At 38.9% G+C, this 116,391-nt stretch overlaps 5 protein-coding genes, 2 non-coding genes and 1 pseudogene across 11 annotated transcripts; 4 read left to right on the top strand and 4 right to left on the bottom strand.

Moving 5' to 3' along the window:
- The first annotated feature begins 7,652 nt into the window (after positions 1-7,652).
- LOC149819880 (protein LURP-one-related 8-like) lies at positions 7,653-11,998 on the top strand. Its single transcript, XM_089983591.1, has 3 exons — positions 7,653-8,262; positions 9,939-10,198; positions 11,497-11,998. Exons 2-3 carry the CDS (start codon positions 9,950-9,952, stop codon positions 11,851-11,853), a joined length of 606 nt encoding a protein of 201 aa, XP_089839717.1. The 5' UTR covers positions 7,653-8,262; positions 9,939-9,949; the 3' UTR covers positions 11,854-11,998.
- A 1,434-nt stretch (positions 11,999-13,432) lies between these two features.
- On the bottom strand, positions 13,433-13,505 carry TRNAA-AGC (transfer RNA alanine (anticodon AGC)). Its single transcript has one exon. It is a non-coding gene; the product is annotated as a tRNA-Ala (tRNA).
- Positions 13,506-14,724: 1,219 nt separating this feature from the next.
- On the bottom strand, positions 14,725-14,797 carry TRNAA-AGC (transfer RNA alanine (anticodon AGC)). The gene has a single exon. It is a non-coding gene; the product is annotated as a tRNA-Ala (tRNA).
- A 1,663-nt stretch (positions 14,798-16,460) lies between these two features.
- LOC149819877 (dolichyl-diphosphooligosaccharide--protein glycosyltransferase subunit 2-like) lies at positions 16,461-38,487 on the top strand. Of its 4 annotated transcripts, XR_016426472.1 has the most exons (7): positions 16,461-16,597; positions 16,697-16,841; positions 32,646-32,700; positions 35,605-35,685; positions 35,764-35,858; positions 36,918-37,037; positions 38,211-38,487. XR_016426472.1 is itself a non-coding variant. In XM_089982619.1 (6 exons), exons 3-6 carry the CDS (start codon positions 32,698-32,700, stop codon positions 38,325-38,327), a joined length of 321 nt encoding a protein of 106 aa, XP_089838745.1. In that variant the 5' UTR covers positions 16,461-16,597; positions 16,697-16,841; positions 32,646-32,697; the 3' UTR covers positions 38,328-38,487. The 4 variants fall into 4 exon arrangements, 2 of the variants coding, with proteins under 2 accessions (XP_089838745.1, XP_089838746.1); XR_016426471.1 differs by having other exon boundaries at positions 35,764-37,037; XM_089982619.1 differs by lacking the exon at positions 35,764-35,858.
- A 5,220-nt stretch (positions 38,488-43,707) lies between these two features.
- On the bottom strand, positions 43,708-49,482 carry CNX3 (cofactor of nitrate reductase and xanthine dehydrogenase 3). Its single transcript, XM_089982322.1, has 3 exons — positions 49,355-49,482; positions 44,803-44,936; positions 43,708-44,498 (listed from the first exon to the last, which is right to left on the bottom strand). The coding sequence occupies exons 2-3, from the start codon at positions 44,905-44,907 to the stop codon at positions 43,917-43,919; spliced, it is 687 nt and encodes a 228-aa protein (XP_089838448.1). The 5' UTR covers positions 44,908-44,936; positions 49,355-49,482; the 3' UTR covers positions 43,708-43,916.
- Positions 49,483-53,100: 3,618 nt separating this feature from the next.
- LOC149819875 (uncharacterized) lies at positions 53,101-55,285 on the top strand. Its single transcript, XM_089982321.1, has one exon. It carries the CDS (start codon positions 53,237-53,239, stop codon positions 54,968-54,970), a length of 1,734 nt encoding a protein of 577 aa, XP_089838447.1. The 5' UTR covers positions 53,101-53,236; the 3' UTR covers positions 54,971-55,285.
- Positions 55,286-76,158: 20,873 nt separating this feature from the next.
- Positions 76,159-77,289, bottom strand: LOC149819874 (putative membrane-associated kinase regulator 2). The gene has a single exon (XM_089983517.1). It carries the CDS (start codon positions 77,287-77,289, stop codon positions 76,159-76,161), a length of 1,131 nt encoding a protein of 376 aa, XP_089839643.1.
- Positions 77,290-113,912: 36,623 nt separating this feature from the next.
- On the top strand, positions 113,913-114,882 carry LOC149819873 (RING-H2 finger protein ATL67 pseudogene; annotated as a pseudogene). The gene has a single exon (XR_016426684.1). The product of XR_016426684.1 is annotated as an RING-H2 finger protein ATL67 pseudogene (transcript).
- The last annotated feature ends 1,509 nt before the right edge of the window (positions 114,883-116,391 follow it).

Below are 116,391 nucleotides of genomic sequence, written 5' to 3'. Positions count from 1 at the left end.
TCCACAAGTGCGGACATTGGTTACTACTCCTTCATACATATCATTAATTATACTAATGTACTTGAGAGAAACACCTTTCTTCATCATTGTCCACCAGAGAACGTCCCTAGGTACTCTATCGTATGCCTTCTCAAAATCAATAAAAACCATATGCAAATCTTTGTTCCTCTCTCTATTTCTCTCAATAAGTTGTCTAAGAAGATGTATAGCTTCTATAGTTGATCTTCCCGGCATAAAACCGAATTGATTCTCCGATATCATGACAACCTTCCTCAACCTAGACTTAATTACCCTCTCCCAAAGTTTCAAGCATTCAAAAATCATACTTTTTCATCAAAAATAGACTATCCAACAATTGATTCCTAGCAAATTCACCATGCCAAGCACATCCACATAGTTGGATTTACAAAACAAATGTTGAAAATGCTCATATTTCTAGTTCTCATCTCATATTCTAGCCATTATATATATATATATATATATATATATATATATATATATATATATATATAAAGAAAGAATATTGGGTAGCTGCTCACTTTGATTTGTGCCTATCGCCACTGTGTTCTACAAGCTTGATATTTTAAAAATGGAACTTGGATCGTGCAATTCTAATACGTTGGTAGGCTTTTATAATGTTTGCAAATAATTTTCATAAATGTTCAAAATTTCATGATTTTTTATCAAAAAAAACACAATCCAGGTGTCATTTTCTAACAAATCAACCATGCAGAACACATCTGCAGGGTGAGATTTGCCAAAAACCCTGAAAACTCTTTTCTGCTCACAGTACAGTAGGCTCCTAACTTTGTTAGACACTTACTCCGCACCCATATGGCCGCACCTTGTAAGATAACTCAAATGATTAAAAAAAGTTTAAATCATTTACATTTATCAAGATTGAAATTAAAACTAATAAAAATAATAAATATATTATAAATTGTAGTGTTATTAATATTATATGACAAATAAGATGAATAAAAAATAAAATATGTATTGTATTTGAAACATATTGTATTATATTGTAATTTTAGACAAAAAATGAAAAAGAACTAAAGCAATTACATAGTTTTTTATATAGCTTATTATATTTTTAATTTTAAATATGCAAGAAAAAGGTAAAGCAAATAGATACCCTTATAAAATATTGTTTATCCAATTATCCAACAAATGAAAGAAACTTTAAGAAAAAATAAATGTTAGTTACTAAATTAAAAAAAAAGGGACTTATATATACTATAGGAATAAAACTCGAAAAGTAAAAAAAGATGAACATGCCATTGTAGAGAGAAGGCAGGCACATGCAGAAATTTTGAGGCAAACAATTTTCTCATATGGGCACGGATCTCAACTTTGTCCCAAATGCCTTTTATAGAACAGCTTTGATAAATCATAAAACGTGAACCATCGTCACGACTGTCCTTAAATGAAGAAAATTGAAAATGAATGGTTTCAAAAACTGCAATATATCACATTTCATAAGTTATAATTCTTAAATAAATTTATTAAAAATGGTAAGTTTCAAAACGATTTATATTCTTGCAAATGATGAATGCATTGTATCTATAAGGTAGGTGAAACGTAGGCATCCAGAGAGAGAGTGAGAGAGAGAAAGAGAGAGAGAGAGAGAGAGAGAGAGAGAGAGAGAGAGAGAGAGAGATTGTTATGATTAGTAACATTAAATTTTGAGAAAATTACAAAGTGCCACGTAAGCCACACTTTTTTTATGAAAACTCTACACAAATGCTACTACAAGAAAAATGCTAATTTGCGACAAAACTTTGCGACAGATTTTTTTCATCGCAAAATTGTGACGGATTAGCGAGTGAAAACCATCCGTCGCTAACATTCAAAATATTTACGACATTCGCGACGGAAAAAATTTCGTCTCCAAATCCGTCTCTAAGTAGCGACGAAAAAATTATGTCGCAAAATTCATCGCACTTAGCGACGGATGTGGCGACGAGATATTTTTCGTCGCTAGTTAGCGATGGCATTTGCGACGAAAATATTCTGTCACTAATCGTCGATGTAAAACGCTCGTTAGGTAGCGACGGAGTCGCGACAAAATGTTTCTGTCGCCCATCCGTGGCTAAATGTCGATATAAAACACCCATCTAGGGCACGAAATCGATCTTTTCCTGGCTCTCTCTCTCACCCTCCCGCTCTTCGTCGACCGCCCCCTCCCTCTCTCCGGCTACCGCCCCCTCCCTCCTGCTCTCCGGCGACTGCCCCCCTCCCGCTCTTCGTCGACCGCCCCTCCCTCCCTCTCTCTGGCCGTTGACCGCCCCCTCCTGTGCTCCGCCTCTTGTCTCCGGCCTCCTTCCTTGTAGAAGCCGGCGACTGAAGTCACCGGTGGCCTCCGAGCTCGGCGACCCATCGCCTCCTCTCCTGTCCCCTCCCTCTCTTTGGCGACCGCCCCCTTCCTCTTTGGCGTTCTTGTGCACGCCGGCAGGAGCTCCTTTCACCTTTTTTTTTTTGCTGCAATGGGCCGTGATGCCTTCTACGCTTGTCTGAAGAAGGAAGCCGACAAGAAACCCACCGAAATCACTTCCGTCGGCCTTCTCTACCCGACTGATTGCAAAGGCGCTCACGCCGAATTCGTAAGCTGGTGTCGAGCGACATGGGTAAGCGCACCAACACCTTCCCTCCGGTGGTTTTTGCTTCTGCTGCTTGTTCGGATGGTCATCATCGTTAGGTTTGGTCGAATCAATGTTCTAAGGAGTTTTTTGTTTGGGTTTTTTTTATCGGCCCTCTCGCAATTTTCTTTAGTGTTTTTGTTTGTTTCTTCTTGCTTGTGTGTGAGAGCGTGAACCTTCGGTTGAAAATCAGGTGAAGCATTTCGACTGTCAGTATTATGTGAAGAAAAGAGTGCAGAGGCTGCTCGATTTCGACGATCCGAGAAGAGGGCCGATGACTCTTCCGCAGCCTTACACATTCAAGCCATGATCTTTCTGCATGCTTTTCAAGGATTACGACGGTGGTAGGTTGCGAATTCTTCGATATATGAGTTGTTTTTCTTGATGCCCTTGATTTTGATGTGATTAATGTGCCTTTTTTTTGTTTTAGAACTGATTATGAGCTTGTTCCTCAATGTCTTTGTGATTCCAATGGTCGAGTTATCAAATGAGTTATATATGCAACCCACTGCTGCTATTCTTGAATATTTTTCAGTTTCTTTCGAAGTCACTTTACCGGTAGGCCGAAAATGCCTCTTTTATCTCCAAAGGCAATTCTATATATTGCCATTCTGCTGCACCAAGGGGGAGTCAGGAAGGTGCAATCTCCAACCTTGTCAGTAAAAACATATAATCAACTGATTTTTATATTTTCAAACTGAGCAAAGAAGAACATCATGTTAGCATATCTGGTTAGTGGTTTTGTTTATCGATGCTAACCAAGTGAAGGTAATGGTCATTGATGAAGGCTGCCCACTACATCGCCATATTAGGATAAGTGAAAGCCCCTGGTGCAAAGAGTTCTCTTTGACATGATCTCACTGCCAAAAGAGAAAAAAAAACTATTCATACATACATCCTTAGGCTTTGTTGACTACACTATGTTGGTAGGTTGCAACACTCTTTCACTTTTAATTTTTGGGGTGGGGAGTTTCTTAGAAGTTCAATATGGTAGGATCTCACTGAAAATGGCCTTGAATGAATGCCATGCTAAGTTAGGCTATCTGCTTCTGCGGGCTTTGAGATAAATCAATGATTCTCAAGAAAACAAAAAATGCATAGTTTATATTATTATAATTTATATTATATTTTCTACATCTTTGGTGTGTTTGGTCATGCTTTTTTCATATCATTTGTTATTAAAATATAGTTATTCTATGCTTAGCATCTCCAGTATCTTCATTAATGAACTTGTTCTCCATGCCAATTTCAATAGGGATATAACCTGCAGTTTGGTAATTTTTTCTCTTTTTTTCTTTGAATCACATATGAAGTTCTTTTACTGCCTTATAACACATGAGCATGATTGAATCACATATAAAGTTTTTTTACTGCCTTAGAACACATATGAGCATGATTGAATCAATATGCAAGTTTTTTTGACATATGAGCATGAATGAATCAATATGCAAGTTTTTTGATTGCCTTAGAACACATATGAGCATGATTGGATCACATATGAAGTTCTTTTACTGTCTTAGAACACATATGAGCATGATTGAATCACATATAAAGTTTTTTGACTGCCTTAGAACACATATGAGCATGATTGAATCAATATGCAAGTTTTTTTACTGCCTTAGAACACATATGAGCATGATTGAATCACATATAAAAAATTTTTACTGCCTTAGAATACATATGAGCATAACTGAATCACATATAAAGCTTTTTTACTTTCTTAGAACACATATGAGCATGATTGAATCACTATGTAAGTTTTTTACTGCCTTAGAACACATATGAGCATTTTGTTTATATTTTGTTTATAAATATTAACATTTTGGTTCTCTTATAAGATGCTGAAGATGATCAGCGTAGAGGAGCTGATGGAGGTATGGAGGGAGGAGTAGATCGAGAAAATGAAGAGGATGGTGCTTTGAATCTTAACGACGATTAGATTCATGTATTTAATTTATTTGACGTACTTGTAACTAATTATAACTTGGCAGAGACTGTATTTGGTTGTTTAACTTAGACCTTGTGTTAATTTTGTTTCACCTGTATATGTATTTTTTGTGTGTATTTTATTTTTTATAAGCAGGTTATATGAATTGTATAACGAGAATTTTTTCTCGAGTTTCATATTTCAATTTTTTTTTTTTTTTTTAAAATTAACGACAGATTAGCGACGACAATATCCATCGCTAATCTGTCGCAAATTAAAATCAGTTGATGGGTTGTGACGAACTTTAATCCATCGTGAATCCGTCGCTAACGTGCTGACCAAAAATTCGTGACGGATTATATCCGGATATAATCCATCGCCAGTCTGTCGCTAATTAGCGACGGAGTAGCGCAAACATAAGCTGTCGCTAATTAACGGTAGACTGACGATAGATAAATTCCGTCGCAATTTAGCGACTAAGATTATGCAACGAATGCGGTCCATTGCTAAACATCTTTGTGACGGAGTTCGCGACGGATAGCATCCATACGCATTTTTCTTGTAGTGTGCTCATACAAATTTTTAATTACATTCTCAACTCACATGACAAGAGGTAAAAAAAAAACTAAGTTATAAAGCATCTAACGTTTTGTACTTGAGGCCCTTGTTTACGCTTTTATAATATTTAGGATACATGTGTATATACACATGAGGCAGGACATTCTGATCAATGGAGTCTTTCGAGCTGTGTTTCACAAACTTGACAGATCAGATGAATTTGCCGTTGTAGATTTGCTGGGAATAGGCGCTTGGGTTGTGTTTTTCAATACAAAAATGTTGTTTTTTGAGCTTTAAGTATTTATGAAAAATTTGGGTTATCCCATGTGTTAGAATCGGTCCATACAAACTATAAAATTCATCATTCAGATCACATTTGCATGGTTAGATTAAAAAAAATGGATGAAAAAGCCCCTCTAAAACCCATGGTTGTTTACACTTAAGGGTGATCATGCATGTGAGCGTCTCTCTCTCTCTCTCTCTCTCTCTCTATATATATATATATATATATATATATATATATATATATATATATATATATATATGTGTGTGTGTGTGTTAATCACATTCCACACTTTGGTTGTGTAGCTGCAACTGACTGCCCTCCATCTGATGTTGGCCCACAAATGACAGGCTGTACACACTCAAAGTGTGCAATGTGATTTTACCTTATCTTGTCGATTACTTATTATCAAAGCATGCATGGCACATTCTCAGCCATAGAAGTATAATACGTGTGGATATCTACGGCTAAACACTTGGCACAATCAGAGCCATAGGAGTACGTGCTTATCACTTTTTGCCTTTTTGACAAGTAAGCATGAATCCCATCATATGACATAGGATGGGCCACGTAAGGCTGGGTGGCTGTGGAGCCCACTTGGGTTTTTCCTCAGTTTGACGAGGGTTCCTCAGGACACCCCTTTGATCTGACTGGTTGGTGAGCGTAAAATCAGCAAGATGGGGTTGATCATCAATCAAAGGGTCACTTTGGGGTTCTAATCTACAACTACAGGTAGGGCTGGTAAATGAATAGAGCAACTCGTGACTTGGCTCGGTTGGGCTCGTCGGGAACTGATTCGTGATCGATTCATATAGTTGGGGAGCTGAGCCATGAGCAGCTAGTTTAGCATAAACGAGTCGAGCCCGAACACAAGGTGTTCAGCTCGGCTCAGCTTGATAGAGATCGTATAGATAATACATATATTTTTATGAATAATATATATTTTATGTAATATATAAATGGAAGAATGAATAAAATATATATATATATATATATACATAAAGGATTAATGCAAAATATATATACATAAAATATTGTTGGGGATTTTGAGATTGGGTGGAGTGGGTGAGAGTGGACGGTTGGGGAGTATGAAAGTTGTCTGTGATCTGGAAGTGGATGTTAATGGCCAGCATAGCTTCTTTGTAAACAAGGTAAATTTTTTTATCTTCTTTTATCTACTTTTGCGCATGAGGTTTATCAATTATTGTTTGGTTTCTTCATTTCTTCTTTCTTGATGAGTTTTACGAGTTGGGTCTTGTTTATTCTGTTTTTTACTTTTTTTTGTTCATTCAGACCCTCCATCTTATCCAAATGTTCCAAATTATTGGTTTTTCTTGAGATATATGAATTGGTTTTTTTTAACTATGCTCTTTTATTTTCCCCATTGTTGAAAAAATTCAATCTAGAAGATTTTTTCCTTGATCTTCTTGTGGTCTCTTTGAACTTAATTAGAACTCAGGATTTTCAAGTGATGATATTGGGCCCCTTTTGCTGTTTTTTTTTTGTTCAACATCAGACAACAAGTTCTTATTTTGTAGTTTTGTTTTGTGGTTTGGGTTATTCTGTGGCTGGTTACTCTTTCTTTCATTATTAATGGACAAAATTTGTTGGGTGATCTTTTGAATTTTGGTCTTGGGTTGATATTTAAAAAAAAAAACTTTTGCTCTTACATCAGCTAGGACAGGCTGCATAGAAATATCAAGGTCGGTTGCAGGTACATCAGTTATTACTGGTTGTATTTTGTCTTTCAATTTTTAATCTTTGAGTTATTTTTGCATAAAAATTTTTGGAATTCTCAATAGGCAGCAAACTCTTTTTAAACATGGTCTCTTTCTGTGTTCCATAGCTGTCCTGTTTTTATTATTTATAACTCTTTTTAAAGTTATATTAACTAACCATAGTAACATGAATGGAAAAATAAGTAATGCAGTAATATGTGTTGCAAAATTTTGGAAGTGGTTTAGTCTTAGAGTGTTTAGTAGGGATGTCAACTGTTTGGGTTTGGGTTGAATATCCAACTCACTTGAACCCGTTTACTCGGATTTGGTAAAAAACTTTGAATCCAATAGGAAATTGGTCGGGTTTGGTTTTGCATATATGATGTTAACTGTATGTGTAGGCTGTTCTGGCTTTATGTGACTTTGTTGCATGAGAATCGAATACCAGACCCGATCCGGTTCCACCCGTTAAAAAACTGAAAAGAGTTAGAAAACCCCGATTTTCTCAAAAGAGGGGTTTTCCCCATCTTGCAGCCAGCGACCAACGTCGCCTGCCAGCGACTCACGCAGGAGCCCCGACGACGTATACCGGAGCCCAACCGGCGATGCACCACCGGCAAAAATTGCCGCCCGACATAGCCTGCTGCCCTAAAATAGGACGCCGGAGTGTCCCGGATATCGCACGTCGCCGGATGGTCTCTGACGCCGGTGAATCGTCCGTCAAAGACTCCTGTTTCCCGGCGATACAGCAGCCCAATGGCCTCAGGTAAAAGAAAAACCCGAAACCCCTTAATTTATTTTTTGTTGTCTGTCGCCCAACGGCGACAGTCGCCGGCTGCCGTCGACTGGCTGTAAAATCATCCCACGGCGATCTGTCATGCCTGACGGCGAGAGCACACTCCGTAGCGGAAGCGGGTGTGGGCCCATAACCCAATGTTGGGGGTTTTGAGTTTCACCGCCGGTCCAGAGTCGTCGGTGCCTCAACCACCAGACGGTCGGAGTCTCTGCAAAATCAAACACACAAAATGCATACCTGAGGTGGCCATTGCCGGAGTGCAGAGGATGTTGCCGGAGAGGGGTTTCCTTCAACTCAGCCGGTCTGCAGCCACCACAAGCGCAGGCCTGCGAATGCCACCAGTGAGTCGACCCTATTCCCTCTTTCACTGTGTTTTTCAGTGTATACACATATTTGTTTTCCACACCTTTTCTCTCGTTTGAGGTTGCTTATGAAACCTTCTTCTTATAATCACCGAATGAGAAACGGTTGAGCAACCGTTCCCCCTTCTATTCGGTGATGGGTTTAACGGAAGGAACACTTTATGTGGGGAAACTTTACCCACATCGTGGGTAACCACCACCAATGTTTGGTGGTTTAACCCAACAATTTAGTCTTGATCAATAAGGATCTATTGTCAGAGAGTAAATCTACTCATGCAGTTAGTTTTTTCATTGGGTACCAATTCAAATATTACTTGGGCTGTTGTTTTATAAGATGATGGATCCATTTCGTTCTTCAATCATCAAAATTCAAGCCCTCTTACTTCAGGGCAGCAGAAAAAGATACCTCAAAAAGGCTGTGACACGCCTCAACCCTTGTTAATGATATAAGTGGCTCCAATTCTGTGATCAGAACAGGAAGAAGCAAATACACCCTTATTATAATTTTCGTCATAGCAATTTCCACATTGTCTGTGATAGTTGTGCTGTTCTATCTTTTTGTGGATTCGAACTAAATGCATGGCAGACCAAGAGAAGACATCTGCTGAAAAAGATCAAAGAACTTGAACCAGTTCTAAAGATAGACACCAGTAATGACCCATCTAAAATGCAAACAAGAATTTAGGATGGGCACAGGAACCTCATATTCAAGATGGACATCAGTGTTGACCTAGCTAAAATGCAATAAAGAATGTAGGACGGAATGGACGAGTAATAACACAAAGTCACATATTGAAGACTACCACTAGAAGGCAATAACAAGAGAAGCAAAATGGAAAGAAAATTGCGACAAATACGACCACAAGTGCATGTCCTGCACACACGTCAACCCCATAGTTAGAAAGAAGGCTCATTTACCAGCCTTACGGGTCGGGTTTGGTTCAGACCCAGGTGAAACCAGACTCAAACCAGATTTGAGATGTTGATACTGGATCTGGATCCAAGTCTAATCGGACCCATCATAAGAGAAACCATACCCAGTTCCTATAAAGACTACATGAACCAGAGCCCGACCATACCCGGTAAAATATTTTTTTTATCATTTTTACATTGAACAATTGTGAATCTTAATCGAAACTCAACTCGGGTCGGGCTCAGGTCTGGTATAAAATTTCACAAACCATACCTGCTCCATGTATTAATCGGACCCTTTAGTCCGACCCGGATTCTAATCGTATCTTCTTATTTATCACCAAACCATGACCCAATAGGGTTTGATACGGGTCGGGTCCACGTCAAACCCGACCCGTTGACACCCCTAGCAGCGGCCGGTAGGAAGATCACTACCCATCGTGGAGATGGTCACCAATGCGTTGTTTCTATCACCGGGCCAAGCAGCTTTAGTGAGAAATAGTGTCACCTTTTCCCAAAAGAGTGTGCCACTGTGGACTGGAGTATGACTGCACGTGTTTCATGAGCGGCCTGGTGAATGCGAATGCAACAAAGAGCCGCGTAGAAGTCGGTCCAATATTGGTCAGATTCATACAGGATATGTATGTGTGGTTTTGATTCTTTCCAAGAGAAATTATGAACTTGGGGATTGGTTGTCTGCAGGAAAAATAATTGGAAATACCTTCTGATTGTTATTTCATCAGGGACAGAGAGTATGACTATGATGAGGAGGGTGCATTCAACACTTTCACCAGATGTGTCTTTGGCTTGCAGCAGTAAATACAATAAACCAGATACTCTGCTTGTGTGGAAGAAATCTCTGCTCCTCAATTGTAGCGGTTTTACTGTGTTTGACAGCAAAGGGGAACTGGTTTTCCGAGTAGACAACTATGGCACTGATCACAGAGAAGGAATTGTTCTAATGGATGCAGCTGGAAAACCGCTGCTTACCATGAGGAAAAAGGTAGGGGAGAAAAAATGCCAATTCTTTTAATTTTTATCTTTGTTTTTTGCTTTTTTAGAAAGTTCATGGGAGAACCCCCTCTCATCACTGACAGCACCTTCACCGGCCTCCTGTTGGTAAAACCCTTGAGGTCCCTTCTGCCCACCGTGGAGTATACCCAGCTTAGACCTTGTGGCAAGAGATGCCATCCGTGGGTTTCGAACTCGTGACATCGCGGCCACTTGGTGACATTCACAACTTGCCCCTACCAAATGCTAATCTTTTTTTTATCTTAGGCTGTGTTTTAATGTTTGATTCAAAATTCCAGTTAGGTTGGACACCCAAAGTTGTTGAATTCTTGAACTTGGATATCAGATAGACATGTTACGTTTCTTTTGTGTCTGTAGTTTGCTGGGAAGAGAAAATTCTAGATATTTTGTTGGAACAGAAAATCCAAAGCCCATCCAATTGACCCTGACTACAGATGAGTTTTGGTTCCCATAACTTGTTGGCTTGATGTAGAACAATTACAGTTCCTGCGAATTGGTTTCTATTAGGAAAGGTGGGATCCTATGCCTGATCACTACTTGTAAGAGAGAGAGAGTAATCCAAGTATTCATCATCTTGTTAGGTTGTAGTTACCAGAGGCGAAATGGATAAGAAAAGTGATGTGAAGCAGAATCGGGAAAGCGAGTGTAAAAAATAGTATGAAGCATGAAGTGGATTGATTTTGGAAGCATGTGAGAAGCAAAGGAGAAAAAAATAAAAAATAACATGAAAAACACAAAAAATAAGAGAAATAAGGGGAAACAAGTTGGAAGCAAAAGGAAAACGATTAGGAAAACGAGTGAGACAAAAAAAAAGCCAGAAGGAAGCAATTTGGGAAGCGAGTAGGAAGCGCTCGAGTTCTCCCAAAAAGCATGGCGCTTCTTGCTTTGGAAGCTTCCTCCCTTAAGAAGGTGCTTCGGGCAACTATGGGCTGGACAGAGTTGTGTGGAATCTGTATTTGCAATTCAGACCAAATCACCAACTTCCATGCTGTGACAGGTTGTGGAATCTGTATTGTAATTTCAGCCAAAGTCACCAACTTTCTTTTTGAGACAAGTTGGCATGGCGTTTGGTATCTAAGCACTCAAAATCAGGATTTGCAGAGAACAGGAGATTGCTCTCCTATGGCCTTGTTCTAAACATACTGCCAACTCAAAAACTCTAGTTCTGTTATAGAAACTAAGCATCATGTCACTAATTAACAGTAATTTGCAATTTGCTTTTATAAATGGCAGGTGCCTAACATACCCCTGCTATGTGGTGCTTAGCAGAAACTGAGCTTGGGGGGTCACTGGAAAGTGTTTGAAGGCGAACCAAAAGAGACCAGAGGATCACCAAAGCCAATTTACTGTGTGAAGAAGCAAGCCAACTTTCTGCACCCCAAGATTCTGGTTCATGTATTTAGTGAATCAAGCAAAAGTTTTATTTTTGTCATCTATGGTTCATACATCAAGCGATCATGTCAAGTTATGGATGCATCTGAGAGGGTAGTGGCAGAGATTAGGATGAAAGAAACTGCGTGTGGTATAAATTATACAGACGTTTTCCAGCTGATGGTGCAACCAGATTTTGATGCAGTCTCTGCCATGGCTATGGTCCTGTTGTTGGATCAGATGTTTTCCCCCTAAATGGTCACCTTTCCTTTGATCTTCATTTATCTTTTTGTTTTCTGTCCTTTCTTTCTTTTTTGGTTCATCTGTGGCATGAGTTTTTTGGTTGTCATTGATGATGAATGCTTCTGCATAAAGTTTTGTATCTAAGGTGTTTGGTAAGCTACAGCAAATACCACCCGTTCTGAGTTTCAAAAGAGTTGGTAAACTTGATATGTCTACTATTTAGAAGAAACCAAGCTTTATATATAGTGTTTTTGTTTATGGTAGTCTAGATCACTAATTTGTACCGTTCTTCATAGAGCCACCATGACAATCAGAATTGCTAATGTAATTAAGAGGGCGTTTGTTTCATGGCCTTTGCTAAGGGACCTCTTTCCTAAGGAGGGTAAAAGAAACATCTCAGTGAGAAATATGTTGTGGGGCCTACATTATAAATGTGAAAAAACATCTTTCCTATCAAAATGGGTTCACCTCTCACTTTAGGGAAGCACTTTCCCTTCTTGATGCCTCTTTCTCGGGGTGGCTTTCCTTAGGTGGGGCGGTTGTAACAGACGCCCCTCTAAAACTCTGTTTGGGAGCCTTGAAATCGTAGGTGTATTGTGGTTTCCCTCAGTGATCTCATGCTCTCTGCAGTTTGGGAGCGCATAATGGAATGGAGTTTTCAACCCCAACACCACATTTCAACACCATTAACAAGCAGATGTTTTTGACACCTCGAAACACCAAATTTTGGCAACACATGGAAATGGGGTTCCCTTATCACAGTGCAAGGCTCCAAGAGGTGAGATTACTGTTAAAAGCTTTCTTTCTAGATGGAATATTCTAGTTTCATCTCACCTAAATTGTCAAATTTCAAAAGGATAAGATAAAAATATTACGTTAATTGAACTCGGTGACATACTAAGGATACAAAAATAACATATTTAACTAGTTAGATCTCTCCAAAGGGTTTTGGCCTAATGGGATGGGACCTAGGCCGCTAGGCAGACGGTCTAGGTTCAATTCCCATGGGTGTCACCTCTTGCGCAAGCTAAAGCATGGCTACTCCCTAAGGGCAATGGGGTAAAAAAAAACTCATGGAGTTTTACACTGCCAGGACAGTAATAATAAGTACAGAAGGCAGTGCCAGCACCGTTTCTCCGTGTAAATATAAAAACAAAAACACTGGTTAGATAGGGTTGTACAATGAATGGTTTGAGACTTGCTGGCGTAGTGGGATGGGACCTAGGCTACTAGGCAGACGGTCTAGGTTCAAATCCCATGGGTGTCACCCCTTGCAAGTCAAAGCATGGCTACTCCCTGGGGGCAAGGGGTAAAAAAACCTTCGGAGTTTTACACTGCCAGGACAGTAATAGTAAGTACAGCAGGCAGTGCCAGCACTGCTAGGTCTCTGATCCGAGAGGCGATTTCTCCGTGTAAAAAAAAAACTGGTTAGATGGGGTTGTACAATGAATGGTTTGGGACTTGCTGGACCCAACCGAGCATTTGCAACTCCCCTTATCAAAGGTCCAGTACCTAAAAGTGAAGAGACGAATGACAGCAGTTTGGGGAATTTAAAATTAGAGTGAGGAGAAAGAGAAAAGAAATAGCAGAATGGAGATGCGGGGTATCGATCCCCGTACCTCTCGCATGCTAAGCGAGCGCTCTACCATCTGAGCTACATCCCCAGGACTTGATATTGTTAAGTAAAATAATTATTTAATGTAATGTTTATTGTTTCCCTAGACCACATTCAATTTTGTTCTCAAAGCCTCTCTTGTGAGGCAAAATGAGAAGTAGCAAACTAAGAACTGCTCCAGTTGTTCTGTCAGAGACAGGACCCAACAGATTGGGACCTCAATACCTGACCTTGTGTCGGATTCAGTCATGAAATCCATAAGCCAAATCTGAATCCGATAACTAATCAGATTCAATTTTGTTAACCGAATCTGACTAATCAAATATGGAATCGGGTTGGATATCAGGTATATCTGACCGATTGACATTCAGAGTGGTTAGATATACCCACCTCTGATGATTTATCTCGAAGCGAATGATGTTGTACAATGAATGGTTCAGGTCTTACTAAACCCAGCCCAGCATTTGCAACTAGGGATGGCAGTGGACCAGGGGAAAGCGGGGCCCCGCCCCCGCCTTGCCCCATTTAGACCGGGGATGAAGGGTATGAAACAGGGATGGAGGCGGGGACGAAGGTTAAAATCCATCCCCGTTTGGGGATGGAGGCGGGGATGGACTTACACTTTTCCCCGCCCCGTCCCCTCCCCGATCCCCACCTAGCCCCATCCCCAGTCCTTCTAAAGGATGGCAATAGACTACGGGGAAACGGGGCCCCGCCTCGCCTCATCCCCGTTTGAACCGGGATGGAGGACATGAAACGGGGATGAAGGCGGGGGTGGAGGTTAAAATCCATCCCCGTCTGGGGATGGAGGTTCTAATCTTGAGACGGGGCGGGGTGGAGACCCTGTCCCCCGCCCCCGCTCCGGTCCATTGCCATCCCTATTTGCAACTTCAAGGACTTGTATCTAACCAAATTCATAGCTCAATCTTGGTTAAACTATATCCAATCTACTCGTATTCTGTCTTTTTATATACTAATTTTAATGAAAAATTACACAAAATAAATAGTCGCATGTCCTTTTAGACATTCATGTGCTACGAGCCGCACTAGAAGTTCACAAGCCTTTGGAATTCTTGATAACTTTTTTTCATTTATTGTTTTCTTATTTTATTATAAATGACACTGAAATTCAAAAATATCTGTTGCTGGAAAAAAAAATATGAGCTACAGGGCACAAATCGAGCATCGAAGCTCGAAAAAAAAACTGTGAAGAAAGTCGGGGGAATTTAAAATTAGAGTGAGAAAAAAAATGAAATTAGAATAATATGTGGAGATGCGGGGTATCGATCCCCGTACCTCTCGCATGCTAAGCGAGCGCTCTACCATCTGAGCTACATCCCCAGGGTTGGAAGGTTTTGAACAAACAATATATATTAGTAAATTCTTTTTCGAAGTGAAAGCAGTTGTTTTGACAGAGTCACGATCCCAGTGGGTCCTCACCTGACATTGTCAGAAGAACAGGTATGGTAATTCAACCTGGGTCCAGATTATATTGCATTTTATGGAGGTGGCTTATAATTTGGAGGTATTGGTCCATGCATGTTTGGTTAACCCGTAAATGGAGTCGATGCTGGCTTGAGATCCACACAAGAACTGGCCCATCGACCGCACCAAGAGCTTACAGCCTACCACTAGGGCTCTTAAACAAGCTGACAAGGCTAAGCTTGGACTGTTTAAGTTTTGCTCGTTTTGGATGAAGCTTACATTGAGCTTGAGCTCGGGTTTGCAGCAAGCCATTGGCTACACTCTAGGGTACCGTACTCTCTAGCTAAAACTAGTAGGTGAAAGCTTTATTTCAATTGACCCACGCATGCATTTAATAAGGTCCGTTTACTAGAAATGAAATGTACTTTGGATCAAGTGGTCTCGATGTAAAAATATGATTTTATTGATAGTGAAATTTGGACACATTGTGGACCCTTGAAATTTGAAACCCTTAAAAAGTCTGTGATCGGACGATCTAAAACTTGTTTTTTACTAGACAAACCATACAAATCATGTCCATAGGGCATGATCCATGAGCGTACCTGTTTTTGAATTTGTTAACCCGAAGAAACCGCGCCGGGCACGAAGACCTGGTCATCCTGGCTCAGCCTCCTATACCTACCGTCATTGTGCCAGCAGCGTAAAACTCCGTGACTAGGACCTTGCCCCCGGTTTATGCTACGTGTTGGCTTGCGCAGACAGGCGACACTCATGAGAACCGAACCTTGACTGCCGCCCCACCCCACTACGCCAACCCCCCTTGGGGCGCTGCCGGAGTACCTACTCTCACATACTAGAAATCATAGTTGTATGTTGTATCTTCTCAATTAAACTTTATTGATTATGATTATGATTATGATTTAAGAAGATGACCTTTTTCTTTTTCACTCGACCCTAGTATTATCCTATTTGAATTCATGCAATCTTCAATGATTTTGGTTCTAATCTAGATCATACTTGTACTTTTACTTAACATTTGAATTCAGGTTCTAATCAAATTATGATCCAGCCCGTATCTGACCCACCCTCGGACCATCCCGAATCCTACTTGACTTTCACCATTTAGTGGGGATGTAAATGGGTCAGACGGGTCAGATCCAGGAAATACCAAGTCCGGCCTAATCAGACCTGACCTAATCAGAGTCACATTCACATTCACATTCACAGTCGGATGGGATTGGCTAAAACCAAATCTGAATCCAACTGACTTAAAATCTGACATTTAGATGCCTTCGGATTCGGATCTTAGTCAGACTCAGATTCAATTTCTGATACAAAATCCAATACGAAGGCCGGATCTGATTATTAATGGGATCCTACTTCGGCTACTGGATCTCACTAATCTGATTCGGATTCGTGTTGGATGTGGGTTAACATCCATGATCCGACCAGGTTTAGAGTTTAGGACAGCACGAACTTATATTCCGATATTACCCTTGAACGGAGAGCCACCTCTTTGTGAATATTTGAGAATATGAAGGGCAACACTGTCATTTCTCCTGACTAAAAAAACCCCTCAGTAAATTTTCCCCATCGTCGTCGTCGTCCTTTCCCCCGTAGTCAGCAAAATCCCTCTTGGACGAGGGAAAGAAAAACCCTAAAGAGATCTCACGCTCGGGATCGAGGAACGGAATTACAGATTTCCTCCTCCTTCAGGTACGCTTCTTCTCTCTCTTCTCTCTCAATTGTTCTTTGGTTTGGATTTTCTGCTGCTCAGAAGCGATCGATTAGCAGGAATGACCAGAAATTTTGCAGGAATGGCCAGAAATTTAGGCCTTCTGGTTCTCGTAATCTCCGTATGGGTCTGCGATGAAGCTACCGTGTTCCATGCAGTGACGGATCGCCACCGATCTGCGGCGTTGGAGTTGTTTGTGCCGTCCGATGATGGATCTTTCGGCAGGTTAGCTTGATCAACCCTGATTTTGCTTCGATTGCTTTGTTTCCTGTTGATTTATTGATGAGTCCTACTTTTCTCCATTGATCTGTCATCAGGGAGGAATTAACTGTCTTTTTTTGAGTTTTTACTGTTGCAAATTCGGTACACGAGTGGTGAATTATGCATTTGGAAATGCAGAAAATTGTGATTGTTCTTTCACATGATGGAAACTTATGCTAAATATTGACGTGAATTGTGTACTGTCGACGCTTCCTAATTTTTCTGCTTCGTGCTTCCAAGGCAAGCTTCGCTGAAATTGAGCTCGATGCGTAACATGCTAAATTTGGAAAGTCTAGATGTCTAATGAAACCAAAGAAAGAAAAAGAAAAGAAGGTATTATGAACTTAGCTTACAAGGCAATAAGAAACAAAGACAAGTACACAAAGTGGAGACCACTAAAGCTATCCAACTCAATCCTCATTCAAGGAAGCAAACTTTGATATACAAAGTTGTTGCATTGGTAGCCTGAGCATTGTCATGTGACACATTGTTAAGCTCACCCTTCATTTTTAGCTTTTAAGCTGAAGTGAGAACCTTAATGAGACAAAACCGATTGTGTAATTCTGGTGCCATGTCTATGGCCTTGCCTGAAGTTTCGGCCTATTAATCTTCTTCTTTCACTTGTTGATGTTCATTCTTACATCTGAACCTTAGGTTTCTTTGGCCAGTTGCCATGGATGATGTTACTTTCTTGGGCCCAAGGGTAGGTCTGGGTTTGAACCTAGGTCTAGGTTAGGTCGGATAGGCTAAAACAGGTTCAGTTTGGGTTTGGACAGAGATTAGTAAAATAATTGGTTCTCCCAATTCACAATAGATAAAATGCTGAAAATTTAGGAGGGGCTTTAGGACATGTTAGGCAAGCTTGGGTAAAAATTTCAGGATTTCAGGATTTGGGATTTGTCATTTGAGAGATAAAATTCTTGGATGTTCTGGGATTTTCTAGGGACATGGTTTTGTTTGGATTCTGACAAATCTTGAGAGATTAATTTATTCTTCTCAGAACACCAATCAGAAAATTATGAAAAATTCAGAGTAGGCTTGGGATAAGTTAGGAAAGGTTTAGTTAAAATTTGGGGTTTAGGGAGATAAAATAAGGGAACACAGAAAATGGGTTTGGGTCTAGACTTAGATTTGGTAAAAACAGGTTACAGTGTTGAATTTATTTCTCATTGGAAATGAGTTTTGATCCGATTTTTAGTGGGTAGACTTAAGGACAAGTAGGCTAATATATGGCTAAATTTGCAGGCCTGGACTAGGTCAGGTTTAGGAGAAACATTAAAGTGAAGTCCGGTCAAATTCTGCAATTTACAACAACTGAATGTTAGACCTGAGGCTGGGTTTAACTGATTTGGGAGTCTAGAGCTGGGCTCAGAGTCAAGTCTTGGGTTCTAGATGACTTCCCAAAGGTTTGAAGGGTTGGTTAGAGGTGTCCAAGGCTGGGAGATGGTCCAGAGAAGTCGGTTTAGCTAATGCAGGCTGATTTCATCGAGCACTTTAGCATGTTAGATATTGCATGAAGCATTTGACGACATCACTTTGGGTATATGTTTGCTTGATAAAAGTCAAAGTCTCATCCACTCTTTCAAATTCCAAGATGTTCTCACATGGCTTCTCACACATGATTTCCATGAAGAGCGAGCACTTTAGCGTGACCTACTTCCCATGCTTTATAGCTATTTTTGTAATCCAAGAGAGTTTTATCTCTCATTTCCTTTGAGGGTCTCTTCTTTCGATGTTCCATCTTCTTCCACCACAACTTTGGCAAGAGTAGGTTGAGGTTATAAAGTGTAACCATCAATCAAATGCCACAATTCTTTCCCTACTAATATTCTTTTCACCGCAATGACCCATATGTTGTAGTTGGTCTCATCGAATTTGATGAAAACTGTTTCAACTTCTTTGTCGGTCATGGCGAAAAAAAAAGAGAAAGATAGAAAAGAAGAGGGAGAAGAGAAAAAGATGAAGATGGTTGATGACACACTTCCCAAAGCAACAAACAAACACTCCCACGATCTTCACGGTCCGCTACGTTATCTTCAAATACAAAGAGCAATCAAGGAGCACAAATGCTCCGATACCATGTAATGAAAGAACAAAAAATACAAATAGATGCCACTTATGGGCTTACGAGAACACAATGACCACGCATGGGTCAATACAAAACTCATACACATGAGCCATTTATGGGGTAATCACAAGTAAAACTAATGAATATTATTGAGAGATTGGGTACTTGAGAAAGCAATACCCATCTAAGGGGAAGCATCCCTATATATACATAAAGGAGAGCCAATATGGCTGTTGGGAGCATCCGAACAGCTATATTTGGGCAATGACAATATTGACCATTACAAAAATAAGAATTTACAAAACAAAAAAAGAAAAAAGAAAAAAATATACAAAGACACTAGTGCCCCTAGTGGGCACAACCTATACAGTGAAAAAACTGAAATACCCCTATTGTGTTACCTATTACAATGATATGAATATATGTATCATATATATATTTATATGTATATACTATGTATGTATATACATATATGGTCATATACTCTCTCTCTCTCTCTCTCTCTCTCTCTATATATATATATATATATATATATATATATATATATATATATATATATATATATATATACAACTTAACAATGAGTGCATTACATCATTGTGATACGTGAGAGATTGTTGATTGGTCAGTTGATAAGAATATGGTTGGTTGCAAATGGGTGTACAAAATCATTCATAAGGCAGATGGAAGCATAAAAAAGGTAAAAAACACACCTTGTTGTCAAGGGTTACACTCAAGACTGCGGTCTTGATTATGATGAGACCTTCAACCCAATGATTAAATGGGTACCATCAGACTGGTGCTCTCTTTAGCAAGATGCACAATTGGCAGCTATATCAGATGGACGCCAAGAATAACACCTTGTTGTCAAGGGTTACACTCAAGACTGCGGTCTTGATTATGATGAGACCTTCAACCCAATGATTAAATGGGTACCATCAGACTGGTGCTCTCTTTAGCAAGATGCACAATTGGCAGCTATATTGGATGGACGCCAAGAATACGTTTTTGCATGGAGACCTCAAAGAAGAGGTATATATGGAGTATCCACCCAGGTATACAACAAGAGATCCTCATAGAAAGATGTGCAAGTTGAAAAGGTCCTTATATGACCTAAAACAAGCATCAAGGGCATGGTTCCAGAGATTTTCTGATGAGATACGCGCATATGGGTTCCAACGAAGTCAGGTAGACTATTCACTATTTACTAGTGTTGATAGTCATGACATTACCATTTTGTTAATATATGTGGATGATATTGTTATTACTGGAACATCCCTTGATCACATAAATCAATTGGAAGATTATTTGCAGAAAAAGTTCCAGGAAGGATTTGGGAGCCTTGAAATATTTCCTTGGGGTAAAGTAGATCGTAATAAAGAAAGAATGCGTCTGTCTCAGCAGAAATATGCTATTGATCTGCTTAAAAGAAGTGGAATGAAGGATTGCAAGCCTGTGTCTACACCTGTTCCCGTTGATCAGAGATTGAAAATTGATGAAGGAGAGCCATGTAAAGATTCAAGGGCATATAAAAGCATCATAGAGGCTCTTCAGTATTTAACGTATACTCGCCCAAACATTTCATATGCAGTTAATAAGGTGTTTCAATACATGCTTGACCCCAGAGAAGGACACATGAAGGCAGTGAAGTGTATTTTGAGATATATCAGTCACTTTGAATGATGACTTGAAATATGAAAGGGAATCCCTTAATTATTGTGGGTTTAATGATATTGAGTGGGTAGGTGACCCTGACATGAGAAGGTCTATATCTGGATATTGTATATTTCTTGGGAAGAATCTGATATCATGGAGCAATAAGAAGTAAAGAACAATCTCCAGGTCTATTACAGAGGCTGAATATCGGCCCATGGCATCATTAGCAGCAGAGGTTACTTGGATCAGACATTTGCTTGTTATTTTGCGACAAAGTATAGGAAGATCTATAATATACTTTGATAATCAAAGCGCAATCAGAATTTTCATGAATCCTGTTCAACATGGGAAAACAAAACTTATTCAAATTGATCAAATATTTTATAAGAGAAAGGATAGAAAATCAAGAGATAGAGGCACGTTTTTTTGGCTCAGAAAATCAGGTGGCTGATATATTTACCAAAGGTCTTTCAAGGGCACAATTTTGGTTTCTTAAAGGCAAGCTGTCCATGATTAAAAGGACGTGCAACTTGAGGAAGGCTGTTAGGAATGATGTGTATTTATGTACTTGTATTTTCCATTGTACTTAAGGGTATATTGGGTATTTTCTGTATTTTATGTTCATCTGTCATACTGTATTGTTTATTAGGGTAGACTGATCATTTGTCTAACTCTAATGTACGGCCTTTTATTACTAATTGAATGAGAACAACCTGTAAAGAAGCGGCTTTGAATATATTAGGTTCAATAATGAACCAATACACATGCACATGAAGTGCGAATATACCCACTAATGTACTTGCATTCTTACTGAAGACTCTTGAAGCCTTGCTATTCTTTCTCTTGTATTTTTCAATCTTTTCGTTCCCCACACAAAGTTTGAGGGGGGGTGTTAAAATGTATCATTCAACCTTTGTAATCTCATATATATTTTATATATATAAAGGAAGATACGTATGCATATATTTCCCATCTCGGTCGCCAAAACTGTGATCATCGCAAAATTTTTCCTCTCTTTATGGTTTCTCTCTCTTCCTTCTCTTTTCCTTTTCTAACCTCTATTCTCCTCCTTTTTGAAGGGAGAAGGATAAAAGAAAGAAAAGAAAGAGAGAAGAGAAAAGAAAGAAAGAAAGAGAGAGAAGAGGAACTATTTTGCGGGTTTTCACTTGACCTTTATTTGAAAATATTTAGAAAATAACTCGCCTCCGTTTTGAAAATTTGCGAAAAAAATGGAGAGGCGGGATTCGCTCGTCGGTACGAGGTTCGACCGTTCCTGACGCCTTTACCAGGGGTAATCGAACCAAGGATCGAATCTATGCCTTCTGCTTTGCCTAAATATAACCTAAGAATTTATTCTAAAGATCTAAATGCACAAAGAATCATGCTTGTGCGATGCAATGATGAATGCTCTTTCGAAAATTGATTTAGAAATTTCCAAGTATTCTGAGATGAACTTGGCAAAGGAGTGAAGAAATGATTTAATCTAATTTAGAACTTTGAGATAGATCAGAGGAGTTCTAAGTTTTTTAAGTAAATCAGGCTTGAAAGGATAAGTGGGAAAGGATTACTTGAAGCTTTGAAATGAAAGGAAATAAAGTTTCAAAGTCAACAAAATGGACTTTGAATTTGAATTTGAATTTTAGGAAAGGAAATGAATACTTGAGATGGAATTGAATTTGGATTTTTAAGTTTGGAATGGATCTGAGATAATCAAATGGTTTTTAAGAATAGAAATGGATTTAAGGAGTTTTGGATGAGATCTGAAAGTGGAATTGGATTTGAAATCTAGATTTGAGAATGGAATTGGATCTAAAAATGGATTTAAGATCTGAGATCCGAGATAAAATTGGGTTCTGGATCCTAAGATAGATTTAGATCTGAAGTCTGAGACCCAAATGTAGAGTTGGATTCTGGATCCTAACATGGATTTGGATCTGAAGTCTGAGATCCAAAGTAGAATTGGATTCTGGATCCTAACATGGATTTGGATCTGAAGTCTGAGATCCAAAGTGAAATTGGATTTTGGATCCTAAAGGGGATTTGGATCTAAAGTCTAAGATCCGATGTAGAGTTGGACTCTGGACCCTAAGATAGATTGTGGATCTGAAGTCTGAGATCCAATGTAGACTTGGGTTCTGGATCCTAAGATGGAATTGGATCTGTAATCTAAGATCCAAAGTGAAATTGGGTCCTGGATCCTAAAGGAAATTTTGGATCTGAAGTCTGAGATCCAAGGTGAAATTTAGATTCTGGATCCTAGAATGGATTTTGGGTTTTTGAAAGTCCAAATGAGACTTTTGAAAATGGATCTGGGTTTTGAAAACCCAGATTGAATTTAAAATTCAGGAAGGGTCAAGCTTTTGAGATTCATAATCAATCTCAAACGTTGATTTTTGAATTTTGAAAATAAGCTTGGTTTTGAGTTTGAAGATGAATCAGAAGTTTCAAAGTTAATTTAAACTTTGAATTTTCATTTAGATTTTGGAATTCTGGATATATAAGTGAATTCCAAAGTCAATTTGGACTTTGAATTTGAAGTTAGAATTTGAATTTTGGATATAAGCTGATTCTGAAGTTTCAAAGTCAAATGGGACCTTGAAATTGAATTCTTGAATCCTTTTGAGAAATAGAGTTGAATTTTGAATTTATGAATAAGATTTGATATGAGAAATAAAGGAAAGAATCACTTGAATTTATGAAAAAGAATTTTAAAAATATGATGCAATTCTATCTTAAATGATGAATGAATTTAAATTTTTGAAATTGGATTTTGAATAGCTATTCCATTCTTTAAATGAAGTAAAATAAGATTGAAGATATAATACATCATTGACTATGGTCATTGAATGTATTATATAATAATCTATATTTAAATTCAGGTGAAGAATGAAACACATTTGGTGCTTTTATAGAATTTAAAATGAAATTAACTCTCAATATACCCTGACTATGACCATTGGTATATATTTTGAATTAATTTTAAGTTAAATTCTCATAAAAGAAGAAAATATTTAAGGAAAATATGATGAATTTTGAGAACGGATCCAGTGTGGATCCAGTGTTATTTCGTAAAAGATAAAAATCCTAAGTTTTGTCCACACCCTGACTATGGTCATTGATGTGGATCATCAACTTAGGATCAATTACCTCTTACGAAAATGGTGCACGTGCCATTCGTGTTTCACCATTGTGAGAATTTGAGAAATAAAGGAAAAAAATGCATGAAAACAAGCAATTCATAATGTTTATAATGCTCATCCATTCTATCTAGAACTGAAAAATGTAGAATTCTTATTAATCTAGTTATTACTATCTTGAAAAATGATAACATCCTAATCTAAGAAGAAAGGACAATATTTTCCATATATCCCTGCAAAATAAGATTAGCATAGAGTAGAAAAAAATGTGAAATGTAAAATACCAAAGAAATTAAGAGGTTACCAGAAATATCTAAGAAGATGCCAATATGCTAATAAGGAGAAACTGTATGAAAATGCGTGTGCATTTAGTGAGTGTTGTAATAAGTGGTGCCAATGAATGAGTGGGTTGAAAGTAAAAATATCAATTAAGATGTGGTGATGTGAAACAGGGTTTAATATGGGGACGGTTAGCAGGTAAGTGCAACAGGGCTGTGGATGAAGGGGCGATTGCAATAGTGGGGCTGTTGGAATAGTGATAGAGAAGTGGCAGCATGGGTATACGTGTATTATGAAGTATGAGTATTGGGGAGTGCAGAAATAGGATGACCAAAGGTGGCAGCACAGGGTATATCGAGAATGGATTCCGTGCTGCCATGGATGGAAGGTATACAGGATATACATCAGCACAGCTGCTGTTTAAGATAATGTAACAGCGGAAGGAAGTGAACCTGCAGGTGGACATATGGCTGTGAGAGGTATTGTTGTGGAATGATGAAATATATAGGGCAAAACAGGTGCAGGCAACTTCCTATCATAACAAAAAAAAAAAAAAATATCTTGAGGGCTATCTGCAGAACGCGAGGGATGATACAAAATGGTGTATTGCACTGATATAAAAGTGTAAGACTTGGTAAGTCTTTGCCTAATAATATGCAGCAATAAGGAAGAACTTAATGGGGTGGGGTATGATAGCATTAGGTGTAAATGTGGATGCTCCGTGAGACAGGAATACAAGTGTATTATGCTGGGATTCAAATGGGTTTAACTAACTTAGTGAAATGAAAAGAGGTAGAAGATGAAAGCATGGTAGGGTGGAGAATGTACAGTGAGAAGGAACCGACCCACTGTGTTGATATCTTTGACAGCAGAGGGTATAGTGCACAAGTAAATGGATGGCAATATGCTGTTGTAGGTGGTTCACAGCAGCTGGAGGTGGGTGTTGGGTAGTATAACTGTAGCAAAGTAAGGCAATTTACAGCAAGGTGCTGTAGATACAAGGTTGGGGAACGGTGATATGGTGGAAGAGGCTCTAGAGTGCCAGCCCATGGTAGTTACAAGTGGATGGATCAGTATGATACATAGAGACAGTCGGTGTATTGTAACAAAATATACAATATGTGGTTGAAAGGGGTGGTATGTGCTATAGTGCCATAGTATTAATGAAGGGAAGATGTTATCTCAACAGGTTAAATGAAATGGAGGCTGAAAACAGGTAAAGTATACAGGGTATGAGGGTGGGGGTAACATTGCAGGAGGTTTGCTGCAGTACGAGTTGATACTGATGATGAAAGTGCAGATAACATTATGGATGGTAACAGCAAGGTATTGTTGGACAGGCACAACATGAAGTGTGGAGAAGGTGTTGGCTCCTGGAAGACAAGATATTGAATGGAAGGTAATGTTGTAAGTAATGTGAGAGGGTTGTAAGCGTTGGTGAAGGAAATGCAGGAAGGTAAATGAGAGAATGATGGAAATGGATAGTGGGTGTGTGAGAGATGGGTAACTCGACCAGGTGGCTAAGTCACAATATCAACATTATATATATATATATATATATATATATATATATATATATATATATATATATATATTCGGAACCTAGAACACTTGGAAGAAAATGTATTTCCAAGAGTCAAAAGAGTCATGGATGAATCAGCTACAGGCACTGGAAAGCCCATGTAATCCTACTCACGATCTTATATGCCATCATCTGAGTTAATAAACCTAGCATATATATTCTTGACAAAATCTGGTGAAACCTGGGAATCCTAATTGAACACAAGGGCTTAAAACGTAATGGTATGACCATAAACTCATGCTAGAGTGTGGCCCTGGGATACATACCATTTATTACAAGCTTCAATATCCTTCTAAACATCATCGTGCTGTCAACTTATCATTAACAATGGTTAGCTTTGATTTGAGAACACCTCTGCTGGAAGAAAATTTTACCAACAACTGGAACATGCCTGGCCGTGGAATCAGAACATATTTTTATCTTTATGCTGATATAATACTAAAAGCCACAGACAAGTGGCAGCTAAGCTCAGCTGAGAACCTAATGATGGCCTGTAGAGGAATGAAGAAATGTTGAATCTGAGATATCAAATCTCTGATTTTTGTGTTTTTTTTTTTTTTAGTGTAGCAACATCAGGAGCAGCCGTAACTACTACAGCCACTGTTTTAACAGCTGTAACAGCATTTGCTACTGCAACAACTGCAGAAGCCAACTTTAACACCATCTTAGTAATGAGCCCAGCATTCTTTTTTTTTTTACATAGTAAACTTACCCCATATTCCCAGCTGTGCTTAGCAGGGGCTGGGCAGTGAGGAAGAACTATGCTGGACGTCAGGGTTGAAGTACAATGCTAGTGGAAAAGGGGATTTTCCTTTAGCAGTGTTTATGTCACCAGGTTCAATATGTTGATTTCAGATCCTGGGAAAACTTGGATGGAGACCCACAGAGGATTTCAGCATAGATCCGCGCAAGCTCACCCTTGGTATGAAACATTAGAAATAAAATCAGCATCCTGGGCGTATGCTGAGCTCGCCATTGTAATACATGGAACACCCCTACATGATGACTCGCAGATAACTGAATGACACCACTTCTTATATTCAATTCACAGATTTTGGTCATTGTTACCTAATGACTATCGATATGACAAAGGGGCATTCACAACCATCGTTCCAAGGAGAACACTCCAAGGAAAGAAGAGAAAAAAAAAATCTATAGATACAGAAACCTTGATCAATCTTTTATTGAGTATGATGGTACAGAGGTCTTGCGTACTACTATTAGCAACGCAGAACAAAGTGCAAACAATACAATAAAATTCATAAAATGTATAACAAAACCCAAAGTGTATCAACTACAGACTGTATATGGAGTAGCCATGATGCAATCTAATGCTATTATAATTTACAAAACTGGTGATCTGATGGAAGCGATGGGGATTTTTGCACTAATGATGGCATGACTTATGTCAAAAACCAGTATATATTTAATAAGCTCAAAATTTGAAAACATGCACACAGAATAAGATCATGTGAGGATGGAAATACTTACACGATGATGGATCATGAGCAGGGGATAACGAAATGCATGAGAATATTCTGTACCAATACTGGCTTCTGATTTCTCTGTTTACAGATGAAGATTTAACACCCACCAGAAAGCGATCGATAGGAATGGTGTTGGTCAGCTTGATGATACAAATAAACTTACTAGGGCAACCCGAAATCCAAATAAAACAATGTAATAGACTAAGTGAGAGAAAATACCACAACACACAATGAAGCAAAGGATAATTAAATGGGGAAATCTAATAGACCATGAAATGTAAAGACGAAGGGCAAAGGTATTCCATAGAATATTTAAACAAAAAGGCAGAAGGAAAAACATCGAATAAAGATCAAACAAAAGTAAAAGAAATGACTCAAAACAGATTAGCAGAGGGGAATGTGAACAAAGATGGATTCAAATAAGATACAAGAGACCATCAGATTATTAAATACTCATTTAGATTCATGTAAAAATGAAGAAAACCAGGATAAGTTGCAAACAAAAGAAAATAACGAGAGGGAGAACAAAACAAAGCAAAGTAACAATGTTGGAACGCAATGATCCTGGTGATGTCGCCATGGATGGGTCGATCCTGCTATCTTGCAGGTCGATTCTATCCATTTGGCTTTTACAGTCGGAGAAGAGAAATAAAAAAAAAAAACTAAAGAAATCATAATGGAGAAATGCTGAAGGTAAAAGGAATAGAAGAAAGGGGACAATGGTTACTTACCTGTAGATACCTTCGGTTTTTTTTTTTTAGTTGCATACGTATCTTCCTTTATATATATAAAATATATATGAGATTACAAAGGTTGAATGATACATTTTAACACCCCCCCTCAAACTTTACGTGGGGAACGAAAAGATTGAAAAATACAAGAGAAAGAATAGCAAGGCTTCAAGAGTCTTCAGTAAGAATGCAAATGTCTTCCTCCAAAAGTCTTTCTTGGTGAGCACCTTCCATGATCTATCCAAGGTACTCATTTCTATCTTCAAGATCCTGTGGAACAAACCAAGAAAAGGTCCAAGTAAAAGATATCTTTGCACTTTAATCAAGTGAAATATTTCACATAAGATGAATTAATCAAAAAAATCATATCATATGATTCATCAAAAGTAATGGTGCAAAAAGATATTCTATGCATACAAGATTTTGATAGAACAAGATAATTACTTATGTATGCAAGATGATTTTAGAAAACCAATTTTCATAATCATATACCATGTTTAAAGAGTGCATAATGCATTCATGAGGTCCAATATTGGACAAACCTAACCTCATAATGAGGACTAACACAATGGTCCACTAAGGGACACCACAAGAAGCCTACGAAGAGGCATAAGTTATATAAACTTTATTGAATGAGGGCTTAAAAGACCAAAATGAGCATATGCATATACTATCATGAAATGAATCAACACTTAAAAGAAACATTAATGAACATGCTCCAAACATATAGAAAGACAAGGGTTATTGATTTTAGCAATTCCTTTGAAAGCGATTTCAAGAGGGAAATGCTTCAAGAGCATAAAAAGAGTGTATGAAGCACAAGATTTCAAAAAGATTTTAAATCCATTTAAGTGGCAAAATAATGAGTGTTATTTGAGTAGAGAACCTCACACTTTTAGGAAAATCTCACTCAAATGACAAAAAAACTCATTTTGCATATCAAAAAGTGGCCAAAAAACCATAAGCACTTAATATATAGATTAAATGCCAAAATATCGATTTGATTTTAAAAATTGCATATCAAAGATATGATTCACTTGTATCTAAAAGAAAGCAAAAAATGAATGTAACTTCATAACTTTCAACAATAGTTCATTCACTACAAGCAATTACCTCATTAGTCCTCCAAAACCCATAAATCAAATGTATAAGCTACTAGATCATGAATATAAATATAATGTCATTAAAGGCCAAATGACACACACAAAAGTGTTCCAAAGAACCTCTTGTCTACATGTAATAATACTTGAAATGAGTGCATCAACGATAAGAACAAGAGAATACACGCCAACATGGACCAAAAGCATCTCTTGTCTACGTAAAAATATACTCAAGACCAAGTATGTTCAACTACTAGAACAAGAGTATCAAGCCAACCATGGGCTAAAAACACAATACATCTCTTGTCTACATAAAATAACACTTGAATTGAGTGAAAGAAGCCAACCATGGGCATACATCTCAGCGACTAGAACAAGGACACAAATGCCAACATGGACTAAAGATCACACACCATGGTGTGAATCAACGTGCCTTGTCTACATATAATAACACTCAAGACAAGTGTGTTCAACTACTATACCAAGAGAAAGAAAGCCAACAAAGGGCTACCAACACACGAAGGTGTAATAAAATTCTTGTCTACATATGATGACACTTTAGATAAGAGTTATAAAAGGAGAAGACCTTTGAGGCAATAAAACTTGTAATGACAAACATATATATAAAAAAAAACCTTGAATCAATATGACAATATTCTTTAAAAAGAATACCCATAACAGTAACATTTTGGAGAAATATATATGTGAACATAATACGCACACCAAGAACACTTGGAACACTTGTGCACAAAAGCACAAAACACGAAATCACAAATGTGCAAATAACACTCATAAGATACATAAATAAAAAAGGTTGGGCAATAATCCCCAAAACCTTGATTTTAATATACCTTAAAACATTTAAGGTTCCAAACACCATATATCCATCACATTTATATATAAATAAGAGCATTCATAAGATCAATGGCCAAGATCAAACGAGTGACACACTCATAATTAGAGATCATATACCAAATCATTCTAGAGTCCCAAGGTGCCCATAACTCACCTCAACAACCATCTATAATATGGCAAGTGGACAATCTAAAATGACATAACCCAAGGTGCCCATAACTCACCTCAACAATTATCTCTAATATAACAATAAGGCCATAAAAAAAGGATTGATGCATTATATAACTTGTGATGGATTGAAGATAAATGCCATAAAAGGGCAATGAACTCTTAGAGAAAACATTTTCCAAATATGTGATTTTACAAAGAGGGCAAAGGTCCAACATAGTTAATCACAACAATATGCCTTATAATAATAATGTTGCATATATACGAAATTATGTTCAATCATGATCATTATCAAAAGACTTAATAAACACAACATGGAATATTTAAGCAATGTCGTGTGAGAAATGATTTAGAATAATCCAAGAAACAAATCAAGCCTTTATAATTTGCAATTATATGCATACCAAGATGTAGAATGACAATAATCTTAAATGTGCAAATTTAGGACAACATGTACCAAGATATTGCGGAAGCATTTATAATAATAAAAGAAACAATCTTACAAGTCCACTAAGGGATAAAAACAAACACAAACCCTAAAGAAGGCAATAAAAATATCTCTTTATTGAAAAGAAAGTACCATGTGAAAATGTCTATGAATAGACAATACGCATACAAGCATAAATATTTTATAAAAGAAGTGTACAAAACACTCTCACAACACTTGAACAAAATACGCAAAAAGCGTAATAATAGCAAACATGCAATAATGCATGTATTTCATAAAAGAAGCAAATGCTTGAGACTCTCAAGCTTTCAGAAAAATGGTAATATTTAAAAAGTCTCATAAAAAACCAATATTAAAAAGAAGATTATAACAATCATGAAGTCTTCTTAAAGAGTATATACTCATAAGAAGATTTACAAGGATCAAAAAGCCTCTCAAAGAGAGATCCAACAAAATTCTCAAAAGAGGGTACATACGAAAGGAATAGAGAAAACTTTATTAAAGTGGAGAAAATCTCAAAGAGAATACTAGGATTGTGTTATGACATAAATCTATAAACAAAAAATCATAATATTATATGACTTAATAGATTATAACCAACTCCTAATGTATGCAACATTAATGAAGACCATAAATCTTATAATAAAACATATTCTTGAAATTGAATTGAAAATGAAAAGAGAATAATCATATTTCATGAGATCATTTTTAAAACTTAATTCAACCGATATTATAAAAATGCCTTCTTAATCAAACATTGTTCGTATGAAAAAGAACTCATTAGGTAGGAAAATAAAACATCATTTTTCAAAAACACATGTTATTATAAAAAAAACTCATATAGGACATTTTAGAGGGTAAATGCATACTTTTAATATGAAATAATTATGATGAGAGTATGTGAGCAATGCTACATAACTCACAAACATTTTACTTTTAACATAACTTTCTTAAAAAAAAACTTATTTTTCAAGAAAAGACGTACGTTCAATGGAATGTTAAGAATCCAAACTCATAATGACAAGGAGAACACATATGCAAAAATATATCCAATTCTTTATAATGCACAATACTTAAAAATATAATGCATACCAAATAATTTTAATAAGCAAAAGAGAGAAACGAGAACTTCACCATTCTTCTTTAAAGTTTCTTGAATAGCACGCTTCCCAATGCAACAAAGAGCAACTTGATCCCAACCTTGCTTTGATACCATGTAAAGAAGCGGCTTTGAATATATTAGGTTCAATAATGAACCGATACACATGCACATGAAGTGCGAATATACCCACTAAAGGGGAAAACACAAGCACATAATGTGCTAACACATAAACCCACAAAGGGGCAAAAATGCCTATAAGGCATAAGTTGATATTATTGAAGAAAATAAGGGTGTAACACCCATTACATGGAGCAAAAGCTCCTCCAAGAAGTGAAGAATACAAGGGGGAAAAGCCCCTATTTATAAGCCAAGAGAGGAGCCACATAGGGGGCTCCCAAAGGAGTCGTTGGGGAGCCTCCCTAGGTGGCGCAAACCACAAAAAATGAAAAAGAAAAAAGGAAAAAGAAAAGTGAAATTACAAACACATTCCAAGTGGAATATGCGTAAAAAAGGTGAAATGATTAAACTACCCCTATGCCTAATAATAGAGAAATATATATTTTATATATATAATTAGGAAGATACGTATGCATATATACCATATATGAATATGTATCATCCTTTATATATATAAAATATATATGAGATTACAAAGGTTGAATGATACATTTTAACACAACCTACACAGAATCAACGTGGCATTGTCTGCACTGTCTGCCCTGTTCTTCTCCTTTCTCTCTGTCTACAACATTGAAACTCTGTGAGGGCACAAATTGTTAATTTTTTCATGCTATGACCATCATACAAAATGAATCTTTTCCAAGGGGATTCCATGGTTTTTTTTTAGTGTTTTCATTTTTATGTTCTGATAAACTAGGGAATGCACTTAAATTCGTCATCTGATGACCGTCCTGGTGACACAGGAATTGCTCACTCTTCTATGATTTCAGTACCATCCATTTTGCGTTGTGATAACTCATAAATTATATGAAAGGCATCACTTGTGGAGTTGTTCATTATGGATTCATATTTTTTGGCACTGTCTTCTTTTTTATTTTTTATTGAATATGCTCTCTTTCTCTCTCATGGTTCCTTATGTTCAATATTGTTGTTTTTGATATTAGCTTATCACATGTACATTTCTTTCTCTGTCAGATTGGCAACGTCAAGACTGACATCATAAAGCTTTTTGACAGTCTGGAGAGCTATGGTATAAATCACCAGTCTTATCTATTTTTGACAGCTTTGAGCTTCTTAAGGCATTTGCATTGTTTTAATTTCTTTATTTTTTTCACCTGTATGCACATTCTCTAAATCATTTCTGTAGAAGTTTAATGCTAGACAATGAAGAGTTTGCTACAAATGCGTTATTTGATAGAATGATATAAAATGCATTGATTGTTTCCTCTCATTTCACTAATGTCTTGATGCTTAAAATGGATTGAAATCTGGTATTCACTTCATTATGGTTTTGGTTTTTGAACATTGAACCTATGAAAAGTCAAATTGACTTTGTTCTCTTTATATAAAAAGTATCATGTGGATGTTAGGTCGTTGCAATGAGCAGTTTCCTCTCCACTGGATGTTGTATACTAATTTTCGATAAACCACCTACAGGTGTCATAAAAAAGTTGCAAGAATTGTTTCCTGTTTGAAAATGTGGAATTTTCATGCACTTTTCACATTCTTTTCTGTTAGATATTAGAACTGTATCTGGCGTTACAAAAATTATGGTGAATGAAGAATCATGTAAGCTAGATAAGATCTTATTTGTAGGGCGTAGCTCATCATGACTTTTGATGCATTGATCCCAACAAATATAAGTAGGTGAAAGGTGTGGAATACCTTTTTAATTCTTGAATGGTGGCACTGGAGAATGCAGTTTGACTTTGCCTCTTTCCATTTTATTTGTTCAAATCTTATATATAATGAACCATTTTCTTCTTTGTTGGATGTTGTGGATTGCTATTGGTGAATGCTTACAGGATGCCAGTTAGCGGTTAGAATGCTATTGTTTTCTTGATGTGACACTTGAATTTTATTGATTTTAAATTTGTAATTGTTGACAAAGGAACCAAAGGCCTTATCATCATCTCCTTTGTAATGGAATGGAAAATACATAATAAGGTGCCTCTTATGGGCTTACAAAATTACAAAGAGAGCACAAGCAAAGACCATTTATGGGTCAATACAAATCAGAAGCACAATTGCCTCTTATGGGCTTGGAACACAACATAAAAATATAAGATTTTATATATTAAAATGTGCTTGAGAACAAACATGCATAATAAAGGGAGAGATACCCTTTATATAGACAAGGGAGACCACTTATAGCTTTAGGGATGTTCCCATCAGCTATAAATATAGTTGTTGCGAGCTCCCAACAACTATAATGGTCAATGACTATTAAGCCCTTACAAGGAAAAAAAATAAAAGACAAAAATAAAGAAAATAAAAATAAGAACATACAAAGGATTAAAGTGCCCCTAGTGGACACAATCTATTTACATGGACTGAAAGACCAAAATACCCCTAATGGGTATAACCTATTACAATGATAGAAAAAAAAACAAATATATATATATATATATATATATATATTTATATTTATATGTACAAATCCTAATATATACAATTTAACACTCCCCATCAAGCTTACTGTATAATCACCGAAAGTTTGTCAAGAAATGAAACCGGGGACAAGGAAGTGCCTTGGTGAAGAAGTCAGCTAACTGAGACTCAGATGCCACGTAGGGCAAGATGATAGTCTTGAGATACTCTTTGACTACATTGAGTTGAGCCAAAGTCTCTGGGTTGTGCGCCTTGATTTTATTTATTTATTTACTCATGCATTCATCAACAATAAATGCATTGCAAGCTAGATGCTCTCATGGGTGCTTTACTGAAAGCTCATTTGTATCTTTGATTGCCATTTTCTAGTTTAGCAGTCACTAGATAGATTGCCACATAGATCAGAATGACGAGTGTTCTTGATAATATTTTGTCTTTTGTGAAAATAAGTGGGTTGTGCACTTTTCTTTTCTTTTCTTTTTCCTTATTTTTGTCTTTTCCTTTTCTTCTTTCTCCTCTCACCCTTCCACCTTTTTTTTCTTCCTCTTCTACGTTGTTCTCCTTTTCTTTTTCTTCTTTTTTCCTTCTTTGTCCCCCCCCCCCCCTTTTTTGTTTATTATTTCTTTTCTTCTTCTTGCTCGTCTCGCTCCTCCACTCTCTTCTTCTTTTCTTTTTCTTTTTCCATTATTCTTTTTTCCTTCTGTTTATTTCTGTTCTTCACATGCATCTCTGTGTTTATATATATATATATATATATATATATATATATATATATATATATATATATATATATATGTTTTACACTTAATTACACACTTATACTTCATTCATAGTCACAATCATATGTTTTTTTGCTCCCGCTTAGGCTGACTAGTCCTTTTAGGGGTCTTCTGCCTAGGCCTCAACTAGGACTTTGAGTCTTTAACAACTAAGATCACCACCATGTTTGGAGGTTCAATACAGTAGAAATCACCCATGTTATTTTCTGTAAGGTCCATCTTTGCCCTCCATCTAGGCACAAGCAGGAACATCCACCAACCGGTCTTTCCCTGATTTAACATGGGATGTTTCTTTATGGTCATGAGTCAATAGCAACAGTTGATGTTTGTTGCATGTTCTGTTCTCTGGCTGCAACGAGCTTAAAGCTTGCTGCCAATAAACCTATAGTGTAGCTTGTGGAGATGGTTCAAAGTGGTGATTATGTTGGTACTGCGGAAATTTCTTGAATCTTTGTTCTTGCAAAAACAAAAAAAAAAGGTGTTGCAAAAAATAAGATGCTTTTGGTATGATGTTGGTAGTCAAGTTAAAGTTGTTAAACCACCCAGAAAGTGATGTTAACAATCTTTTCGTGGAAAATTGTGTTATTTAGTTCTAATGTTCTATAGTTCTATTTACATTTTCCTTTTTCAAAATTTTCTTGTAATAATCTTGTCATCTTGTTCTATTTACATTCTAAAAGTGTAGATTTAGGATACTATGTATTTTTTGTTTGTCTTCTGCAAGGGTTTTATCTGACAGCTCTTTTGCTTTTTGTCGCTTGTAGGACTTCCTTGGTCTTGTTGAGAAGTTCTACTCTCTCTCTGGAAAATATAACCTTGAAATTGCAGTTGGTGATTCTGTGATGGTAACCATGGGAATATCTCTTCTAGTTGTATATTGTTGTGTGGGTGAAGGGGATTCACCTGCTTCTTGTTGTATGCAGGAGAATTCATTTTTACAGGCTCTCGGCCATCTGGATTTAGATTTACCTGACCCTCCAGAGAAGGCAACTCCACCTCCTCCTCAGCCTCTGGATGTGTACTTGAGATTTGGCCCTAAATCCAAGATAGAGCACATTTTTAGAACACCAGAGAGGTGTCCTGCAAAGGAGCTTTCTCTTGCATTTTTTGGCTTTCACTTTGTTTCCATTTTTTGGATTCCTAATTGGGGTAATCAAGTTAATACCCCAAGGACTCGTGATAGGATTGCTTTTCTTGTGAAATTTGAGGACTGTCTGGGCAGTTTTTTGTATGATGTTAAGATAATCTCATGATATTGCTGTGGTAATATAACGATTACATGATGATAGCTTCAAACTAGATATTTCGAAATTATTGGAGATAATTTTTTCCCTTTGTGGGTATTTGTGGACCTAATGTACATAATCAACCTTGGATGAGAGTGAGTGTTAAATCATTGATGGATTCAAGTGATATCAGGAGTTTGAGTGACATGAACTTAACAAATCTGGCCAGATGTATCCTATCAGTTGATTCAGATAACTTTTTGTCATTTAGGGTGCGTTTGACAGGGGCTAATGAAAGTCAGCAATGACCGTTTTTACCTTTTTGAGTGGGCCCACTCCTGTGTTTCAAATACAGTAAAAATAGTCGCCACTTTTTGGTGTTTTTGGGGGAAAGAAATCTCTCAAAATGAGGATAAAAAGTTGGATCTCCAGGGTCCAACTTTTTATCCTTCATGTGCTTCAAACACACCCTTATACACACTCCATGGGTCTATATCTGGAGGCCTGGATACCCGTGAGGGTGCGCTAACCTTGGTTTAAGGCTTAAGCTAGCTCCTCCAGCTTGTTGAGTTTGTAGGTGTTGCTGCACCGTTGGTTGCAGTTGGATATGTTTGCAGTGTGTGACGCATCAGTTAGATTTTATGTTTATTATCTGACTAGCTGGTAATTGTCATCCTTAATGCAATACTTTTTTTTTTTATTATCTGAACCAAATGTTTCCTAGATTCATAGTGATTGGATAATTGATGTATGCGCACATGCTTACTCAGACTTCACAACTGCCCATAGTTTTCTGTCTACACAAATATATACCAAATTTATTTCTTTTATTTTTGGTGGCTCTGTTTCAGTTACTTCATGTGGGAATAAACTTGAAGGACTTTCCATCACCATTACCAGCCATATTTGCCATCCTCTTCCATGTTGGTGTTGCAGCTGTTCTGTTGCTGTATCTGCTTTTCTGGATCAAGGTTCTTATTCTCATATACTTGATGATTGGGTACTTTTTTCGAGTTTACTTACAAATTTTCAGCCGATGCTTGGAGATGAGACAAATTGAAAGTGCCCGATATGGCTCTCAATAACTGGGGCAGTCTAAGACTCTGAACAATGATGGTCCATCAGACCATCTCATCCATCGACTGCAAACTGGATGTTTAGTTTTGAAGTGAAACTAGGAGATTGTGCATGAGTAGTAATTCCAGAGACCCAGTCAGTTTAGATGTAGTCTCCAGTGTTCATCCGTCAATTGAGCAGTACAATGTGTTTGCCTATTTGTGCACCAGGCCCAAAGTGTAGTTATTTCGAATTCTTATGTGCCTGTCGTTTGTGTGGGCTGCGGAAACAAAGACTTATGGACATCTGAAGTACTTAATTCATGTTTTCCTTGAATTTAGGTTCTATTTGTGCCTTGGCACAGGTTTAGATGGGGTTTTAATGCTAAAGAGTCTTTTATGCATTCTCCAGGATGCATCTAGATTGGCCCAGAAACTGTAGGACCATGACCATGATTTTTCAGTATCATTTTATGCAATTATATGGTCCTTCAGAGGTTTGGTTGCCTTCATGTAGCTTATTGCTAGGAGATAGGTTGCACTTGTTTCGGAGTTTGTTGGTGACGGTACTCGTACTGACATCCTTCTTGCAGACAGGAAAACACATTCTATTTTTGGTAGTCGGTATGGTTTCTTGTCATGCTTTCTAGCATTTCGTCCATAATGGTAGTGTCCAGGATGTGGATGTCATTTCTCAGGAACTGTTGATCAATGATTCAATGTGTTGAACGAATTGTTGAAGAGTCATCTTTAGTTCTCAGTTCAACTTTTAGGGCTGTTAATCCTATGGATGTCGTAGTGATCTGACATGGGCTGGTTGTATTCAGCCTAGGTTTGGGGCAAGAAAATGCCCTGTTTATTCAATCACATGAGCTAGGTGGTTCCCTGGTCAAGTTTTCATACTGTACCTGGACTTGTTCCATCATATAGGAAAAGATTGTGCGTAGATTGGTTGCATCGGGCACCTTATAACATTGGGTCTAGCTGTAAACCCTGATTTGCCTATACAAAAAATTGGGTTATATTCATTATTTCTTCATATCTGCAGATGTCACTTCTAAATTTGTATGGTTGTGCAATTTGGTGCAGCTTGATCTGTTTACAACATTGAAAGCGCTTGGTTTGTTGGGAGTCTTCTTGGTATTTGTGGGCCACAGGACACTGTCGTACATGGCTTCTACATCTGCGAAACTGAAATCAGCCTGAGTGGTGGAATGATTCCTCAGGAGAGGCTTTCTTGCAACTCAATTTTGTAGTTTTTTTTAATCATAATGTATACCTTTCCTGCCTTGTGGAATAATAGAATATGCTGATGTATTGTAAGAGAACATTATTTATATTTTAGAAGATGGCAGCAACTTTAGCATCTGCTTTGCTTTCGGTGCACCTATGGCCTTATTTATACCATTGGATTATTTCTAATCCAGTGGTTTAGATGAGGTCTAAATTTTGAGGCCTTTCCGTTATTAATGATTTTCAATGAAATAAATGGAGTGGCGGTTTCCAAAGATGAAATTAATGAGTTGCTGATCATGGTTGGCGAGTGCACTTCAAACGTTACACTCTTAGGCCAGCTCCTCAATGACTGGGCAGCCATCCTCGCCCGCCTCAACCATGTCCAGCTTTCTACAACTACTGCACACACACACACACGTTTGTGCTCATACATACACTGTGCCCATCCTAATTTGGATTTCTGGTTTCGCCTCTTGGTTAAACCTACTCGCATTCCTGAGCAATTTGGAGTTTTAGCCCCTCTTTGCATGCCAAACTCTTCGCATGTTTGGTTTCCGTCAACAAAGTACCCACTCAGTTGCAACTCATGAGGCAAGGATATCAACTCGCCAGCACTTGTCACTCGGCAATCCTCTGCTCATCTGTTCGCCCTTTGGCCAGTGTTCAACTGTCTCCTCCTAGATGCCTGGCCGAACCTGCACTTGAGCCCGCACCTGAATCACCCCAATTTGAGATCTCATCCTTGGGTGAGTACCTCTGAGATGTTCAAAACGCTGGGCACTTGTACGGAAGTGGTGGCTCTTCGCCATCTGGTTAGGGATGGCAGTGGATCGGGGAAAATGGGGCTCTGCCCCATCTCGCCCCGTTTGGACCAGGGATGAAGGGCATAAAACGAGGATGGAGGCAAGGATGAATGTTAAAATCAAAACCCGTGCGGGGATGGAGGTGAGGATGGACTTACGCTTTCCCCTGCCTCGTCCCCGATCCCCGTTAATAAAATAACTAAAATGTCTTTAGGGATGGCAGTGGACTGGGGAGAAACGGGGCCCCGTCCTGCCTTGCCCCGTTTGGACCAGGGATAGAGGACATGAAATGGGGATGGAGGTGGGGATGAAAGTTAAAATCAAAACCCATGCGGGGATGGAAGGCAGAATTTTGAGATGGGGCGGGGTGGAGACCTTGTCCCCGCCCCTGCCCCAGTCCACTGCCATCCCTACATCTGGTGGAAAGAACGCAACCATCTTCAGGGACACCGTGGCTCCTATATCCACCATCCAACTCCTATCGTGGAAAGATGTCCTTCAGTCTATTCGCATCAAATGGCTTAATAGCAGGCCTGGCTGCTGTCTCGTATTTCTGAAATGATTTTTTTTCAGCATTTTCTAAGGAATAACATTTTAATTTTCTATCTAAAAAAAAGAGGAGTTGCTCTCTCTCTCTCTCTCGTCCATGTGTAGCTGTAGATGAATTGCGTGAATGGATGATCGGTATGAATGCATGCAGGCAGATATCCATGCTGCACTTTTTCTTACATTTCTAGAGAATCCGCTCTTTTTATCTCTTTTGAAATACATAGCAATATGAAACAATTCCTGCTTGCCTCAACCATCTTTTCCTCAGCTAAAGTCCCCTCAACTATTATATATATAATGCTACTACATTGACTTTAAAAATTATTTTGGACTATACTGGTGGTGGTGGTGGTAATGCTAAAATGATGATAATTTAAGGAAGAAAATAACACTTTTAAGGAATGAAAAATACACAAGTGACAACCTCACTAATTCTCATCTGTAATCTAGATTCCCAAGGGTGTTTTGGTCACACTAGCCAAGGGGTAGGCAGTGGGAGTCCGTGGGGATGAGAAGAAAATGGACAGCTTTGTAGTGATGATAATACTTATAACAACCACCGCGGGGTTGCTCGCGTGGCCAGCAGGGTGGTTGTGAGGGAGCTGAGATGAAGGTACAGGATCAAACCCTGCTGGCGCACAGATGTGTCCGCAGCTTATATAAGTGGGTGACATAAGGCAGGGTGGTTATGGGCTCCACCCGGGGTTTTCCTCACTTGGGCGAGGGTTCCTCATCATAAAAAAAGATTACTTATGACAAGGGGGTGGACAGATAACTTAAAAATAGCATGGTGGTGTGTTAAATCCTAGGTTAAGAATTCCAAAGTACATACTGAGTTTATAAATGAAGGGCAGACTTTGAACTGCTTATGCACACACCAACACCACAGCCAGGATTGAGTCTCAAGCAAGACATTTGAAAACCTGTATTCACACACACAAATCTCATTTTGTGGGCTCTCATAATCTGTTGGCAAGCCACCAGGAAGGGTAAACTCAACTAATGAAAAAGATAAAAATAATTTTTGCAGAAAAAAAAAACAGAATTGTTTACCTTTCAAATTTTCCAAAACACGATATAGCACAGCAGAAAGAATACAAGGCTATTTTCTACGCAGTGCAGCTCTGTAGCAGCATTTGAGTATTTATGCAATAAGTATCACAATCAGTTTCCTTTAACCAAGTGACCACGATCCTTCATCCCGGGATTGATGCTTATTAAAGCACTACTGCTGGCGGCATATGCTGCAGCATTGAAGATGATCAAAAGATCAAAATCGACAGGTTCTTATGGGTCAAATTCCACCCTGGTGCTGATATGTACAATAGTTCTGTAATAAACACCAATTGCTCAGCCTAAACAAATTTGATAAAGATGAGCAGCAGTCAACTAACTGGTAAAAGTGTGACAAGAAGAACAAGGATTGAACCTTTCACCATCCTACATGCTACCCTGGTCCACAGAGAGAGTTGAGAAAATCAATCCAACACTCGTTCTCATTCTCATCAACATGAATTGAAGTGAACCTTTCACTATCCTACATTCGTTTTCGTCAACATGAAAATTGAAGTGGAGGGAAGCTGCATGTTTTTCCCAAAGACAAGAACAAGCCACAAAAGTTTATGGTAACATTTTTTTATCAAGAAAAGATAGACATAGGGAGCTGCAAGAAGCAGCCTTTGTGACAGAAACTGCAACCAAATAAAAAAACTCGCATCTAGACGCCTATCAATCACAAACAACAATGAAGATCACATATATAGCTTTCTGTGGATCACAAGGAAATAATGTATATATACAGAATTATACAACTTGTATTGTATAGGAAGGGTTAGATGGCATCATGCTGAGCTGTTTTAAAGGATATGCATCAGAAATCAACTGTAATCTTCGATTACGTATACCATAATCTTCACATTTCATTTAACCTCAAAGATGAATGCACAAAGCTTTCTCATCGCGACCAAATTTGCCCCAAATAAAGGATTTGCCTGAAATGAAAAAGAGAAAACATGTACATGGGTAAGAAAGAAACTGGATACTGCAACTATAGAACATTATTAGGAAAATTCCTCTGATTAACCCTGGCAAGGGGTAAGCCCACAGAGTTTTACGCGGTCAGGACAATGATCATAAGAATGGCTGGCAGAGCCAGCGCGGCTAGGTCCTTCGAGGCGGTTTCTTGGTGTAAATATAAAAAAAAAATCCGCTCATTAAACTAACTCAAACCAGCTCTTCCAAGCACTGAAAAAAAACACACAAAAGAAAACGGAAGGAGAAAAATACATCACAAATTACAAACACAAAATGGGTAAAAATGATAGAAGTAGCATTTTTTTCACCATTTTAACATGTCACTAACCACTAAATAATAAAGCTGAATTAAATGTCATGTGTTAACATAGTGTTACACCCATCTACTTACAATGCTTAGTGTTAAGCAAGTAAAGTAAAATCTATGATCAAAACAATAAAAATATCTTCATTGTGCATGATTCATGAAATAGTTGTGATACTCATGGGAAAGCGGATTAACTAGAATGGAGAACTAGGCCATATATAAAAGGACTAGAGTTATTTAAAGTTTTAAACTGACGAGATCCTAAAGGGCCAACTAATTGAAGATGATGAATAAAAATACTCTTGTTTTCTTCAGGAAACACATAAAGAGCCTACAGATCGCATGACAAGTGCTACCCACATATGCACTGAAGAAAAACCTTGGCTCAAAATTAAGGGACAAAGATCCGAACATTTTTTTTCTCTACCTCTCCAAATGCCTGATATAATGAAACAAAATGAAATATAGTCCAACCAATGTTGTAAGTACCGTACTGTAAAATACAGTATAATACTTATTGTTACTATAGGCAAAACCGATATGATACACACTTGTATCATGATACAAATGCATATTGGACCTGTATCATATGTATAGTACAATACCATCTTGTATTGTGTTGTATTGTACGATACATCTTCAACACATTTTAAAAAGGGCTAAAACTTGTTTTTTATTTTTTGAATTTTAAAATCCTCTTGAAGGTCGGCTTTCTCATATGTATAGAGGCTTTTAGAAGGGTATTAATGCATCTTAGGAGTCCTGAGAACAATTTGGAAGTCGATCCATACATAAGGGAGAGGGTTTTTGCAGTTTGCTCAAGTAATAGTGCATTTTTACTATTTTTTCACTCAAGAAAGTGAGTTAAGGTAAAAAAATCTCTATTATGAGTAAAATTACAAAACTACCTTTTAAAAAGATTTTGCCTCAGGGGCTCACGCTACCCCGAACCCCCACCTTATCTTACGAGCAAAGAGCATTGCCCCCTGCAACCCCCGCCAACTTACTGTGAAGTTGAATTCACAAAAAATTAAGAATTTATATCAAAGTAGAAATCAAGCTCTACACTCCAACAAAAATGGCATCAGACATGGCAATGGGGTACTCAAGTAACGAGTGAAAATTGATTGAAAATTAAGTGCAACTATTGTCATAATATTTTTATTTATTTAATATGAAAGTATGAGTCTTGTGGTATGTTCTTAATTGAAAGATATTTAATATTTTGTATTGTTTTTGTGAGATAATTGATGTTTGTTGATGCCTTATAAAACTCAGAGACATAAATGCTTCATATGAGATTTTATAGCTGTATTTTGTGCAATTCATCATTGTTTCATGTATTATGATTTTTTAAAAATTTTGCTATTTTTTTCTGAATTTTTAAAAAAATTAAAATATTTTTATTAAAAAATTGGATTTTTACTATATGTATATTATTTTAGGCCCGACCAATACGGGTAACGATACTATGCTTACAACCTTGAGTAAAACAACATTCTAATGCACCAAAGAGTAAGCAGATGGTAACAAAAGGTTTTAATTACAAAAAACAGTTTATCCATCTTCAATGAGCTGCACCGTTCAATCTATTTGCAGCAACTTGTAAAGCATAATTCACAAGAGAGCCTCAAAACAAGTTGGAAAAAACTAACAGAAAAAATCAACATATATAGCCACGCATGTAAGATGAGCAATCTGTCTATGTGGAAATTTAGGGTAATCACATCAAAATCAAAACTTACATGAATGACGAAAAGTATCAATTACCAATTAATTAACAATCAGAAATTTTCCTAAATTTTGATGTATTTTATTGCATTCACAGATTCCTTTGGCATTTCTAACAGTTTAACAATCTTATTACTATCTATGCCAATTCCCGCTCTTGCCACCAGTCTTGCTCTCGAGTTGAATATCTGTTATCTGTATTTCCTTTGATGCTCCTTTGCACATGTCATACACAGTCAGGCCAGCAACTGCTACTGCTGTCATTGCTTCCATCTCCACACCAGTTTTCCCAGTTGCTGAAGCTTCTCCTTCAATCTCCACTGCGAATTCCTTCTGATTCAGCTTCATATCAACAGAAACATGACTCAGAGCTATGTTATGGCACAGAGGGATGAGGTTGCTAGTCTGCTTTGTGGCACTTATGCCTGCAATTCTTGCCACGCCAAGAACATCTCCCTTGGCTATTTGGTTGGCAGCTACCAATTTGAATGCTTTCTCACCAAGCAAAACTCTGCAAGAGGCAACTGCAGTCCTCTTGCTGCTCTCTTTTGCAGAGACGTCAACCATCTGAGCTTCGCCACTGCTGCCAATGTGGGAAAGTGCTGGTTCAGCTTCGACAGGCAAGGAAGAAAGTGAATGGGGCTCTTGGAGAGCTTGTGAGCTGGTTGGAGAACCATGGGTGGCGGGAGGGGCTTCACCAAAGATTGATTCCATTTCCTGCAAAATTTCCTTCTTTTCTGTTAATAACCATTTCACATGACAGTCGTCTGTGTCCCCATACTCTCTCAGATATGAATTTCTTTGGTGAATTGGAAAAAAGAAACCATTCAGAGAATACCAACTTGTCCATTCATCAAGAACGAAAATGGGAAATGCTCAAGGAAGATAATATACCGATAGAATAACAATGCAAACACCCTAGTATCAGAAAGAAAAAATCCAAAAATCATATAATGGATTGAATTCTAATTGGGTTTCTTAAACAAAACAAGAATTTTAATTAAGGTGAAGATATAGTTACCTTGTTGAACTCTCTAATTGCATGGTCCAGGGTGTTATCACTGAAGTGCCTTCTTCTAGGTGGATAGAATGATATGGCTGTCTTTGTGACTCGTCTGAGCATCATGGCAGAAATGATAACAATGGTTTCTAATCCTGAAAAGGATAAATCATACAAATATAAGACAGAATCTAGATTGTGGCAGATGAACCAACAAAACTGTCAAGATGTTAGTAGATTCCTATATCATATTCACCAAAGTTCTCTATTTACAAAATAAATTTAGAGAAAGCCAGTAATAGGCAAGCCAACAACAAAAGCAACGAATTTTGGTTTAGTCATTTCGTAGAACGTATGGTTGGTAGCCACACATGCAGATAAACAACATTCTAACACATGAACATTATACATTTGAATGTTCGGAATCCATATTACGCAAGCAAATATTGCTTCTGCTAATTCTAATAGAAGGGTAATCTCAATCGGTTTGTTTTCGGCGACATTGAGACCCTCTCCCAGTCAGTGCCCAATCAAAGAGCACTCTCCATAAAGCGACTTGTCATAGAAGCTTCCTAAACCACACGCTTCACTACGAGCAAAGAGCCTTGCATTGGGAGAACTTCTTCTGATGATTTAAAAGAAACACAGCCTTTTTGGTTGAGATGTTTCATCGAACACGTCGAGAGAGAGAGAGAGAGTACTGGAAAATGGGGTGTGCTGATCTTCGCAGTGGATAGAGAGAAAAACGTGTCCGTTTTTTGTTTACAATGTTGTCCCCTCTGTCTAGAGGAAACAAATGGACTTTATCTGTTAGCTCACGTTTGGGTAAAGGGAGCGAGAATTCCTTTTCTCTAGGAAAATTCAGCTTTGCCTGCCATTAGACCACTGTGGCCAGTGGAGTTGGAGAAAAAAAATAGGAGACAAAGTGGGTTAGACCATATGGCATGTTGATGGGCCTCCATCATCATATGCCAATCCTGACCGTCCAAAACTGATGCTCAGACCAATGTTATCAGTATCGGTGTGCATCGGCATCGTATCAGCAGAAAATCGATATGCTGCAAGCCTGAATCGGCTATTTTTTAATAAATATAAAAAATACCAAAAAATGTTTTTTAATATTATTTTAATAGTTTTAACGCGTGTCACGTTATGATTGACACAATAATTTATTATTATTTTTGGACCGATACAGAACGATTCACTTGAGTATCGGTATTGGTCGATACAACTGAATTGGTAGCCAAACGATTCAGGGCCGATTCCAATACTGACAACATTGGCTCAGACTGTGCCACATGGCCCTTAGCCCGGAAAGGTGCGGACATGCCACACATGGACTGACAACGGCCAAGGTTGGCATAGTTTGCCAAAACAAACATGAAACATAGTACTAAATAAGTTGGACCTGGGTTAGATCCTACTCTCTCTTTTTGTTCCCTTTGTGGTGTGTGTGCAGACTTAACCCATTCATTGTTGACGACGTAAACAGATCGGATATGGATCAGCTAAACACTTAAGAAAGTCGAATCTGGATCAGGTCGGAACAACCAAAAATCATAAAACTTCATACTGGATCCGGTCCTTTTGCATCCCTACGTGGTTCTAATATATCCTGTTTAGGGCTACATTTGCATAGCCTAGCCCTAGGTATGAGCCTATGGTACCTGGACACTCCATTTTTTCCTCCGTACCTGTGACGACACGCGTATCCCCGTGTCGACACACGTTGACACCTGGACACACCATTTTACCCTCCCATACATTACAAGTTTGTATTTAATTTATAATTTAGAATTATATTTTCGGTATATAATATATATTTTAGATATAGCATGTATATTTAGATTATATTCAGTTTATTTTGAATTTATTTTGTATTTATGTGATATATAGCCGTGTCCCCGTACCCACATTTTTTAGATTTTCTGTGCCGTACCCGTAACCAGGTGACATAGGTACGAGCTAAAAAAGCCGAGCATTAGGTGTTCAAGCTTGGCTCATGACTCGCTCTTGTCGCGATATGAGCTAAGCTCAAGGCCCAAAATGAGTCCAAGCCAAATGAATCGTGTTTACATAAAAAGTACATTGTTTCAAAGCTAAAAGTAATAGGATTTGAATATTGAGTTATTGAGCCAAGCTCAAGCTAGCCCATTTACAGATAAGTGCACTATTCAAAGAGAGATTTTACCTCAAATTGCTTGCAAACCAAATGCTTCAAGCATTTATTCCACACTACAATATACTTATTATTGCTTAACAAGCTTATATAAGTCCAGCTGAACTGAACACCTATTGTTGTTCAACTTGCTGAGATTATTTTATGAGTTTGAATATACCTTTTACATGTCAAACACAAGTCATTCTTGTCTCATTTCCCTGTCCTACCTAACCCAAACCTATTTTTCACCATATTGAGAGATAGTCAGTTCTTAGGCTTGAGGCAAAGATACTAAGGCAAGCCCATTTATCAGGTCCATCTTCACTCATCCAAATTAAGCTAAAAAAACCTGAAATTTTCAACTCCTGGTATCTGGATTCTGATAGGAAAATAAATATGGTGGACAGAATCCAGATCTTAGAAATTGGAATTTTCTTGCCAATAAATACAGACACCATATTTATTCAAAAAGGCTTTTTAATGCAGTTTTAGTACAACATTGAGAAAAAAAACATCAAGCTCCATTTTCTTCGGAAAGCCAGAAAGACGCCTTATGGAAGAAATATTCAAAACATGAGAATTTAGATTAAAAAATAATTTTCAAAAAATAATTTTAAACTGTACAGATGTGCTTAGCATGGTTTATTTACTATGTTAGAAGGGTCTATCATGTCTAATACACCAGAAGATTCCGTTTTTGAGATGGTGAAAAATTGAGGGCTCACAATTGATGAAGATAAGGGTGGTTTAAAATGGTATAAATTTAAACACCATTTTTAGTCAACTTTAAAACATGAATATAATAAATAAAACATTCTAAACATGATCCAAATGTTAGTTTTTTTCTTTTTCTTTTGGAGCTTAAATCTATGTAAAATCAAGTGTATACCACTGTAAGTTATGGTGCCACAGTGCCACAATATATATATATATATATATATATATATATATATATCCAACCAAAGGAAGATCCAAAATCTGCAACCGATGATAATCGACGGCATTCCTTCACTAACGATTGAGTTTTTCATTGATCAAACTTTACATATTGGATTTTTATCATTCATTTAGTGAGCGACATGTTTCAGATTATGAATTTTCGATGTTTAGATGCATTTTTGAAAGCACTAAAAATCAACGGCCTACAATACTTTGTATTGTAAAGTTTTAAATGCATTGTGAGCTGTTGATTTTTCACATTTCAAAAAACATGTCTATATGTCATAAAGTCTTTGTGTAAAGCATATTTCTTACTAAATAAATTATAAAGAACAAATATATGAGGTCCCATCGATGAGATGCTCAAGCATATGAGAAGGGGAGCCATCCGATCATCCGTCGTTCTAGATTTTGGACATTTCTTTGGTTGTATATATATATATATATCACCCATAGGCTGGCCCGGCCTTACCCGAGCCTTTGTCAAGTCAGGTTTAAGATCGGTTGGGGACTTGGGGTCGAGCCTTCTTCAAAAGTTAAGCCTAGGCCTCCAGCCCTAGTCATATCCTATGACAAATGATGATGCAGATCATCTGTTGATCATATCCAATCAAATGCATCATGACTGTTCACATTTTCATATGCTGCACATCATCTACAAATTTTCAATATTGTTTACACTGAACAATGCATTCAGTTCTTACCCCACATAAGAAAACATGATCACCATTCAAAAGCACTAGCAATCACGCACCAACTGCCCTAGAAATAGCTGGTTGAAAATAGCTAAGGACATAAAACGTTTCACTTTGAACACCAAACACAAAATTGGCTGTTTTTCCTTGTTTTCTGCCCTTCTAATATGTTCATCATGGATGCAGCATGAAATTACACTAAAGAAAACGGAAGAAAAGATTACCTGTCATAAGTTCCACAGAAATACTTCTAGTAACAACACAACTTAATAACATACTTCGTCAAATCAACACTTTACACCTTTAAAAATAGGCAAATATACTCATAAGAATACTATAAAGAAGAGAAAATTTACAGAAAGCATAACGATCCGAAGATAAAAAAACAAAGCAAAATTCAATCTTAACTATTAAAACTATAACAATCTATTAAGAAAAACCAACCTGTAGCCAAAAAAATAAGAACTCCACATCGATCAACTCATACCCCTCAAGAAAAACAACTCAACCACTAAATTCAGGAAAGATAAGATTAAATTCAAGAACGCTAAGATCTAACCAAAAAGCAGGAAAAAAGGCATCTCGAAAGAAACCATCTCTTCATTGAAGAAGCCATTTTATTCGGTGCTACTAAAGATGCCTCTCAAAAATACTAAAACCCATCACTTGGGAAACAAAAACCAGTGTACCCACAAGAGAAAAACGCCCCAAAAATAAAAATAAAAGAAGAAGAAGAAGCAGAACACCACCACCAACCAAATCACAGAGAGGGAGTTACTGTGTGCGAGTGAAAGGGGGAGAGACGGCAGAGAGGGTGAAAGACGATAGGGGCCTGGTGTTGTCCAAAAGCAACTCCTGGGTTGGGGAGATCGATGGGCGGAGGAGATGCTGGTCGCCGGCAATGGAGCAATTGCCCGGTGGAGAGAGAGAGAGAGACTGCCACGACAGCGTTTCGGAAGGGGAACATAAGGTAAATATTAGGTTTTTGTGGACCGTCGATTACAATGAGACATATATATAGGTTAGATCTACCGTTTGATGTTAGATTTACCATTTGATGTCTCGATCCATACAAACAAGAGTCTGTAGTCCTGTACCATGGACACGGTATTTCTTTTCATTTATTTTTTCTTCTAGATTTTGCCTTCCAAAATGGTGTGCCATTAATAAGAAACTGATTTTTAAGATGTTCATTTGGGAGAGTTCATGACAATTTATTAATACCTTCTCACCCATTTTTATAGAAGGTAATTTATTTTTTGCTTTCCCTTTCTCATCTTTCTTTTTCTTTTTTTTTATCTTTCATTTTATGGGTTTGACATGGTTGGAGGCCTACTCATCATAATTTTGTGCAAATCTTTGCAGGCTGCACTTTATTTATCCATTTTTTATTTTTTTTATTTTCTGTTGCCATCTCTTTTTGTTTAATCTCATTTTTTTTATTCATGGTATAGTCTAAGTTTTTGTGTGTGTTCCAATATTTCAATGGTTTTTATTTTTCGTTTATATTTTGCTTGTGAACATTTGCTGCAGCAAAAATTGCATATTTTTGCATTTTTTTGTCTTTGCAACTAATGAAATTGATTTAGTGCCTCAATTTTAGTGATTCTTGTGTATATTTTAATAGTAATTAGGTTGCCGATAAATTAACGATATATAGCCGATGTGTGATATGAGTGGCAAACGTTGCCGATATATTAGTTTGTGACCATGATTTTGGTACATAACCACCTTATATTTTCTCATATATATAGTCACTAGAATATAAGAACTAGAAATATGGGCATTCCCAATGCTCTATTTTGCAAATTCAACCATGTAAGTGTGTTCGAACATGGTAAATTTGCTAGAAATCGACTGTTGGACATGTATTTTAATGAAAAATGTGATTTTTGAATGCTTGAATATTTATGAAGATTACTAGTTGTTGATTTTAAAGTATTAAAAAATATCATTTATGCATCATATTCGGATGATTCAAGAGCTGATCCTTATAAAACCATGCATTATGGTTGGATTAAGGAAAAAAGAAGAAAAAATCTATAAAAATCATGACGCTAGATCATCCCTTATCCTACGGTCGTTTCTTATTTCTGTCATCCAACGTGAACATCCTTATGGTAATGAGCTTGTTGAGTACCATGCAACAAGGCTCTATTTGGAAAACCCCGTAGATGATGGTGTTGGAGTTGGTTCCTAGGGTTGCCATCACCATCTACCTGCAGTAGACAAATCCGTGAGATGGGATGGGAGTTGGTCATTCCATCTCCCAAGTTCAGTTTTATCATGGAGAGGTTGTAATTGCCACATTGAAGGCTCAACAATTTAAATATTCTTAAAAGATGGCCTTCCTATCTTCCAAGGTCCTTTTATTATTAAATATTTATTTCGTCTTTTGGTGCTCTTATGTGGCAGTTTGATAAAAATATATTTACAAATAAATGAGTGGACCTTTGACAACCTCATCTTCCTCTTTTACACGCACGGTTGGCTGCTAAGTCTTCTTCTTTCTCTTTATTTCTTTTCAATTTTTTTTTAAATCATAAATGAGTGCTTGTTTTGATTTTAGGGGTTATATATATATATATATATATATATATATATATATATATATATATATATATATATATATATTCAATTAGCATAATGCATGATAATTTTTAGAATTTAGGTTATTAATTTAATTTATTTTTTAAACAATATGAATGTTTAATTAGGTTTTTCTGGTTTATTGTGTTTTTTATTAACATTAGTCATGTAACGAATGCTTGATTTTCATTAGAATATTAATAAATTTTAATTAACATAAATGTATGATTTTTAAGGTTAATTAGGGTATTGATTTGGATTCTTGCAAATAACATGAGTATTTAACTATGATTTTATGATTTTTTGTGTATTTTTTTAATTGTCATTAAACATGACTCTATTAGTGAATGTTTAATTTTAGTTATCACTTCTCAAACCCCTAAATCTTTGTTTTTTGTTAGAGTTTAAGTTTTTATTTTGATTTTTCAAATGACATTAATACTTAGGTATTTTCTAGTGTTTCTTCCTCAATCAACATTAAACATGATTCTATAAATTCATGATTGATTTTAGTTAGAATTTTAGGGTTTTATTTTTTTAATTAGTAAATCTATGAGTGATGTTTGTTAGCATTTAAGAATTCAATTAATTTTTTTAATAACATAAATATTGAGCTATGGTTTTAGTTTTTATTGTGTTTTTTCTAATTACTATTAAACATAAATTCATGAATAATGAATGCTTGATTTTACTTATAATATTATGGGTTTTTTATTAGCATAAATGCATAATTTATAATGTTTGTAGGGATTAAAGTTTTGATTTAGTTTTTTTTTATATTGGCATGAATGTTTAGTTATGGTTTTAAAGTTTTCATGTATTTTTTTTTAATAAGTGTTAACAAGAATTCATGAACAATAAATATTTAATTTTGGTTAGAATATTAATGTTTTTATTTTATTAATTAGCATAAATGATCTCTCTCTATTTTGCTTCAACCCGCTTGATCAGGCAGACAATGGATCTTTTAGAGTGTATTTGTGTCCGCCCTAATTTAAATTTCCGGCTCCGACCTTGCTTAGGAGACTCCTCTCTCTCTATATATATATGTGAGTGGGTACGTATTTATTTTGAGATAAAGGAAAAACCCTCCCTCCCTGTTGGCTGGCATCTAGTTAGTAAAACCCTTGAGGTTTTTCCTGCCCACAGGATAGTACAACCAGTTTTGACCTTGCGGTAAGGGTCGCCATCCATGGGTGAACTCCCCCGGTGGGCACCGGGCACACACCTAGTGAGAGTTGAACCTGAGGTGAACGGATCTGCACCTTGGTGTCTTCTGCCTAGACCCACTTTTGACTTGTGTCCCACCAAGTAATGGAAGTGCCGAAAATCGAAGGTTGGGATTGCACTATCTTGATAGAAGAAGGTTTCAAAGGGCGCCTGAACAAGAAGAAACTTTTTATATTTAAACGTAGGTTTGTGCGGCCGTGCAAGCTTTTTCCTTTCAATCTTTGTTCAACTGTTTTCTACTTTCTACAGTATTTTGGATAAGTTTGGGTTGTGAGTTTCGTATCGCCCCTTGAATCGTTGGGCCAACGATTCAGGTGAATGGGGCAATACCGATTCGGACCTGAATCGATATTGTTTTTAACCACAGCAAGACACGTGTCACAAAAATATTAAGATAATGTTAAAAATATTAAAATATATAAAAATTTTGTTTTTGGTTAATTTTTATTTGTTTGGAAAATAGCCAGTTTCAGGGCATTTGTGTCTCGATTTTCCACTGATACGATACGTATCGGACGATTCAGGCCCGTATTGATAACATTGGTTTGGATCCCTTGGATCTGGTTTTACTCTCTTTGAGGTGATGTCCAAGCAAAAAAAAAAGTGCCATCTACAATGTAGGAATTTGAAGTAGCCTGCTTCACTCGTGGGTACCCAAGTTGCTCCTTATCTGAAAAAGCCCGTTGAGGTGTCTCCACTGCTCACATTCCGTATCTAGATAAGGCTCCCTCTCTATCTCTCTCTTTCTCTTTTTTGTTTGTTCGTGTCTGCTCTTCTTCTCTATCTTGATTGGTCATGCATAAGAAGTCTCTACTCTGATGAAGAAAAGGACATCCAAACCATGGCAATTCTCTTTGGTGAGTGCGTTCCTCACTACCCATCACTGCACACGAAACCCACCAACAATTTTGATCAGCTATTCAGATTCCCCATGGTTGCCTGTAAGAACCTAGTAAGGGTCTCCCCTGATAGTGCTGCAAGTGAGAGAATCTATAGGCCGAATACCAACAGCCCCCAATCGGATTTCAACGAGCCTCACTACTTAAAATTACTGTCTAGATCATGCAAGTCAAGAAAATATGGCGAGTCTCTGTATTTTCTTGAGTACATGATCAACAAAGGGCACAAGCCAGATGTGATTCTGTGCACAAAACTCATCAAAGGGTTCTTTAGTGAGAGAAACAGTGAAAAGGCAATGAGGGTCTTGGAGCTTTTGGAGTTACATGGTGTTCCTGATGTTTTTGCATACAATGCTGTGGTTGGTGGATTGTGTAAAATGAACAGAATTCAGTCTGCAATCTCCTTTTTGGATCGAATGAGAGCGCGGAACTGCGCACCGGATACGGTTACCTACAATATTCTGATTGGTAGTCTGTGTAGTAGAGGTAAATTGGGACTGGCTTTTCAGATGTTGGATAGACTGTTGCAGGATGATTGTAAACCCACTGTTGTCACCTACACTATCCTAATTGAGACAGCCTCTAATGAGGGTGGCATTGATGAAGCAATGAAGCTTCTAGATGATATGCTGTTGAAGGGTCTTCGGCCGGATATGTATACGTATAATGTGATACTCAGAGGTATGTGTAGGGAAGGGAGGTTGGATGAAGCGCGCGAATTCATCAAGGGTGTGTACTCTGATGATTGCGAACCTGATATCATTTCATACAATATTTTGCTAAGAGCCTTTCTGAGTAATCAGAGATGGGAAGATGGGGAGATGATACTAGTTGAGATGATTAACAGAGGTTGCAAGCCCAATGTAGTCACTTACAGCATTTTGATTAGTGTCCTCTGTAATGAGGGGAAGCTCGATCGGGCGACCTCAGTCTTGAAGGAAATGATTGATAGCGGATTAAAACCTGATACATTTAGTTATGATCCGCTGATTTCTGCTTTCTGCAAAGAGGGGAGGTTGGATGTAGCAATTGGATTAATGGATTATATGATTGCTAATGGCTGTGTACCTGATATCATAAACTATAACACAATTTTAGCTGGTTTGTCAAAGACTGGCAATGCAGAACAAGCACTGGAAATCCTTGAAAACTTGGGGGGATTGGGTTGTCCCCCGAACATCAGTTCTTACAACACAGTGATTAATGGGCTATGGAATGGTGGAAAAAAGTTGAAGGCCTTAATGTTGCTGTCTAAGATGATTGACAGAGGGATTGATCCCGATGACATTACTTATAACACACTAATTTCATGTTTGTGTAGGGACGGGATGGTCGATGAGGCGATTAGCTTGTTAAGGGACATGGAGAGCTGTGGATTCCGTCCCACAGCCATTACATTCAACACTTTGATCCTTGGTTTATGTAAGATACACTTGATTGACAGGGCTATTGATGTACTAGCTGATATGGTGAGTAAAGGGTGCCGACCCAATGAGACTACTTATGTTTTACTGATCGAAGGTATGGCGTATGATGGGATGATAGCTGAGGCTGCAGAAATGGCTAATGAACTTCTTGCTAGGGGTGTTGTCTCCCCAGATTCTCTCAAACACTTCTACAAGACTTTCCCGATGATTGACTTTTATGATAATGAACCTCACTTGGATAGGAAGTAACAATGGGCCGTTGTGAAGCTGTAAAGAAAGTGTTTATTTTGCATAACAAGACTTTTAACTGAAGGTTCTAGTGAAAATCTAGATAGAGATCCATCATAGTTGATTTTAAGTATGCACTGCAACTATCGAGTTCTATGCTCTCACTTTTGTTAAGCTCTGATAGGCTGAATTCTGAGGCTCATTTGGTATTATGAAGTTTGCATAAATTCAAGCATGCAACCTAGGGTGCCAGAGGTGCAAATATAGAACTGATCTTGTAACTATTTGAGAAGATATTCTTTCTGAATTAAAAAAAAAGAGAGATCACCAATGCCAGTCTGATCAGATCTAGTATTCTGTTGATCAAGCAGACGCATCTTTTAGTTTGCACCAAAACATTTGCACAGAATTCGTAGACTTCATGAAATACTGTATGCTAGTTAAAGTTTTCAGTAGTTCCATGAATCAGTTGTAGAAAAGTTTGAGATCCAACTAAGATCCAGAGATGGTGTTTTCATGAACATCGATTGCAGAATTGTTGCTCCTAAAGGTTAGTAGGACTCACTGTCTGTGGTTGGTGCCTTCTTTGAATCTCTTGTAAAATTTGAGCAGACAAGATATAATTCTTTAGTGGGCGCAGTCTCCGTTTCTGGTTAAGTACATGTTATGATTCATATTGTGAAGGATATAATGCAGAAAGATTTGTCACAGATCCTTTTAGAAGGGATCTCATATTCATCCATCTGCTGATTCCATCCAACTAAATCCTTCACATTTCTTTTTATTTGTTAAAAATCTTCTTGCCTTTGCTACTGGCTATTCTTATAAGATTAGAAATTGTTGCCATGGGAGACACACATACACAAATGCGCAGACCCAACGCACGCCCATAGTACATAGGCACACACTTATAGTTGGAATTTGAAAAGCAAGACTTTGTTTTGATAGTTCTTGTAAAGATCTGAAGCTCCACCTGCTTAAGTCAGGTGGTAGAACTGTTGAACTATTACACATACTAACTCAGATCAATCAGCATTCGTTTTTGTTCATGTGTATGTGTTATCAGCTTGAGTTCTTTGTTGAGAGTTGAAAGGTCATGTTAGTTCATATGATGAATTTCTGATTAAGCCACTATTTCAACCTTTATAGTTGGTGGACTATATCTTGCACTAATAAATTGGCTAACTGGTTTAGTAACTTGTGATTTAACACATTGTTAGCCTGAATTGGATTGTCGACTACAAATTGATCTGATTCAGGTGAAATATCACTTGGTCATCTAAACTTGCAAACTCAAGTTAATTCTTTAATATCCAGTTCAGATATTATTTAAACTGAAGGATGTTGGAGGAAACTTGTTATATTGCAAACCCAAGTTAATTCTTTAACATCCAGTTCAGGTATTATTTAAACTGAAAGATGTTGGAGAAAGCTTGTTATGTGAGAGATGAGTGCAACTTCTTATGCACAATATCGATCCTGAAAAGTATTGGCATGGAAAAGAGTATATGCTGTGGTTTCAAATTTATTTCAAAACAAATGAAAAAAAGTGGTGCAATAAAGGCACATTTGGCATCATGTGAGCATTATGAAGTTCATGATTTCTGGCATTTTGGCCACTATTTAGAAATGTTCAGTTCATTAGCTTGGTCATACTTTCCATTTTGACCCATGTTTTTCATTGTAATGTCCAAGATGTTATGAGCATTGTTTCCAGTCTTCTAGTAGGCTATAAACTGGGAAGCATTGGGAAAGATCAAGGAAAGATGTGCCATAGGCTTTCCCATTTTTATAAGTCAAGCAACCCAGAAAAGTTGCTAGAGTCTGCCATAGTTCTTGGAAGCTTGGGTTTGAGTTTTAGTTATATAAGAGACAAATGATGGTCTTTAAACTAAGTAGGCAAGCTCAACTGGATGGATGCTTTGAGAAAATGTAAATGTAATGACAGCAAATAGGCTTTTACTGTGTTTTTAGGCTTCTGTGTCTTCTTAAGCTTGGCTTATTTTAGCTTTGTCTCAAGTAACTTAATCTTGACCCAGTATTGACTTTGTGCATGCATATGTACATTGTATTGGCATGTAAGTGGTGCATGTGAATGTTGGATCAAATGTGAATGTGATAGTTTTTAAGCATTCGTTTTTCAATTGTTAAACCCAACATAATGTTACTTACATAATCCTTTTAGCTTTTTTATAGCCTATTTCTTCATATCTGGACTTCATGAATTATCTTGAACTATTCAAGGTTTCCTTTCATGGTGAATCCGAGCATCAAATTTTTTGTGTTATGGGTGTCCATTTGAAATAGTGCGTTCTTGCTAGCCTGCAACCATGACAAACATATTGTTGGAGGGTGAATCCTTCTGAATGCTACTAGCTTCATAATTTCCAGTACCCGAAATTGTTCAGAGTGTAATATCCATCTCTGTAAGATGATTCTTTATCAACAATTTTATTCATTTAAAGACCAACCTGTAAAACTTAGGGAAATGAGTGTGTCTGGAAAACTAGGCCCGGTCTCTCTGCTACAATCTGTAAATCGAGAAAGTTTTTTCCTGTCCAACACCAGCTCACATTTAGGGGGCGTTTGTTTCATGCCCTTTCCTATGAAAGAGGCTCTCTTTCATAGGAAATAGTCTTTCCTAGAAGGGATGAAACAAACATATCCATGAGACATAAGTGGTAGGACCCACATAATAAATGCAAAAAGCAGATTTCCTGTCAAAATGGGTTCATACCTTCCCCTCATGGGTAAGCAGTTTCCCTCCAAAGTGGCCCTTTCAAAGGAAAGAGGTTTCCCTTGGGTGGGAGTGTAACAAATGCCCCCCTTCGTTCTATTTTGAGTCACCTTGCCATTGCAACTTATGCATAGATTCTGGAATGCTGTATGCTTCTTGAGGAAAGTATTTGATATTGCATGCATGTGTTTTGTATATGCTTGTAACTCTACATGCTTGAGCGGAGAACAAGGGTCACTGTTTCTATAAGCAATGAACCATACATATAATAACTGTTACTCATGAAAAGGTCATGAAGCGGTGAAGCAGTATTGTTGTGTTTACTTAAAGCTGTGTTTCGGAATGCAGAAGTAGAAGGTAATGATTCTCAACTCCACCAACTTATGTGGCATGTCAAATTCCATTTCTTTTTGGTTGAAATCGAGTTTGATAGAACTGCAGCACTAAAACATACATGTCATGAGGGCATTGTATCATGTTCATAGTAACAAATGTTGATTCTAACAGGTAGTTATAATGGGACATACTAATGTTGTGACCATTAACATGTAACTGTAATTCAGAACTCATGAAATGGATAATAATGTGCGCTCTAGTTAAAAAATGACGATTCATAAGTTTTTTTGCCTTTTGATGTTGGGTTAATGTTGTGCTTACATAAAGTTGTGTTTGGAAATGCAGAATAGAATGAAATAGTTCTGAGCTCACCAATTTTTATGGGATTTCCATGTTTTGCTGTATATGTTTCTAATGAAATTCCACTTTTTTTTATTGAATTCAAGTTTGATGGAACTACAGTACTAGAACATTCACTTTATGTTGAGTGCATTGTATCTTCTTCATGGTAACAAATGTTGATCCAAAGATGTATTTGTAATTGAACACACTAATACAAGGCATAGTGTAATTGACCATTAGGGTGTCTTCATGTCAGTGGTAAAGCCCTCATAATCTGGAATTCAGTTGAAAGAGAAAGGCATTGAAGTTGGATCAGTGATTCAGAAGATCACATAACCAGGCTATGTTCCTTGAATATGCCAATTGCCTTCAAATCTCAGAAGTTTGGTTGGATTTCTTATCCTGGCTATCTGTATTAAAATCTTACCTAGCTTTCCCTTCTAGTTCAATTTTACCTTCAAGCTTTCCCTTCCTAGTTCAATTTTAATGGCCTCCTTCAGCCCATGTCCAGCATTCTCTTGGCCAAAACTCAAAAGTGGACAAGAAATGCCCTTAGGGTATGTTTGAATCCCTCAAATCTCAGATCTGAGGAATCTTGACCAGAGATCCTCAGGTCTGAGATCCAATGATCTCTAGTCCGGTCCCCCATTATCGGACTTTAAATCCATGAATTTGGCAGGGTTTTGGCCTAAAACCAGGATCTTAGATCTCCTCCATTTGAATGAAGGTCGGATCAAGGCGTGGGCTCGATGCCTTGATCCACATGTCCCTGGATGTCCTTAGAGATCCACGACAATCAAATGCAACCTTAGTGCTTAAGGTTCAGTTATGGGGTTCCCTGTCTATGTAGATGTTCAACTAGTAAATTGCATGTACTTTATATGTAATAGGATTTGGGTTCTCCGTCAGATTTGGATTTGGGTTGTGATTCAGATTTAAGACTACCTACTGAATTCAAATCTAATTATTAAATGTTAATCGGATGTTATTCGTGCTATGGAATCAGACTAGATGGATTTGGATTTGGACTCTATTAGATATCTGACCAAAATCCGATCTGTCCACATCCCTAAGTGATTTTGCCAAAAACTGTTGGGTTGAACCCATGCTTGTGGGTTGGACAAGGCCAATGACAGGAATATCCAACCTATTTGTTGGAACCAGTGGTTCCTTAATCTGGTATGGATGGGTCACTAAATTCGATGGGGCATGTCGTTAGAAGGAAGACTTAAACCTCCATCTATGTGAAGACACATGCTCTATCGATTGAGCTATTCCAGCCCTCTCCATATGGTGAGTTTCCTTCTCAATCCTCTCTTGAGCTCATTTCTAGCTCATGTTTCTTGTTATAACCATGGATCTATATATAGGGATCCGTAGAAGATTGGCTTAACTCCACCATTAACATGAAGATAATGCCCCATTACATGTAACCCATAAAACTTATTGAATTATCTTAATGAGCCCATCATTCTTTGTGGCTCTTGGGATTCCGGTGTGAGATCCTATGGCCACATTGGATCCAAATTCAGGATCCAACATTTCTCACTTGGTCATATGGGGCGAACACCCACATTAGCATCATAATCGGTGCATCGTGTATCACATATAATACTTCATGACATACACCAAATAACCATGCACAATTCTTTAGGTTATGTCAATTATGTTTTTCTTACATGTTATGAGTCATTTCCCACATAATCATGCAAACTTTTTGATCATTCAATTTCAAGTATGAGGTTTTCACACATGCTATGGGTTATTTTTCACGTAGTTATGTAGTTTTTTCATTATCATATGGATCATGATACTTTTTCACATATAGTATTAGTTTAGCCATAACATCATGAGGTTTTACATATACTAGTTTGATTTTTCTTTCATGATATATCTTTATCATGAGGTTATGCACAAACTAGGTTGATTTTTCATCTTGATCATTTTATGAACTCATTTCATATAACTATATGGGTTTCTCGTCATGTCATAATTTTTATCATAACCCTTAATGTATAATACAATATGTAATAATTTATTTTCAGTATTCACCATCTATTGCATACTCAACTATGTAGTTTATAGTTCTCGACAGAGCGAATACATCATAATGTGGGTCTCATATAGTCATAGGGTTCTTATGACTCTTCCATGATCATATCATAGGATATCATAATATACTAATAACCTTGCACAGAGTCCATTTACATAATAGTGGAGTATTATGGATTTTCATCAATTCATTGATCCATGATAAATTACGATTTGCCAAACACAATAAATACTCATACTTTTCAAACTTTTCACTATAGTCCATACTCTCACTATCCATGTGCATCATCATATGCTTAAATTCTTATCAGGTTAATTACCATCTGATCATTTTGGATCAATATATTCAGATCTAAAACCCATGAGAGTTATTCCATTACCATTTGAATATGTCAAACAAGATAAGCTTATTTCAAGGCTTTAATCTTATCTATTACCGGATTTACTCAAAAATTTAGATCTAAATCCATTGAATTTGTATGAGTCTATATCTAAATTCGACTTAAGATGTTATCCATCAAGTCCAACATGATCCATATTAAAATTCAAATGGATCTTATGCAAAATAAACCATGGATAACAAAGGATTCAACCATAATCTAAATCCATGTCCATATGTTTCAACTTCAAATGAATCCATACCATATATCAAGCATTATTCTTATATGGATCTATACGGGTCAAACCATGACTCATATTAAACAAGTTATTATTAGATCCAATATCTGGTCTTGATACTATTAAGATCAAAACTAGTTCCATATCCACCAATATATTTCTTGATCCGTTTTTAGATCAAATCTGTATTTCCCATATCCAAGTATTATATTTATTGGAATTCATCACAAAATCTAGAGCAATTTTATATTCATATCTCATATCGAATAATTATACTATCCGAATCCAACGTAAACTTTGAATCAAATTTGGATTCATATCTCATTATCTAGATATCTTTAGATACATTCAAGTTCAACAACATCCAATAACATTGTCTAAATCTAAAACTAATTCAATCGGATCTATACTCAATTAATTTGATATATCCGGATCTATACAAGTTCAATCAAATCTAATATTGCTTTACTGGATCAAACCAGGTTTATGTCACTTTACTAAATCAAAATATTTGATCCAATACGGACCAGATCCACCTTTGACCCAAACATTAGATCTAATAGATTCTAATCCAATTAAACTTGATTCATATAAAAATCTAGATCAAATACTAAGTCATATGGATCCATATAAATTAGGACCCAAAAATTGAATCAACACCTAGATCTAAAATGTATCCAGCATAATACTATCTTAATTTATCATAAAACTAAATCAAATCTGGATTTGGACTCATATGATCAGAGGATCCAAAGAGGTACCAAATAAAGAACGCACACATAAATTGATTAATTTTGCAAATAAATAAATTATGGATCCAATCAAACTTGTTTGGATCTAAACATACCCTCAATCCAGATTATATTCAGATCCAAACAAGTATTTGCCAAAAAATAAACATTATGAGGTTTTCAGCAAATTAAAATCATATTTATGCAAAATCTAAAAAAATATAAGTCCGTTCTCGGCAAAAACCTATAAATTAGAACCTGTTTATAAAAAAACTTGCAACCGTGTTCCGGTTGTGTTCACCCTTTTCTTAAATTTCAAGAAACCAAAGCCCCTATTTTGAAAAATAGAAGGGCACAAGCGAAATTAACAAAAAGTAACAGTTATCCTGCTCAATAGAGTGAAATTTTCGAAAGGGACATGGGTTAATTTTTATATTAAAGTTAACAGAGAGGAAATGTGGAAAAAAGGCAAGGGTATTTCAATACTTTTACTTTTTAAAGTAAACGTAAATGTTTCCTTGCCATTCTTCTTCCACATTTACCTTTGTTTTTTTTTCGGGTTCCCTCTTTATGAGAGGGAAGAGGGGGAGGCGGCAGTTGCTAGCCACTTACCTCCGCGGCCATCGTCGCGATTTTCAGCAACTGTCGCTCCTCTGCCCAGCGCTGATGGTGGACATGGCGGTGAACTTGGACGTGGTGGTGATCGATCTCCGTCGGTGGCGCAATGGAACGGAGCCTCCGTGATGGTGGAGAATCTGGAGATCATAGATCGAGATCGAAAACCTGTTTTGGCAGCCGAGCCACCTCCTTCTCGGTGGTGATCAAGCAGCAAGCCGACGGTCTTCAGGCTGAGGCGCCTCTTCAGCTCCCTCTCGGAGGGGATGGTCCCCGCCACGACATCGAGGCGGAGCAGCTCCCTCGACTGGCTCCGTCCCCTGTCCACCGTCTCCTGAGTCCGAGCACCATAGGGCATTCTGTATCGCAAGGAGGCTTGATCTCCACTCTTGCACCAACCAGCTCTGATCTTCTTCGACAGGCATTCTCAAGGTAAGAATGCGGCTTCCAAATCGTGGGGAACGAAGAAGAAGACCCGAGTCGTATCAGGTTTCTTCTTGAGCATGATTGCTTTCGATTTGGATGTCACGCCATCCACATCATGCTCGACGAAGGGAGATCGCGGTCAGCCCCAGTGGAAGCCCCTCTTTCCTCTATTTTTTTTCCTTTTATCGAGGAGCGAGGCCGAGAGGATGTAGCCGTTGATTATGCCAGTCGAGAAGCCAGATTTCTGGAAGATGGCCGCAGAGAGGGCATCGTAGCAGCCAGGCATGCACATGATGCTCTCCTTCTCGATCAACCAGGATCCTCATGCTGCTCCTCTCCGGAGCGATCGCAAGGCTCATTGAGGTGGGTCTTCGGCTGGTCGTTCTCCTGTCTGATGACGGGAATGGATGGGTCACCGAATTCGATGGGACATGTCGCTAGAAGGACGACCTACTCTATCGGTTGAGCTATTCCAACCCTCTCTGCAGCGGGTTTCCTCTTCAATCTTCTCCTGAGCTCAATCTTCTCCTGAGCTCATGTTTTTACCATGCTAGGTATAGAGATCCATAGAGGATTGAACTTAACTCGGCAGATAATGTCACATTAAACTCCATAACCCTCCCTATATTATTGGAGAGAGTGGTGTATGTTCCCCCCATGATTCACTGAATCCCAGGTCTGTGTTCGGGGCTTTGAATGAGCACCACATATACAAGCACATGGGGCTCTTATTCCCGTGTATATTGACATAACTTTGCATCGGACCTTGGTGTTATTGCAAAGACTTAAGTACCCTTTCTTGCTATTCTTCTCATAAAGTGATGGTTTGAGAAAATGACAAAAATGCTTTTCATTCAAAAAAGAAAAAACAAACCGTTCAAAAAAAGGACAAACATGTCCTTCGTCCAGAAAGTCGAGTATGATGTTGACTCTTCAAAGTCTTTTTCTTTCTCCGTTCAAAAAAAGGACAAACATGTCCTCCATCCAGAAAGTCGAGGATGATGTTGACTCTTCAAAGTCTTATTCTTCTTTCTCCGTTCAAAAAAAGGACAAACGTGTCCTCCATCTAGAAAGTCGATGATGATGTTGACTCTTCAAAGTCTTCTTCTTCTTTCTCCGTAAAACACTGTAAACCCTCTCTCTCTCTAGAGAAGAAATCAAGGGAGTCAAAGAGTTCTCCCTAGAGAAGACCATGAACATCAACTCTCTCACTCTCTCTCCCTTCTCTCTCTACTTCTGTGCACATCCAACAGACGATCCTACATTGCTCCATCAAACACCGACTGACATGCACACTGACTGTAACATCGTTCAACTTGAAGAGTTGTGGAGTCTGATTCAGAGTTTTTGCCCTTACAGGAGAAGGGTTTGGGGGTTCCTCCCAGCGTGGGTAGCATCGTTCAACTTGATTTGTTGTGGAGCCTGATTTAGAGTTTTTGCCCTTACAGGAGGGGGGTCCGGGGGCTCTCCCTCGGCGCGGATCCCGCTGCGCGGTCAGCGGGCGGGGGTCCAGGGGAGGGGGCGCCCCTGGCGGGGGGGGGGGGGGGGGTCGGGAGGCAGCGCCCTCCGAACCAAATTTTTTTGGGGCCTTCCAACAACGATTTGTAATGTTATCGGGCTTTCCTACAGCGATTGTAGTATTTTCGGGTCTCTAACGAGCCCCACAACGATTTATAGTGTTATCCGGCTTTTCAACAACGATTTGTAGTGTCTTCCGCAAATCGCTATAGCGATTTATAATGTTTTTGGATCTCACTATAGCGATTTGTAGTAACTTCCGCAAATCGCTATAGCAATTTATAGTGTTTTTGAATCTCACTATAGCGATTTGTAGTGTCTTCCGCAAATCGCTATAGCGATTTATAATGTTATTCAGTAAGCAAATCGTTGTAAATCGCTACCCGAATTAGGACCAACTTGTCAGAGCCATATCTCCCTAACCGGAGGTCATATTCCAAATCCGTAAAAAATGGTGTCTTCGTTATCGAGTCTAGTTTATTCTTGTAAATTTTAAGCAATTTCTATTGTCATTTCATTCCTCATTTTAACTAAAAACCAGACCCTTTTTATTTTGTGTTATTTGAGTTGCACAACACCATTCTCGCTTGACATCCACATCTTGATTCTGACATACTCCCTGTTGGATTTTTCATTGATTTCTTTCAACCTTGCTTGGAACAAACATATGGCTTTCTCACCACGACACCCTGTGCATTTTTTAACCACAACACTTGGGACCTGTGCCGGGGGGGAGCCCCCGAACCCCCTCCTGTAAGGGCAAAAACTCTAAATCAAGCTTAACAACGAATCAAGTTGAACGATGCTACCCACGCTGGGAGGAGCCCCCAAACCCTTCTCCTGTAAGGGCAAAAACTCTGAATCAGGCTCCACAACGAATCAAGTTAAACGATGTTATCCACATTGGGAGGAGCCCCCAAACCATTCTCCTATAAGGGTAAAAACTCTGAATCAGACTCCATAACTCATCAAGTTGAATGATGCTACCCACGCTGGGAGGAGCCCTCAGACCCCCCTTCTGTAAGGGTAAAAACTCTGAATCAGACTCCACAACTCTTCAAGTTGAATGATGCTACCCACGCTGGGAGGAGCCCTCAGACCCCCCTTCTGTAAGGGTAAAAACTCTGAATCAGACTCCACAACTCTTCAAGTTGAATGATGCTACCCACGCTAGAAGGAGCCCTCAGACCTTCCTTTTCTGTAAGGGTAAAAACTTTGAATCAGACTCCACAACTCTTCAAGTTGAATGATGCTACCTACGTTGGGAGGGGCCCCCAAACCCCTCTCCTGTAAGGGTAAAAACTTTGAATCAGGATCTACAACTCATTTAGTTGAATGATGCTACTCACGCTGGGATGAGCCCCTAAACCTTCCTCCTGTAAGGGTAAAAACTCTGAATCAAGCTCCACAACAGTCAATGTGCAGGTCAGTCGGTGCTTGATGGAGCAATGTAAAATCTTCTGTTGGATGTGCATAGAAGCAGAAATAGAAGGGAGAGAGAGAGTGAGAGAGTTGATGTTCATGGTCTCCTCCAGGGGAGATTTCTTTCTCAGATAATCTTGCAGTGCAGAGACTGGGTCTTAAATAATCATCTTCGGGGCACTTAAGTCTTTACAACCATTACTTTTCAAGAATCGTTATTTTTTTGTCACCAATGGAGGAGAGGGTACTTAAGTCTTTGCAATCGCATCAAACTGCAACGCTAATTAATGGTGACAAACATGGGGATACGAGACACACATGCGTACATACGTGGTGCTCTTTGGTACCCCCGAACATGAGATGTAGCTAACTGCCCTGTTCGGTGGGGGGGGAGGGGAACATATAACCTGCTTCGATATTATTGGTTACATGCAATCATAAAACTTATTGAATTATTTTAATGAGCCGAGGCTCTTGAGGTTCTTGTGTGTGAAAGACCCTACGGCTACACTGGATTCAAATCTAAGATCCAATACTATCCAACCCCCCTAGATGTTAAAGAATGACGGTCAAGGTGAGAGACAAAGAGCAAATGATAAAAAATAACATTGAAGTAAATGGTGAAACTTAGATTTGATTGGGCTTAGTTTTCGGTAGAACTTTTCTTTTTAGTTCAACCCGTTTATTGTAAACACACGCTTGATACTAAAATCTAACAGTTCATGTAAGATATATGTCATCATCATCAACAAGTTATCCCAATTACATAGTGTCTGTTTTTTTTTTTAAGATTTACACGGAGAAACCACCCTCAAGATCAGCGACCTTTGGCTTTACGGTCGCTGTCATGGCAGCATAAAACTCAGTGGGTTTGCCCCTTGCCCTCAGGGAGATGCCACACTTGGGTTGATGCCCATGAGATTTAAACCTATACCACCTGCCTAGTGGCCTAGGTCCCATCCCACTATGCCAAACCCTGACGTGGGGTCGGCTTTGTGAGTCCTATTTTTCCTGTCACAAGGTACATGTCTATGTTGATATGAATCTTAATCAAAATCTGGTATATCCAGATCAATTTTCTGAATATGCCAAAATCCTACACTGAGCAATGTCGTTATTATGTGACAGGTTACTAGGGTTACTTTTGAAGTATGTGGAGACATTTCATAATAAAATATTATTATTATTTTATCACAATATTAACATGTTATTTTTCTATACTTCTATGTTTCATGCTTCTATACATTTTTTATTATTTTGTTTTACATTCACTGACTCACATATACCCATATATTTTCTCAAGATTTTCCCCTTAACATGACTCACATGTACCAATATTTTCCCAAGAATTTCCCCATAACGTTTTCACAAAATTTTCCCTAGCCATGAAAGCCCGGTGCTGAAAATTTTGGGTTCGATCTTGACCATTGGATAAAAAAGTTGATGGTTGGTTCGATCTTGACCATTGGATAAAAAAACTGATGGTCCATATTTATGAAAGGACTTCCTAGGTAGATGAATGTAGCAAGTTTTTTTAGACACAAGAATCATTGATATGGATATGTATAGAGACGTACGAGGTAAGGAAGCTGAGTAGGTCCGGCAAAATGGCTCCAATCTTGGGCTCTTCAGGCTCGGCTTGTTGACGGTGCACCCCTGTTCAGCTCATGAGCTCATCATGAGCCGAGCCAATCTCTAGCAGGGGTGCACCCTTAGCAAGCCTATGACGGCTTGTTTTTTGAAAAAAAATATTTTTAAGTGTTTTAAAGCTTGATAATATATAAAATGTATGTATAAAACATATATAATATGCATATTATGTATATACATAAAATATATGTATATAATATAAAATGTATAAATAATATGCAAAATAAGCTTATACGATCCGAGATGAGCTTACCATGTTCGTGCTAGGCTCATTTACCTAAAGGAGCTGGCTCTCCAAAAAAACCGGCAAGCTGCTCATCTACTTTCCCAGCCCTATCTAAGTGCATGCATATGATTAGGGGTGGCAAAACCTGACACGACCCGCCAACCCGACCCGCCAACCTGCCTCTTAGGCGGGTTCGGGTTGGGCAAACACAAATCCGTTTAATAAATGGGTCGACCCGTCTAACCCGTATATTAAACGGGTTGGGTTCGTGTTAGGGGTATGCCAACCCGGTTGACCCGTTTAATAAACGGGTTAGGCGGGCGGGTCAACCTGCCAACCCGACCCGCCAACCTGACCCGCTAACCTGCCAACCCGTTTACTTGACCCAACCAGTTTATTAAGCGGGTTGGCGGGTCGTGTCGGGTTCCCCGTTTAATAAACGGGTCGGGTTCGTGTTTGCCACATCCGACCCGTTTAATAAACGGGTCGGGTTCGGGTTGAGGTATGCTGACCTGCCAACCCGACCCGATTGCCACCCCTACATATGATGTCCGTAAGGTCCGTGGTTCATGCCTTAAATGGTCTCGATATGTGTAGCGATTGGTCCATGGACATTGAAACATTGTAGTCTTCTCAATTACTCTTCGAAATTTGACAACTGGAAAAATATAATAAGATATGTGGTCTGGTGTTTTGTTATATTTATAATAAGAAAAACCATGACTAGTGTTGTCCCAGTTTGGTCTAACAAGTGCCCAGGACAATAGGATGTTAGGCAAAAGGGCAGTCATGTCCTAATCTTGACTCATTCTCCCAAGGGCCCCATATTGTTTTAGTTTTGTCTGGACTGAGTTTTTGCTGACCATGATTTGTGCCCAATCATAGGTAGGGGTGTCAACCAGTAGAGTTTACCTGGACCCGATCCGTACCAAACCCTATAGGGTCCACGTATGGTGATAAATAAGATCTGATTAAGACCCGGGTCTGGACCCAAATGTCTGATTAATACATGAATCCGGATATAGTTTGTAAAATTTTATACCAGACTCGGGCTCGACCTGAGTTCTGATTAAGTCCGGCATTTTTTTAATGTAAAAATGATGAAAATATTATTTTACCGGGTATGGCTTGTGTCTGGTTCATATAGTTTTTAATGGGTCTGGGTATGGTTTTTCTTATAGTGGGTCTGATTAGACTGGGTTCAGACCCAATACCATACCTGAAAATCTGGGTCAGGTCTGGATCTACCTGGGTCTGAACCAAACCCGACCTGTTGACCCCTAATCATAGGGTAGGCCTAAGCTAAAGATTTTTTTTATGTTAACCAGGGCAACAGTAGTTTGTCACCCCATATAGGATGACAGTAGTTTGAAACATGCAGGAGCATTCCTTATCGCCCTAAGGGGTTTGGCGTAGTGGGAGGAGGTCTTAGCTGTTAGGCAGGTGGTCAGGGTTTCATTCTCACGGACTTCAGCCCCTTGCATTATCAAGAGTAAGGGTATCGTGCCCCTTGACTATGCCCAAGCAAGGCGACTCCATGAGGGAAATGTGTGCGTCAAGGGTTTACGCCATTGGGACAATGACTGTAACTATGGCAGGCATATCCAGCGGGACTAAGTTTCTAGTCCTGTGGATGGTTTTCCCGTTGCTCGTAAAAAAAAAATCCCTTATCACAAGGTCAAAACTGAGTACATTCTTTGGTGGGCAAAGAGCACCTCAAATGTTTCACCTACTAGAGGCCAACCACACTACCGCGGGGTTGCCCGCATTGCCAGCAGGGTGATTGTGAGGGTGTTGAGATGAAGATGCTTGATCAAACTCCACAAGCGCACGGATTTGTGCATAGCTTTCAGAAGTGGGCTACGTGAGACATGGTGGTCGTGGGGCCTCACTTGGGGTTTTCTTTGCTTCAGCGATGTTCCTCGTAGGGATGGCAGTGGACCGGGGCAGGGGTGGGGGACAAGGTCTCCACCCTGCCCCATTTCAAAATCCGAACCTCCATCCCCGCACCGGGATGGATTTTAACCTCCACCCCTGTTTCATGCCCTCCATCCCCGGTCCAAACGGGGGCGAGGTGGGCGGAGCCCCGTTCCCCCTTAATCTATAGTCACCCCTTAAAGGATTGAGGATGGGGTGGGGATTGGGACGGGGACGGGGCGGGGCGGGGTGGGAAAAAGCGTAAGTCCATCCCCGCACGGGGATAGATTTTAACCTTCATTTCCGCCTCTATCCCCGTTTCATGCCCTTCACCCCCGGTCCAAATGGGGTGAGGCGGGGCAGAGCCCCATTGTCCCCCGGTCCACTGCCATCGCTAGTTCCTCGTCATAAAAAAATAGAGGCCTGCCAATGTGTGGCGAGGCCTCTTTTGCCCAGCCAAAAAAAAGTTTAAAGTTTTCAATTTAAAATTTGTCATTTCTTTTCCTTCAGTACTCCCGTGTAGATATCCAAGCTTGAGAAGTAAGTAAGATAAAGGGAAAAAATCATGGTAATTAAGAAAATCTGTTTCCCTTTCTTGATAGATCTAGGGTGCTAGATGAATCATGATACACCCTGATCTAAATCTAATTAAAGGGGTTTGGAGCATATTCCACACGTGAGTTTAATCCCATCACCAGATCCGTATATTTCCATTCACATGGTCTATGTCCAGCGGTTTCTTGAACAAGCCCATGCGTTTTTGCTTTGTATCCTTGGACGTCCATCACGGGTACGGCAGATATCCAATCTATTGAGCAGTGTTGTGAGAGGCGTACGCCTCAGTACCTGAAGTGTACGCCTCAGAGGCGAGGCGCACGTACTGAAGCGTTGCTGTGATGCGCCCCTCATCAACCTCCGACCAGTTGTGACCACCGACCACCGGAATTGCTGTGCTGCTGCTGCTCAGTCCTCTCGGACCACCAGACGACCGACATATCCCTCGCTTCCATACCAGCTGGGCGGGTGGTCCTTCTCTTACTGCCTCCCCTCCCACCGCTTCACTTCCATTCCAGTTGTGAGAGGCGTACGCCTCAGAGGCGAAGCGCAGGCTCAACGCCTCGCTTCACCTCATCGCATTTAACAACCTTGCTATTGAGAGCCTCCCAACTAGGGGTGGCAATTGGGTCGGGTTGGTGGGTTGGCGTGTCGGGTCGGCGGGTCAGCGTACCTCAACAGGAACCCAACCCGTTTATTAAACGGGTCGGCTGTGGCCAACACGAACCCGACCCATTTATTAAATGGGTAACCCGACAACGGGTCGGGTAAACGGTTTGGCGGGTTAGCGGGCAGGTTGGTGGGTCGGGTTTGGGTAAATGGGTTGGCGGGTCGGGTACGAGTAAACGGGTTGGCGGGCGGGTTGGACGGGTTCGGGTAAACGGGTTGACCTGCCAGCCTAACCCGTTTATTAAATGGGTCAGCCTGGTTGGCAGGTTGGCATACCCCTAACACGAACCCAACCCGTTTAATAAACGGGTTAGGCGGGTCGACCCGTTTAAGCCAAACCCAAACCAGGCTAAGAAGTGGGTTGGCGGGTCGTGTCAGATTTTGCCACCCCTACTCCCAACTAGGGATGGAAGTGGACTGGGGCAGGTGTAGGGGACAAGCTCTCCACCCCCCTCTCATCTCAAAAATTTGTCCTTAATCGCCTATCCATCCCTGTGGTGGGTTTTGATTTTCACTTCGATTTTGGGTTCATTCCTTATTTCATGTCCTTGATCTCCGTTCTAAATGGGTTGGGTTCAGATGGGTTCCTATTTTTCTTCCATTCTAAATTTAAATGGTCGTTCTTCAGAGCCGTTAGAAGAAGGAGAGGAAAGAAAGAAGAGAGAAAGTTGACCCGTTTTTTAGGATTAGGAAGTAGGATCTTAAGGTTAAAATATATACATACAAGATTTAAATGTTATTTTCTAATATAATAAGAGCATATTAGTAATTTCATTACCGAGGATCGGCTACAGGGCAGGGTGAGAGCAAGAGTAAGTCCATAGGCTTATGGGTTTTGATTTTTCATTTTCCATTTTATGTCCTCCATCCCTGCCCCAAATGGGGTGGGTTTGAATGGATCCTCATTTTTTTCCGGGTTCACTGTCATCCCTACTCCTAACTATAGGAAGCTATCTATCTGAAAAATCTTTTGGAAATTTGGTGTAGACAGTTCAGTATATATATATATATATATATATATATATATATATATATATAGAGAGAGAGAGAGAGAGAGAGAGAGAGAGAGATCTTGGACCACATTTGCACGTGCCCATCACTTGGGAGCATCCATGGAGTTTGTCACTATTTGGCTGCTTGTCCTTTCCAAGTATAAGCCAATAAATCTTTGTCACCCTTATGTTCTTATCACAACCTTAGGCTATGTAGATACTGACCTGGGTAGGATCCACATGGGTGTAAATCCTGCTCCAGGTCCAACAACCTGTTGCCTACGGGCCTCTGCCATACACGGCCTTGAACTTGAGAATCCAGAACTACCTACTAGCCTATAAGCCAATCAAAACAGTGCATGTGTAAATCTGGGTTTGGATTCTAACTAAAGGGATCAGCTCAGGCCCGATCCATTGACATTGCTCCTGCATTGTTCTCATTGAAAGGTGTGCGACCTCCTTCATGGTCCGGTGGCCAAAGTCCAAAGAAAGGCTGGTGGCTACCGAGCATTCAAACGTGGAATGTGGACCCACCACAGATCTGAACCGTCTGTTTCCCGGATCAAGGGTCCTGGATCAATGGGGAGGAGTTGTAGGCCATGGATGGTCTACTTTTACCCAGTAAAAGGGCCCAACCCGGTGAAAAAAGGTCCTTGGGGAGCACCAAGCATCCAAAGGCATGTCTAAATTAGGTGGTCAAAGGTGGGAAGGGTGCCAATGATAGAAAGATGCTCTACTTTTAACGCCAAAGACTTTGTTTGTTTATTGAAAAGGAAGTTTGCATTTGACCAATTGGTAGCCTTTATAATTGGTTTCCGTTTGCTTTTGAGCTTGTAAGGTTAAGTGGGTTCAGGTAGTTCTAGTTGTGTGGTGGGTCTTGACTCTTGACTCCAAACCCCTAGCTCCTATTGTCTATGGACTCACAAGTTCGATATCAATTGGTGGCATCTTTTGCTGCAAGGTTGAAGCTGGGTATACTTTTCAGTGGGCAGGGGGACCTCAAGGGCTTTACCAACTTGAGGACAACCAATGTGCGGTTCGTGTGTAGGGGAGGGGGGTTCGCTCAAATTTCTCAAAAAAAAGAAAAAAGAAAAGTCTATGAACTCACTGAACCTCATAGACTCTAACCAATTTCCTAATGGGTCTGGGTGGGTTCACTTTTATCGGCTGAATTGAAATGTGTTCGGTTTTCATGCATTCAACTTCCAAACCGGGTTGATTCGGTTTGGGTTGCCCTTCATCGGATGTGTCGGACCAAAGTTGATTAATTAGTAGGGATCTTAATGGTTTGTTTGTGGGGCTAGACTAAGTTGATGAGAGGACTAGGCTAGAACATACGTGGGGAAAGCTACAATTCCTACATGGATGTGGGCTTTTGATTTGGATCTGCATGGTTTCGAGGTCCAAGTTCTGAAAACGTTAGAGAAGCAAATCCCTTGGTGTGTTTGGGTAAGATGAAAATTAGCAGTGAAAAAGAATTCTATTTTTTTGGATAGTCCAAGGGAAAAACCTCCTCATCACTCACCCCACATTGGCTGGCCTCTGGTTGGTAAAACCGTTGTGGTCCTCCTTGCCCACCAAGGAGTACACCCAACTTGGACCTTGCTGCAAGAGACGCCACTCATGGGTTTTGAACTTGTGACTTTCCATCAACTTGATGAGAAACTAAATTTACCGCCTTCTATTGGTGGTAACTTTTAAAGAAATTTGAGGAGTCAAAATCTGTTTCAAAAAATTGATGGAACTTGGACACCTTTTTACTTCCTTTGTCCGCAAACAAGGGAAATTGTCATCCTCACGATATAACTCTTGTTATTGAGAATTCTCATCTACGATATCCAAACACTGACACAAGATACGACATAGCAAGGCTTTAGAAGTCCAAATGAACCAAATTTGAATTGTGGCTAACGGTCTTCTCATCTATGTTTTAATCAAATCCAAACCCTAAATAGGCTCTATTGGATAACGCCCACCCTAATCTCTCATCAGATTCACATATAGGGATGGCAGTGGATAGGGCACCACCCCGCCTCGTCCCGTTTAGACCGGGGATGGAGGACATGAAACGGGGATGGAGGTTAAAATCAAAACCCATGCGGGGATGGAGGCGGGGATGGGCTTACTTTTCTCCCACCCTGCCTCAGCCCCGTCCTCGATCCCCGCCCCATCCCATCCCATCTCTCACCCTTCTTTGGAGATGGCAGTGGACCGAGGGGAAATGGGGCCTCGTCCCGCCTTGCCTTGCCTCGTTTGGACCGGATTTTGAGACAGAGCGAGGATGGAGACCTTGCCGCGGTCCACTGTTATCCCTTCGCATCAAGTCAACTCAAAATCGATTCCATAAGGGCCGATTCAGCCAGCCGAATTTTCAATATTTTTAACTGTCACAAGGACACGCCATTTTGGTAGCTGTGTTCCAGGTGAGACGAGCGGACACTGACACTTACTGTCAGTGTTTTAATACTTTTAATGCTTTTTATTGTTCAAGAAAAATGTATTCTTTAATATTAAAATATCAAAAGTTAGTTTTATATTGATTAAAAAAATGTGTCTTCATGTCCTATTCCCCCAAAAAATCAAACTTGCGAATCGGATCAGCATCAATTCATCCTCGTGTCCACGTATCTTTGTGATATAGATTTTTTAAACAGTTTAATATTTTTTTAACATTTTAATATTTTAATAATTTTGTAAAAATCTTTATTGATCTCTTCCATTAAAAAAAAGGTAAAAATGACCAATTCAACTCGATTCGGTTCCATCCTGAATCGGATTCAGGATCTGAAACCGATATTGACAATCAGTGGCCAAACAAGTAGCCTTCACTCCTCCCCCAATGAACCGGTTCCGAAATTGCCGATACGTCACCATAACGAGAATTATTTATTTATTTAATAGAGGGAGAGTGATAAGATCATGATGAGGTAGTCTCATCAAACGGCCGTCCATAAAATCATAAGAGATGAAGTTCAGCATAAGCCGTTTGACGATCAACTTTAGCGAAAGGAGGCACTAAATTACAATTCTCAAGGCGACGAATCATCATCATCGCGCGAAAACGAAAAAAAAAAATAGAGCGATTGAGAAGACGACAAGGCTTGCGATCTGCAACATTTTTCTGCATTTTCGCCTTTTGTTTTTGTTCTCTCTCCTCTCTTACACACAGCGAGAATGAATCTCGTTACCGTCGGGATTCATTCATCTCTATGGTTCATCGTCAAAGGAAGGCGATGAGAATAATGTACGAATGATGAAAAAGTGAAGAAAAAGGAAGGATTGCCGTCTCCGGTGCACGCGCGCGACACAGTGAGTGATGGATGGAGTCGATGGACGAAGTGAAGGAAAGAAGGAAAGCTCTCTCTCTGTGTGACATCAATCAAACGAGATCTCACAACAAACAAGACGAAGATCTCGAAACTCGGAAGAACATTTTCTCTGACGGGACGGTCCCTTACCGTCTTTGCCTGCTCTCTCTCCCAGGGAAGCGAGAACGAGACGGAAAAAGAAACGAATCAAAAGGTGAAATTGAGAAGAAAACGAAAACATGAAGGAATCAAAAGACGAAATGAGAGAGAGAGAGAAAGGGCACAAAATTCCGCCTGCAGAAGATCGGAGACTCTGAAACAGTCGTAGACACGTCTCTCCACAGATCTGTAGGCGAAAATGAGGAAATTCCTAGATTATCCCGTTTTACCTAAGAAACTCCTGAAAATTTTGCCAAAGAGAGACCGATCTGATGCAATGGTGGTTAGGGATTCTCTCCTGTAGCAAGAAACACGATATCATAAGATTTTCACGGCAGAACGGAGGGGAATGGCTCGGAATCATGCGAACGATTCGTTTCGCAGCGAATCACAAAACGAATCAGGCCGATCCTTGATCAATTTCTCAGATTTTACCGATCCTCGCTAAATTTCTCAGATTTTTACGGATCCTAGCTAAATTTCTCAAGATTTTTACCAAGCTTCTAAGAGTAAAAGAGGCAAATCTCGAGGTAATAGAGAGAAATACTCACTACTTAGTGAAAGATCGGATATATTCTAACTCTAGTTTCTCTATAAAATCGTAAAAAGGAAAAAGAGATCCACCGAGTCGGTAAACGATTCCCGCTACATTTTCTTTTCTTTTTTCTCCTTAATTTTTCGATCATTTTTACAGAGTGACATCTACAGACGTCCCGTGATCCATCAAAAGAATCAGCGTCAATTTCTACTAATCGACTCCTCCGTTCCTTCCTCCTCTTTCTCTGACTCTGAGAGCTCACGAGTTAGGCGATGGCGAAGCTTCTTCTGAAAGTTTCAACAAGAAAAGAGGGGAGGAAAAAATTAGTTGAGAGAGTCGGAACCGAGACGTTTAATCTGACAAGACTCGGAAAAGGCGAATGAAGGGAGGAGAAGACCCTAACCCCTAGCGGCGTTGAGTGACCGCTTGCAGTGAGCGATAGCGCTCTGGATCCCGTCCTGCTGCTGCAACAGCGAGTCGTCCCGCCTCTGCGATTGCACGAGCACCGCCGCAGCCTCCGACGCCGACGCGGATCGGCTCTTCCCGAGACGATTGTAGACTACCCGGAGTCCGGCCGGAAAGCTCCCCTGCCTCGCCGAAACAGCGGCGGGCGCGGGAGCCGCTGTCGAGGACTCCGGCATCGCACACTTCGTCGGTGGGGCGAGGCTCAGGTGGCCGGGGAAGCTCACCTTCTCGCCGTGCCTCTTGGAGACGCGCTCGTATAGCGGCTTGATCGCCCTCAGGTAGCGCTGGATGACGACCTTGGCCCGTTTCGCCTCCTTCTCCGTCAGGCCGACCGGCGCGGCTTGGTCAGAATCTACGCCAGACTCCGGCGACTCCTTCGCCTTGCTCGCGCTCCGGGAGCTGTCCCTCGTGAAGAGCGACGCCAGGGGTGCCTCCTCCACCTTGAACTTCACCGTGAAGAACCGGCTGTGGTGGTGCTTTGGCTTCGCCGCAACGTCCTCCGCTGCTTCTCCGAAGGCGGAGGCCCCTGGAGATTTTGCAGCGGTGGCGGCAGCGGCGACGGCGAGAGCGGGAGCGTCGTGCTTCTTCGGGCCGAGGAAGAAGACCCCGAATCTGGTGGCGGACTTCAGCAGAGAGACGGGGAACTGGGGCTGCTTCCCGTGAGACTCGTCGTTGAAGATCACGGCCGCCGCTGACTGCTCTAGAGGGACCAGGCGGCCCTTGAAAAAGAGCTCCCCCTCGTCGTCCTCAGTCGCCGGCGAGTGGTTCGAGTCCGTCTGGCCATTTTCCGACGCGTTCACGTCGAACGACTTGATCTCCGTCAACGAATCCCTCCCCTCCTCTTCTTCTACTTCTTCCTCCCCTCCGCTGCTGCTGCTACTGCTGCTCCTCCCCTCCTCGTCTTCCTCCGGCACTGAGAACTCCAGGTCAAAGAACGGCCCATCGTCGTAGCTCGGCGGAGAAGCGGTGGTGGAGAGGGTGGTGGCAGAAACACCGCTACTACCTCTACCACCACCACCACCTCCTCCTCCTCGCCAGTATCTCAGCATGCTAAAAACTTCCATAGTTGGGAGAGCCAGAGGGGAGGGTGCTAGAGAGGTGGGGGAGACGGTAGAAGAACAACGTGGTGATGTTGGTGTTAATGGTGATGGGGCAACGAATCCTGAATGCGGTGGCAGAGGCGCAGTGAAGGAGGGTGGTACCCTTTTGTTTGAGGGGGCAGAGTGAACGGGCTTTTGACTGGAGGGAGACCGGTAACATCTCTCTCTCTCTTGATGTTTTTTATTAATTTATTTTGCTTGACTTGAATATTTTATGTCGTCTTATGCGTTTCTGCAAGGAGTCCTGTGAGCCGGGCCGGAGCCTCCCCTCGTCCTCGGGCAGAATGGCAAGAGGCATCTTTCACGTATCCTATACGTAGACGGTATAATAGTTAAATAGCACACTGTATACGTACTTGTGGCAGAGGGACATTAGTCGCCTTCTGGTCTGGTCAAGTAAAACACCTCACGCAGACAAGTCGGTTGTGGTACCGTACCGTCTCTCTTTTAGGAGTCACCCGAGTCGTCTTCTCTGGGCTTTGTTGCCTGCTTGTGTCTTGTGTCACTGATGTTAGACCTGGAACTAGAATGATTGCCTGAATTGACGTTTGAACTAAAGGTCTTAATTCATCAAGCATATAAGTTGTATGCTTAGATGCATAATTGAAGCTTTTGGAAACCCCCCCCCATTAGTAGGCCTCCAATTAGGGGTTGGCAGTGGACCGGCCCCGTCTCAAAATCCTAACCTCCATCTCTGCCTCGCCCCATTTTTTCTCTATCCACTGTCATCTCTAAAGAAGGATAGGGGATGGGGCAGAGCGCCTCCATCTCCATCCCCGCATGGGTTTTAATTTTAACCTTCATCCCCACCTCCATCCCCATTTCATGTCTTTCATCCCCGATCCAAACGGAACAAGGTGGGGTGGGGCGGGGCCCATTTCCCCCCTGTCCACTGCCATCCCTACCTCCAATTGGTAAAATTATTGGGATCTTTTATGCTTACCAGCGAGCATAACCAGCTTCTACCTTGCGGCGAGTGATACTGGGGTTCCAACATATCTATCATACATATCAGGGGATATATATATATCAGTTTTAGAAAAACCATTTTTTAAAAAAGGAAATGTGTATTTTCATGTGTGGTTTCACTCTTTTGAAGCAAGCTTCTTGAGAGGAGAGTTTGCATGGTTTTTAGAAGCTGTATAGCTAACTATGGTTGGACTAACTAAACCAGTTGCTATGCAGGGCAATTGGATTCGGACGAGGTAAGAGGCCTCTTGAAGACCAATTTTAGACGTGTTTATGCTAGATCCAATTATCTTGGATTTGCTTAACTTATGTGTGGACCAAACCTGGACCGGGTTGCTGAAAAGGCGTAACTGGATTTAGATCTTTATGAAATTTGGGTTGCATAACCGATTTCAGATACTCTGGTTGAGGAAGTTACTTTCCCATGAGACTCGGCCGAGTTGCTGACCGTGCTGGTTGGTTTCTCGGAAATTTCCCAAAAAGGGTTGAAAGTAAAAGGATACGACAGCGTGGTGGTTGACGCAGGGGAGAATGCTTTCTTGATCTTCTTTCCCATGGTTTCTTTTTTTTCTCTTTTCCCTTTTCCTCATGTTTTTCCCTCTTGTTTTGGTTTCTCTAGAGTTAATTCGGTTGGGACTCAAAATTCTAGCAGACCATAGTGCACTTGCGTAGAGACTTTTAACAAAGGTATCTTCCCCCTTTAGACAAGGAATTTATTTTTTGGCGTCCTTTATCTTTTGGTTTACTCTTTTCAGTATAAGGAACCAACCGTGCTAAGCTCAACACTTTTATTCTTCTTTACACAAAATAAACAACGAATTAGGGTTAGAAAAGGGGGCGTTGGTGAGAGAACGTTGGTTTGGTGATTGATAGACTCGGTTAACTTCGAATCGGAAGTTTGGCCGAGTCGTGACTCGGTTCGGACGATCCAGTCCGGGTCTTGTAAGACCCAACTTGCAATGCCAACAATCATGTCGCTGCCCAGGCCAGGGACAACTCTCTGTCCTCGTCTAAGTCTCAGTTTTAACCCTATCGCCAACTACAGTGAAAAGTATAGCGAGATTTATAAAAATCTGGCGAGAAATTGCCTGAAAGTTAAAAACGGCAATTTCTTGCGAGATTTATGAAAAAACTTAATTATTGTAATTTAAACGTGATATTTACGTTTTAAACAGCTATTTATTGTGAACAAAATGTGCATTTTTATTTTTAAATAAATTTTATTAATATTTTCTTATAAAAATATTTTTTATATTTTTTAATTAATATATTTTTTCCGAGATTTTGCCAAAAAAAATGCGAGATTTATGAAAAAATTTCAATTTCTTGCGAGTTTTTTGAAAAACGAGATTTTGCCCAAAAAAATGTTTGTCACTATGTCCCCAACCAAGATAAGAAGGAGGACTTTGTACTCCTATCTTACCCTAAATGTTCATACGTACTATGACTTTAAACCCAAAGTTAAGTATCATCTCACATCAACTTTCAATTGCTGGGGTTGGTTTAGTTGGCTTTTTGTAATTTATGGCATGATGGATTTTGTAGTAGAAAGTGGGTTTTAAGTAATCGGTGAACTTGACTGCACATGGGATAAGCTTTACTAGGGTTGGTTAAGCATAGACAGATGGACAACAGATGACAGTGTGATACTGCACACCAGAGACGATGTCAGTGCAATACTGCACATCAGAAATATATTAGAGGCCTACATGTGAATTACTTAAAAAGGTTCGGTAAAGACCTTCAGTTAAGTCTATCCTTTCTTCACCAAGTCTAACACTTTAATAACCTCTCTCTCTCTCTCTCTCTAACATGTAAGTTGAACAGTCCCTTAACATTTGCTCAATCCCCAAAGCCCTCTGTCAGCATGTCTTTGCATGTGGGCTCGTCTCGTAAGGATCCATCCTGTAGTTTTTCTGAGAGTGCATTGGGTTGAGAGTATTGACAAGCTGAATCCCGAGAATGCACAGGAGTCAATTGGAAAACCGTTATTCTGCCACGTGTTCAACATCATGGGCAAAAAGGAGAAGAAAGATAAAGTGCAATGTAATTGCACAATTTTATTGTGCTGCTGCACCTGATCACACTTCATCATTGATTGGGCCCCACAGATGACAGGCTGTATGTCAAGGACATGATCAAGTGCAACACCATACTAAAAACGTGCAATCACATTGCACCTGAACCTCCCTCCAAGAAAAGTATTACAAAAAAATTAAGGTGACTCATGAAAATGTATGCTGCAACCCCTCATACGTCAAAGACATTAGGGGTGGCAAAACCTGACACGACCCGCCAACCCGCCTCTTAGGCGGATTCGGGTTTGGAAAAAACGAACCCGTTTAATAAACGGGTCGACCCGCCTAACCCGTTTATTAAACAGGTCGGGTTCGTGTTAGGGGTATGCCAACCCGCCAATCCGTCTGACCCGTTTAATAAACGGGTTAGGTGGGTGGGTCAACCTGCCAACCCGCCAACCAGACCCGTCAACCCGACCCGCCAACCTGACCCGTGAACCTGAGAACCCGTTTACCCGACCCAACCCATTTATTAAATGGGTTGGCGGGTCGTGTCGGGTTACCCGTTTATTAAACGGGCCAGGTTCGTGTTTGCCACAGCCGACCCGTTTAATAAACAGGTCAGGTTCGGGTTGAGGTATGCTGACCCGCCAACCCGTCGGGTGGACCCGCCAACCCAACACGATTGCCACCCCTAAAAGACATTGATACCCAAGGTGGGCATCCCTTTGGTCTTAAACTATTTTCAGTGTAAACGGTATTAGAAGCAATGTTGTCAGTATCGGAATCGGACTTGTATCGGTTGATCAACTATGCAGGAATATTGGCTCAAACCGATACTCAAAGTGTATCGTTCTGAATCGGCTAAAAAAAATTACGTGTCAATCAGAACGTGACACATGGTAAAACCATCAAAATAATATTAAATTGTAAATTTAAGCTATTTTATATTTATTAAAAAATAACCAATTCAAGTCAATATCGAATCGATTTTCTGGCGATATCGGCCGATACTGACAACGTTGGCTAGAAGCACCTCTAGCGATAAATCTTGTCAGAGGAGCCTTGGATGTTGTTCATCCATAAGATGAACGACAACCCAAACACCACCATTTTTCGTTATTTTTCATCCGTTTCATTTTTTTTTTTGTTTCAGTTCGTTTACAAGATGAATGGCTTTCAAAATTTTTGTGAGACCATATGAGAGGTAAACTATCCAACCTCAGTGTTTGGGTTGCCGTTCATCACATGGATGAACGGCATTCAAGGCACCTCTGACAGAAAGAGGTGCCTCCGACTAGATCCTGTCTGATTCCGGTGTTGGATTGGTCAGAAGCTGTCAGCATCACACCGGTCATCCTGATGGGTACTACCTGCTGGTAATCCAATGCTAGAATGTTACCTGAAAATTCTACTGCATCATGATTGCGGTACCTTGTATACTAAACATTTTCCGGTATTCAAATTCATGTAGTTATATGAAGTCTCATCAAATGGCCATGAAATTTGCAACCTGAACCCAGACCCAAGGGGTTTGGCGTAGTAGGATGGGGCCTTAGGCCGTTTGATGGGCAGCCTAGGTTCAAATCCCATGGGTGTCACTTTATTGCATAAGCGGAAGCTTGACGACTTTCTGGGGTCGAGGAGTAAGCCCTCAGAATTTTATGTTGACAGGACAGCGACCGTAAATACGACAGGCCGAGCCAGCGCGGTTAGGCTTCTACGGCTAGGGCAGTTTCTCGGAGTAAAAAAATTGCAACCTGAACCTAGCCAAACCCAGCTAGGAAGGATCAGGTGCAATACGTTTGCAGACTTTTAGTGTGCTGCTGCACCTGACCACCAACCATCTCTCGAATACAATTATACAACCTGTCAGCTGTGAGGCCGAACAGCATGGTGGGTGATCAAGTACAGCAGCACACCAAAAATGCACAGTCACATTGCACCTAATCTGCTCTCAAGTCCAGCAAACCTACCGAAGCTGGCTGAGTGAAACCGTTGCATGAGCTAAATCCAAGTGCGACAGCAGCAGCACCTCATTGCATGTGCATTAAGTGATCGATATTCCCACATGTGGTCAATAGATCGGTCAGACCCTGCACAATGTCAACGCATGCATGCCTGTGTCAAATCCAACCTCGCCAAAGGGCTTAGCCAGGTCTGAGTCTAATTTGGGTTGGGTTGCCAGATTCACTTGAAAGAGCGGATTGACTGGGTTGGGCCAGCTGGGCCCAAGTCTTATGTTAGATGAGCCTAAGACTGATCAGTTGGGGATATAATAAGCCAGGTTAGGGCTCAAAATGCTGGCTCAAACCTAGCCCAAATGAGTCGGTCTGCCTGTGGCCTACTGTCTTCCTCACGTATTGTCCATGACTCCACATTGCTCACGGCACACGAGTATGTTGTGTAAGTTGCTCTACGTGAGTTATGAGGTTTCTTCTTTAGTCTCGGCTCGGGTTCATTACTCGAATAAGAATAATTTGGATAAGTTTTATTTTTCATAAAAATGATCATATGACAAAAATAAAATGTTTTCCAAAATGCCTCATGATTTTTAAAATCTGCCTCATGTTCAAATTTACAAATGTCTATTTTTTTAGGATCATTTTACCCTTTGTACGAGCAAACCTTCTAAAGTTCGCTAGATATATTGGTACACACTCTAGATATTATAAACTCTCACTAAAAGGTAGATTCATAGATTTTTTCGCGTACCTCCAAGAATTCGCATAATCAAATCTGCAAACTTGATGTAATTGAAACTTGTCAAAACTTTATAAATATTCTACTAAAATTGCATATATAGTATGAAATTCACATAACCAAATATTCGAACTTCTTGTAACTAAAATTGATCGTAACTTCGCAAATATTTTACTAATTTTGCATATATAATACAAAGTTCGCATAACTAAATTTATGAGCTTCTAGCAACTGAAACTAGTTGTAACTTTACAAATATTTTAATAAATTAATATATATAGTACAAAGTTTGCATAACCAAATATGTGAACTCATAACTAAAATATGTCAAAACTTTACAAATATTCAATTAAATTCACATATATAATAAAAACTTTGCATAACCAAATCAGTGAATTTTCTGTAATTAAAATCTATCGCAAATTCACAAATATTCTACTAAATTTGCATATATATAAATTACGAAGTTTATATAACTAAAATTTTGAACTTGCTTTAACTGAAACTTGTCGTAACTTCGTAAATATTCTACCAAATTTACATATATAGTATGAGTTCATATAACCAAATTCATAAAACTTCTTGTAATTGTAACCTATTGTAACTTTGCAAATATTTCACTAAATTTATATATACAGTACAAAGTCCGCATAACCAAATTCATGAATTTTTTGTAACGGAAACTTGTCGAAACTTTATAAATATTCCACTAAATTCATATATATAATATGAAGTTCACATAACTAAATTTGTGAACTTCTTATAATTGAAACATGTTGTAACATCACAAATATTTTACTAAATTTGTATATATGATACGAAATTCGCATAACTAAATTTATAAAGTTCTTGTAATTGAAATTGTAACATCGCAAATATTTCATGCATGGATAACTTGAAAACCATGCAAAGTAACAAGCACATGGCATTGTTTCAAAAAATAACTGATTCACGTCAGTGTTTTAAAAAATAACTAAGTCAACCTTTAAAGATGTGCTTAATGAAAAAACACATCATTGATGATTCTAAAAAACTTGTCATCGTCGATGAAGTGTTGTTGGTGAAGTATGCCGATAATTCGTCGAAAATATTTGCCAAAGTTTTGTCAGTGGAAAGGTCATTGGGAACTAAAACAAAATCCTAGTTTATGTGAAAATGGCCCTAGGTTGCAGAGAAGGGGTTTTAAAAAGGAAGTGTTGCATTTAATGCTCGTACAAAATTTCACATAAGAAAGAGAATTCTGCAAAGTTTTTGCTCCTAACATTTGCGAAATTTTGCAAAGTCTGCAAATTAGTCAGCAATTTCACATAAACATAGCACAATTGCAATAAAAAAATTAAACTCATACAATATAAGAGAATTTAGTGAAATATTTACGATATTACGATTTAAGTTACAGAAAGTTCATAAATTTAGTTATGTGAACTTCATATTATATATGTGAATTTAGCAAAATAGTTGTGATTTCAGTTACAAGAAGTTTATGAATTTAATTATACGAACTTTGTACTATATATGTGCATTTAGTGAAATATTTGTGATGTTACTAAATGTTTTAGTTATAGAAAGTTTACGAATTTAGTTATACGAATTTTATATTAAATATACAAATTTAGTAAAATATTTATGAAATTACGACACATTTCAGTTACAGAAAGTTTGCGAATTTAGTTATGCGAACTTTGTATTATATATCTGAATTTAGTGAAATATTTATGAAGTTACGATGGGTTTTGATTATAGAAAGTTCTCAAATTTGGTTATGCAAACTTTGTATTTTATATGTGAATTGAATAAAATATTTGAAAAGTTACGACATGTTTCAGTTACAAAAGGTTTGCAAATTGAGTTATGCAAACTTTATACTATATATGCAAATTTAGTAGAATATTTGTGAAGTTTCGATAGCTTTCAGTTACAAAAAGTTCAAAGATTTGGTTATAAGAACTTTGTATTATATATGCAAATTTAGTGAAATATTTATAAAGTTTTGACAAGTTTGAGTTGCAGGAAATTATTTGATTGTGCAGATTTTGTAAAGTACAAAAAATACATGTGAATCTACTTTTTAGTGAAAGTTTGTGATACATGAAGAGTGTCTCGATATATCGCCCGAAATTTAGGAGTTTCACTCAGGTGACGGGTAAAATGGTCTTAAAGAAATCAAACTTATGATTTCGAAATTTGTGAGGCATTTCGAGAAATGTATCATTTTTGTCGTACACTAGAATATTTTTTTGTTCATTTTTTGCATAGGGATTCTAGTTATAACACGGTTCTTTTGATCATAAGCTGAAATTTTTACGGAGGAACTAAAAGTTTCAATTCCTTGTGGTTTAAGTATCTTCTTTGTGACTACATATTTCAATTCTATTGTGCACTTTCTTTCAAAAAGGAGTGTTATTCTCTTCTTCTTTATCCGGATAAAAAGGGTGCTTGATACCCAAAAAGAGACATAAGTATGCAAAAAGACAGAGCATAATTTATTTACTGCATATGGTGCTTAGAATCTAGCAGATAACAGGCCTGATGAATGAGCAAAACCTGAGATTTTTGTGTGAATGATGCTTTAAAATAAACCATTATAAAGAAACGACGATGCACATTAGATTAGATTTCTTTGTGTTGACAGGTTATTTGATAGGTAGCTTGGTGAATTCATGATTATGAATCATTCTATTTAGCACCGTGAGAAATGCTACGTAGAGAAATGAAGCCACTTTTCATGTACGAAAAGGAAGAAGAAAAAGTCATTCAGAGCATCATGCTACTTTCATTTTTCTTTATCGCAAGGAACCCATCAGGATCGTACTAGGGCTATCATTGAATTGGATTTTATATTCAACCAAATTCGTTTCGGCTAAATTTGTTTAGCCAAACCTGCATCCAATTATAATGGGATGCAGATATGGTTTTGATTTTTTTGCTGTTGAATCCGACAAATATCTGAATTTGACAGATATTCAAATCTGTTTACACAAAAAAGACTGAATCTGGTACGAGCTTTTCATCATCGGAATTCAAATCCAATTAGCCAACATCTCATTAGTATAATATAGTATTGGTCACATCTAATCCGAATGTGAACCATTTATATACCTAGATCGTATCCTAATTGGCCCCCGCCGTGCAGTGGTAAAAAACTCTGAGAGAATGGATTTATGTTTTTAAACAGTAGTCAAAAATTAGAATTTGGAAAACTGAGATCTCAAGATCAGAGGCACGTTTTTTTAAGATTACTATCTTTAAAACTTCAATCACCTCACTTTCGAATTTTCGAAGATGAAAAAGGGTTTGTTAGATCACGAGCAAAAAAAAAAAAATGTAAACCAGTTATATACCTAGAGATTGAGTTCCCATGATATAATTAGGCTTGGGCCTCAAGCGCATTACTACTTAGTAAACCTCTTCCGCAAGTAAACTTGGCAAGCCAAATCAAGAGCAAAAAAAAGAAGAAAAACTTGAAAAAAAAAATTTGATGAAGCAAAAACCGAAAATGAAGAGATTTATAGACTTTTGGAAGGCCAATAAAGTTTTTTGTGATAAATGAAATTAAAGACCATAAATTCAATGATTTTAAAATTGGACAAAAATGATCCTAAACAATCACTCACTTTTGACCAATGGTCAAAAACCTCCAAAATCGTCCAAGCTAAACCGTTCGATAAAATAGAAAGTCAAAGACAACTTGATCAAAAGTTAAGATCAAAGTGGACCTTGGTGCCGTTATGAAATGCAAAGTGCATAATTAAAATGTCACATTGTGCCTCAAGCGCACGTGCACCATCAAAATGTCATATTGTGCCTCAAGCACACGTGCATAAAGTGCACCATCAAATTGTCACATTGTGGCTGTAGCCCAGTCCTGCCTCCCCAAACAGTTAATTTTTTTTTTTTTAAAAGCCCAGTCCTAGCCCTGCCCTGATTCCATATGAAATAGATTTTTATCCATTTTTTAGTCCAGCACAGTCCTAGCCCAGTCCTTACTGCAGCAAATAGTTTGATTTGTCCATATGAAATAGATTTTTATTAATAATTATAGCCATTTTTTATTTTATCTCAAAAAAAAATTTTTTCGGGGGCGCTGCCCCCGAACCCCCAACTATCACACAAATAATTTTTTTTTCTACACCCCTGTTTGCCCCCCCTCACATGAATCCTAGCTACGCCCCTGCATGCATGTACACCAATAATGGCATTCATTCCTACGCAAAGTGTAGCAATGTTCGCAAATCACTATAAGGTTTACCAAAGTAAAGAATTGACAACAAAAACTCTATTTAAACCACCTAAAAAATCTCTCTTATATATGGAATTAAACATTTTCAATTTCAAAGCTCATATTGTAGAAGCAATAAAGCATCAGAACTTTACAAAATAAAGTATATTTTGAGAGAATGGTGTAGTTCCCAACGAAAATCAAAATCTTGACGTTCCGGGCAGGGCATTCATTCTAAAGCTTGGCTAGCTAACTGGGAGACCCACAGGAGCTATGATTCATACTATTTTAATAACAAAGGAAAAAAGCTCCTATTTGATCATCAGCTTGGTTATTAATGCACGCTAATCATGAGTTAGCTGCAGTGTTGTCAGTATCGGTGCTTATCATATCGACTAGAAAATCCATATGATACTGACCTGAATGAGCTATTTTTTTAATAAATGTAAAAAATATCTTAAAATAAAATTTTAATATTATTTTACTGGCTTTTAACACGTGTCACATTCTGATTGACACAATAGTTTTTAATTATTTTTTAGCCAATTCAGAAAGATTCACTTCAGAATCGGTATAGTTTGCCAAACCATACATGTCTGATTCCGATACTGACAATATTACTAGCACCCACTAACCAACGGGGGGGCCACTTGTCTGGTAGGAGCAGGTAGTGCACGTCACCTTATGTTGGGATGTTGCATGTTCAAAGCCCAATGGTATAGTTGTATAACGGGTAAGGGTCTGCCTATCCAAAAAAAAATATCTACAGTAACTACTGACTTGATTAGCGAAATTTTGCTAGAGCATCTGTATGACATAGTGACAAAAGTTTAAAACGGCAAAAATATAGGAAGCCAAAAACTCACAAAAATTTGATTTTTTTTTAAAATCATCTTGGAAATAAAAAAGTAAATTAAAAATATAAAAATAAATTTTTTTAATGAAATATAAATAAAAATATTTTTAAAAACACATGGTTTTTTCATGATAAATAGCTGATAAAAACATAAATATAGCGTTTAAAATGTGATATTTATGTTTTTGTTGAAAAAATCAAGAGAAATTATTGTTTTTAACTTTCATTATTTCTCACAATATTTTTGTTAGATTTTTCATAAATCTAGCAAGATTTGTCACTATGCTGTATGATAATTAAATCAACCGGGCTCCGCTTTTCTAGGAGCAGCTAGCGCACGCCACCTTGTGTTGGGACATTGCAGGTTCAAAACCCAATGGAATATCACTACAAGAAAATACGTTGTTAGCGACAGACGTTAGCGACGGAAAGATTCTGTCGCTAGTTAGCGACAGAAAGATTCCGTCGCTAGTTAGAGACGGATTAGCGAGCAACAAATATTCATCGCTATAATTAATGAATCTTATGAAAATAGCGACAGAAGATAGTCCGTCGCTAATTAGCGACGGACTAGGCGACAGACTGTTTTGTCGTTACGATCACACCATTTACCGACGACGTTAGCGACGGAATCTAGTGCGTCGCTATTTAGCGACGGATGTGGCGACAGAATATAATCCGCCGCTATTTTCGTAAATTTGATTTTATGTTGGCTTAGCGACGAAAATAATCCGTCGCTAACTTTCGAATAACCCTAATCCCAGGCAGCTTTTTCTTTTCTTCTTTCGCTGCTCCTGCCGTTCGCTGCTCCTGCCGTTCGCCGCTCCCGCCGTTCGCCGGTCCCGCTCCCGCCGTTCGTCGGTCCCACCGTCCGCCGGTCCCAACGTTCGCCGCCCGGAGAAAGGTAAAGGACGCCCGACGCCCCCATGCCGTTTCCGGCAGGGGATTAACGCCCTCCCGGTTCCGGCAGAGGGTTAACCCCCTCCCGGTTCACGCACGGGGTTAACCCCCTGCCGTTTCCGGCAGGGGGTTAACCCCATTTTTCACGCAGGGGGTTAACCCCCGTTTTCACGCAGGGGGTTAACCCCCTGCCGTTTCCGGCAGGGGGTTAACCCCCTTCCGGTTCACGCAGGGGGTTAACCCCCTGCCGAAAAACGCAAGGGATTAACCCCCTGCGTCCCCTGCCATTTCCGGCAGGGGGTTAACCCCCATTTTCACGCAAGGGGTTAACCCCCTGCCATTTCCGGCAGGGGGTTAACCCCCTCCCGGTTCACGCAGGGGGTTAACCCCCTGCCGAAAAACGCAAGGGATTAACCCCCTGCGTCCCCTGCCGTTTCCGGCAGGGGGTTAACCCCCTCCCGTTTCCGACAGGGGGTTAACCCCCATTTTCATGCAGGGGGTTAACCCCCTGCCGTTTCCGGCAGGGGTTTAACCCTCGTTTTCACGCAGAGGGTTAACCCTCTGCCGTTTCCGGCTGGGGGTTAACCCCCTCCCGGTTCACACAGGGGGTTAACCCCCTGCCGTTTCCGGCAGGGGGTTAACCCCTTCCGGTTCACGCAAGGGGTTAACCCCCTGCCGGAAAATGCAAGGGATTAACCCCTTGCGTCCCCTGCCATTTTCGGCAGGGGGTTAACCCCCTTCCGGAAAATGAAGGGGGGTTAACCCCCGCGTTTTCCGACAGGGGGTTAACCCCCACGTTTTCCGACAGGGGGTTAACCCCCTGCGTTTCTTGCAGAGGGCTAACCTCCTGCATTTTTTACTGCCTAAGAACACATATGATCATATTATAATCACATATTCAGTTTTTTGACTGCCTTAGCACACATATGAGCATGCTATAATAACATATAGAGTTTTTTATTGCCTTAGAGCACATATGAGTATGCTATAATAACATATAGAGTTTTTTTATTGCCTTATAGCACATATGAGCATGCTATAATCACATATAAAGTTTTTTTATTGCCTTATAGCACATATGAGCATGCTATAATAACATATAGAGTTTTTTTATTGCCTTATAACACATATAAGCATGCTATAATCACATATAAAGTTTTTTTATTGCCTTATAGCACATATAAGCATGCTATAATCACATATAAAGTTTTTTTGCCTGCCTTAGAACACATATGAGCATAATTGAATCACATATATAACTTTTTGCCTGCCTTAGAGCACATATGTGCATAATAGAATCACATATAAAGTTTTTTGCCTGCCATAGAGCACATATGAGCATGCTATAATAACATATAGAGTTTTTTTATTGCCTTAGAGCACATATGAGCATGCTATAATCACATATAAAGTTTTTTTGCCTGCCTTAGAACACATATGAGCATAATCGAATCACATATATAACTTTTTGCCTGCCTTAGAGCACATATGAGCATGATAGAATCACATATAGAGTTTTTTGCCTGCCTTAGAGCACATATGAGCATGCTATAATAACATATAGAGTTTTTTTATTGCCTTAGACCACATATGAGCATGCTATAATCACATATAAATTTTTTTGCCTGCCTTGGAGCACATATGAGTATGTTATAATCACATATTCAGTTTTTTGACTGCCTAAGAACACATATGAGCATGATAGAATCACATATAAAGTTTTTTTGACTGCATTAGAACACATATGAGCATGCTATAATCACATATTCAGTTTTTTGACTGCCTAAGAACACATATGAGCATATTATAATCACATATTCAATTTTTTGACTGCCTTAGCACACATATGAGCATGCACAAATCACATATAGAGTTTTTTTACTGCCTTAGAACATATATGAACATGCTATATATCATTTATGATAGAATCACATATAAATTTTTTTGCTTTGCCTGTCTTAGAGCACATATGAGCATGCTATAATCACATATTCAATTTTTTGACTGCCTTAGCACACATACGAGCATGATCGAATCACATATATAGTTTTTTGCCTGCCTTAAAGCACATCTGAGCATGGTAGAATCACATATAGAGTTTTTCTAGATGCCTTAGAACACATATGAACATGCTATAATCACATATTCAATTTTTTTACTGCCTTAGCACACATATGAGCATGATAGAATCACATATATATATATATATAACTTTTTGTCTGCCTTAGAGCACATATGAGCATGATAGAATCTCATATAGAGTTTTTTTATTGCCTTAGATCACACATGAGCACATGATAGAATCACATATAGTGTGTAATTTATTTCATTATATTTTGTTTATCAATACTGATTGTTCTTTTCTTGTGTAGGCTGCTAGCGATAATCAACGTAGTGGAGCTGAAGTGACAGATAAAAACAATGAACAAGAAGACGCACAAAATCTTGGCGATGATTAGAGAACTGTGTTGAAGAAGTTCTATTTTTTTATGTTTCCTAATTGTAATTGTTGAATTGTAAATAATTAAACTTGTTAATTTTAAGGTGGAACGATTAATTATTGTAGATTCTTGTTATATGAAATTTTTTGTTTGGTTTGTTTTTTATTTACAGGAAATATAAATTGTACAGGAAATATAAATTGTACAGTTCTCGGTATTTAATTTTCAAATAAATTTTTTTAATTTTTTTTTCGTGTTTGCGACGGAACCATCCGTTGCTATTCATATAAATCTAGCGATGGCATAGCGACGGAAGTAAATCCGTCGCCAAGTCGTGGTCGCCGTTTAGTACCGGCGGATTGGCGACGGAATATAGCGCTCGTTAGTCCATCACAATTAGCGACGGACCTGGCGACGGAATAATTCCGTCGCTAGTTAGCGTCGAAATATTCGCGACGTAAGCATACAGTCGCTAATCCGTCGCTAACATGTGTAGCGACGGAATGTGGTCGTCGCTAATCTACTGCTTTGTTGTAGTGTATGTATAAGTGGTAAGGGGTCAGCCTAATCCCACCTTGGGCGCATTATTGGAGTTACCTGTGGCACAGAGTAAGGATCCCATCATTTGACATAGGATGGGCTAAACTCAATCCTACTGGTCCAATCAATGGTTAGGATTGGTCTATATTTTCATCTGGATGTGGACTGATTCTAGCCATCCAGATGCTTCAGCTGGAAGGCTAGGATCAACATAGGATGGAGACCATCCTATGCCAAAGGATGGGATCCTTTTTGATAGGCAGCTTGATGCTTCAAGACTGCGGACAAGGAAAAGTTGGTTGCTGATATTCTGAAGCAAAGCTGCTGTGCTGAACCTGCATATGGGATGGGCGAGAGTACAATCTTGAAGAAGTCCTCGCAAGGAATAGTGGTAGAGTTGATTTGTAAAGATTCCAAAGTTTAGCATTCACTTCTAACACGCCTGCACTATCAGGTTGTTGCACTATTGTGACCATATATCGTTTTTCCAATAGCCTATATATATATATATATATATATATATATATATATATATATATATAGGTGAAAATAGCTAAAAAAAAGAAAGAAAAAGAAAAAAAATTGGCTTTTTGTCCAAGATGAGAATTCTGAAAAATCAAATTCACCCTTGCTTTTTAATAGTAGAAGGATTTTCTTGTGTCATCGATCAAAAGATTTGAATCACATTTCCACAATATTTTAAACATCCAAACCGATTGGCTCTACATGGTCAATCTAGTTGCGATAGAGCGAAAGGGAGATAGGACAGTTAGTATGGATCCTCTTAGATTACCTTAATTCTATTTATTGGTCGATGCCATTATCGTTTCGGAATTGGAGCGGTAGAAATGAAATGGAAGTCGGGGGTGGAGAGAGAGAGAGAGAGAAAACGCAATGATGCTACTTTCCGTCAAATTCCGGTCATCCTTAACAATCTTGTCCATAAAATCTTGGTTGATGTATACGCGATTCTACGTATGCATCTTAGAGACCTCTCCTTCCGTCTGAACAATCGGTGGTTCCTTCTTTTCCAGAGGATCTTGGTTGAGCTTAGCTTTGTTGTTTGTTGCTAGCTGGCTGTAGTTTCTTTTTCTTTTACTTTTGCTTTTGTTTTTCTATATCTTAGTTTTGTTTTCTATTTTGTTGGGTTCATGAGTTCAACATTTTGTTGATCATGTGTGATAATGTTGATCCTCTTTCGGCTCTCTCTCTCTCTCTCATGAACATAATATTACTATGGCAACAAATGATATTTGTAGATCATCCTAATCTTAACTTGGCTCATCCATCATCATAATATTATTAGTGTACAAGGGAAGGATTATAATCGATTGCAAAGTTTCAGCTCTCTCTCTCTCATGTAAAGTCTTTTCACTCACGATGACAAATGTGAAAACATAGCCAAATATTTGGTCAGCAGCAAGCCTCAACTAGACTTTTATAGTAAATATGTTATTAAATAAGTTAGTAGAGGATGTAGAACAAATACGGAATCGGTCGCTGAGATTGTAAACGTGGTCACATATTGTAGTTGTGATGGACGTTGTCCAACTGTCTGGGCATGGAAAGACCGAAAAACCATCAATGACTATCTTTCCGTTTACACCCCCACACAAAACGGGTTGAGATCAGGTGATATTGAAAATCACCACCAATTGTGATATTTCCAATATCCACCCTCATTATGGTGGTACGAGCACCACGATGAGGAGCTTTTTTAAGGCTCCCTCAAGGGCATTTTCGTACCACTCAGGCATTTTGGTGGTACTGAGATATCCCTACAGGATGTGTGGTGATAGTAGCCTAGTGGTGATCCCAAGTTCCCAACCCACAAAAAACCTTATAGGCTGAATTTTGTTCCACCCTAATTACATGAGAATTTTGTTAGAGGAATTCATATCATATGGGACAGAAGTCATGACACAGTCTACTATCAATTAGTTGACAATTTAAAATTGTTCTTTAGGGGAGACAACAGGTTGGGCATGGACAGGATCCAAGCATGATACAGTCCAAACCAACAATTATGTATCGTTTGATGGGTTTAGATCTAGGTCCACTGGTCCACATTGGATGCTTGGGAGATCTCACTTAAAAATCCATTTCTAATCCTAAAGAAAAATGTATATGCCAATACTCTAAACCTTGCTCACCTTGCTCTCACCTTGAGGGAGCTCCTATTTTGGACATGCCAACACCAAGTTCATTCTAACCAACACTTGGGCCTCCTTGACCTAAACCAAACTCACTAGGTCTATTTTGGCAGATCCAAAAGTCTGTTGGGAATTGGGTTAGAACCAGATCAGGCTGGTAAACCTTATCCAAATGTCAATTCAAGCTCTTATCATCGTATTCTTTAGTTTTTTTTATACTATTATCTTCAAAGTTATGGTGATAATCTTCATCATCATCATCTTCTTCTTCTTTGTCAAATACATCAGCAGCACCTGCAGTCCCACCATCAATCATCGTCTTCACCTCTCTCACCAACTTATATACATAAACCGTGATAGCCCCATCATCAAACTTATTTTTCTCAATAATAAAGTGTAGCATTATTTATTATCTCATCATCATCACCACCACCATTATTTTCATTAACTTTTTTTTATCACCAGTCATCAGGTTTAAATAAGGATGTAGATGAATTGGACTTTATCTGATATCCGATAGATTCCGTTTAGTTGCATTTGGTAAGCAAAAACCACATTCAATTACAATCTGATGCAGATATGGTTTTGATTTTTTGCTATAGAATCCAATAAATATCCGAATTTGTTGAATATTCAAATCTGTTTACATGTAAGAAAGCGAATCTGGCATGAGCTTTTAACCATCAGAATCTGAATTTGAATTCAAATCCGTTTTGCCAACATCCTATTAGTTCGAATAAGGTATTGGCCAGATCTGATCCGAATATGAATTCAAACTCGAATACATTTAGCCAACATTCGATTAGTCGAATAAGGTATTGGTCACATCCGATCTGATTCTGAATTCAAACTCAAATCCGTTTAGCCAACATTCGATTAGTCGAATAAGGTATTGGCTACATCTGATCTAGATCCGAATCCAAATCCAAATTAAAACTCTTTAGCCAACATCACATTAGTCGAATATGGTATTGACTACATCCTATCTGAATCCAAAACATTTACATCCCAAGGTTGAAACCTGAGAGAGAGAGAAAGAGAGAGAGAGAGATCCACATAATTAATCAAGGTGGTTTGAACTTTGAAAGATCAAGTGGCCAATAGATAGGCAACTTTGCCAAGTTAATGATGTACAGTAATTTGAAATTGCTAGGTAGCCGGCCACATTTCGTGACAAGCAAGGTGTTTTTTTTTTGGATATATAAGCGGAAGAAACCACACCCGGCACAAAGACCGGTAGGGATGGTTTAGCCTGCCATACCTACGGTCATCGTGCCAGCAGCGTAACACTCTCAGGCTAAGACCCCTGCCGATGGGGCTTATGCTACTCATTTGAATTAGCGACACACATGAGAAAAGAACCTTAACTGCCCGTCAAGCAGCCAAGACCCCACCCCACTACACCAATCCCCCTTGAGCAAGCAAAGTGCTGGGTTGTTATTGAATTCTTGTATTTGGTTGCCTAGTTTGAAATTTATATTGACTCAATTTGGAGAAAATTTTCTCATTATAGAGGCCGTTAAGTGGCATATATATATATATATATATATATATATATATATATATATGTGGTAATCTCTTAGGTGGGCACCAATTGAAGGGCATCAAGTTGTGAAAGACTTGGGCAGCTTAATGCCTTAAAGCCACCGACCAAAAAAGCTATCGATCGGCAGTTCGTGGTTGAGAAAAAGATTGATTAATCTCATAATACATGAGAAAATTGACTTCCCTATGATTCCAATGAGATAGTCACTTGGCGACTTGACCTTTTGACTCTGCCACAAACAAGTCGTCACCATCTGTAAGAGCCTTTGGTGTAATTAGTGTCAGATGAAGAAGAGCATAAAATTTGCTCTTCGACTACCTCCACAATTTTCTGCTACCAGTATCACAACATCACCACCTCAACCATCAATGTCATCATTTTTTTTTTACACAACCTCAAGAAGCCGCACCTGGTACGCAGACCTGATTGTGCTGGATCAGCCTGCCATACTTATGGCCATCCTGCCATCGACACAAAACTGAAAACTCCAATGCTAGGATCTTTGCCATTGAGGCTTATGTTAGGCATCAGTTTGCGCAAAGGAGAGACGCCCCATGAAATTCGAACATTTACAGTGTCTAGCAGCCGAGGCCCCCACCCCACCACGCCAACCCCCATGGGGCTACCATCATTAATTGTCATCGTCCCCTTTACATCATTATGTCAAACACCATCCACTATATATTTTAGCAGGTCTGAAAATTAGGATTGTCAATGGGTCGGGTTTGGTTCGGACTCGTGAAGTCAGACTTGGACCAGATTTTCGAGTATGATATCGGGTCCAGACTTGGGTTTAATCGGGTCCACTATAAGAAAAATCATACCCAAACCCTACAAGAACTATATAAATCAAACTCCAGACCATACCCAGTAAAACCATATTTTTGTCTCATTTTTACATTGAAAATTTGCGGGACTTACCGGTCTGAGTCTGGGTCTGGTATATAAACTGTCACAAACTATTCCCTAGTCCAAGTATTAATCAAACCTTTGGGTCTGGAGCTGGGTTTTAATTGGGTCTTCTTATTTATCAGCATACCCGAACTCTATAGGGTTTGGTTCCAGGCAAACCAGGCCCCCGCTGTGGTTATGGAGGACCTCAAGGGTTTTTACCAACTAGAGGCCAGCCAATGGCGGGGCGGGTGATGGAGGGGTTTTCCCCTGGACTATCCAAAAAAAAGCTCAAGTGCTTTGCCGTTGCCTATATGTAATTGAAGAACACCTATTTTTGTGGACACAGTGAAATCGGTTCAGGAAAAAAAAGAAAATAAAATCTGAAACTCATTTGGTCCGTACTTGATTAAGGGATTGGATCAGGTAAAATGCTGTTTTACAAAGCTATTACAAAACACCAAAACTTGACATGACACCTGTCCTTTGGTAATCCAATTCTCCAATGATTGTGCTCAAATCATAAATTCGTAGTGGATTCATTCCAAAGAAAAAAAAAGCATACATGCGTGGAACAATGCATGGCTTGGTTCCGGTTTGAATCGAACTGGATATCCTACACAATCCGAATCCATTTATTGACATTCAGTAGAACACATGAGATCCCCGAGATTCGGGTGGGGCATGCAATTTTACATCCCAATCCAAATGCATAGAGAATGTATCTCATTAGTTGGTGACTAAAAATCCCTTTGGCTGGATTCTGTAATGCCTACATACAAATCAAATCCGACCCGTTTGTGTCCCTACTTGAGTATTTCATATGTACTTTTAATGAATATAAGATCTTTAAATTATTTGAATTCAGGTTTGAGATTTTTATTTTACTCAACAAAACCCAAACCCAAACCCGAACCCGAACCCGAACCAGCAGGGGTTTGGATACACCTTGATGGGTCCGATGCCTGACTCTTTGGATAATCGAGCATCAAACCAGAAGACGACAAGGGCTGGATGCGGGTCAGAGGCTGGTTCGACCCAACCCAATGTCCAACCCCCTACTATAAGCCGAATACTAAAGAAGAAAGAAATGGAACAAAAGTGATGGAGGTTCAGGTGCAATGTGATTGCACTCTTTTAATATGCTGCTGCACCTGATCACCCACCATGTTTGGGATACAGCAGTTGGCAGGAAGCAGTATACTTTGAGTGTGTGACCACGTTTCACCTAGTCTTAGTTCAACAAAAGCTGTGTCATTTTCTCCCTGTTGGTCACACATTAGCAAAAGTAATGCTCAGCATCATGTTAATCCAAACACGAGGACTTTGATATAAATCTGATGCAGTAAGAATGGGAGCAGGGATACAAGGATATGTAACACAGGTCAATCACATGACAGCTTTTCCAAAGGGGCATGCATTCTGTGGTTGTGGGGCTCATGGAATTCTGTAGTATAATTGACATGTGTCACATAGGCAGGCACTTAAGCAAGGCTCATTCAAAATGCTGTCATGTAATTGGCCTGTGTCACATAAGCAGGCACTTAAGTTAATGCTGTGTCCTTTCACCAATACAGTTAAACCCTCAACAATTGGTTTATGTAGTGAGTTGAGACACGCCTTAAAAGACCTTCTCTGCACACTTTTTTTTAAAGGCAAGTTGTGTAATGCCTCAAAATCCTGAATTTGAAAACCTTTTAAGAAAAAAAATTGAAGCTTTGCAATCAATCTTTTTTCAGAATTTAAAATAGTAGTTCAACGAAAAATAATGTTTGAAAGAAAAAGTCAACGAACCTTAAGCGCATTATAGGCAAACTTTTCTTTATACAATGGATTTGTATCTTTATACAATCATTGAAATATATATATTAAAAAAAAGGTTTTTGATAATTAAAGTTTAAACAAAAAGATGAATTTCAAAAGAAACTCTTCTACAAAATTAAAAAATGTATTAAGGAACAAAACAATAGAGAAAGAGTGAGATCTTTATATCATCATGTTATCGTCTGACGCATCAACCTAATTACATCAACCTAATCATCAACTATATCTTATAAAACAGGTCAGACTTATGAAACCCTAGTATGTGCATAAATATCAAAAATCAGAACAAAACTAACATATCTATTGTTTCTTAAACGAAGTACAATTTCAGAGTAAATAAAATGAACATGATAATCATATTTTGATAATTAACTGACCTGAGAGTACACATAGGATAAATATAGAAAAAACTAAAATTGTTTGAGGGTTTGTTATTCTATGTATTTTGATACCTCAAACAACTAGCTAAGTCCGCTCCTAAGAAGATGGTCAAATGACTGAGAGAGAATTTTTCAAAGGCCACTTGTTACAGGGAGATGCATATAAACTTCTGCCGAAGTCATTGGGATCTACCACCTAGAAAAATACTTGGTAGCTCAGTCTCCTAACTCTGATGACAAGGGACACTGAGTTATTTCTACTCGAAGAGCGTAATTGTTAACAACTTGTGCATCAGAGTTTTTGTACCATTCCATCATCTCTCTTGACGAAACTAAAGAGATGAATGAATATGTCAGGTCTTATTTTATCTGATGACTTATTCTACATGCTCCAGTCTTTTAAATCAAATCAAGCATCTTGCTTGTGAAGGCGATCATCTCCATTTATATAATTTTCTTTTAATCATGGTGCATTGTCGCACTACGATGTTACCATAAATCTTCAGTCTAATCATCGTAGTACTAATATATCATGTATGTCTAATAATCTCACTATGATAAGAAAGATATTGGTTTCTCAGAAATAAACTCAAACATCATTTAGAAATTTCAATATCTCATGCTTTAAGCCAGGAAATATTCAAATTATTTCGAATACCGAAAAGAAGGACCGGACGTATGTACCACCGAGATCTACATAATCAAAGCTTTTTTGTTATATTGTTTTGAGGAGAAAACCTAGTTGTGAATATGCAAATGCAAAATACTTGTTTTGCTTTTGAGACATTGGAGAATATGAGCTTAAAATCTCACATGTGAAATCTTTTAAAAATCGAGTTTCGATGAGGATGCCCAAATGTATATCTTAAAATACATACTAACATAATCTAAAGTACTCAAAAGTATACAAAACTACGTACTTTATAATATTATATATATATATATATATATATATTAAAGCATAAATCAGTGCACATTACAACACAACGATAATGTAAATTACATAAAGCAAGGCCCGATGTGTAAAACCACACATCGAACTAAATAAATTAAATAAGCGAGGCTCGGTATACGAAATTGTACATCGAGCTAAGTAAATTACGTAAGCAAAAGCCTGTGCATGTTAAAGCACGATGACAAAGTAAATGACATAAAAAAGGGTTCGATGTGTGAAACCACACATCGAGCTAAATAAATTATACAAAACTAAAGCCTATGCACATTAAAGCATGATGACACAGTAAATGACGTAATTTAAAATGGATAAGAATACTCAAAACTGCATCTTTCAGTTAAAATCATATATATATATATATAATATGTATAAGTTAGAAGTATTCTGACATTGTTCTCGTACGCAACTTTATCCTACCTCAAAGATGATTCAAATATTTGATGATTTTGAGCGTAGGTTCTTAAAGGCTTGTGCCTCGATAAACGTGTCTTGCATGTTGTGCCGGTGTGTAGCACTAAAAAGGATTGTATTGTGTTGTATAAAGAATGATGTTAAAACCATATTTTAGTAGACAAGGCAATGATTGCGTTGCAGAGGTCAAACCTGAACCCAGTTCGAGCTGACCGGATTGAGCTAGGCTCAGTACAAGAAATAAAGCTGGCATTGCTAGCAAGTCTAGCCAAGCATAACGAGGCATAAAAAGTTTGGTTTGGTTCGACGGAGAATTGAGTTGATATAGGTTTGATCGAGCCAAACTCAGTTTGACCTAATCGAACTTGGTATGGAAAAAGATTGTTGAACTTAGCTTGGCTGAGCCAAGTAAGAGGCAACCCTAAGTTGCATCTTGACTAATTTGAGTTTTGGCCAAGTGGGGGATAAAATATGACTGAGCCAATCACAGCTTACCAACTGAGCCGGCTCGGTTTGAAAGCATGGAACGAACTGAGCTCAGTTCCATTCGAGCTCAGCTTGGCAAAAAAACATAAACAAAGAGAGGGGGTGGGCTCGGTGGTTAGGCCAAGCCCATCTCGGTCCCAACCTTGTGACAAGACTAAGTCTCGCTTGGTCCACTAAGGGGAAAGGCAAGAGGGCCGACAACCCTGTGTAGTCGGTAAGAGCTATCAGCGTGTGTTCCCTTGATGTGAAACGTCGCAGGTTCAAACCCGAAGGTACTGTTGGGGGGTCTACCTAACCCATCCTGCCTTTCAAAGAGAAAGAGGAGGCAGGCATAGGGGGCGCCTGCCCTCTATTCGGCCAGAGGGGCAGGAGGGAGAGTTATCAAGCCCTCCCTATGTCTGCCCCTTCATGGAAAGACAACAACAACCAAACTTGCCAGAGAGGAGAAAGGAGAAGGTCCTCGGCACCCTCTCTCATGGCGAGCTAGAGCCGTCGATGTTGGTGGCTTTGGGTTTGTCAATGAGCTAGCAAGGAAGAAGAGAGGGGCATGAGGGTGATACCCTTTTATCAAAAAAAAAAATAGAGGGGCAAGAGGGAGCACTTGCCAATTGAGGTGGGTGGCGCTCTGGCGATCACAGAGAGAGATGAGGGCATGACAGGAAGGGGGTTTCGACGTGAGAGAGAGAGAGATGGGAGGGCTCGGGTGTGAGAGAGAGTGTGACAAGGGTGGGGAGGGGGGGACTCCAACGTAAGAGAGAGAGAGAGAGAGAGAGAGAGAGAGAGAGAGAGAGAGAGAGAGAGAGAGAGAGAGAGAGAGAGGAGGGTCCGAGTGTGAGAGAGAGTGTGACAGGGGGACGGGGGACACCCGCGTGGGAGAGTCAGGAGAAGAGAAATGAGGGGGGGGGGGGGGGGGGTAGTCGACATCCCATCCCAATCTGGTCAAATCCAACCTGGATCTAAAACTGTTTTTTTTAAGAACTTGTAGGGTTTTACAAGATGGGGTTAGGCATTTATTATTGAATGTACCATTGGGTTTTGAACCTGCAATGTCCCACCATAAAGACATGCATTGACAACTCATACCAACCATGCAGAGCCCCTCTTGGTAAGAGCTCTGCACACTTGGCTAGGTAGGTTGGCTTAAATTGTTCAAGTTGAAGAATGTCACGAGCTAGACACTTGAGATGTGCATTCATTGTCTCAAGGTCAAAGCCAATGGGAAATGATTTTTGGTAGGTTCAGAGAAGTAGGTATGGAGTTTTACATTGTAGACATCAAAATACGACCATGGTAAATGTGGCACCTCTTGGTTATAATATGGACCATAACAATGGTTTCTACTCGTTATAAAAATAAACCTCCTTTTTTTTAAGTCAAGCTGGGGTTCCATAACAATTGTCTCTACTCGTTATAAAAATAAACCTTTTTTTCTAAAGGCAAGTTGGGGTTAGGCAGACCCCCCACCATTAATTAATCAATGTACCACTGGATTTTGAACATGCAATGTCCCAACACAGGGAGAAATGAGAATTAATTGTTGTAGAATATCAACAAAAACCTTATTTGGATGTCGCATGAAAATATTGTTTTGGTATAGCCATTTTGATTTGCTATATGTGCGAGATCTCTTCATGCTGAAAGAAAATCTTTGTTGAAAGGGCCCTTTCTTCCTCGCATACCTTGAGACCCACCAAAATTGGTGTTCTATAATGAGGCTTATGAGGAACAAGATTCACTCTACCAGGCCCTAGCAGGTGAGCCTTGAAAGTAGGGTTGCACGCAAGCAAGCTTGAGTCAAGCCTTGAAGGTAGGGTTACAATTATAAGGCTTGTTTGATGGCTTCTCCATGATTGGATGAAATGAACTAACAAATGTACCACGTCCGACATTTGTTTCAACTGTACAAGAATTTGTGCTCCTTGTGTCCAATGTTTGTTTTACGCTATATGCAGACAACATGAACACACACAGATAATGGGTCGAATAACTTAATTTTAGGTCTTAAGACTCAAACCGCTTGACCATATGAGTGTTGTAACATGTTTATTATGGATTTTAGCCCTTGATATGGATCTCGGATTGGATCTAAAAACAAAAAAATTGTTTATAATTTGAGTAAAAATAAGAATTGATAATTTTTTTAATAAATGATTTAATCAATGTCATATCACATCTAATTATTAAAGTTTATCATAAAAATATCAAACCTTAAAATCAAATTAACTATAAAAAACAAATTATCAAACCCTATTAAATCATAAAACCTTAAAATACAATAAAATATATAATAAATAAACCAAAAAACCCTAAACTATAAGAAAACTAAACCATAAAATTACATAAAAAAGCCTTAATTCAAACCCTAAAAAAAAAAACGTAATCAAATATAAGAAAAAGCCTAATCAAATTAACTATAAAAGCCTTAATTAAAAAAATTGATTCAAAGCCCTAATCATAAAAAAACAAAGAAAACAAACCATGATAAAATCAAAGAAAACCCTAATCAAATTAACTAACAGAAGCCCTAATTTAAAAAATTTGATTCAAAGCCCTAATCAAACAAAATCAAATAAAAAATTGTAATCAAATTAACTATAATAAAAATATAAATACAAAAACATAAATATATCATAAAACCCTAAAAATGCAACAAAATAATACATAAATAAACACAAAACCCTAATCTGCAAGAAAAATAAATAAAAAAACCTAAATTACAAGATAAATAAACCATAAATAAATTAAAGAACCTTAAATTATAAAACAATAAACCATAAATAAACCAAAAAACCCTAAACTACAAGAATAATAAATCATAAAAGTAAACATAAAAATCCCAAATTCAAACCCTAATAAAAAAATTCAAAGAAAAACAACCTTAATTAAATACAAGAAAACCCCTAATGAAATGAACTATAAGAAGCCTTAACTAAAAAAAATATGATTCAAAGCCTAATGAAAAAAAATCCTAATCAAAGAAAATATTTCATTTAAAACCCTAATCAAAGAGAAAGAGCGTGGAAGAAAGAAGAAAATGGAGAGAGAAGAAGAAAAATAAGACAAAAGAAGGAAGAGAGAGGAACAATGAAGAAGGGGAAGAAACAAGGAGAGAGAGAGAGAGAGTCTTTTTGCCGTCGGGCTCTCGCTAGCTGTCCGGTGGCTGCACATGTGATATATATATATATATATATATATATATATATATATATATATATATATATATATATATATATATATATATATATATATATATAGAGAGAGAGAGAGAGAGAGAGAGAGAGAGAGAGAGAGAGTCGGGGATGGGAGGGGGCAAAATGAGAGGGTGTAGGGGGTATCCCCATGCTAGCTTGTTTTGTTTTTTTATTATATCGTTCGCCTCGTCCTTGTTCTTTATGTAATGTAATAAGGGAAGGCAGGTCGAACAAAAATAATGATGGAAAATGGATGCGGCGTCCCTCACGACGTGCAGGATGCACCATCAAACATACCCTAATGTGTCCAACAAGGCTAGTCTCATGATTGGATCATTTATCTCATTGAACAAGCTAGAACTGATTCTTAATGAGCCAAGCCTAAGCTTCTCAGGGAATGGTAAGCCTACACTCATTGCGCAGCTAGGGTCGTGTTCTAACTTAGTCCGATCTTTTATGGTTAGTTAGTAGAGAAACTTTGTTATCATAGATTGCTGATTCCTGTTTGGACCAAAGTTATAAATCTTGTTATTGGGATTTTTTTTTGGATAATCTATCAAAAACTGGTTGGTAAAACCCTTGAGCTCCCCCGCCCCCTGCCCACCTGATCGTACACCCAGCTTCGACCTTGTGGCAAGGGATGCCACCCATGGGTATTGAACTTGTGACGTCCTGCCAACTTGGTGATATTCACAAGTCACCCCTACCATATGGGCGGAGCTCTTGTGGAATTTATTGAGATTTTTTTTTTGCAAAGAAAAATCTCGCAAGAAAATAAAAGAATTTGTTTTTCTCATAAAAGTATCAGGTAACAGTGTACATAAATTTAAAATTACAATAAAATGTATACAAATATAAACATATATATATATATAATTAAATAGAAATATAACATTAATAATTCATCAATATCACAAAAAAATATGGTATTTTCAAAATAGACAACTCTCTGAAAACCTGTCCTTTTGTTTTGGATCATATCATTTTTCGAAATCTCAAGATAAAAATAGATCGCAAAACTTTAAAAAAAGTCTGATATTTGTTTTTCTCATAAAAGTATCAGGTAACAATATACATAAATTTTAAAATACAATAAAATGTATACAAATATAAACATATATATAATTAAATAGAAATATAACATTAATAATTCATCAATATCACAAAAAAACATGGTATTTTCAAAATGGACAATGCTCTGAAAACCCTCTTTTTGTTTTGGATCATATCATTTTTAGAAATCTCAAGATAAAATCGAACGCAAAACTTTAAAAAAAGTCTGATAATTGTGACTATGATTTTGACAGCCAAACACATGAGAAGTGGCTTTAATCCTTTTCATCCAATAGCTCTGTGGGGGATAAGTCATCCCCATTGTGAATTTTACCCCATGCACGTGTTGGAGGGGAGTATCCTTAAGTGCAGAATTTGCCAAACACATGAGAAGTGACCAACTTTTGATGCAAAGCAGATGACCAAGTGCAGTGGTCTCACATGAAAAAGAGCAACTTTTGATGCAAAAATTGACTAGTGCATATGCTTGGTTAACTTTTGGAGGTTTTAGTTTGTGTCCACACAACTGTAGATCTCATCTTCAGTCAGGCTATTGAGTTGAGCCCTTTGATATGCCTATCATGTAGGTGGTTTAGTGGGTCAGCTGTCTCGGGGGCTTACTTAGTATCTTTCATAGATAAGACAGCTTCTTCTTCTTTCTTTCTTTTTTCCTTCTTTTGTGACAAAGTTCTCCATCGAAACGATACAATTAATTTGTAGTTAATATTATTTTAATGACATTAACACGTGTTGCATTTTGATTGACATGTAATATTTTTAATTGTTTTTGGACCAAATCAGAACAATTCACTTGAGTATCCCTATCGATACGTATTCACCATAATCGTTGGCCAAACGATACAAAGCTGATACCGATACTTAAAACATTTACCTAAGCCCTTATGAAGCCCACCAGTGAAAGGCATGCACACACTAGGGATGGCAGTGGATCAGGGGAAAGCGGAGCCCCGCCCCGCCTTGCTTGGACTGGGGATGAAGGTTAAAATCCATCCCCCAGGGATGGACTTACACTTTCCCCCGCCCCACTCCGTCCCTGTCCCAATCCCCGCCTTGCCCCGCCCCATCCCGCCTTATCCCATCCCCAATCCTTCCAAGGGATGACAATAGACTAAGAGGAAACAGGGCCCCGGCCCCATTTGGACCGGGGATGAAGGACATGAAATGGGGATGGAGGCGAAGGTGGAGGTTAAAATTCATCCCGGTGCAGGAATAGAGGCAGGAATGGAGGTTTGGATTTTGAGACAGGGCGGAGGTGGAGACCTTATCCCCTGCCCCAGCCCTGGTCCATTGCCATCCCTAGCACACACCGAGTGAGAGTTGAACCTAAGAAGGGGATCAGCACCAGACCCGTTACCACTCGAGTGACCCGGGCTGGTGTGAATCACTTATACATAATATTTATTTTGACCATTTGGTGCCAAATATGCCTAGATACTAGTAAGAGTCCAAACCTTTGAATGTCTTGTAAATCCATAACTCCAGATCTTCCATTAGTTTCAGTTTAAAGATTGACCAAAGAAGGCACAGGTTAGAATCCCTCTACCACATAAGGCTTAAGAGATATTTGGTAGGGGTCTGCCTAACCCTGCTTGCCTATTAAAAAAAAAAAAAGATTGACCAAAGAAAGCCCTAAAAACAATCACTCCTCTTTAAGCGAGCCCACCATTAACAACTTGCTTTATTTTATTTTTTTAATTCGTTTGACTAAATATCTTTTGACAAAATAACTTCCACCAATCATAATTGGATTATTCTTGGTCAAAAGCCAATATTTTTCAAATAAAAAATTGCAAGCTGTTAGACAGTTCTACGTTTAGTTTGCTTTGTTTTAATGTGGTTTTTAATGTGCAAATTTCATTGACCTGCACATCTACTAAGCCCTAGATTTATCAATGTTATATAGATTTTACACAGTTCCATGCTTACATGCGATGACACTGTTTATGCTTAGTGGTGTCAACGGGTTGGGTTTTGTTCAGACCTAAGTAGAACCAAACTTGGACCAGATTTTTTGGTATAGTATCATGTCCGGACCTGGGTCAAACCGGGTCTATTATAAGTGAAACCATACTTGGATCCGACAAGAACCACATGAACCAAACCCGGACTATACCCGGTAAAATAATATTTTTTTATTATTTTTACATTGAAAAATTGTGGGTCTTAATCAGAACTCGGATCGGGTTTGGTTCAGACCTAAGTGGAACGATACTTGAACCATATTTTGGGTATAGTATCAAGTCCAGACCCGGGTCTAATCGGGTCTATTATAAGAGAAACCATACTTGGACCCAATAACAACTACATGAACCAGACCCGGACCCAATAACAACTACATGAGCCAGACCCGGACCATACCCATTACATTGAAAACTGTGGGTCTTAATCGAAACTCGTGTTTGGGCTTGGGTCTGATATAAAATTTCATAAACTATACCCAAATCCATGTATTAATCAGACCTTCGGGTCCAGATCCGAGTCTTAATGGGGTCTTCTTATTTGTCCACATACCTGGACCCTATAGGGTTTGGTCTAGGTCGGGTCCGGGTAAACCCGACCCGGACACCCCCATTTGTGCTTACACTTTACAGTCATTTTGTGACATGCATCTTTAAAAAATGGGTGCCTCAAAGTGGGATAGAATGGTTATTGAATCCCGTTTAAGTATCCCTTTATGTTGTGTGTGAAAAGAAAGAACCTTTTAGTCAAAAGTTTTTTAGGGTAATTTACAACCAAGTGTTTTGGTTCTTCTTGTGATAGTCATTTAGGCCACTATGCCATTCCAACTACTCTTTCCATCTGGGATTACGTTTGATCTGCATTTTTCAAATTTTAAGCTGTGTTTGGGGCTGCTAAACAAGCCGAACGAACCCAACAAAGGTGTTCAAGCTCAGTTGGTTCTTGTGGTGAACTGAGCTAAGCTCGAACTCATGGTTAACCAAGCTAAACAAGTAGAGCACGAGATGGGTCGTTTACAAACAGATGCATTTTTCTGCAGATGGAAATAATAGAATGAAACCTGTTAACCTAAGCTCAATCTGGCTCATTTGTAAAATAAATGCATATAAAAAATAGGATTTGAATTCTAAGCTTATTGCTTGAAAATCAGACATTTGAACATATGCACTCTATGATATAACATATATGAAATTAGCAAGGGTTCCACCGAGAGGAAACCCTAGAGCTAGTAGGATGCACATCGACAAACCTCCACCGGTGAGCGATCATAGAGTTAGGGTTTTTGTTTTTTATAATTACTTGTTATGGGGGAGGGATTGATTGAGATTTCAGTTATTTCTTGAATTTATGAATTATTTTTATTAGTGAATTTTTATTATTCCTGTTTTTCTTAGTTTAAGCTGCATAGGAGTAAGGTAACATAGCATTTACTCGTCAATCGAACCCGAACAGGTGGACGGTAGAAGTGGAAATCAAGGGAATGAAGTCGTTCTCCCAACAGGTGCTCTATATATGAAGGGCCGAATCTGAATATGTCACCTTTGTTGATTGACTCTTCATGAATGAACGAAGGTCCAGACGACACTGGGAGAGGCACAGGTCCACTCCTCAAGCAGGGGTGCACACCAGTTGGGTTCGAGCCGAGCTCAGGGCTAAAAAAGATTGGCTCGAATTGAGCCGAGCTTGAAAAGTTGTGTACAAACTCAGCTCGAGTTTGAGCTCGAAACTGGCTCAGCTCGAGCCACTTTAAGGATTTAAACCCACGACCTCACATACATGATATACATGTTACTCAGTTAGATAAAAGTCAACAAAAATAATACATATCCTAAAATTAGTCACCATATAACACAATCAGACGAGCTTAATCGGGCTAATCGAGCTTAATCAAGCTTGAATGCTTGATCAATCTCGGATATTTACTTACTCGGATAGGTTTAAACCAGTCAAGCCCGAGCAGCCCTACCCCCAAGAAACCTGAGGGGAACATCTCAACTAAATTTGTCATTCTTGACCAAGATATAGAGGAGAAGGCCACAAGGGAGGATGAAAATAGTTCAAACCAAGACTCCAATTTAACCACAAAGATTTCTAGTGGCGTCACAAGTCTGATGGCTAGCAGAAGGAACAGGAAATCAAAACAACTTTCCAAAGGGAGTTCAGTTACCCAGGTAGGAGTCTGCAAAATCAATTCAAAAAATGAGCAGTCGAGAAAGGATCGGGTAGAGACGGGCGGATCCGGTAGGGGCGAGGAGGGGCTCGAGCTCCTCCTAAAGTTTTGAAATTTTTTGCCTCTCTTTAAGCACAAGTTTTGAATTTTTTTGCCTCCCTTTAAGCACAAGTATATTAGTCATTCACAAGTTTAGTTTTATATTTTATTGTATTATAAAATTTGTTGCCTCCTTTTAAGCAAAATATAAAAATTTGTATTGCCCTTCTTTATATTTTAGTTTTATATTTTATTTTATTATAAAATTTTTCCCCCATTTAAGTAAAATATAAAAATTTATATTGCCCTCTTTTGTATTTTATTTTATATTTCATTTTATTAAAAAATTGTGCCCCTTTAAGCAAAATATAAAAATTTATATTGCCCTTTTATATCCTTCGCTTTCGTTGGGGTAAACCATGAAGGTGTTCAGTTGGAATGTTTAGAGGGATGGGCCATGCATTAGCCCCAAAGTAAGTGGGTCGTGTGTTGCGAGCTCACAAACCAAATATTGTCTTCCTGCTTGAAACTAAAGGCATTTTTGGAAGCAATAAAGATGTAGGAAAAGTGATGCAAATTGAAAAATTCTTATGGATTTTCTAACCCTTCCAAACAAGAGAAACTTTTTTGCTCAGAGAGTTTCTCTAAAAAATACACTTTTTGATAGGAAACATTCTTTCTTGGAGGAGGTGGATGAATGTTTCCTACCAAGAGAAAGTTTATTTTACACTCCCCACCACCCATCTCACCACCATCCTCCTCTTTCCCTCTCAAATTTTCACATTTTCTCATGCTACACAAACAAGAGAAGAAAAAAATTTGGAAAACTTCTCATATCAAAAACTGGTAGTCAATTTTTTTTTTCTATGAGAGTTTTTCTCACTTCCAAACGTGTCCTAAGATTGAAGTAGCTATGGTGCCTAAGTTACAGCAAGAGATTAACTAATTAAGGATTGTGCCCAAGTAAATTGGTGCAGATGAGTTCAACGGGATGATAGACAACTGTGACCTTTTGGAAATGTCGGATTCCTCTACCCAATTTACTTGGCACAATCATCAGGTTGGGCCCAACTTCAAAATAAGTAGAACGATTCAGCGGGTCGAGTTTGGTTCGGATTCAGTTGGAACCAGACTTGGACTAGATTTTTTGGTATGGTATCATGTTCGGACCCGAGTCTAATTGGGCCTACTATAAGAAAAACCATACCCAGACCCAATAAGCACTACAAGAACCAGGCCAGGACCATACCCTATAAAATAATATTTTTTATCATTTTTACATTGAAAATTTACGGGTCTTAATCCAAACTCGGGTCGGGCCCGGGTCTGGTATAAAATTTTATAAACTATACCCGAATCCATGTATTAATCGGACCTTTGAGTCCGGACCTGGGTCTTAATCAGGTCTTCTTATTTGTCACCACACCCGGACCCTATAGGGTTTGGTCCGGGTCGGGTCCAGGTAAACCAGACCCATTGACACCCATAAGAACAATAGGGCCTTCATCAATAATCTATGGCTCAACAGTTTCCCCAAAACTAAGTTGACTATTCTCCTCAAATCCATATCTGATCAAAACTCCCACCTAGTTAACACATCTTCTACTAAGAAAATCATATAGCAATTTAAGTATTTCTACTTCTGGTCAAAGATTGAGGGATGTGATGAAGTTATTAGGCAAGGATGGAATATTAGAGTGCCTAGTATTTGGATTTGGTTCTGATTTGAAGTACATGGTAGGGGTCAAAATGGATCTGGTTCTGATTTGAAGTTGGATTTGGACTTGTTGCCTAGTATTTGGATTTGAATTAGATCAAACATGATACAGACCGTCCCCAAGCAGCTTATTCCCCTACTACTTTGGAACACATTGCTGGACCCAATGTAAATGGATCTAGGTTTATTCAATCTGAACCCGGTCTCAGGTTGGTAATCCTTTTGTATATCCAATTTTACTAGCACGACGGGTCTTGGGTACACTGGCTGCTGTGCAGATGTCCCTCACCAAAGGATTTACTCATTCAATCAGACCAGGCAGGTAACAACCAAATCCAACAGAATGGATTCGTATCCGACATGTCTGATCCAAACCCATACTGTTAACATGCCATCGAAAAACAATAAATATAAGATGAAATGCAATGGATACCGGGTCAGATACGTACGGGAGATGGCTTGTCGAAACCTGGATATCCATTAATGGATGACCAAATCTGAGTCGGATCCCAAATATGGATCAGAAGGCTTTGGGTGTGATATCAGGTTCTTGCTTCTTCAATAATAAAGGCAATAAAGGAGAATCAATGACATGTGCAGCACGGTATCTAAGTTTATTCAAATTTACAGTTTTACATAAAAATAAATAGAAAAGAATAAACCAATGTTGTCAGTATCGGTATCGGCCCTGTATCGACTTGGCCAATGGATTCAGGTGAATGGGCCGATACCGATACTCAAGTGAACCGCTCTGAATCGGTAAAAAATATTACGTGCCAATCAGAATACATGGGTTAAATTCATTAAAATAATATTAAAAAATATTTTTAAGTAAATTTTTACATTTATTAAAAAATAGCCGATTTTGGGGGGGGGGGGGGGGGGAAGCCAATTGATCTTCTGACGATACGATAAGTATTGGCTGATACAGGCCGATACACACCAATATTGACAACATTAGGGATTGCTTTGACGAGAGTTTCTCATCATAATAATAAATAAATAAGATATGAATCAGATCCAACTTTGGCCCTGCCACACGGCAATCAGTTCCATAACCTGATCTGAAGCCTGAAGTGGGTCTTAGTAATGTCAAGAGAACTGCTTTTATTTATAGGGCCCATGTCCGGTAACATTCGATCCAGGTGGGACCAACCTGTTTTCAGTTAATGGAGTCCAAAAGGCACTCTAAATAGGGGTGGCAGCCGATCAGGGGAAATGGGCCCCATCCCACCTCGCCCGTTTGGACCAGGGATAGAAGGCATGAAACAAAGAATGAACTGGGGATGGAGGTTAAAATCAAAACCTGTGCGAGGATGGAGGTGGAGATGGACTTACTCTTGCTCCCGCCCCGCCTCACCCTATCTTACCCCATCTTCAATTCTCGTTAAGAAAACTACTTTTATCTCTTTATACATATTATAAAATCACACACACACACACATATATATATATATATTCAGAAAATTACTTTTATCTCTTTATACATATTATAAAATCACACACACATATATATATATATATATTCTTAAGCCTGTGAATGCTTTGAACCTCACCGAGGACATGGCATTGGATAGAAATGATTGAAGGAGAAGGATTCATGTGGAAGACCCATAATGATTTTCTTTGTTGGTTCATATCGCCGACCCCAATTGTTTTGGAATGAAGGCCTAGTTGTTGTTGTTGTTGATTCTTAAGCCTAACATAAAACCTTTTTTCGAATATTTCATCTCTTCTTATTTTCTTTCTTCTAATGAGCCGCACGCTCACATTTCTCTCTTTTCTTTCCTCTCCTCCTTTAATGTTGAAGGCAGAAGGCAGCAACAGAAAAATGAGGCTCTGTCTTGTTTCAACGAAGAATGGAAGACATGAAACCGTGTATGAACCGGGCATGAAGGTTAAAATAAAAACCCATGTGAAATTGATGGCAGGGATGGAAGGCAAAATTTTGAGATGGGGCAGAGGCGAGGGCGGGGGCAGGGGCGGATACCTTGTCCACTGCCATCTCTAACTCCAAACAGCCAACATTCCTTCCAATCAAAGGATAAAAGTTCCAGCCATGGGAAAAAAGTTTTTGGTGTGGGAAAATATTAGCTGCACTTGATTCTACCATACTCTTTAGTAGAGGCCACTTTCCTTTGTTTTAACTTTTTGCCAATCAATCCTACTTATACGATCTACATGGTTTATCTAGTCGAAAACATGTTTATGGTTACCCAATTACATTGAGTAATTAGAATTTATTTTTTGAGAGGAGAGTAATTAGTATTATTTTAAGAGCATTAACAATAACAGTCTACAATTTTCCAAAATTTTATAATTGAAAAATCTTGCTTTTACATGACCAAAGTGTGACTCTTAGTAAATGAACTAATAATGAACTCATTTATGGGTCAGATAGATAAGGTAAAGCTTGCACCTACCAGTTGTGATGAGAGAGAGATGCAATTTCATCTGACATAGTTCGGATCACATTAGATCCAAACTCAAATCTAAAACACATGCAAAAGAACTGAATCCAAGTTTGGATCCGAATGACCTATTGTTAGGTAGGGATCAATGTGAAGATGAAATGTATGGCAATACTAATCCGAATCGGAGCACATATCTTACAGAAATGTAGACCTAAATCTGATTTAAATTAAAAAAATCTAATTAAGCAAATCTTCATTTGTTTTGAATGCACAGACTCGAATCTTATTCATAAAATCCATACTAAAAAAAATCTAATATCCTCGATTCGGATCAAATTAACTGACCAAACCCATCAATTTGTTCCTACTGCGAGGTAAGATGGGCCAAAGGAGAGAGAGAAAATAATAAAAGTGAAAAATGGCCAGGAGGGAGAGAGGTTCTTCTCTCTCTCTCTCTCTCTCTCCACAGGCGCAGTAAATGTGTTGGGGGACACTGTCCACAGCCTCTCCACTCGCCTACCACCAACACCACCCCCACCTCTCTCTCTCTCTCTCTCTCTCTCTAGACGCCTTTCTTAATAAAGAGGAATTCAACGCCCCCCATTAATTGCAGTTAGATGCCAACAACACCAACACTCACCCCCAAGCCCCCCAACCCCGCCCCTTCTTCTCCCCTCTTCAAACCCCAACCCCCTTCTTTTATTATCCTCCACCCCATAATGACCCTTCACCCCCCAAACCCTTCCACACCTCCACAATGTCCTCCCATTCTGACACTGGTGGTGGTGGTGATGGAAGCGGCGGAGACGCTGGTGGTGGTGGTGGGATGACCTCCTTCCTCCAGCAGAACTTCACCAACCTCGGCCTCGGCTACGCCATCGCCATCGCCCTCGGCTTCCTCGTCCTTCTCTCCACCGTCCTCCTCGCCTCCTACATCTGCTGCCGCGCCCGCCGCTCTTCTGTCCTCCCCTCTTCGTCCTCCAACCCGGTCGCCCGCCACGGCGTCGTCATCCCCAGCATCGTCTTCGTTGCTGAGGACGACGAGGAAAGAGGCGGCACCGGCGCCGCCGGTCTCGATCCCTGCGTGATCGCAACGTATCCGAAATTCGCCTTCTCGAAGGCGAAGGAACGATCGTTCGGTGACGGGGTTTGCCCCATCTGTTTGTGCGATTACAAGGAGGGGGAGATGGTGAGGATGCTGCCGGACTGCAGGCATTTCTTCCATGTCGGGTGCGTGGATTCGTGGCTGAGGCTCAGCGCTTCCTGCCCTGTCTGCCGGACATCTCCGCTGCCGACGCCGGTCTCGACGCCGCTGTCCGAGCTGGTGCCGCTCTCGCATTATCCGGTCAACGGGCGGAGGTGATCTGGTTTTAGGTTTGGGGAAAAATTTCGCCTTTGTGTTTTTCTTTCTTTGGTGGGTTTAGGAGGAGATTGGGGGGGGGCGGGTGTTAGGGATTTTGGTTTGTGTACAGGGTGGTTTAGAGCATGAAGATGCGCGTAGGCCTTGTTGGTCTTGCTTAGAACTAGTGAAGCTTCTTGGATGGAAAGAATTATTTGGGAGATCTCTCTCTCTCTCTCTCTCTCTCTCTCTCTGTAGCTGTTATATTTTAGAAGAAAAGTTCTAGTTTGTTTTTTTACAGAATTTGGAATTTGGTACGAATGAATTAGTGAAATTGGATTATGTGCGGAAAGTTTTGACCTTTTTCCTGTCCTGGGTTTGGCCTTATTGGGTATGCTTGAACATGAATGTTCAAAAAAAATTCTTATTTGCTGTGGATCATGGCAGTTAATGATGCTTTCTTTTGCAAGGAGGGATGGGGAATTACTAGAAATATTCTTGTTATTGCTTCGATTCATTACCCAAAAAGTGAATCTTGCTCAAATAACTCTGAATAAATCGTATGACTTCGAGTTTTTTTTTCCTATTGCTTTTGGGTTGATTTTGTTATCATGGTTGCACAAAACATACATGGTTTAGTATCATGTTTGTAGTTATGTGGTTTGTGGTATACCATCCTCTGTACTCTTCAAGAATAAGCCGACCATGTCACACGGATACTCCATTTTGTTTCTCATTCTTTATTCCCATATGTACTAACTGCATTAGAAACTTTCGTAAAAATGGTAGTATCTTCGTATCTGCAGTGGTGTCCATGTGACCTGGTAAGCCAGTTTGAATGTATCCATGGTGAATGGGTATTGGGAAATCAAAGATACAAGTTGCCGTGCTGTTCCTTAATGAAACCTCTATTTTCTTATCTACACTTGTGCTTGATGTGTTTAACGAGGACACCAAGATGGTTCTACTCCACAGCTCTTCTCTACTCATCCCAATCGATTAGCATCAGGGTGTTTGCTTTAGCTCTAGTTGCACATCACATCCAGAAGCTTCAGTGGGGACACTGAAAGTGGGAATCCTTATTTATGAGTACCTAAAAAATGATTTGAATATGGGAATCTAAGGTGGCAACAGGTGGTTGCTCTTCCACCGGCCCTTAAGTTTGCGTACGAGAAGAAATTCGGGGTTGGAAGTGAACAGTATAACGTTGAGGCTTTACGGGGCATCATATGGACTGTCAGACATAATAAATTGTCTATGAGAGGAGTTACCACTTGTACTGTTTGATATAAATCTCTTTCTTTTGACTTGTTGCTTCCAGCCTAATTACCTGTTGGTAGTGGTGGATGCAGTAAAATATTTCAGCCACTTCCACAACACGTACAGTCAGCATGGGTTCATTTGAAGCAGCCACATGGCTAAAACACCCACAGTTCCAGAAATCATTCAGCAAATCTTGATATTGGTTTTAGATTTTTGCTCGGCTTCATTTAGCAGGCATCTTATTCTGTAACAGGCCTAAGGTTGCTGATCTGTTCTGTTTTCATTTTGGATATATTCATTTATACTATATACAAAATGAGAATAATTTAAATTTCTGATCCTGAATTTTTGTACATTTTGAAATGGCAAAATAACTAGATTGATTGACTGACATTTTCGTAGAATTTAGATTTGTGATGAGAAGTTGCAAATAATAGAGGGAGAAAAAATCAGGAAAGATGTGCATGAATTATGAAGAGAGTTGCGATGCTACTGTTTAGCATCGAGATCACTCCCTAAAGGAATTTGTTGGTGGTTCCTTTACTACCACAATGTCATATATTGTGTATTTTAAAATGGGATACCGGGTGATCTTCTGTTTATATGCC

Source organism: Nuphar pumila, chromosome 12 (assembly GCF_984573655.1).
Source record: "Nuphar pumila chromosome 12, dmNupPumi1.hap1.1, whole genome shotgun sequence".
Classification (NCBI taxonomy): Eukaryota; Viridiplantae; Streptophyta; class Magnoliopsida; order Nymphaeales; family Nymphaeaceae; genus Nuphar; species Nuphar pumila.
Note: the sequence above shows the minus strand (reverse complement) of the source record. Positions and strands in the feature narration are given on the sequence as shown.

Excerpts from the sequence above, each read along its gene's own strand:
- LOC149819880 (XM_089983591.1), top strand. The coding sequence starts at position 9,950 with ATGACTATGATGAGGAGGGTGCATTCAACACTTTCACCAGATGTGTCT. Across the intron at positions 10,199-11,496 it reads TGCTTACCATGAGGAAAAAG|AAACTGAGCTTGGGGGGTCA; the intron begins GTAGGGGAGAAA and ends GGTGCTTAGCAG.
- LOC149819877 (XM_089982619.1), top strand. Across the intron at positions 35,686-36,917 it reads CAGTTGGTGATTCTGTGATG|TTACTTCATGTGGGAATAAA; the intron begins GTAACCATGGGA and ends GCTCTGTTTCAG. Across the intron at positions 37,038-38,210 it reads ATCTGCTTTTCTGGATCAAG|CTTGATCTGTTTACAACATT; the intron begins GTTCTTATTCTC and ends AATTTGGTGCAG.
- CNX3 (XM_089982322.1), bottom strand. The coding sequence starts at position 44,907 with ATGATGCTCAGACGAGTCACAAAGACAGCCATATCATTCTATCCACCT. Across the intron at positions 44,499-44,802 it reads CAATTAGAGAGTTCAACAAG|GAAATGGAATCAATCTTTGG; the intron begins GTAACTATATCT and ends GAAATTTTGCAG.
- LOC149819875 (XM_089982321.1), top strand. The coding sequence starts at position 53,237 with ATGGCAATTCTCTTTGGTGAGTGCGTTCCTCACTACCCATCACTGCAC.
- LOC149819874 (XM_089983517.1), bottom strand. The coding sequence starts at position 77,289 with ATGGAAGTTTTTAGCATGCTGAGATACTGGCGAGGAGGAGGAGGTGGT.